Source organism: Eleutherodactylus coqui, chromosome 4 (assembly GCF_035609145.1).
Source record: "Eleutherodactylus coqui strain aEleCoq1 chromosome 4, aEleCoq1.hap1, whole genome shotgun sequence".
Lineage (NCBI taxonomy): Eukaryota > Metazoa > Chordata > Amphibia > Anura > Eleutherodactylidae > Eleutherodactylus > Eleutherodactylus coqui.
Genome location: NC_089840.1, coordinates 126,791,436 through 126,935,614, shown reverse-complemented (window position 1 = coordinate 126,935,614; position 144,179 = coordinate 126,791,436). Strand labels below are relative to the sequence as shown.

The 144,179-nt window shown below is 45.0% G+C and overlaps 2 protein-coding genes across 5 annotated transcripts; both read right to left on the bottom strand.

The window, feature by feature from the left end:
• Positions 1-2,740: 2,740 nt before the first annotated feature.
• OLFML3 (olfactomedin like 3) lies at positions 2,741-27,844 on the bottom strand. 2 transcript variants are annotated; one of them, XM_066600081.1, is made up of 4 exons: positions 27,634-27,844; positions 16,259-16,538; positions 11,252-11,326; positions 2,741-7,607 (listed from the first exon to the last, which is right to left on the bottom strand). In XM_066600081.1, exons 1-4 carry the CDS (start codon positions 27,739-27,741, stop codon positions 6,820-6,822), a joined length of 1,251 nt encoding a protein of 416 aa, XP_066456178.1. In that variant the 5' UTR covers positions 27,742-27,844; the 3' UTR covers positions 2,741-6,819. The 2 variants fall into 2 exon arrangements, with proteins under 2 accessions (XP_066456178.1, XP_066456179.1); XM_066600082.1 differs by lacking the exon at positions 11,252-11,326.
• A 30,288-nt stretch (positions 27,845-58,132) lies between these two features.
• Positions 58,133-118,719, bottom strand: HIPK1 (homeodomain interacting protein kinase 1). Of its 3 annotated transcripts, none has more exons than XM_066600078.1 (16): positions 118,385-118,719; positions 100,279-101,353; positions 94,750-94,873; positions 87,619-87,738; positions 85,817-85,903; positions 85,298-85,482; positions 84,145-84,307; positions 83,396-83,618; positions 81,936-82,060; positions 73,726-73,860; positions 68,862-69,004; positions 67,188-67,373; positions 65,804-66,016; positions 65,403-65,647; positions 63,835-63,959; positions 58,133-62,544 (listed from the first exon to the last, which is right to left on the bottom strand). In XM_066600078.1, exons 2-16 carry the CDS (start codon positions 101,349-101,351, stop codon positions 62,047-62,049), a joined length of 3,645 nt encoding a protein of 1,214 aa, XP_066456175.1. In that variant the 5' UTR covers positions 101,352-101,353; positions 118,385-118,719; the 3' UTR covers positions 58,133-62,046. The 3 variants fall into 3 exon arrangements, with proteins under 3 accessions (XP_066456175.1, XP_066456176.1, XP_066456177.1); XM_066600079.1 differs by having other exon boundaries at positions 68,862-69,001; XM_066600080.1 differs by lacking the exon at positions 73,726-73,860.
• Between the last annotated feature and the right edge of the window lie 25,460 nt (positions 118,720-144,179).

Genomic DNA, 144,179 nt, shown 5'->3' with positions numbered 1-144,179 from the left:
TCAGAAGTAAAAGTTTTTGGGAGGGGGGGGGGCCCACTCTTGCCGCTATTGTGGCTTAATAGTGGGACCTGGGAACTTGAGATGCAGCCCAACATGTAGCCCCTCGCCTGCCCTATCCGTTGCTGTGTCGTTCCCATCACTTTCTTGAATTGCCCAGATTTTCACACAAGGAAACCTTAGCGAGCATCGGCGAAATACAAAAATGCTCGGGTCGCCCATTGACTTCAATGGGGTGCTCGTTACTCGAAACGAACCCTCGAGCATCGCGAAAAGTTCGTCCCGAGTAACGAGCACCCGAGCATTTTGGTGCTCGCTCATCTCTAGTGTATAACAAAATATTCTTCTCAGAATCCCATACATTTAAAGAAGCACAGATTTAGCAGAGCTTAACTGGAGATTTAACATGTGTAACTTTCTGTGCCACAATTTGCTCCCCTTTTGATTCCTGTTACAACTTTACAAAGGCTTTAGTTGTGTTAACACAAGTTAGAAAGTGAAATTTTGCTACATGGATACTTTAGACTATACATCTATTCATCTATATTCATGAGACCAAAATGTACATCTTCAAAACCTTGTCATCCCCTGCTGATGAGCACCTCGGACAACCGGACCGTGGAGGGTCAGTGACACTTCTATGGATGTTTACTTCGTCTCAATCCTTCAAAGTTGTTGTGTTCGTTTAGTCAAAGTTTTCATAAAATAAGTCCTAGGTTTTTCTGGGGTCACGTATTCCCGGCGGAAATCTCACGGATTGGCCACACCAAAAAAAACGTGGCACTTAGCCGTAGGTTTTGGAGCGGCTTGGTTGCATGCTTTTCCATTGCAGCTGGCGCTCCCATAGAAGGGAGCGCAGCTGCAACAGAAAAAGAAAAAAAAAAGGTTGACATGCTGCGGTCGGGGAATCCACGCCAGCTTCTGCCGGCTTTGCCGTGGCGGATTGGCCGTCCCGTGTGGACAAATCTCGTCCATATGGCTGGCTAATCCCAGGATTAGTGGCCGCAGGTGGATTTGCCGTAGTGAAATTCCAGACGGAATTTCCGCCACAAAACCGCCCTGTGTAAACCCAGCCTAAATGATTGAAAATAATCTGAAATCGATACCATACTGCAAACACAATATAGAAACCATATACTCAATTTATTTTATTTAAAAAAAAAAAGAAATCTCAACATTTTTGAGGCTGATGTAGGACTTCTGAACAGCACTGTATATGTACAGTTAATGTGAGAAGGTGGATGTGTAGCAGTCTTGTTAGAGAGGAGGTCATGGTGAGCAGTCTGTGTGAGAAAGGTTGGGATGGAGAGCAGTTTGTGTGAGAGATGGTGGCAGAAAAAGCAAGCAGTTTATGTAACAGAATGGTCATGGGGAGCACTCTGTGTAACAGAATGGTCATGGGGAGCACTCTGTGTAACAGAATGGTCATGGGGAGCACTCTGTGTAACAGAATGGTCATGGGGAGCACTCTGTGTAACAGAATGGTCATGGGGAGCACTCTGTGTAACAGAATGGTCATGGGGAGCACTCTGTGTAACAGAATGGTCATGGGGAGCACTCTGTGTGAGAGGCAATTGCATGACAGGAGTCCATGTAACATGAATTACTATGGCTCCCAGCATCTGAGCAGTGATGTCAGGAGAACGGCACCTGACTGGTGCAGAATCTGATTGGCTGCAGCGGTCAGGTGGTAGCTGTTTCAGAACAAAGACCAGAAGGACCACGGGGTTGCAGGGTTGGATGTCCTGGGTGGAGGACAGGTAAGTACCATTGAACCCAGGACATCCAACCCTGCAACCCCCTTGGTCCTTCTGATCCATTGTGCATCTGATCCATTGTATTATCAGATTTGGATCAAGTTTTAAAAATCATATGTTTAAGGGTGAACACCCACTTGTCTTTTTTAAACACGACTGTCAATGGAACTTTCTAATGTTAAAAACGCTTTGCAAGTTGGTGCTTTGCAATTTTTGTGCGACGCGTTTTTAACATTGGAATGTCCCATTGACAATCGTGTTAAAAAACACAGCAATATCGCAGCATTAAAAAAAACGCAAGGGGGTGTGAGCCCTGATCCTGACAAAATTGGTGAGTTTATGCACTTGAAAAAGACCCCAGTAGGGGTCGAAACATCGTTTTTACTGGATGCAATAAAGAGGCATCTCATGATGCATTTTTAGAAAATATCCACTCCTGGTGCTGCTCCTGTCTATGGATTGATAAAATTGGTGAGTTTGGCCAACATTTACTAGCCAACTCAGAAACCTACTGCCCACTGATGATGGGCAAAAAGTCTGGAACAGCCATCTGTGTATGGTATTCTGGCTTGGTTTTCAATTCCCAGTCATTGTTATAAGGCTGGCATAAAGAGTCTAACATTGACTTGCAGGAATGCTGCCTTCCAATAGGTGGCGCTGCACAGGTATTGTTCCATCTTCCTTATTTGTATAACCAGAGGTTAATACACTGTTTTGCCAAAGGGTAAAATTACACTAGATGCTAGCTACCCTGCAACAAGGTAGTGGTTGGCATTGCCACCATGTAGCCAGGTTACTAGGTTTGATCGTGACCAGGGTGATAGGATTGGCATGACCATTGTGTGTTCTCTCCGTACTTCCATGGGCTTCCTTTAGGTATCCTAGTTACTTCTCACGCTTCGAAAATATACCAAAAATATAGCGATTACAGTGAGGTAAGAACATGATAGAGCACTCATACATTAAGACCACGGAGATACTTATACTTAGATAGCAATGAATCGGTTTATTAATAACTGAATCAAAGCGAACCAGAGAGGAGCAGAGTTAATACTTGGCTTAGAACACATTGTATATTTAGAATGATTTTTTACACTCAAGCTTTAAACACATCCATAGAGGACTGAACTGCAAAGTTTTTATTTAGCAGCATGACTTCTTTCACACATCACATAAACCGGTACTTCACAGCTTTTATAGGTCACAATAGAAACAAACCTACAATTAGGAGTGATGGCGGCAGAAAGTGATTCAGCAAAGGTCATCAGAGCATACGAGAAAGGGTATAGAAGAGGAACTTGCAAGATTTATATCATTCATCAACGTTGAGGTATAACTTCTACATCGGGTCTTTTTACAGTAGACTTTGGAAGGACAAAGGGTTTGCTTATAATACCTTTGGTATATCACATGTTCCAGATCTTGGTTTATTGGGTACATCCCCACGGGATGGAGATGCAGCGGATTTCCCATGTATTATAATCCACAGTAACATCCATAGCCCTGGAGGATGTGATTGGAAACAGTCTGCAACATTGGGACAATTCTGTCTTCTTTTGTATGATTAGTGTATTGTACCTGTATGTCCCATGATGCAAATCATCAGAGCAAGCTCTGTGCAGACACTAAAGAGGCAAAGAAGCTCGGAGATTTGAGCTCTGAAGATTTCATAGCTGTTAATGCAGACCTGCGCTATAATATAGGCTATGAATTATAGTCAGTCCAGGATAAGTAATGAAATGTGTTTGCAAAGTTATTTACCATGTATATAGATATATATAATATGTAGCATTGTGTTTAACTCCTTAGGGATCGGATACATTTTAGGGATTTTATCAATGTAGCTGCGCTGCTGAATAAGTTGGCGCTATACAAATAAACATTATTATTATTACTTACTGGCCTGTTTTTCTTTTTTTTTTTGCATCAGCTACGAAATTATTTTTGCTGTGTTTTTTTTCTGTGACATTTAGGGCTATTTTTTAATATCTTTTTCACTGATATTTTTTGCCTTTTTTTAGTTTTATTAGCTGTAAAAAAAAACTGGAAAAAAATGCTTTAAAAAAAAAATGTATGGTTGTTCAGGTCCAGGAATGGGCTCCTCACTGTGTTTTGGACATTTTGCTATTTAATTCGTATAGTCTCAGATTACAGGATGCATATGGCGATGGTTTTGGTTGATGTTGGCAGTGAGTCATTTTCTTTTTCATATATATATTTTTTATTTATTCTGTAATTTATTTAAGTTATTCCTGTAACTATTTTGTACCATCTATGTCCCCCATGACATTATATAAGACATCTGGGTAACATTCACATTTTCTTTTTTTTTAATTTCACACTCTTCCTCTGACTCGGGCATCCATAGGAGCCCCAGTTAAAGGGGAAAATATTCATCTGTAGTAGCAGTAGTCAGCCTGATCTGAGTCTGCTAGGACCCTGCCACTCTGCTGTTGCAGGGGGCACCTGGCGGTCACATGATCGTGGAGTCGAATAGCTGCCGTAGCACTTCTAGCTTCTCTCTTCACTACATAATGCTCATTGAACACTATGCAGCCTGCAAGAGAGAAGGCAGAAGTGGTTAAAAAATATTTTTGCCTTCTCCTCTGGGTCCTCAGCTGTGACTAACAGCTGAGGACCCAACTTGCTCCTGTTAGATTGCAGGACCAGGAGCTTTAATCCCATGCCATGTTTTTACTATTGGCCAGGATTAAAGCCCAGGACCAAGCAGTGTAAATGTACTGTGCTTGGACCTTAAGGGGTTGAACTAGTTTTTTTGAAGAGTTGAAAATCTTAGGCCCTGAAATCAAAGTTGTAAAATTTACATTATAGAACAAATGCTAAAAGAGACTGTGTGAGGTTTGAAAAACATGGCGGCTTTTATCAGTAACAACTCTGGTCGTGTCCGTGGGCCGAGTCTGGCTTTGCAGAATTCCCCAATAATACTGTAAAATATGATGTACCTGCACAGATTGTGCGCGCTACTGCAGCCTGAGATACATGAGGTGGACCAGTATTAATTCTCTATTCAGTATGTGCAATCAGCTCAGCATACGCTATTTTTGATGAACATGGCACAGGTACTGAAATGGGAACCCTTTCCTACATCTGTTTCTATGCACCAGGATTTCTACAAACCCCATTCAGATGAATGAGAGTAAGAAATTTCTGCAACATATCTGACGCATGTGGATATACATGGGATACTCAAAATTAATGTTGACTGTTAATCAAATCAAATGACTGTCCATCCAATCCATAGATATTACAGACAACTGGATGATCATGGGAAGATCCGCAGGAGTTTACCGTTTCCTATCAGTTTTCTTCTTTTGCATATATCTATATTCTACTGGCACTGCAGATTGTTGATTCTAGTACAAATCTACTGGAGACATCAAAGTACATTCTACATATGTCTCAAATCTGGATAGTTAATCCTTTGCAACCCACAAAAAGCTTCCTGTATTCAGGGAAAAAAATACATATTCCTGTGGGGGTTATAATATGCTGTGAATAAGCTGTGATATAGCTCATATAGTAATTCTGTGTACAGTAAAAGATGATTTCATAGAGGGCTTGATGTAAAGTGGTTTTCCAGGAAGCGTCCGCCGGGATACAACAGCGTCAGAGCAGAAGCCACTGCTCCGACCTCCGTGTAGTGGCTAGCACTCGTAATTGCAGGCACAGCTCTAATTGAAATCAATGGGAGCTGCACTTGTAATTGTAGGCTGGGTTCCCATTGATTTCAATGAAAGTTGACTCACAATTATGAGTGCCAGCTACTACATAGGGATGGAGCAGCGACTTCCCCTCGAACCATGCTGCCTGGAAAAACCCCTATAAATCTTGGCTTTGTGACAATGTGTTTGTGCCCCATCATAAAGATTTTTTTTTTTTTGGCACCGTGTTAGCCAATAGAACAAAATGCTCTCAGGAAGGACTCACTCCTACGGGTGTATGTAACCTTGTAGATGTGATACCTTTTAGTGGCTAACAAAAAGTAATGATGTTACAGCGAGCTTTCGAGGCTGCCTGGGCCTCTTCATCAGGCAGCCTCGAAGTATAATAAACATATACTTTGTTACACCAGCCTCATGAAATGACCCGAGTAGTCTTGAAAGCTTGTACTGTTAACATTATCATGTTGTTAGCCATTAAAAGGTATTATATCTACAAGATTATTGTGTTTCTCTTACTGAAAGCAAGAACATTTTGTCCCTTCAAATTCACCCTTCTATTAAGAGCATCTCCACTTGTTAACATCAACTTATTTTAGATCCAAATTTTTTTGTGCCGATTAATTTCTTTATATATCTTTATAAAGGTGGGATCTTGTTTTACTGATACAGAGATTCAAATCCTTTGCACAGACATAAACGGGGTGGACACAAATATGTAAATACCGTACAAAATGCATGCCTAAAGTCACATGGGAATATAAATCATATTTCAATAAGACATGTAGAGACTGATTTTAAGTGGAAGTAATATGACACAGATGCTGCCAGCAGAAGTAAACATCCACCCAAGCAACAAGGTTCCATTGATCAGGGGTTTGAGCCACTCAGCTGCTGTAACCAGCTGGCTCCCAAAACCACCCAGAGCAGTGCAAGAGGTGAAGTAAATACAAATTTAGCGGGAAAGCTCTCAGCCAAGCAGGGGTCAAAAGGGGAGCTCAGTGCTAATGATGCATTTCGTATAGTGTTTCTATATTTTTGTCCATCCCCTGTATACTGAAATGCTAACATTTTCACTTCCTATAGCCATCACTAGAGGCTATATATTCAATAAATTAATTTTTGGGCATTAAAATATACTATTATTACACAGGAATAGGTGATATTTCTGGGTGACAAATGATTTTAGATTCAGCATGTAAGAGCAGAAAGTATATTGTAGAATAAGCAGAGAAGAAAACACAAATGACACATCACTGAAAATTCAAAATGACCCCAATTAGGTGTTCTAGTGGTATGTGTGGAGTATGTTGTGTATGACCCAAGTTATAAGGCATCCTTTTAAATGACAAGAGATGCATAAAGTAATACAATTACCGTCAGCTCTAATATAGTTCATCCCTAGGTTTCATGTTGAGTTTATACAAGATCTGATATCCATCATCCCAAGCATAGATCTGCTTTTCCTTGGGATTGTACTTCATGCTGGAGTGAGATCCATACCGTTTTGGAAAGTAAACAATAGGGACGTGTTCACTGGATATGGTTCCACTGACATCAAAGACACACTGAATACGAGAACGACTCGGAAGCTTGGTATTATACACTACATATAGAGTGCCACACACCACAAAAGCACTTTCTGCATTTTCAATTGGGCATGGAGTATCCCACATCTGCTCAATACCAAGGTTGCCTGGATCTAGTTTGGCTAAGCAGATGTTCTTTTCATTCTCCTTGGTAGCATAGATGACCCAGAGACCTTCTTCATCTGCTACTATATCTATGTAGTTGAATTTGGACAGTCCATATACTGGTACTTGCTGTTCGATCGGCAGAACAGCGCTGTCAACTATTGTTTTGGTAGTCAAGTTGAACTTTATAACCTGAAATTCCTCATCTTGCCGTATATAAAACAAATTGCCTCCATAAACAATATGGCCAGTACCGATCCATGGATAAGGAAGTTTGATTCGAGGCACTTTGCGTGTTGAAGATGAAAGAGTGAACTCCTTCATACGGGAGAATACAAATACTGTATCGTTGCCAGCTCCATCGAAGACATAGACTTTTTCTGAATTTCCAATTGGGTCCTTTGTCCAAAGGCCAGCGTTACTCCCAAAGCGCTTCAGTATTTTCATGGCATTCACTTGAGAAATAGTGTCACTGCAATCTACATAAGTAAAGGGATTATAAGAGACTGAAACATTAGGATTCATAAAGTAAAATCAAAGAAAAATATTAAGTACTAACAATTCCTAAAGAGTGCCTGCAGGATCAGACTACAGACATGGTTTGTTTGTAGTCTGTAACCATGGAAATGCATGATCTGCATTAGGCTGCTTTCACATCTGTTTCGGGAGTTCCATTTTCCTGGGAGCAGGAAAGGGGAATCCCCTGGTAGAATGGATCCGTCTTATGACAGCACCAAACTGCACCTAATGGACCCCACTGACTATAATGGGGTCTGTTTGGTTTCCACTCAGCTACATGCAGGAATTTTTTCTCCTATGTTTTTTGCCGTATCTGCGACTGAATCTCCGAATGGAGGTTCCTACGCAGGTGTAAATGTTTTAAGAATTGTCGAGTGAGGATTTGGCTTGAACTGTTTGCCCTGCATGGCTTCGTGTACCACATTTTGGGAACATGGCAACAGTCAAGTAGTGTATATTACATGTCGGTATAATACACCACTTACTATAGTATATGTAACTGTGAAGCCCCCAGTATATTTGTGTATTGTGCGGTAATATCTTGTATTCTCTACAGATTGTATCTACTACAGAGGGAAAATACAGGCGCAGAGCTGTAGACCACTATATGCCTAGGTATAGCAGAGCTGAGTGTATACCTGCACATAGCAGAGCTGAGTGTGTTGAGCTGCGTATAGCAAGGCTGAGTGTGTCGAGCTGCATGATAGAGCTGAGTGTGTCCAGCTGTGGGACAGAGTTGACTGTGTCCAGCTGCGTGTGGTAAAGCTGAGTGTGTCCAGCTGCACATGGCAAAGATGAGTGTGTCCAGCCACGCGTGGCAGAGCTGAGTGTGTCCAACCGCGCATAGCAGAGCTGAGTGTGACCAGATACGTGTAGAAGATCTGAGTCTGTCCAGCTGCACATATAAGAGCTGAGTGTGTCCAGCTGCATGTAGCAGTGCCGAGTGTGTCCAGCTGCGCTCGCCCTGTCTACCGCTCACCTTTCTGCACCGCTCTCCCTGTGTACCGCTCACCTTTCTGCACCGCTCGCCCTGTGTACCGCTTAACTTTCTGCACCGCTTGCCCTGTGTATCGCTCACCTTTCTGCACCGCTCACCCTGTGTACCGCTTACCTTTCTGCACCGCTCGCCCTGTGTATCGCTCACCTTTCTGCACCGCTCGCCTTGTGTACCGCTCACCTTTCTGCACCGCTCACCCTGTGTGCTGCTCACCTTTCTGCACCGCTCGCCCTGTGTACCGCTCACCTTTCTGCACCGCTCACCCTGTGTACCACTCACCTTTCTGCACCGCTTGCTCTGTTTAGCGCTCACCTTTCTGCACCGATTGCCTTCTGCACCGCTAACCACTTGTCATCTCACCGCTGCGTGCTGCTTAGCAATGGTTCACTCTCCCTAGCAGCGCGCCCATAGACCTAACATAGGAACTTTGGGCTGCCCTCACAGGTCCCTCGATATACCAAAGTCAAATTTTATGATTTTACGGTGGCCGTGAGGGTGTCACTAATCTAATGACACCTAAATCATCCACATAAGGTCAAGCAAAGGGGTCAAAGTGTGGTGCAGGAAAAAGCCAGTAGGCTTATAGATATTAGATTGAGACTTAGGATGGTGACATCAAAGTTAACTGAAATGTCCTAAATCTCTAGCTGCTCCATCATATTGCCGTTTTGCTCCAGTAGCCTGTAGATGGTCATAGAGCATAGAGATGAGCGAGCACTCAAATGCTTGAGTCCGCGTTATTCGAGTCGAGCTTTTCGTAAATTTAGAGAGCTCTACTCGAGTAACGAACCCCATTGACTTCAATGGGAGACTCCAGCATTTTTGTATGTGGGACGCCGGGTGCTGAGCTTTTTTTTCCCTAGGTTCGTCTCTCTCTCTCTCTCCTGACAAAAAAATTGCCAATGACGCACGCTGCGTCATGGCGGGGAGGGGCCCAAACAGGCATGTCACAGCGGGGAGGAGCCAAAAACTGGGGCGGGGTCAAACACAGCTTGATGCTCGTTCGAGTAATGAGCACTATCGAGTACGCTAATACTCGAACGAGCATCAAGCTCAGCAGAGTATGTTCGCTCAACTCTATTAGAACAACAATGCAGGAATGTTCAGGAGATCTAAGTTAAGGAAAGTAAAGACATGGTAGATGTATTACATACCTAGTGGAAGCAAGACTAATTGTCAGTAATCAAATTCTTGAGTGTATTGTTATTGCACATACAAATATTAAAGGGGTATTCCCGTCATTCAATGTTATGGCAAGGACCTCTGGAAAAGATCTCTATGGCCAGTTTCACATCTACGTTGCAGCCTACGTTTGGAGGTTCCGCTGCAGATCCAGCTCAAAATACTGGAGGTAAAAGCATCGGATGTAGCGGGGTTTTTTTCCATCTAAAAGTCGGTCAACTGAGCAGAAACCGAATGGACCCCATTATAGTCAATGGAGTCTGTTCGGTGCTGTTTAATTCCATCTTGAGACAGAGACGTTCGGCCACGGGATTCCCCTTTGCTGCAAACTGAATGGAACAGGAAAGCAAAACCCTGAGCACAGATGTGAAACCACCTTATAATTGTCAGTACTGTTGTATCTTGTCTCCACCACAAGAATGGGTGGAAACGTGGGATTGTCCTGGGGAAGGTATAGCTTATGCCACAGCTGCTGACTGGCCCCCTCTCTATCCGCTGTCATCCTTCTGGCATGCAGGTAAGCTCCCTGTGTAATCTACTGTGGCCGCTGCTAGCCCCATTCAGCTCCATAAGGCAGCAGGGGCGCTCCAGTCCCCCACTGTGAATGTTCCCTGCCGGGCTCCCTGCAATGTCCCCCACTATGAGTGTTACCGCCGGTGAGCCTGCAATATGTGATGACATCCCCGGGCCCCAGATGCCAGCCACGCTCTGTGTCAGCCACTTTGCTCAGAGCAGCACTCAGTGCCTCCGCTCCCTTCCCCAGCTGTCAGGGGCGCCGCTGCTGAGAGGGCGACAGACACACACAGGGGAGTGGAGTAGCCCTCAGTGGCAGCATCCCCCAGCGCTTCCTCACTTAGCTGTCATGGGCAGCGCTGCCGAGAGGCCGACAGACACACACGGGAGAGTGGAGTAGTCCTCAGCGGCAGCATTCTCCAGCGCTCTCTTCCCCAGCTGTCACGGGTGCCGCTGCCAAGAGGCCGACAGACAGGGGAGTGAAGTAGCCCTCAGCGGCAGCATCCTCCAGCTCTCTCTTTCCCAGCTGTCAGAGGCGCTGCTGCCAAGAGGCCGACAGACACACACAGGGGAGCAGAGTAGCCCTCAGTGACAGCATCCCCCAGTGCTCCCTTCCCCAGCTGTCATGGGCACCATTGCAAAAAGGGCCGAGGGACACACACGGGAGCGGAATGGTGGAGACAAGATACAACAGTACCATAATAGTCTGGTTCTGACATGACAACATGACATTTATATAAATGGAGGTGGAAATTTTTTCTTGGTGTCTACTATACAGTAATTACACTTTTGTACATAAAACCAAAACACTTTAAAACTGCTTTTTCTGACAAATATGAGACAAAGTTTGCATTGCAGATAGAAAAGGACATTATTACAAAAAGTGAAATGAGGTTAATGGAACCTACTTACATGACTTCCGGTTGACAGGAGGACTCAGCTGCACATCTGGTTCCTCATTTTCAGCAAGTTCGGCCTTTGGACAACCTATTATAACATGAGAGGTAGGTTCCACTAACCCCTGTGAACTTACAGTACACATGCAGTCATTTCCACATATTTATGTATGTAAGAGTAGTCTATATTGTGCTTTAGTATTCTGAAATGGGATCATTGAGGTTTTAACTGGCATAAAGTTGGTTTGGTTGCAAGTATGGTACACTTGGAATTGAAATGAAGGAAAATGGCCTTGTTCTACTTCTCCAATATTTTAATAAAATGAAACTAACTATTAATGTTACTATCAATTCTTTGGCATAATTGCATGATAGCATTTAGCCTTACATAATAAAGCAAAAATAACCTCAACAGCGACGAGAAATATCTATGCACTGCCTACCAGACCTTCTCTAGAGTCTAAACCAGTGGTCCTCAACCAATGGCTCATGAGACTCATGTGGTGTGCAATCCTCTGCTGTGTGGCTAGTCATAAGGGCTCTGAGATAGGACCATATGCAGTTGCTAGAATACGACATCCCCATATATTACACACATTCCCTGTCCACGGAACTGTGCCAATTTGGGGGATATTATTCTAGTGTGCCTATTTTCCAAACTGAAAGTTGTATATAGAAATTTGCTTTAATATGCTATTAACATTGATAAAAGAGTATAAGTAGGGCCTGGATGCCTTTCTTGAGCATTACAATATTACATGTTAGAGCTGCTGATTACTCAGAAGGGTCAGTGATTCAGGGATTATTCCGATTGACAAATTGGAGTCTGGTAGGAATTTTTGACCTTAAATGGGGAAAATTGGCTTCTACCTCATTTGGTTTTTTTTCCTTCCTCTGGATCAATATTGAGGGGGGGGGGGTGGACAAAAGGCTGAACTGGATGGTATACAGTAACATACTATGTTACTATTGATTTTAATGTGGCTTCTGAATGTCACTTGAATCTTGAATGTGGCTCACAAGGCATACAAGCTTGGTGACCTGTGGTTTAAACTATGCTATCCATACTTGATTACTGTCCAGTCTGGAGTCCAGTTTCTACAAAACACGGAATTTAGGATCACATTATATTAAGCATTGATGGGAGTTTTCTACACTCTTTATAAAAAAAAAATCAATCCTCTAGAAGAAGTTGTCGTTTTGCTGCAAAACTCGTCCTGCAGTTCCATCTCAGGCTGATATGTAAATGATGAGAGTTGTGGTGTGATTAGATGAACGGTCTTGTCACCTGAGGCCCTAAAAGTGGTTCCTCCCTTGGCCTATAAAAGGCTCTCAGAGGCTCCTTGTGTGTAGTGATCTCTTCTTACTTGTGTAGAGCTTGTTGACCACTAGACACCTCTACGACGCAGAGAAGAGATTTCATCCAGATAACAGAGTTAGAGAGGGGGCGCATTATTGGAATACGAGAAACTGGATGGTCATATTAATAAATTGCTCACCACCTGGACCATACTGACCCGACTGTTAGGAGTTATTGGGACCAGTGTATGCAAGAGAGCATGCACACAAGGTGGCCAGGCTCAGAACGCCACCAGTAGAGAAGATCATGTGATTGTCCGACAAACATGAGCAGCTCCAAGTGTTTCATTGTCTGCCATCCAGACAGGTGACACCATCATTACAGGCTCGTATGTTTGTCAGAACCATTTCCAGGCACTTGGCTAAAAGACATTTGGTCTCATGGCGCCCATTGCACATATGGCCTTTGACATTCACTCACTATTGCCACTGTTTGCAGTGGTGTCATTGTGTGTGGTGACCTTTTTTCCGCTTGTGTAGAGCTTGATGGCCACTAGACGCCTCTACGATGCAATCAAATATATTTCACCCAGATAACAGAGTTTGAAAGGGGGCGCATTATTGGAATACAAGAAGCTGAATGGTCGTATCAACGAATTGCCGCCACCTTGGCCATTCTAACCAGATTGTTGGAAGGTGTTGGAACCAATGGATGCATGAGGGCATGCACATAAAGCGACTGGGCTCAGGATGCATTCAATAGATTATCAGTAGAGAGGATCATCTGATCATCCAACAAGCACTAGCAGCTCCAAATGTTTCATTATCCACCATCCATAGATAAGTGGCGCCAATGTTACAGGCCTCTGTGTCTGTCAAAACCATTCCCAGGCGCACGGATAAAGGACATTTGGTCTCACAGTGCCCATTATAACTGAAACGTAACTTTTATTGTTAACTTTTTTTCTAACTTAAAAATAAGGAAGGCCTCATAAGGAAACATGTAAATGCATAAAAATATTCTAATATGCCCATGTTATATCTAGTCCAATATACTCCAATTATAATTGGAATTAGAATCCGGGTATACCATATCATCTAGGGCAAGAAATGGAAGGCCCAGATGACTCCTCTGTCAGCAAGAGCTATTTTATCAGAACAATGGTGCTGATGAGTTCATCTTGCTCCAGAGTACCATGGTGCATATTTCAGTCCAAAATTCAACTGAATAAATACGTAGTCCTTGATTGTATCTGGTTTCCTATCATAGGACTTTATGACTCATCTGGATACATACCAGACTGAAAAAAGGTTTGTATAATTTTAGAGTAGATCTGTCAGTAGGTTCATGTACATAGATATGGCTCTTTTGTTTAGCTCTAGATGTACTTGTATATAGGCTATTTCTTAACTCAGAAGAGAGATATTCATAGGCTCAACGCGTTTCTGTCGCCGGAGCGACTTATCAGGAGCCTTTTTCCACAGTATCGAACCAAAGGGTTCTTATGTTTCTAACAGTCACAGAGCGTACCCAAATGAATAGGGTGCGATCCCAAATGATGGATAGGACACTAATCTCTGAAAGTCACAATGGAAGTCCAGATATGCACAAGCTATGATAGTGTGTGTATATTTCTAACACTTGAAGAGCGTACCCAAATGAATAGAGTGTGCTCCCAAGTGCTGGATACGATATTGATCTTTGAAGATCACAATGGAAGTCCAGGTATGCACAAGCAATGAGAGCATGTGTCTACAAACAAGGACAAAGGAATGCTAGGTAATAGCTTCCTATATACTGGCTCCCCAGGTCAAACAGCTAGATAGGACTCACAGGAGTACACGCATCAGCTCCCTCAATCTCGTACTAAAAGTGTGTTCTGTCCCTATAGTGCCTGGGGTTTAGATAACAAACCCTGTTTAGATAAACTACACATGCCCTACTGCACTAATCTAGGCTCTGGGTATAGTACTAATCCCTAGTATCCAGACGTAGGTTTGTTAGTAAAGGAACCAAAACAAATAAAGTAGAAACCTAGCAGCAACTCCAGCCTTGAAGGAAATTAACTCATCAGCGCTATTGTTCTGATAAAATAGCTCTTGCTGACAGAGGAGTCATCTGGGCCTTCCATTTCTTGCCCTATATGATATGGTATACCCTGATTCCAATTCCAACTATAATTGGAGGATATTGGACTAGATATAACATGGGCATATAAGAATATTTTTATGCATTTACATGTTTCCTTATGAGGCCTTTCTTATTATTATTTTAGAAAAAAAAGTTAACAATAAAAGTTACGTTTTAGTTATAAAGAGATCAGTCTGTGAAGGCACTATTTATACCACTGACTTCCCTGCGACTGTGATACCACAGTGCCCATTACGTGTATGGCCTTCGACACCCACTGCCATCTCTGTTTGCATTGGTGTCATGAACGACGAAACTGAGTTGCTACGGCGTTGTCTTCATTGATGAATCCAGATATAGTTTGGATGCTGATGATGGCTGTGTTCGTGTCTGAAGACCTCGTGGTGAGTGCCTCAATCCTGCCTTTGCTGTGGAGCGGCACACTGCTGCTGTGATGGTTTGGGGGGCCATCGCATACGACAGTCGGTCACCCCTAGTAGTGGCACGAGGGACAATAACAGCTCAGTGATATGTTCAGGACATTGTGCAGCCACATGTGTTCCTCTTAATGGGACCCTCTGGGATTCCAACTTCGACAGCCTACAAGATTACCCATCCGTATTACATCTTGTATCCAAACTAGAGGAGGTACAACATGGTACTAGAGCCTCCATGCCCACTCGTATCACATCTTGTATCCAAGCTAGGGGTGGCCCAACAGAGTACGAGAGCCTCCATGCCTGCACAGATCACATCTTGTATCCAAGCTAGAGGTTGTACAACAGGATATTAGAGCCTCCATGCTCACCCATATCACATCTTGTATCCAACCTTGAGGCAGCCCAACAGGTTACTAAAGCTTTCATACCTGGCCGATTCACATTTGGTTTCCAAGCTAGAGGCAATACAGGAGGGAACAAAAGCCTCCATGCCCACCCGTATCACATCTCATATCCAAGCTAGAGGTGGCCCAACAGGGTCACATCTTGTATCCAAGCTAGAAGCGATACAATAAGGTACTAGAGCCTCCATGCCTGCCCGTATCACATCTTGTACCCAAGCTTATATCAACGTTACAATCAAGTTTAATTCTATTCCGACAACTTCTAGGGGAGGGAATTTTTTTGACAAAAAGTGTAGTTTTTAATGTGGCTTGAGAAAAATAAAAGCTTCTTTTTTGGGCAATGAGGTTAAAGGCCCCTTTATCACATAAGATGACACCAGTATTCTAAATGGCACATAGTAGGTCCAGTTACAGGTTTTACATTTGGGCCAAGAAGCTACAAACTATACCTTTGATTCCTTGCCTAACCAAAAAAGATTTTCAAGCTTGCTGAAATGTTTGCCTATTGACCTATTGATCAGGGCACCTTCACACGGTCTGAGGATCGGGCAAACAGACATTTATACAAATATCTTTGCCAATCATCAGGCTGTGTAGAAGGCCCTCAAGGAAGTAGTGCTATTATATTCTTGAGGATCAAGTTAGGAATTAGTGAGTAACTATTACAATTACTATTTTCAAAGCCATGATTTCCTTTTAATAACAAATGTGCAAGTGCTATCACAGAGAATCTACAAGAAAATCTCTACCTGTTAACTTTTCATACTTTTCCTTTTTCTTCTTTTTCTGCTGGTGAAGCTCCGTCAATTTTGTATCTATGTCTACACATGGTGGTTCTGGATTCTGAGTCTCTAGGTAGTCTACTTCTCTTTCTAGCCGGTCAAGCCGAACATTTGTATTTTCCATCTCATTCCTTACTGTATCCCGTTCCTTCTCTATGTTCTCCAACATCTTTAGGACCTGGTTCTTAAAGTCACGGAGTTCTGAGCTGTAGCGATTGCTGTGATCGTGCCATTGTGCAATTCTTTCCTACAGCCATAAAAAGTATTATTCAAAGTTATACACAAGTGTGATGAAAGAGGAAATACATCTGTATGCAACTGGCAACAGCATAATTAAAATCTTGAGCAAGGAGAAGAACTTCATAGAATTATTCAGAATGGAATTGGAAAAAATGCATAAACTGGAACATGAAATATTACAGTGACGAGAACTTAAGGATAGTTACTTGGAGCAGATATAGTGTCAACTTTATTGCCTAAGTCTGGTTTGAGCAAACTTCAAATACATATTTCCTCATCCAGACTGGAAATCACAGTGAGGTGAATTAATGCACAATCACATATTTAAAGGGAATCTGTCACCTACTTTGAGCCCTAGAAGCTAAATTTATGGGCTGAAAGTAGGTGACCCCCTGAGTCCAGGGATGTAAGTGTTATACTTCCCCGTCGTTCCCCCAGTGTAAGCGCTGAAAGGAACCACTCAGTGCATTGAGGTAAGTATGACATCTACATCCCCTAATTCAGTGGGTCACTTACTTTTAGCCCATAAGCTTATAGGGCTAAAAGTAGATGACAGATTCCCTTTAACAGTCATAGTCATTCCCCCCTGATCCCCTCACTGTCCTGTGAGAGTAGACCATATAACAGACCATAAAAGATGGCGCACATGCTTTCATAGGCCAAATCAGTTGGGTCTACTATGCCCAAAGGAATAGATGATTTAGGATGCTTTTTAGACGGAATGATTATCATTCAAAGAAATTGTTCAAATGAGCAAAAGTGAACAATATCGTTAGGTCTAAACGCAAGCCAACGACTGAACAATGAACGAGAATCATTCGCTTTTAGTTCGTCATTCATTTTATGCAGGCATACAAATTATCGTTGGTTCCTTCACTTATCGTTCGGTTTAAACAGGGACTGAACGATTCTGAATGATTTTCTTTTGAATTACCCAACAATGCATCTACCTGTCTAAACAGGCTGGATGAGAGCAAACGAGTTAGCAGTGATGTCACCCACTCGTTCAAATGATAATCGGCTCATCTAAAAGAACCCTTAGTGAATCCTGTATTGTGCAAGGGTTTAGACCCAATGACCCTGGGGATCCCTTCCAATGCTACAATGACCCTTGATGTCCCTTCCAACACTACGATGACCCTGGGGGTTCCTTCCAACTCTACATTTCTAGGATTAGTATGTTAACCCTTTGACTGCTGGAAAGCTGTGAGTTTTGGTACACTTGTGTATGAGTGTTCAGTAAGGCCAGTGTACCTTTTGGATATATAGACTATATTTGGGTGGGATTTATGCTCCATTTGTGACCCAAGTGGAAGGTAAATGCAAAATTCTGAGCATTGTATATGAAAACAGGACACCCGTTGACTAAGGTTATGTTAACCCAAACACCACTATTGCTTGGAGAGTTCTTCTATACTTGATTGTTATACAGTAGTTCTTTGCTTCAAGATTAATGTAAAAAAGAGAGAGTTCTTGTAAATTATTACGTGCATGTAATTACAGAGTTTCTCAAAAACCTCACTCTTATGATTCCCCTCCCTGAAGATGGACCACCGCTGTGTGGACATTAGCTTTATGGGAATTTTTTTTGTGATGAACATGCCAACCTTTGATGTGGCTGCACAAATATTTGCTCTCTGAAAATAATTAAAGAGAAGAAAGGGGAAAGAAAGGTCACGCGCTGAGTCGGCGGTGGGGAGCACTCCAAAGCACCGATCCGAAGTAACGCTCAACAAATATACTGAGAGCAAGAACTTTAAAAATGTAAGATTAAGGTAAAGTTACAATAAATTTATAACAAATACACAAACATGGAAAACTGTGTCTTTGTATATTACTGATTAAAATAAGGGTGCTTTCACACAGGATAGAATATGCCCTCCTGTGGAATATTCTGCTGACGTGTGGATTTTGATGCAGAATTTATTCGTCCCCCACCCCCTCCCCCCCTCAAAAAAAGAAATGCTTCTAGAAGATAAAGGCTCCATATGTCTGATGAATTTCTAAAAATTAATAGTGATACCTCGGTTTTTGGCAATAATCCGTCTGAAAACAATCGGTAGAAATCTGAAACCGGCAAAAACTGAGGCAATTATTTCCATATGAATCACTTACATGTAATGGGAGTTGTCTGCAGCCTGCGCGCCTCTGCCATATAATGTATGTCTTTTATAACTCCATGACTCTGCTACAGATCAATCACACTTCATAACAATGGATAACCTACAGCACAACCTGTATTCCATAATGCCGCTGATTGGCTGGAACCACTTCAAACTTTCACTTGTGTGGGTCTCTGGGAGTTGCAGTCCTAGTGGTCGCCAAGTTTCTTTTCAGAGCACTGATATAATCTACAGCTCTCAAAGACCAACACGATTGAAAGTCCCAGCCAATCAGCAGCATTATGGAATACAGCAGGTTAGGTTGTTCTTTAGGTTATCCAGTGTGATTGATCTGTAGTAGAGTCACGTAATTATAAAAGTCATACATCACTATATGATAGAGTAATATAAGCAGTGCATTCTTGAAACATACTTTGAAAAAAATGGCTGAGAAGAAGAAATGCCATCAATATTCGAATGAATACTTGAAATACGGATTGATCCCTTCTCCTACAAATGGACAGCTTCCCTTGTGCCTCATTTGAGAAAAGTGACATTTTCGAAAGAAGCTATGAAGCCTTCGAGAGTGAGTAATCACCTTGCAAAAATGCATTGAGACAAAGTGGGTAAGCCTATTTCATTCTTCCAAAGTTTAAAGTCAAAGTTTGAGAACTGCAGCACTGTAGGCAAACTATTTGGAAAATCTTCTCTCTATGCTGACAAAGGCCTCCTTGCTTTCCATAAAGTCTCTTTATAAATAGTGCAATGTGGCAAATCACATACTATTGGGAAAACACTTGTGTTACCCGCAGTTAAAGAGATTGTCATTACTATGCTGGGGCCTGATGCGTGTGCCATGGTGAAGTTGACTCCTTTGAGTAATGACACCATTTCAAGAAGAATTGATTAGATGGCTGCTGATGTGCAAGAAACACTTTTGGACATGTTAAAAAAACACAGAATTTGTAATGCAAATCGACAAGTCAATGGTTAGAGACAATGAAGCATTGCTGCTAGTTTACGTTCGTTTCATTACTTGGAATGAAGAGGTAGTGGAGGAACTGTTGTTTATCAGTAATTTAACCACCGACACAAAAAGCTCCTCTATATACAAAAGAGTGGAAGGATTTTTCCAAGAAAAGAACATCCCTTTAACAAATGTACTTGCTTGTGCAACCGATGGAGCTGCATCCATGATTGGTCAATATCGCGGATTTATAGCCCATTTAAAATTGGCTATACCTGGCATAATGGCAGTCCACTGTGTAATCCATCGGTAGAGACTGCATGATTCTCTGCGCTATGTAATTAATGGTGTTAACAAGATAACTCTTTGAACCAACGTCTTTTCCGCAAGCTCTGCCAAGACCATGATGAAGAATTCGAATGTCTATTCCCTACACACCGAAGTGAGATGGCTCTAAAGAGGAAAATGCTTACGACACTTCTACAAACTTTTTGACATAAAAGTCGAGTTTCTTCGGTCGATCGATGCAAGGCTTTGTGATGCAATCGAACTATGACATCTTAACATTGCCTATCTCGCAGACATATTTGACAAACTCAATGAGGTCAACACGAAGCTACAAGGAGACAAAATGAATTTCATTAAGGCTAAAGGTATAATCTCTTCCTTCATTGCCAAACTGGACCATCATACTAATAGCCTGAGTCAACACAAGCTCTGTCAGTTTCCGAGTCTTTAAGAAATTGCACGTGAAGACGGAGTCAAACTTCAAGATGCAGACTTAGACATTTTTTGCTCACACCTCAAACAAGCCAAAGAAGACATGCAAACTAGGTTTCATGATCTATGTACCCTTGAAATACCAACGTGGGTACTGAATCCATTTTCAGCAGACACAGGAGAATTTCATCCCAGATTACAAGAGCAGTTGATCCACTTGAAACATGATAGCAAAACCCAAGCACCTTTCCAACAATATGGCTATGAATATTTTTGTGTGAAAGTGAAGAATTCCTATCCTATCCCGTGGCAGGAAGTTAAGTTGCTAGTGTTAGCTTTTCCATCTACCTACTTAGTGGAGAGGGGCTTCAGCGTGGTTCAGCAGCTCCTGACAAAAGCGAGAAGCAAACTTCAGATATGTGTAAGGAGTGACTTGAGACTGTGGTTGACAAAGATAGAACCAGATATCGCGAAATTGGCGTCCACTCGTCAGGCCCAAGGCAGCCATTAATGGCACAGATTGATTGTGGCAATTATTATTAGTCGAATTTCATTGTTCTTGCATTTTAATTAGTCTTCCTACCATTAAGGATTAAGGTGTATCTTGCATTTTCTTTATATGTTGTACGTTTTTATTGAATGATAACACCGTGCAACACAATTTTTGTAACAAAAAAGCAGATAGGTGGCTCATAGTAACTTTAGTGCGCTGAATTCAAATATGATATCTGTTTTTTTCTGCCACATAAGGTTTTCAAATTATGGGGAATAATGTAATCCATTTGCCGTTGTATTGTATCTTTTGGAAATCTGCCTATACAATTAATCCAGCAGGCTCCCCATTAACCTTGCTTAATAAAAAGAACAAAAGTGATTGCGCAACTATTTTGCAATCACTGTTACACACCGCGTGCTGAATAAACACTATAAGGATAGGTTTATGTAACAAGTAGAGTATGTTTCCACGTGACGTAAACACGGCGGATTATCTACCAGTAAATTGAATTTAATGAACTGTGTTTTTACAGGTCATCGGTTAGACCAAATAAAAGAATCAAAATTATACAAACAAAAATACACGTTCAGCATCGCTGTGTCTGTACAAGTCCGATCTATTAAAGTAATACATTATTTAACCTGCAAGGTGAGTGTCGTCCGAAAAAAAAAAAGAAATACACTTTTTTGGTCATTCTGTCTCCAAGAAAAAATGCAATAAAAAGTGATCAAAAAGTCATCTGCATTCCAAAATGGTAATAACTAGAGATGAGCGAACCTGCTCGTTTCGAGTAATTACTCGATCGAGCACCGCGATTTTCGAGTACTTCCGTACTTGGGTGAAACGATTCGGGGGGTGGGGGGAGGCGTGGCAGAGCGGGGGGTAGCAGCGGGGAACAGGGGGGAGCCCTCTCTCTCTCCCTTTCCCCCCCACTCCCCGCTGGAACCCCCCACTCACCCACGACGCCCCCCGAATCTTTTCGCCCGAGTACGGAAGTACTCGAAAATCGCAGCGCTTGGGCGAAAAAGGGGCGTGGACGAGTACGCTCGCTCATCTCTAGTAATAACGCAAACTGCAGGACATCTCGCAAGAAATGAGCCCTTGCACAACTATGTAAAAGAAAAAGGTTATTGCGCGCGAAAGATGGCGGTAGAAATTTTTTTTTTTTAAATTAAATGTCTTCGAAAAATAAAAGTAGTACAACAAAAATAAAAACTATAAAAGTTTGTTATCGTAGTAATCGTACTGACCCATAGAATAAAGTTATCATGTCATTTTTGTTGCAGTTTGTGCGCTGTAGAAACAAAACGCACCGATGGCGGAACTTTTCTTTTTTTCATTTTACTCCACTTAAAACGTTCTAAAAGTTTTTCAGTACATTATATGGTATATCAAATAGAACCGTTGAAAAATACAGCTCGTCTCGCAAAAAACAAGCCCTCCTACAGCGACGTTGATGGATAAATGAAGGAGTTAGGATTTTTTTAAACAATTAGTCACTAAAATAACTCGGAAATGAGACATGCTTCTATTATTCAGTGTTATCAGTGGAATCAGCAGGTTTTAATTTTACAGAAACATATTAAAGGAGATGGTCTCGAGGAAGCAGTGATTTTTTTTTTTTGCCCAGTCCCCCTAATTAAGCATACATTACTAAGCCCCCCTGTAAATGACTTTTCTAGCTGGTTTCTACTTACAGTTCCAGCGTTTCAGCAACTTATAAAAGTTTCCCCAAGATGGCCGCCGACTCTTTTCCCGTCGCTTGCTGCAGCCCGACGTGCGTGCTCCCGAGACGCTACCAGCTGTGTCTCCCTGACAACCAGACGCCTCGCAGCCGCCGACCGGACCCCTGGATTGAACGCCGCCGACCAGTCACCCACCGCCAGGCAGCAGGTAACCGGCGCTAGCCCCCGGCTCCCCAGCGCTACCCCCCGGCTCCCCAGCGCTACCCCCCGGCTCCCCAGCGCTACGCCCCGGCTCCCCAGCGCTAGACCCTGACAACAGATGAAGGCCCCTCGGCCCAGCGCTAGGTTTCGGAGCCCAGCGCTAGGTTCCGGAGCCCAGCGCTAGGTTCCGGAGCCCAGCGCTAGGTTCAGGAGCCCAGCGCTGGGCCCTGGAGCCCAGCGCTGGGCCCCGGAACCAAGCGCTGGGCCCCGGGGCCTTCACCTGTTAGTGAACATAACCCCCGACCCATCACTTACCTGGGCGGCTTCTCGGGACAGCTGGGCGGCTTCTAGGCACTGCTGGGCGGCTTCTAGGCTGGGCAGCTCCAGTTTCTGCACCTTCCTCTAACAGAGGATGGTACAGAATGGCCGCTCCAGCGCGCTCCCGAGCAGTGACAGCTCGTCTGCGCATGCGCAGAAGATCTGTAGCGGGGAGCACACTGAAGCGGCTCGTGCTGAAATGAGAAGACCGGACTGCGCAAGTGCGTCTAAAAAAGCAAGCTGCCAGCGAATTTAGACGGAACCATGGAGACGAGGACGCTAGCAACGGAGCAGGTAAGTGAATAACTTCTGTATGGCTCATATTTAATGCACGATGTATATTACAAAGTGCATTAATATGGCCATACAGAAGTGTATAACCCCACTTGATTTCGCGAGACATCCCCTTTAATTACTTTCTGTTACGAAAATTTTTTAAAATGAGTTGCACGGTGTTAAAGATGGTATTATTGCTTGCCTCCACCCCAAAAATTATCTTCTGTAATAAAACCTATTTATTATTGTATCCACAATTAGGGCTCAGTCAGAGGTGTGTTTTTTGCTAAGCATGTTTTTTGCGTTTGCGATCCACATCTATTAGAACCAATGCTTTTCAATGGCAGAGGTCACATGTCCAATTTTTACCTGCACACAAAAATTCACACCATTAAAAATACTACAACAGATTTTAAAACGCAAGTAACTGCGGCATTCAGGATTTTTTGGACCAGCAACCCCTGATGCTGCCACATCCAAGGGTTTCACCTGGTGGTCAATGGGGTCGGCGTCAGCAGTGGCGACCCCATTGACAACATGCAGAGAAGATTGCGATCCTGGGCCACAGCTGTCGCCGAGGATTTCTTCATCTCCGCGCGGAGTCCCCTTATCACCGAACACTGTGACAGCATTGTCACAGTGTTCAGTGACACGGGGACTCCCTGCAGGGATGAAGAAATCCTCTGCCACAGCTGTGGCAGAGGACCGCCATGCTATCCTATTGAATTCAATGGAGCCGGCACTACAGTCAGCTCTATTGAAAGCAGTGAGATGCTGGCAGCCCCCGCAGTGATTTTTTGGGGAAGGGCTTTAAATATAAGCCTTTCCCTGAAAATCATCCTTAGAATGTGTAAAAAAATGGAAAAAGTATATACACACCTCTCTGCAGCTGCCGATGCTCAGGCACGTCCAGCCGTGTCTTCTCCCTAAACTGCTCTGAATCTCTTTCAGCAGGTGGGGATTTAAAATCCCCTCCTGCTGAAATGGCTGTATCTGATTGCCTGAACGTTCAGCCAATCACAGGCAGCACTCAGCTATTTAATGAATGACAGCTGAGCGCTGCCTGTGATTGGTCACAGTGCTCAGCCAATCACAGGCAGCGCTCGACCATTCATTGAATTCATTAAAGATATCACTTATGATTACGAGAGTTAACTGCACTGCAATCACTATCATTGTGTAAAATGTTTATCTGATTATTATACTGTATGGTTCTTGTGTTGTACTTATGTTATAAGCTCAGTTCTGGTACTATATGCACGTTAGGAGCTTGGTTCTGGGATTGTATTTATGCTGTGAACCCCCTTTTGGTACTGTAGTTATGTTATGTACTTGTTTCTGGTACTATATTTATATTATCCCCTTAGTGACCTCCAATATACATTTTTACAGGGAGTACTAAGTGGCTTTAAGCCTGTGCAACTATATTTTATGGATCTGCAAACTTAACCCAGCACAGGGGTCCCGTGTTGGGAAGAGCCAGGACTTGGCTGGTTCTGGCAGCCAGGCTTCTCCTCTAATAGCTAGGAGCAGAGAAACCTCCATTCCTAACCATTTAACCCCTTCAATGCCAATGTCAATAGCAATCTTGCCATGTAAGCAGGTGACAAGTGGATGGGACTCTCCATGTCATCCATCAGTATCCTGTGATGAATTGCAGCTTTTTGCTACTCCTACCTCCTAGAAAGAAAAACTGAATAAAAAGCGATAAAAAGGTCATCTGTATCCCAAGATGATACCAATAAACTCTGTTGATGAAAAATTAAAAATGTTCTGGGTCTTCTAGTGTGGTGAAAGATAAATTATTTTTTAAGTGTTTTTAGTGTTCAAAAGTAGTGACACAAAAAAAAGCTATAAACTTGGTATCACCATAATCATGCAGATCCAGAGAATAAGGTCACGTTTTTTTACCATATGGTAAACACCATAAAAATAAAAAACAATGGTGGAATTTCTAGTTTTTTTCATCTCCACCCCCCCCCCCCCCCCCCGAAAAAAATGTAATAAAAAGTTATACAACATATTATATGTCCCCCAAAGTGGTGCCATAAAAAGTACCACTTGTCCTGCAAAAAATAAACTCTAATATGACTCTGTAGAGAAAAAAAATGACAATGCTTTCAATGTGAGAATGAAAGAAATGGAGAAAATTGTTTGGTCATTAAGGTAAAAAATAGGCCGGTCACTAAAGGGTTAGGAGATTGGTTGTGGTGCTGTATTTCTTTCATAGCAGATGGAGGTCAACAAGTTAAGGACAGGCCGCTACTCATGGGCCAGTTCCATGTGCTTGTCCCCGTAGGCTAAGACCTCCCAGCCAGCCCCTGAGGATAAGTCATCAATATTCAATTGGTGGTGGTCTGCCATTCGGTTCCCCATCGATCAGCTGATTTAAGAGGCGGTGGGTTCTGATGAGTGCTGTGGCCTCTTCCTAGGCCTGTGAGATCACGTTCATCAGTCACATGGTTTAAAGCAGCTCAATCACATTTAATTGAATGTATAGCCACTATGAAATCTATTTGTTGTGCCTGGTATGCAGTAGCAGCAAAAAATTTGGATCGCTGGCTGCTTTAGACAGCTGATCATTGGGAGTCCCGAGCAGCCCCCCACTGATCTGACATTGATGACCTATCTTACATTGTGATCTCAAGTAAAGTCAGACAGAGGGGGGGGGGGGGGGGGTCTCTGTGGTATTTATATCAACTTATCATGTTTCCATTGATTGGAATGGTTATTTATTAACTCAACTAGCTTTAGCCAGAACCTGGGGAATTCAGATAGTGGAAGTATTTTCCCCTTTATTTTCCCTATTATCCTGAATGTCTTTATACCTTTCTGAAAATTGAAAGTTGTTATGATAATCCTCACCAGTCCGTCATCATAACAGGTTAGTGGATAAGCTGAATGTAGCATTGAGTGGAAGTAGAGGTAAACCTATGAGAGTTAACTCCAACAGAAGAAGTGCACTCAGGGGACAATACAGAGATCTCTCCCATCATCTATTTATAACCAGGACAGCAATAAGGGGGCGCCCTCTACATCTAGAGGAAAGAAGGTTTCTACACCAACATAGAAGGGGGTTCTTTACTGTAAGAGCAGTGAGACTATGTAACTCTCTGCCTGATTACTTTAGAAGGGTCGCTGATCCAGGGATTATTTCGATTGCCAGATTGAAATCGGGAAGAAATTTTTTTCCCCCTTAAATGAGGAAAATTGGCTTCTACGTCATTGTTTTTTTGTTTTTTTTTTGCTTAACTGTGGATCAAAATTGGGGGTGGGGGGTGCAATAGGGTGAACTAGATGGACATAAGTCTGAAAATAGTATGCTACTATGTTACCATTCATTACTTACAGAGCCATGTATTTCCATTTCTGATGCATTCTTCATTATTAACGCTGCAAATACCTTTTTAGTACTTTGTGTTTTGAACTTCATAATTCGCCTAATATCTATATAATTATTAATATATAAAATTTAATAATGTGAGAAAGCACCTCTTCTAAAGAATACTTAGAATTTCACTTCTGTTCATTTTACGTCTCTTGTGTTGGCTCCGGTTAAGGATTTACGCACGTGGTATATCCCAGCAAGCTCCATGTTTGTCGCTATAAAGAGGAAGCAAATACAAGGAGTATATGCTGTTACTTGAAGACATGTACGCCTTGGCTATGCTTGGTGTCTTGTAACTGATTTCCTGCTTACTTTCTTAAGAATTGAACAAAATACAAGTTTCCAGTATTTCTATAAATGGTGCAGTTGGTTAAACCACTTTAAGTCATTTTCTGAAACTTCTTCACTGTGGGACATTATTGACTTTATATAGCTACTTTGACAGTTGTTCTGAAGTGCCCTCAGATGTGATCCTTATGGTTCATATGTTAAGAAATTATTTTTTCTTTTCCTTCTTTTTGAGTGTTTCTGCTCAGGTGGCATCTGCTGGGTTACCCCTTCACATAACCAGGGGAAGTGTAACAATTATTTTGTTTAGCTTACAAAATGTCGCTTATTTTTTTGATCAGCGGTCTCCAACTTGCAGTTATCCAGCTGTTGCATAACTACTCTGCGATTTCAGAGCATGTTAAGAGTTACAGTTCTGTACAGGTTGGAGATCATGGCTCTGTGCCAAATAAAGTACACTTGATCCAAAAGTCAACAAATCTAAGAAATGAAAGTTTAGAAATGACTGTTTTGTGTACTCTATGAAATGGATGAAGCCTCCATTCTACTATATAAAAGACTATCTTCATAATGACTTTAAAAAAAACTCAAAATAACCATCTTACAACATTTACTCTAAATTAAGCATAAAATATTTTTATAGTGTCCTCATCTTACTTACCTCTAAAGACCCCATCCTTGTTTGCATGTACTCCAAAAATGCAGTCTGAACTTGGGAGTTAACTACAGTGACAACAGAAAGAAGGACACAAGCCACAATCCCAGCCATCTTTGGCTTTCTCGTTGGTTGATTTGTAAAGGATTCTTATTCCAGTAGACTTTCTCTAACCGATTGTGAGAAGATTTTGGGCACTGTTGTGTTCTGCACTGGTTCCAGCTCACAACTTTGGAATGCCTGGCAACGTTTCCTTGTAGGAGGGATTTCTGACACAGCAAACCTCCATTCTCCACACATAATTAGATCCAGATGCAAGGCAATTGCTAAACTCTCTCAGCAACCCCTTCTTTACCAAGCTGCTTTTAAAAAAAGGTTTTTGAAGTATATTATTTCCACTATGTGTGCATTATGCAAAAAGAATCATTTAGATCAGCAGGAAAAACATACTTCCTTCATAAGAAAATACCAAGATATATTACAACTTCAGAAACTTAATAATATTCCTAAAACACAATACGATTGCAACATTTCTCATTAATCGTTGTGAATGCAGGCTCTTTAATTTTCCTTCTCCAGGTTAAACTTGCTGAACCTATGTATGATACTTTTTAGTATAGTAGAGATTAGTGTTGCTCGTCAAGATTGGCCAGGCAATAAAATCAGGCTGAGTTTTGCAGTTTTTGTATTTCTGTTGTAGTATTCTTTTAAGTACAAATTATTCACACCATGTCTGTGCCTTGTCATAAGTATGTGTATGTATATATGCATTCCTGTTCAGATCCATTTCATTATGCCTTGAGGAAGGACCCTGTGAGGTCCGAAAACTCACATTAACATCATGTATTTTTGTTAGCTATTAAAAGGTATCATATCTACAAGATTACTTGGTTTCGCTTACTGAGTGCAATCACACTTTGCTCTACTAGCTAACATGGTACCAAACCTTTTTTTTTAAATTTAGACTTCTATAGAAATGGTGCCCTTGTTCAGATTTGAACCTAGAACTTCAGCACTACAAGGCAACAGTTCTCACAACTGAGCCACCACACTTGTTCTTTCTTCTCCAGAGGAGGAAAAAAAAGAAGGAGAAACATAGTCCATGCAGATGTTGTCCTTCATCAGATTTGAGAATAAAGAAAGCATGGAGCAACTCTTGATAAGGATATGTTTCAAATGGTGAAAGTAGTTTCTGTAAGATATTTAATAGGGTGCTGCCAGTCCAAATACCATCACTGTAGGTAACGTGGAATTCAAAATGCTAATCATGAAAGGATAATGAACCATAGGCGCAACCCTTCTAGTATAAAGCACATTCAGATGAAGGGATTGACAAAATTCTTCTTTATTGGTTGAACCAATTGAATAACAGGCAGCACATATAATGCGTTTTGGGGACGCAGCCCCTTCCTCAGAAATGACTGGACAGAGTACAGTAGTGTTGAGCTCCTTTTGTACTTCAGGAAAAGAATTGGTATACGGAAGGAGCTCATGCGGCAACACTACTGTACTCTATCCAGCTATTTTAGAGGAAGGGACTGTGTCCCCGAAACACATTATATGTTCTGGCTGCTAATCAATAAAGAAAAATCAGGTCAATCCTCTCATCTGAATGTGCTTTACGCTGTAAGGGTTACACCTATGGTCCATTATTTTTTCCTTTAACGGTTAGTATTTTGGTCAGACCCAAGCACTACAAAAGAATAGTGCTAATGACAGAGCCATCATGCTTGTTCTTTCTTCTTCCTCAGAAGGCGAAGAAGAAAGTGAAGATGGAAGAACAAGCATGGTAAACCCCTAATAGCACAAAATTGTATCTTAGAGCTATAAAGAACACACACAGATTACTAATGCATAAAACTATATTGGTCTGTATGAATGTAAAATAGCATACGCATAATTAAAGCGAAATGGAAGATAATTTAGTCTAAATCAAACTAGGACTATTTGCTGCCATGTTTTGCGCTGTGGGAGTTCTGGCAACGCTAAGTGAAAAAGATATTGTGGCTATTAATTTCAGGCATCTTTCCAACCCATACTGCAGATGTGAGAGAGAGAAAGACACGGAGGTCATCAAACAAATGCTTCTCAGCTAGAAATACATGTTTCGATGTAGACCTACTAGCAAAGCCATATGAGCTACATCCATAAGATGACCACAACCCAATTTTAGGTGGAAATTGAACTTTCATACTGTTTAGATTTGGAAAACTCACCATTGGTTTTTGAAAACTACATAGGAATAGTAAGCTGAAATGAGAGAGCGGGGACACCTTCAGAGAGATATTGGTTTCTGTCTAGTTCAAGTCCATGAATGAGAAATAAAATCATTATTGAAACTTTTGTTTTCTTTTCTCTCTGAGTTGTAGAATTCTGAGACAAATCGTTTTATGTTTTGTTATGTTTAGAAATTTCCTACTGGCTTTACCAAAAAGTGGTAAAAATAAGTCAGACTTTAGTTGATGATGTGTCAGCGAAATTTTTGTATATGCTTTTCAAAGTTTTTCCAGAGGCCTTAGCAGATTGATTAAAGATTTTGCAACCCCCCACCCACACACACAACTACACACACACAAGCAAATAGAGTCTGCACAAGACAGAAGTGGTTTCAACTTAAACAAGGAGTCTACAACCTGTGGCCCATGAAGCATACATGGCCCACAATGATATTGTGAGTAGCCTCCAACCATCAGGACACATACAAGGTTGTCTGTATCTGTCCTCATACAGTAGCTAAGCAAATTATGGCTGGTGCAGAAAGAGTTCAGTCATTAGACAGCAGCTCCATTCCCTCTTTTGTGCAGACATTAGGGCAACACTTAGAAAATACAGTACAACTAAGCACCCTGTGGTGGCTGCTCAAGTCTCTGCTATGTCAAAGAGAAGAGGAGCAACAAGAAGTGGTGTGTTAAATGGGAAAGCTAAGAGATAATGATGTACTTTGTGGCTAATGCTGTTATGAGCGGGTGTAGGGAGGCTACTCTATAAGGATGTGTAAAAAATGCACAAGCAATCATTATAGCTGACAAATTTATAAAGGGTAAGGTAAAACTTGGTGTTATAGTGGCATCTAGTGGCCAGTTTGTATAACACCACCTCTGGATTGTTTTAGTCTGGACAACTTTTTGATTGGTAGTGTTTAGGTCACCTAATCAAAAATGGGAGGAGCGGGACTTTTGAGTACGCTCTGGGAGGACTAGTGATGCAGCCAGCTTTGGAGTAATCCAAGAGGGATAAGCGTGGGTCCCCTAAGTGTACCCTGCTAGTAAAAAGAGACAGCTACTTGAGCTGATAGGAAGCTGCCGAGAGTGGGGAGTAAATGCTCAGTAAGGGAGAGCTTAGAGCAGGAGGATGCCAGTGTTTTCAGAGGATGGATTGGTGCAGCTGGAGAGAAAAGAAGTAGCAATGTCATACATCACTTCCAGGAACCTGCAAATGCTACAGAGAACACTGATTGTGGTTATGCAGCTGCTGAACTTAAACAAAAAGTCCGCTCTCTTTCAACAACAGAAAAAAATTAAGCACGTAAGAAGAGTTGTCGTTTTGCTGCAAAACTCGGCATGCAGTTCCATCTCAGGCAGATATGCAAATGGTTAGAGTTGTGGCATGATTAGATGAACGGTCTTTGTCACCGGAAGCCCTAAAAGTTAACAGAGCTTGAGAGCGAGTGCATTCTTGGAAAGTGAGACGCTGGATGGTCGTATAGACAAATTGCTCAGCACCTGGGCTGTTCTAAACAGACTGTTAGGAGGTGTTAGGACCAGTGGATGCATGAAGGCATTGACCAGGCTCAAATCATCCTTGACAGATGACCAGTAGAGAGGATCATCTGATCATCCAACAAGCACAAGCAGCTCCAACTGTTTTGTTGTCCGCCATCCAGAGACAGGTGGCGCCATCGTTACACCCCTGTCTGTTGGAACCATTTCCAGGCACTTGGCTGGAGGAAGTTTGGTCTGACAGAACCCATTACATATACTGCCTTTGACACACACCTATCGTTGCCTCCATTTGCAGTGGTGTCATGAACAACTAAACTAGACTTCTGCGGAGTGGATCTGAGTTGTGTTCAGTTATGAATCCAGGTTTAGTTTGGGCACTGACAATGACCAAATGTGAGTCTGGAGACCTAAAAGTGAGTGCCTCGATCCTGCTTTTGCTGTAGAGCTGCACACTGCCCCCTGCGGGTGCGATGGTCTCTAGAGTTATCACATACGACAGTCAGTCACTCCTAGTAATGGTATGGGGAACATTGACAGCTCAGCAAATATTTAGAACATCCTGCAGCCACGTGTTCCTCTCATGGCAGCTTCCAAGAGGCATTTTCCAGCAGGATAATGATCGGCTGCATACAGCAAGGGTGTCTACAACACTGCCACAACTCCGTGGCCGCGGGGTAGCCAGATTTATTGCCAATAGAACATGTATGGGACACCAACTTGAACAGTCTATGAGTTTACACAATCTAGATGCTCTGTTATAGCAAATATGGACCAATATGCTGCATGATACCCTACAGAACCTGTATGCCTCCATGCTAGCCCATATCACAACTTGTATCCAACTAGAGGTGGCACAACAGGGTACTAGAGCCTCCATGCCCACCCGTATTACATCTTGTATCCAAGCTAGAGGCAGACCAACAGGATACTTGAGCCTCCATGCACACCCGTATTACATCTTGTATCCAAGCTAGAGGCAGACCAACAGGGTACTTGAGCCTCCATGCCCCCCATATCACATCTTGTATCCAAGCCAGCGGCGGTACAACAGGGTACTAGAATCTACTTTCAAGTGCTCAATTTTCTGTAATAAATGACCCCTTTTCTCTGATATTAAAATCATCATTAATGTATCAACATTACAATCAAACAAAGACAGTTTCATTCTATTTCAACAACTCTTTCTGGGTACTTGATTTTTTCTGATAATGAATGTATAAGTAGACAGCAGTCTCAAGGCTAGGACTATAGTGTGCACAACACACTATGGTCCTACCCTAGATAGATCTATAGCTTCCAAGTGTTTAATCACTGCCATTTTTGAGTTTGAAACTGTACATTTTCATAGCGTCCATCATGACAGCACACATGGAGGTTGCTCCGCCTGTGATCCTTGGGACAGGATGAAGGAGTTCTTTAAAAGCCACCTCCCATCGCTTGACTCCAGTGTCTTCCTATCCCAAACGGACACAGGAGGAGTTCTCTGTGCTGAGGATGGAGACAGGGGGAGCTGCGAGCGCTACTCACCGGGGCGCGGAGTATCCGGCCAGGGGAGGCAGCTTCCTCGCTCCGTCCGGAGAAATCAGCATCTTCAGTGGGGAAGGAGCAGCAGGTGCGGGGTGACTGCTCTGCGCTTCTACTTCCCGGCGTCTAGCGGCGGCCGGCTTCCGGGTATGGGGTGGCGCCGCGTCGTGTGCGATGACGTCAGACGTTGGACGGGATGATGTCAGACACAGCGTGGGCGCTTAAAAGCGCCAAATTCAAAAGAAAGATCCCTTTCATGTCCCAGGCATCTCTTTTCCTCCCTGGCTGAGCAAGTATGAATAGCGCTGAAGGGGATAAGATTGTGCCAACTGTAAGTAGTCCACTTGGACAAAAATGGGGGACATTTTCTTGTGAGTAAAAGAAGTTTTTTTCACACCTGGTATTAGTAATGGCTTCTCCTTATAGGAGGAAGCATTAAAAACTAAGCAGGAGAAAAAAAGGATCAAGAGGTGTGCGTTATGCGCCAAAAAAGTGGCCGATAACGCCAAGAGACCCATATGCTCGGACTGTGCTACGAAAATAGTTAAAGACGAGCAACACAACCTATTACTGGGTATCTGTGAAATGGTGCGGGAAGAGGTACAGGCACTAAAAGCAAACATTGGACGCCCAGCCGGGACCATCCCGGAAAAGGGCCCGCATGGAAACTTATATGGTCTCTTCACCCGAACATTCCGAGGGAGAGTTCTCAGACAACTCCTCGGAATTGTTAACCCCCACAGAAGGGGATAAAAAATTCTTTTTTTTCAAATACGGACCTGGAACAGCTAATCTCTGCAGTCCGTAACACCATGGAACTCACTGATACACCGCAGGTCAAATCAGTGCAAGATGAAATGTTTGGGGACCTCAGAACTCGCTACAAGAAATGCTTCCCAGTTAACGAAAACCTGCGAAACATGATCTTGGATGAGTGGCGCAACCCACACGAGGGTCCAGCATCCAAAAAGAGTTCAGAGAGAGACTCTCTTTCGCTGCAGAGGATGCCTCTCTGTGGCGAGTAATCCCCAAGGTGGACGTTTCAGTCGCAAAACTGACAAAAAAGACGGCGCTCCCCTTTGAGGACTGCTCCCAGTTAAAAGATCCTATGGAGCGTAAAATGGAGGGGTTTCTGAAAAGCGTATGGGAATCAGCCTCTACGGTCATAGAGACCAACATAGCGGCCACATCGGTGGCAAGATCCCTACACCTATGGCTTGATCAGTTGGATTCCCACCTACAATTAAAAACCCCTAGGTAAGAGCTTCTCAAATGTCTACCCCTAATTAAAAAAGCAACAGCTTTTTTAGCGGACGCATCGGGGGAGTCCGTAAGGTTCACTGCAAGAGGTGCAGGCCTAGGGAATGCGGCCAGACGGGCCTTATGGCTCAGATCATGGACAGGAGACCAAACGTCCAAGTCCAGGTTATGCACGATCCCTCTGGTGGGCGAATACCTTTTCGGACCAACACTGGACAAAATTTTGGAGAAAGCAGCAGATAAAAAACTAGGCTTCCCAACAGACTATCTACCTAAGAAAACCATCCCCTTTCGGAGAGAGTATTTTTCAAGAGGAAAAAGCAAAGGGAAGACGGGTAGGTGGTCCTACTCGAAAGGGGGTAGAGGGAGAACTTCGGGGTTTCCCTCTAGATTTGACCCAAGATAAAAGCGTTAAAGTGGGGGTAGACTTCTCCAGTACTCAGAAAACTGGCTGCAGATCTCAAAAAGCCCCTGGGTTCTGGAGATAGTCTCTACAGGTTATAAAATCAGGCTGAACTCGAATCCCCCGATAATTTCTGCATAACACCATTGCAGCCCCCCAACCTCCAAGCAAAATTGGAGGAGGGAGTACTTAATTTGATTAAAATAGGAGCAGTTATCCCTGTCCCTACGGTGGAACAAAGCCAGGTTTATTATTCCGTTTATTTTTGGTCCCAAAGCCGAACGGCAAGTTTAGAGTTATTTTGAATCTCAAAAAATTGAACGCTTATGTGAATAGTTATACGTTTAAAATGAAAACCATACGCTCGACGGTCCCATTAATAGGTCGGAATAACGTTATGAGTACTTTAGACCTAAAAGATGCGTATTTCCACATCCCCATCCATGCGACATCTCAAAAATTCTTAAGATTTTCAGTTTATATGAATAATACTATACGGCATTTTCAATTTGTCTGCCCACCGTTTGGTATCTCCTCAGCCCCCAGGGTGTTTACTAAAATCATGATAGAACCAGTTAGGTTCCTGCGGGAACGCAATATTAAAATCATCCCCTATCAAGACGACCTTCTATTGATAGCAAGTGACACTAAAACCATGAGGATCCAGTTAGAGGAGACATTACATCTACTCAAAAAACTAGGTTGGATCATCAATTACAAAAAATCTAGCCTAGTTGTAGAAACCAAAAAGATTTTTTGGGGGAACCTCCTGGATTCAAATAAATATCGGTCCTTTTTACCCGAATCAAAATGTTTCCCACATTTTAAAAGAGGTACGGAATTTCCAGAAGAAAAAAGAGGTGTCAGTAAGGGAAACAATGCACATCTTGGGCCTAATGACATCCTGTCTTCCGGCAGTTCCCTGGTCTCAATTTCACTCCAGGTCTTTACAACAAAAATTGTTGGCGACCTGGGATTGCTCCCAGGAGTCCTTGGAGGAGAAATTTAAACTACCACCATGGGTAAAAAAAATCCTTAGACTGGTGGCTGACACCATCAAATCCTAGGAAAGGAGTCCAGTGCACACTCTCTCCATGCGTCACTATAAATACGGACGCCAGCGGTACAGGATGGGGAGCCCAAGTGGCAGGTGAAGCCTTACAGGGATCCTGGTCTAGGTTCACCAGTACCCACTCATCCAATTACAGGGAGCTAAGGGCGGTCTGGGAGGCCCTGATTAGATCTGAGGATGTATTGAGAAACAAACACGTAAAAATACTGTCAGATAATATGACTACAGTTTCCTTTCTCCGTCACCAGGGAGGCACCCGGTATCCTCGCCTGCAGTATATGGCGAGCAAAATCCTATCGTGGGCAGAGGTCAACACAGCATCCCTCTCGGCGGTCCATTTAAAGGGGACTCAAAATCAGGTGGCGGACTTCCTGAGCAGGGAAAGACTGGATCCGGGAAACTGGTCCCTCAACCCGGAAGTATTCCAACAACTTACAGACCAGTGGGGGCTACCACAAGTAGGCCTGTTTGCCTCAAGAAAAAATGCAAAATGCCGGGACTTCTTCTCCCTAGATCCAGCAGACCAACCACTAGCACTGGACGCACTATCCCAGGAATGGGAAATGCCCCTGGCTTATGCGTTCCCTCCCTTACCGTTGGTAGCCAGATGCCTACAAAAGATCGCACGCAGTCACACCACCGTCATATTCATCGCCCCAGCGTGGCCAAAACGACCTTCGTATCCAATGCTGAATTGGTTGGCAATACAATCTCCAATAGCGCTACCCCTCAGAGAGGATCTCCTATCCCAGGGCCCAGTTTTGTTCCAGAGAATCCACTGGCTAAAACTGATGGCCTGGCTGCTGAGAGGCAGAGATTTAAAAAACAGGGGCTTTCCGACAAGGTGATTAATACTTTGTTCAAGAGTCGGAAATCAACTACTTCAAACAAATTACAAATTTATTACAAATTTATTATACATTGTATAAACCAGAGAGCCCTTACCTAGATTGCCCGGATATTATTAAAAAAATAGATTATACCTACCCGATAATCGGGTTTCCAGTAGTCTCCACGACAGCACCAATTGAGATTGCCTCCTCCTGATCGGACAGGAACACACTGAGAGGTTAAAAGCTCCCCCCTTCCCCACTTTCCTCAGTGGATTCTAACAAATTGCCGGGGTAGGAGCTCAACTTACATTTTTTCCCTTAACCGGGGTTTTTTTTTTTATTATTATAAAATTATATTATATATATATATTTTTATATTATATTCTATAGTTTCTTTTCTATCAATTTAGGGGGGGAAGGTACGGGTGCTGTCGTGGAAACTACTGGAAACCCGATTATCGGGTAGGTATAATCTATTTTTTCCCCAGTCGTCTCCACGACAGCACCAATTGAGACGTACCAACTAAAGTTTCCCTAGGGTGGGATTGCTGCCGAGAGGACTTTGTGGCCGAAGGCCATGTCCTCGTCCTGCTGCACTTTTACCCTATAGTGTTTAACGAACGTGTGGGGTTTCTTCCAGACTGCGGCTTTGCATATCTGCTCGACCGAAGCTGAGCTATGTTCGGCCCATGAGGATGCTACTGCCCTTGTAGAATGGGCTTTAAGAGCTAAAGGGATTTCCTTCCGGAGGGCCTTATAGGACTCTATGATGGCTAGGCAGATCCACCTGGCTATGGAGCTTTTCGCTGCTTTGCTCCCTTTATTTGGGCCACTGAACTGGACGAACAAGTTGTCGTCCCGCCTCCAGTGGCTTGTCGCCTCTATGTAGCCTAGGACTGCTCTCCTAACGTCCAGGCAGCTTAGGGTTTTTTCTTCCTCGTTTTTAGGTTTACTAAAAAATGTGGGGATTATTATGTCTTGGGACCTATGAAAATGTGATACTACTTTTGGCATAAACGCCGGGTCCGTTTTAAATACTAATTTGGTGTCCGAGATTTTCAGGAACGGGTGGCGAATGGACAAGGCCTGCAGCTCGCTAACCCGTCTTGCGGAGGTGATGGCTACTAAGAAAATGGTCTTGATAGTAAGCATTTTTATGGGTAGTGCTTCGATCGGCTCGAATGGTACCGTTGTCATGGCCCTTAGGGCCCAATTAGGGTTCCAGTCTGGAAAAAGATTTATGGGCCTAGGCCGTAATCTAGTTGCTGCTGCTAGGAACCTGTTGACCCATCTGTTGTCTGCGAACTTTGTGTCACATATGGCGCTAAGGGCTGCGACCTGGACCTTCAGGGTGCTTGGAGAGAGGCCCATCTGCAAGAACTCTAAGATTAGAGGGATGTCTGGGATAGAATCCCCGCGATCCCTTCCCTGTCTCCATGAGGAAAACCTTCTCCAAACTTTCTGGTAGATAAGGTGGGTCGTCTTTTTTCTGCTGGACATTAACGTTTCTACTACTCTCTCTGAGAATCCCTTCTCTTTTAGTGAGGATTCCTCAAGAGCCATGCTGTTTAGTGGAGCTTGTCTAGGCTCGGATGGTTCAGTGGCCCCTGCGATAGAAGATCTGTCCAGGTAGGGAAGGTGACTGGGTCCTGGACGCTCAATGTTGCTAGAAGACCGAACCAGCTTCTCTTGGGCCAGAAGGGGGTCACCAGGATTAGTGTGCATACCTGGGTTCTGAAATGTTGTAAGACTCTGGGGATCAACGGTATAGGAGGAAAGGCGTACACCAGCCCCTCTCCCAAGTCTTGGCCTAGGGCGTCTACTGCTGTCGGACGATCTCCTGGCCGGAGGGAGAAGAAGTTGCTTACTTTGGCATTTTCCCTTGTTGCGAACAGGTCCAATTGTGGGGTCCCCCACTAGTTGGTCAGGATTCTGAATGCTTCCAGGGAGAGAGACGATTCTCCTGGGTCTATTTGCCTCCTGCTGAGAAAGTCCACTTTTTGGTTTAGCGTCCCCTTTAAGTGGGTTGCCGTGATCGAGAGGATCTGGCCCTCTGCCCAGTGGAAAATTTTCTGTGCGATGTTTTGCAGGCCGGGAGATCTTGTGCCCCCTTGGTGTCATATATGGGCGACCGCGGTGATATTGTCTGACAGTATCTTTATATGCTGTTCCTGTAGCGAGTTCCCTAACTGCTGTAGGACCTGCCATATGGCCTGTAGTTCCCTGTAATTTGAGGATTGTTCTTTTGTCCTTTGAGGCCATGGGCCCTGAAAGAACTGGTTCCCCACATGCGCTCCCCATCCCCAGGCGTTTGCGTCCGTTGTGATGTGAGTGGCTGGGTTTTGTAGCCAATGAACCCCTTTCAGCAGGTTCTCTGGGGATGTCCACCAACGCAGGGATGTTTTCACCGCGCTTGGGATGTACATTCTTGTCCCTAGAGAGGACTGCCTTTTGTCCCACGTGGATAGGACTGAGGCTTGCAGGGCTCTGGTCTGAGCCTGGGCCCATGCCACTCCTGGAATGCATGACGTCAAGCTTCCCAGGAGAGACATGGCTTCCCGAATTGTGCATAATCGTCTCCGTAGAAAGGTTTTGACTAGCCGTCGGATTTTTTGTATTTTATCCTCGGGTAGGCAGGAGCATTGCGATTCTGAGTCGAGCGTTATACCCAGAAACGTTTTCTGCTTGTCGGGATCTAGGCTGGATTTTTCCCAGTTTATGATCCATCCTAAGGATTGGAGAAGTTCTAGCACTATCCCCAGGTGTTTCGTTAGGAGTTCTCTGGACTCTGCTATTATTAAAATATCGCTCAGGTAGGGTACTATTAGGACCGACTTCTTCCTCAGGTAGGCGGCTACCTCTGCCATAATTTTGGTGAAGATTCTGGGTGCTGAGGAGATCCCGAAGGGCAGGCATCTGAATTGATGGTGCTCTATTCCTTTGCCCATATCCACTGCGAACCTTAGGTATTTCCGGGACCCCTTGTGGATCGGTACGTGGAAATAAGCATCCTTTAAATCGATGGATGCCATGTAGGCTCCTTTGGGAATCAACCTTATTGTTGAGGAGATGGACTCCATCTTGAATTTTCTGTATCTGATGCAGGTGTTCAGAGGTTTCAGGTTCACTATCATCCGCTGTTTCCCGCAGGGTTTCCTTACTAGGAAGAGCCTGGAATAATGGCCCTGGGTTTCCTCGTCTTGCGGTACGGGGGATATTGCGTTTAGTTGTTGCAGGTCCCGAACGCTTTGCCTTAGTAGGTGTAACTGTTGTTTGTAGCCTCCCGTGATAACGAATTTTCTTCTGGGGAGGGACACCAGCTCTATCCGGTATCCCTGCTGTAAGATCTTTGGGATCCATGGGCCTTCGGAAATCGCGGCCCATTGATCCACAAAGCTCCCCAGCCTTGCCCCTACGGGGATGGTGTCAGGGTCTCTGCTTTGGCTCCCCCTGGTGGGGGTTAAGGAGGATGTTCCTTCCTCTGCCCCCCTTGGGGTAACTCCAGCGGCCTGTCTTGCCCTTGCCTCGGTAGGCCTCTGGCTGTTGCACTGGGGCCCGGAAGAAGGTCTTCCCTCTCTGTGGCTTTTCTTCCGGGAATCCCTTTTTTTTGTCGGCCGCCTTCTCTAGAATCTTGTCAAGGTCCGGTCCGAACAAAAACTGGCCGTAGAACGGGAGGGCGCATAGCTTATTTTTTGAGGCTTGGTCGCCTGACCACGATTTCAGCCATAACACTCTTCTGGCTGAGTTAGACCGGGCTGTAGTTTTCGCCGAGAGTTTGACAGTTTCGGCTGCGGCGTTCGCTAGGAAATTTGTTGCCATACGCAGGATCGGAAGGGAATTTAGGATCTGTTCCCTCGGCGTCTTATTGGTTAGGTGTAGCTGTAGCTGTAGCTGTTCTAGCCATACCCCCAGAGTTCGCGCCACACAAGTGGCTGCGATCCCTGGCCTAAGTATGTTTGCCGCTGCCTCCCATGATTTCTTTAGAAGGCCCTCAGCTTTGTGATCCATGGGATCTTTTAACTGTACGGCATCTTCAAAGGGCAGGGTCGTTTTCCTGGCTACTTTGGCCACTGGGACGTCTACCTTAGGTACCTCCTCCCAGCTTGCGCAAACTTCCTCCTCAAATGGGTACCTTCTTTTTACTCCTCTAGTGGAGAAGGAGCTTGCGGCTGGTTTCCTCCACTCTTTCTGGATTATTTTGGTGATATTCTTGTGGACAGGGAAGGTATGCTTGCGCCTCTCCCCTAGTCCCCCGAATATCTCATTTTGTAAGGTATGAGGTTCTCTGGGCTCTTCCATTTTTAGTGTAGCCCTGACTGACTTAATCAATTCCGTTAAGTCGTCCTGATGGAATAAATATCTTTTGTAGTCCTCCTCATCTGAGGACTCCTCAGCCGCCTGTTCCTCTTGCTCCGACCCGATAGAACTCTCGGAGTCGGAAGGCTCGTCAAGAACATACTCCCTTTTCTGGCGTTTCGCTGGCGGCGCCAGCTGTGACGTTAGGGCTGATCTAACCTCTTCTTTCACCAGCTTCCTAACGTTCTCCATGAGTCCCCCTGATTCCTCTTTGACTAGCCTAGCTACGCATGCCTTGCATAGAGGCCTCTGGTACGTAGCTGGCAGTTTTATCCCGCATTCCACGCATTTTCTGAGTTTTGTTCTGGGGGGGATGTCTTTTTTATCCCCCTGACAATTAAAGCATTTTTGCGGGTAAATATGCAATTTTTCCATACACAATACACTGGATATTTGCATTGTATTTTTTGCCGCACTGGCTACTTACGGCCGCTGAGGCTGAGGTTTCAGCCGTCTCTGGGGCTGGAGCACTCATTACTATACCGATGCTGCAGACACCTTGCGACCTGTAGTGCTGGTTTGTTCTGGCTTCTCTCAGGTTCCTATTTTTTTTTTTTTTTTTGCACTCCTGCGCTAAGCCCCACCCCCTCCACTCCTGATGCAGACGTGATGACGTCATCGCGCTGGACACGTGACGTGGCGCCCCGCCCCCCGCCGTCGAAGGGCTTCCTGGAGCGCCGCGCTGTAACTCTGCAGGGGGGACGAGGGGGACTGAGGCTCCCGCTTTGTACCCCCCATGGGCCGCCGCGGGAGGAACCTGGCCCGGGGGTTACCACCCCATGTGGCATCCTGGGAGTCGTCTGGCTTGGAAGGGAGGACAGGCTGACCCACTGCCCTCCGATCCGCCTGTAAGTAATCCTGGCTGGCTTCTCCACCAGCCCCTCTCAGAGATCCTGCCTCCTGGCAGGACAGGAAGACACTGAGGAAAGTGGGGAAGGGGGGGAGTTTTAACCTCTCAGTGTGTTCCTGTCCTATCAGGAGGAGGCAATCTCAATTGGTGCTGTCGTGGAGACGACTGGGGAAATTCTAGATTTTCTGTAAGCAGGGCTAGACAAAGGTCTCAGTCCCCTAACTCTGCAAGTTCAGACAGCAGCTCTTAGTGCTCTGTTTGATTTCAAACTCTCGGAAAACAAATGGATAAGAAGGTTCCTGAAGGGGGCTGCCAGATCAAAACCTTTCGTGAGGGGACCATCCCCCTCATGGGACCTCAATTTAGTCCTGGAGGGCCTCTGTGACCCACCATTTGAGCCCATTAACCAAATCACGGTTAAAAATCTATCCATAAAAGTCGCTTTCCTGATCGCCATTACATCGGCCAGGAGGATTGGCGAGTTGCAAGCCTTATCCAGTAGAGAACCCTACTTAAGGATCTTAGATGATCGGGTAATATTCAAACACACCCCCGACTTTTTACCAAAAGTCGTGTCTCCTTTTCATTTAAATCAGGAAATAACACTGCCATCCTTTTGCCAAAATTTCAGTAACGCGAAAGAAGAGCGTCTTCATAGTTTAGATGTTCGTAGAGTAGTAAAAACCTACCTAGAAGTTACTCAAACTTTCCGAGACTCAGAAAAGTTCTTCTTACAATACCAAGGGGCCAATAGGGGCAGACCAGCTTCTAAGGACACTATAGCTAGATGGATCAGATTAGCAATCCAGGAGACCTACAAAACCAGAGGTTTGGTAGCTCCGGAGAGGACGAGGGCCCACTCCACCAGGGCACTCGCCACCTCCTGGGCAGAACGCAGGGGAGCCTCAATAGATCAGATATGCAAGGCAGCAACATGGTCTAGTATAAATACGTTCGCAAGACATTATAGACTAGATCTCCACTCAAACATGGAGTTGGCCTTTGGACGGAAAGTACTCCAGGCAGTTGTTGCCCTCTAAAGAAAGGTCTTATGATTTGGTATACCTCCATGTGTGCTGTCATGATGGTATGAAAAGACAAGAATTATTCTTACCGTTAATTCCTTTTTCATGAGACCATCATGACAGCATATGCTTTCCCACCCTTGATTGATGTATATATTGGCTGTACATACGATTAATGTCTTTCAGTGCTAATAATAAAACTGTTGGACCTCTTATCCGTTGTGATAATTTGGAAGTCACTGGAGTCAAGCGGTGGGAGGTGGCTTTTAAAGAACTCCTTCTTCCTGTCCCAAGGATCACAGGCGGAGCAACCTCCATGTGTGCTGTCATGATGGACTCATGAAAAAGGAATTAACGGTAAGAATAATTCTTGTCTTTTTCCTGCTGTGAACTGAAGAGTACTCTCCATGGTTTGGGCAGCATGAATCTGGTGACAGGTTCCCTTTAAAGGAGAAATCTTAGGCAAAACTGTTGTTGTGTTTTGCTGAATGCAGCCCTAATGGAGTGGTACATAACTGGTATTCTCTTTGGGGTTTTTGAATCCCATGCAGCAGCCCTCAAAGGCCCTCACTAAACCTAGCACAGTCAATTTTAGCCACAGTGATTCTTTAATCCTTCACTAGTTAATTTTGGCTTTCAGAACGCAGTGCGTTATTTCCTTCTCAAAGACCGGTATCTGCATAATAGTAATGTCTGTATAATGTGTTGTATGCTGAAGGAGACAGTGGAGGTACAAGACTAATTTGCATCCTAGATCTGGGGCAGGGGAGACCGGAAAAAAAGGGCAGAGGTATGGTGCCAGTCTGAACTACAACTAGGAGCTTCCACCATAGGTGAAATCTATAACATAGGAGTGGGATGGCTGTGAGCAAGTAAAGGCCATACTCAACAACATCACTAAGGCTAGTGTTTACCACTAAGTTAATCTAAGGTCTGACAATAAAAGTGACATAAAATGCCCCAGACATAGTAATATAGTATGTTAGACTGAAAAAAAACATATGTCCATCTAGTTCAGCCTATACTCCATCCCCCAATGTTGATCCAAAGGAAGACAAAAAAAAACAATGATGTAGAAGCCAATTTTTCTCATTTGAGGAAAACAATTTCTTTCAATTCTGGCAATTGGAATAATCTTTTGATCACCGACCTTTCTGAAGTAATTAGTGACTATAACATGTAATATTGGGAAGTTCAAGAAAGGCATCCAGACCCCTCTACTACTCTTTTATTGAGTTCACCATCACCAAGTCCTAAGACAGAGAGTTTCATAGTCTCACTGCTCTTACAGCAAAGAACCCCTTCTATGTTGGTGTAGAAACCTTCTTTCCTCTAGAAGTAGAGAGCGTCCCATTGTTACAGTCACAGTCGTGGGTATGAATAGATCGTGGGAGAGAGCTCTGTATTGTCCCCCAATATATTTATATTATTAGATCGCTCCTCAGCCGCCTTTTTCCTAAACAAAATAACCCCAGTTTTGATAATCTCTCTGGGTATTGTTGTCCTCCCATTCCATTTATTACTTTAGTTGCCTGCCTTCTAACATGCTCAAGCTCTGATATGTCCTTCTCGGGTACTGGTGCCCAAAACTGTCCACAATATTCCATGTGTGGTCTGAACAGTGACTTGTAAAAAGGAAGAACAATGTTCTCATGCGCCCCTAGACCTCTTTTGATGCACCTCATGATCCTATTTGCCTTGACAGCAGCTGCCTGACACTGGTTGCTCTAGTTAAGCTTACAGTTCACTAAAACCCCCAAGTCCTTTCCATGTTAGTTTTGCTCAGTGGTTTCCCATTTAGTGTGTAATACTGACGTGTTTCCCTACGGATGTGCAGAACCTTACATTTATCAGTGTGAAAGCTCACTTGTTTTTCTCCTTAAATGTGGAAATTGGTTTCTATTTCATTTTTTTTTTTTGTCTTCCTCTGGATCAGAGAGTAATAGGCTGAATTAGATTTTTGTACTTTTTTCAGCCTAACATACTGTGTTCCCGGAAAATAAGACCCTGTCATATTAATTTTTGCCCCAAAAGAGGCACTAAGTCTTATTTTGGGGGAATGTCTTATTGTACTTATCCAGCAGGCTCAGTCCAGGTCCTTCCTGCTGCTCTTGAGAGCTTTGACGCTGCATTGATTGGACAATTCATAAATCTCACCTCCACAACGCAATGCCTCTGAATGGTTCTGCGATAGCTGTTCAGCCAATCAATGCAGCACTGGGTCTAAACTCCAGGCTATAACTGTGTCTTTACTACATCCAGGATATAAGGGTTGCAGGATATTTGTAGCCCACCCTGAAAAAACTTTAGATGACCCCCAAATGGATATGTGGCATCACTATTTGGGCAATCCCCATCTACATTCTAGGAAGTAAATAGAAGCTCCTTACCCCACCTTTTTAATGTTACCATTTTTTTTTATCCCTCCCTCTTTTACGGATCTTTTGACACAATTTTGACAGGTTAGAACTTCCACTTCGGGTCCGATTTTGACAGAAAGTCATGTGGGGTGAACTCTGTGTCCATCGCATCATTGGAGGGGGCTAGTTGTTCCACTCATCTAAATAACTCAGACCCCTTCTGTTTGCATTCGCTATGACACAGTACGGGGCACGCACAGTTTACAAAAAAAAAAAAAAAAGTGGACCCGCCAGCTCTCTCTGATAGCACAACGTGCATAGATTTCGCCTCACATGACCCCATGTCAGAACGAACATGAAAGTGGATATTCCGATTTTGCATGTAAGGATTCTACTTTCACGGACGACATTTTTAATCCTTTTAAACTGTTTAGTCTATATCTGATTTCTAGAGGTTGGACTGCAAATGCCGGCACCAATCAGCTGAATGATGGGATCAACTGTGCTCCAGTGTGCATCGCATCCCCTTTCTAGGTGATCCAGGAATAGAGCTGTATAGACCGTTGTGAATATACCTGGTACTATAGGTTAGCTCAGTCCCACTGAAGTGATTGGGATGGAGTTGCAGTTTTAAGTGTCTGGACAGTTGTGTGCGCCTTTGTAAAGAATTCCGTAGAAGCGGCACACTCTTCTCAGCTGAATAATGGCGGAGATTGGATACCAGGATTTTAACCTCCACTGATGTAATTCTTTTAGATGTATGAATAGAGTTATTTTAATCAAAATGGTAATATATTACAGAGATCATGAATGTGACGTCTTTAATATTGCATTTCGCTGTTCATTTCTTGGGAATTCATATAATCAGGCATCAGGATTATTAAAGTAGAGTTTGGAATAAATGTCTTTGTGTGCAGCAAAGACAACAGAGGAAACATTTACGAGACCAGACAGACGGATTTATTGGATCGTTTGATTTACTACTTTTTGTGCACAAAAATACAGCAATAAATTTTAATATGAATCACGTACTGCCATCACATACATTGCAAAACTGTATAGCACCACCAAGTGGAAAATGGGAGAATATACACTAAGCCACTAAAAAAAAAAAATGGATGTGCACACCAGAACCTCTCATCCCAACAGCATGGATTTTATGATGGAATTTTTGTTTTTTCTTATATTTTATAGGACGCTTTGAGCAGGCAGCTGTGAGAGGTGCTATAAAGGCACCCATACAGTCACAAATGAGCTGGAAGCAATGGTCAGATGCTACATGGATAGCTCCTAGGAGAGCTAGAATCCGTGGACACTGGCCTGGCTTCCACCGAGCTTTACCCTACCCCAGTTGCAATAGTGAGGATGAACATTCATCCAGGTGAATGAATCTTGCATGTTAGTTTCTGCTACCGCTTGTAGATAAGAGAATAGGGCAGGCACCATCTGCATCAATGCCTTAGGCAGTACCATCTTTAAGATGTTGTCCGAGACCTAAAGCTTTTTTTTTTTTTTTTTTTGCTAGGAGCAGAAAAAAAAAAAGAAATAAATCACTCACCAGTTCAATTCCCCGTCAGTCTTTGTCGACTTGCATGCGAAGTAACATCTGGGCCAGAGGTGTAGATTTGAGTATTATTAGCATATAATGTAATACTGCAAGCCATAGGATTCTATGAGCTGTCCTAAACCACTGGTGTAGATGGAGAAGAGTATGGGATCCTTGCATGGAGACTTGAGGACACCAACAGAGAGGACAACATGAAGATGTGTCGTGAGTGCAAAACACTAAATGTTCAGAGAGGTATGAGGAGATCCAGAAAAGGGACACGTTTGGAATCCCGAGAGAGAACTTCGTAGCAAGAACGAGTTGGTCAACTGTTTTGAAAGCAGAACAGGCCTAAGAGGAGCACACAGTAATGTTTTGAGGTTTTTGCAGTTAGCAACTTTTTAGGGTGGTTTTGGTAGAGTGGTGAGGTTGGAAAACAGACTGCAGTAAGTGTAACAGGGAGTTGGAGGAGAGGTAGGTGGTCAGTTCAAAGTGGACATGTTATTTTAGAATATGAGTGATATGGTGCGGTAGCTGACAGATTAGGGATAGATGCATGTTTGAAAGAAAAGGAGGATGCTGGTAGTCTGTGAAAGGTTGAAAAAGTGTGTTAGGGCTAGGATGAACACTGTGGTAAGGTTGGGGCATGATGTGGGACGGGATTGGGTTAAGCACAGGGTTTAGAGAGGTGAAATTTGGAAAGCAGGGTGGGGAGTTTAACTTGCTTTCCCATCACTACTGAAATCAAAGTAGGAGAAAACGAAGCAGCTGAGCAGAAGGGTTGCCAGGACCAAATGTTGTCAATTTTGTCTTTGAAGTGTGTGGCAGGACGGAGATGAGAGGTGTGGTTTTGGGGGACAGAGAAGGGAGTTGAACTTGTATAGCTGGCTAGGGTTGCAAGAGAGAAAGCATATGAGAGTGGCTAAGTAGTGCTGTTGGCAGTGGTGAGCGCATATTTGAAGTTGAGGACAATCTGTTTACACACTGAAGTCTTCCTGAAAATGGTCTTTCTTTCAACACCTTTCTGGAACCTTGAAGGCTCATCTGTTTGTTTTTTTTTGGCAGGTCAGTGTGCCATGATTGTCCATTGCCACTCCAGGTTCTTGTGTGAGAGTGGCACGGCTGAGCCCAGGGCTTATGTAACTGGTGTTATAGGAGGCAGCGGCCGCAGCTAAGTCTTGAGACGACAATATGGTAGAGAGGAGTAGGAGGAAGTCAGCAAGCAGCTGTCAAGGTGATTGAGGTTCTCATGGGGATGTGCAAATTCTTGCAGCCCTGCAGCCCTAATAGTGGTTTTGCCCCTGGCCTATTAAAAGGCTCTCAGAGGCTACTTGTATGTAGTGACCTCTTTTTCCTGTTGTGTAGAACTTGTTGACCAATAGCCACCTCAACGATAGTCAAAAAAGATTTCACCCAATTAGCAGAGTTGGAGAGGGAGCGCATTATTGGAATGCCAGAAATTGGATGGTCATATCAACATATTGTTCACCAGCTGAGCTGTTCTGACCAGACTGTTAGGAGTTATTGGGACCAGTGTATGCATGAGGGCACACAAGCCGGCCAGGCTCAGAACGCCCTTGACAGACCACCAGTAGAGGATCATGTGATTGTCCAACAAGCATGAGCAGATCTAACTGTGTTATTGTCCACCATCCAGACAGGTGGCTACATTGTTACAAGCTCCTGTGTCTGTCGGAACCATTACCAGACACTTGGCTGAAAGACATTTGGTTTAGTGACGCCCATTACATGTACTGCCTTTGACATTCACCCATGATCGCCACAGTTTGCAGTGGTGTCATGAATGAAGAAACTGGACTGCTATAGAATAGAACATGGTTTTCAGCAATGAATCCAAGTTTACTTTGGGCACTAACAGCCATGTTTGTCTCAAGTCGTATGGGTGAGTGCCTGAATCCTGCGTTTGCTGTGGAGCGGCACATGGCCTTTCCCAGACTATCACTCCAGAAGTGGGGGCAATCGCATACGACAGTTGTCACTCCTAGCAGTGGTATGAGAGACAATGACAGCTCAGCGATATATTCAGGACATCCTGCAGCCACATGCGTTGCCTCTCATGGTAGCGCTCCAAGAAGCATTGTCAAGAAAGATGTTTGGCTACATATCACAAGGGTGTCACAGGAATGCCCTGCAAATTGCCACATTTCCGTGGCACTCAGTCACCAGACTTATTGCTAATAAAACATGTATGGGACCATCTGGGATGCAAACTTCGTGCAAAGTCAGTCTGTCGATCTGGAGGCTCAGGTACAGCAACAGTATAGCATCCGAAACATGTATGTCTCCATGCCCACCCATATGACATTTTGAATCCAAGCTAGAGACTGTACAACAGGGTATCAAAAGTCTCCATGCCCCTCATATCACATCTTGTATCAAAGCTATAGGTGGTACAACAAGGTACAAGAGCCTTCCTTCAAGCGTTCAGATTTGAGGCCAATTTACACGGAGCAATTTTTGAGCGATCATTGCTCCAACGACAGTTTGAGTGAGTTTTGAGCGATCATTTGGCATAAACTATTAAGTAGCTACTCAACTACTTAATAGCTTATTAGCGTGCAAATGAAGCCTTTAGCTGAAAGCAGTTAATAGCTAGCAGTCTCTTATCTGCACTCCATTGTTCTCCAGCGGGTTAAATACTTGAAACAATACTATCAGCACTACCCGCGGAGAACTCAGTGTGCGGTCCTGATGAGAACGCATGATGATTTTTAGGCTGGCTTGAATTCAATGACCAGTGCACGAAAAGTGTACGATGGGTGAACGTTTAGGTGCAATGATTATTGCTCAAAAGAATAATTTTAGAGCGTAAAGGCCCATTCACAGCGATCATCGCTCCGTGTTAATGGGCCTTTATGCTCTAAAATTATTCTTTGGCTCTGATACTGTAATTACTTATATCATAACAAACAAAAAGTTTCAGTCGACTCCGACAACTCCTTCTAGGTGATTGATGTGAGTAGTGCAGATATACCGGTGAATGAAAAGGAGGATATTAGAGATGAGCAAACGTACTCGTCCGAGCTTGATACTCGTTCGAGTATTAGCGTGTTCGAGATGCTCGTTACTCGAGACGAGTACAACGCGATGTTCGAGTTACTTTCACTTTCATCTCTGAGACGTTAGCGTGCTTTTCTGGCCAATAGAAAGACAGGGAAGGCATTACAACGTCCCCCTGCGACGTTCAAGCCCTATACCACCCCCCTGCAGTGAGTGGCTGGCGAGATCAGGTGTCACCCGAGTATATAAATCGGCCCCTCCCGCGGCTCGCCACAGATGCATTCTGACATAGTTCAGGGAAAGTGCTGTCTTGCTGGAGCTGCTATAGGGAGAGTGTTAGGAGTTATTTTAGGCTTCAAGAACCCCAACGGTCCTTCTTAGGGCCACATCTGACCGTGTGCAGTACTGTTGAGGCTGCTTTTTGCAGTGTTGCACTTTTTTTTTTTTTTTGTATATTGGCCGTGCAGAGCATTGCGTCCTCAGTCTGCAGTAATTTTACATAGTATAGGGCCAGTAGTGCTGAGACAGGGACAGTGAAAAAGGTGAAAGACATATACTGTCTATATAGGCAGTGGGCAATTCCAAAAAAATTTGGGAAAAAACATTCTATTTGGGCTGCCTGTGACCGTCCTGAGTGTACTGCGTCTCTGCTGGGGGTAGTATTCCTAATTAATACGCAGCTAGCTAAGTGTTACAGCAGGCTTGCGCAAAATTCTTTCCTGGCTCTGCATTGGCCGTTACATCACCGCTGTCATCCTGTCCAGAGGGAAACAGTCTGCAGTAATTTTACATAGTCCAGGGCCAGTAGTGGTGAGGCAGGGACAGTGAAAGAGATATACTGTCTATATAGGCAGTGGGCTTTTCCCAAAAAATTTGGGAAAAAACATTCTATTTGGGCTGCCTGTGACCGTCCTGAGTGTACTACGTCTCTGCTGGGGGTAGTAGTCCTAATTAATACGCAGCCAGCTAAGTGTTACAGCAGGCTTGCGCAAAATTCTTTCCTGGCTCTGCGTTGGCCGTTACATCACCGCTGTCATCCTGTCCAGAGGGAAACAGTCTGCAGTAATTTTACATAGTATAGGGCCAGTAGTGCTGAGGCAGGGACAGTAAAAAAGGTGAAAGACGTATACTGTCTATATAGGCAGTGGGCTTTTCCAAAAAAATTTGGGACAAAAAAATATATTTGGGCTGCCTGTGACCGTCCTGACTGTACTGCGTCTCTGCTGGGGGTAGTAGTCCTAATTAATACACAGCCAGCTAAGTGTTACAACAGGCTTGCGCAAAATTCTTTCCTGGCTCTGCTCTGCGTTCCGTAAGCGAAGTCCGCCTCCAACCACAGGCCAATAAGCGGCACATTTAATTACAGGGTTCTGTTTCTGCACTACTTGTAATACACCATGCTGAGGGGTAGGGGTAGGGGTAGGCCTAGAGGACGTGGGCGAGGACGCGGAGGCCCACGTCAGGGTGTGGGTACAGGCCGAGCTCCTGATCCAGGTGTATCGCAGCCGACTGCTGCGGGATTAGGAGAGAGGCACGTTTCTGGTGTCGCCAGATTAATCTCACAATGGGTCCCCGCGGTAGACCTTTATTAGAAAATGAGCAGTGTGAGCAGTCCTGTCGTGGATGGCAGAAAGTGCATCCAGCAATCTATCGACCACCCAGAGTTCTGCGCCGTCCACTGCTGCAACTCTGAATCCTCTGGCTGCTGCTCCTCCTTCCTCCCAGCCTCCTCACTCCATTACAATGACACATTCTGAGGAGCAGGCAGACTCCCAGGAACTGTTCTCGGGCCCCTGCCCAGAATGGGCAGCAATGGTTCCGAATCCTCTCCCACTGGAGGAGTTTGTCGTGACCGATGCCCAACCTTTGGAAAGTTCCCGAGGTCCGGGGGATGAGGCTGGGGACTTCCGGCAACTGTCTCAAGAGCTTTCAGTGGGTGAGGAGGACGATCACGATGAGACACAGTTGTCTATCACTCAGGTAGTAGTAATTGGAGTAAGTCCGAGGGAGGAGCGCACAGAGGATTCGGAGGAAGAGCAGCAGGACGATGAGGTGACTGACCCCACCTGGTTTGCTAAGCCTACTGAGGACAGGTCTTCAGAGGGGGAGGCAAGTGCAGCAGCAGGGCAGGTTGGAAGAGCCAGTTCGGTGGCCAGGGGTAGAGGCAGGGCCAGACCGAATAATCCACCACCTGTTTCCCAAAGCGCCCCCTCGCGCCATGCCACCCTGCAGAGGCCGAGGTGCTCAAATGTCTGGCAGTTTTTCACTGAGAGTGCAGACGACCGAACAGTGGTGTGCAACCTTTGTCGCGCCAAGATCAGCCATGGAGCCACCACCACCAACATGCGCAGACATATGATGGCCAAGCACCCCACAAGGTGGGACGAAGGCCGTTCACCGCCTCCGGTTTGCACCGCTGCCACTCCCCCTGTGCCCCAACCCCCCTCAGGACACAGGCACTACCGTCTCCTGGCCTGCACCCAAACCCTCACCTCCGCTGTCCTCGGCCCCATCCAGCAATGTCTCTCAGCGCACCGTCCAGCCGTCGCTAGCGCAAGTACGCCACCACGCACCCGCACACTCAAGCGTTAAACGTGCACATAGCCAAATTGATCAGCTTGGAGATGCTGCCGTATAGGGTTGTGGAAACGGAGGCTTTCAAAAGCATGATGGCGGCGGCGGCCCCGCGCTACTCGGTTCCCAGTCGCCACTACTTTTCCCGATGTGCCGTCCCAGCCCTGCACGACCACGTCTCCCACAACATTGTACGCGCCCTCACCAACGCGGTTACTGCCAAGGTCCACTTAACAACGGACACGTGGACAAGCACAGGCGGGCAGGGCCACTATATCTCCCTGACGGCACATTGGGTGAATCTAGTGGAGGCTGGGACAGAGTCAGAGCCAGGGACCGCTCACATCCTACCCACCCCCAGAATTGTGGGCCCCAGCTCGGTGGTGGTATCTGCGGCGGTGTATGCGTCCTCCACTAAACCACCCTCCTCCTACGCAACCTCTGTCTCGCAATCAAGATGTGTCAGCAGCAGCACGTCGCCAACAGTCGGTGTCACGCGGTGTGGCAGCACAGCGGTGGGCAAGCGTCAGCAGGCCGTGCTGAAACTACTCAGCTTAGGAGAGAACAGGCCCACGGCCCACGAACTGCTGCAGGGTCTGACAGAGCAGACCGACCGCTGGCTTGCGCCGCTGAGCCTCCAACCGGGCATGGTCGTGTGTGACAACGGCTGTAACCTGGTGGAGGCTCTGCAGCTCGGCAGCCTCACGCACGTGCCATGCTTGGCCCACGTCTTTAATTTGGTGGTTCAGCGCTTTCTGAAAAGCTACCCACGCTTGTCAGACCTGCTCGGAAAGGTGCACCGGCTCTGCGCACATTTCCGCAAGTCCCACACGGACGCTGCCACCCTGCAACATCGGTTTAATCTGCCAGTGCACGGACTGCTGTGTGACGTGCCCACACGGTGGAACTCTACGCTCCACATGTTGGCCAGGCTCTATGAGCAGCGTAGAGCTATAGTGGAATACCAACTCCAACATGGGCGGCGCACTGGAAGTCAGCCTCCTCAATTCTTTACAGAAGAGTGGGCCTGGTTGGCAGACATCTGCCAGGTCCTTGGAAACTTTGAGGAGTCTACCCAGATGGTGAGCGGCGATGCTGCAATCATTAGCGTCACCATTCCTCTGCTATGCCTCTTGAGAAGTTCCCTGCAAAGCATAAAGGCAGATGCTTTGCGCTTGGAAACGGAGCGGGGGAAGACAGTATGTCGCTGGATAGTCAGAGCACCCTCCTGTCTATATCTCAGCGCGTTGAGGAGGAGGAGGAGGAGCATGGGGAGGAGGGGGAAGAGACAGCTTGGCCCACTGCTGAGGGTACCTATGCTGCTTGCCTGTCATCCTTTCAGCATGTATGGCCTGAGGAGGAGGAGGATCCATGTGTTGCGTACAGGTACCCTGGCACACATGGCTGACTTCATGTTAGGATGCCTTTCTCGTGACCCTCGCGTTACACACATTCTGGCCACTATAGATTACTGGGTGTACACACTGCTCGACCCACGGTATAAGGAGAACCTTTCCACTCTCATACCCGAAGAGGAAAGGGGTTAGAGAGTGATGCTATACCACAGGACCCTGGCGGATAAGCTGATGGTAAAATTCCCATCCGACAGTGCTAGTAGCAGAAGGCACAGTTCCGAGGGCCAGGTAGCAGGGGAGGCGCGGAGATCAGGCAGCATGTACAGCACTGGCAGGGGAACACTCTCTAAGGCCTTTGACAGCTTTCTGGCTCCCCAGCAAGACTATCACCACTCCCCAGTCAAGGCTGAGTCGGCGGGAGCACTGTAAAAGGATGGTGAGGGAGTACGTAGCCAAGCGCACGACCGTCCTCTGTGATGCCTCTGCCCCCTACAACTACTGGGTGTCGAAGCTGGACACGTGGCCTGAACTCGCGCTCTATGCCCTGGAGGTGCTTGCTTGTCCTGCGGCTAGCGTCTTGTCAGAGAGGGTGTTTAGTGCGGCTGGGGGAATCATCACGGATAAGCGTACCCGCCTGTCAACCGACAGTGCCGACAGGCTTACACTCATCAAGATGAACAAAGCCTGGATTTCCCCAGACGTTACCTCAGCTGTGATGGGCAATGCAATGGGATATATTTATGTACCGTCGGTGGCTTCCTGGCACCCACCCATGCTGTCGGTCCACACGGAGTTGTAACTGCACGTGTCCACTTCTAAAGAACCCCAGTCTGACTGGGGCATGCAGTGTGGGCCGAAGCCCACCTGCATTTAATCTGACGTTAGCTCTGCTGTCCAGGGCACTGCAATGGGATACATTTATGTAGTCGGTGGGTTCCAGGGAGCCACCCATGCTGTGGGTTCACACGGAATTCCCATTGCGGAGTTGTACCTGCCTGTGACTATTTATAAAAAACCGCGGTCTGACTGGGGCATGCAGACACCTTGACAGAATGAATAGTGTGTGGCACATAGGTTCCCCATTGCTATGCCCACGTGTGCAGCTCCAGATGGAGGTGGCACAGGATTGGATTTCTCATTGCTTCTGTACAGCATTGTGGGCTATCGCCCCGCCCCTTTTAAAGAGGGTCGCTGCCTAGCCGTGCCAACCCTCTGCAGTGTGTGCCTGCGGTTCCTCCTCATGGCAGACGCACTTAAAAATAGACATGAGGGTGGTGTGGCATGAGGGCAGCTGAAGGCTGCGCAGGGACAATTGTGTGTGCTGTGGACACTGGGTCGTTGGGGGGTTGGGCAGCCTGTAACCCAGGAGAAGTGGCAGCGGAGTGTCATGCAGGCAGTGATTGTGCTTTGTTGGAGGTAGTGTGGTGCTTAGCTAAGGTATGCATTGCTAATGAGGGCTTTTCAGAAGTAAAAATTGTTGGGAGGGGGGGGGGGGTGGCCCACTCTTGCCGCTATTGTGGCTTAATAGTGGGACCTGGGAACTTGAGATGCAGCCCAACATGTAGCCCCTCGCCTGCCCTATCCGTTGCGGTGTCGTTCCCATCACTTTCTTGAATTGCCCAGATTTTCACAAATGGAAACCTTAGCGAGCATCGGCGATATACAAAAATGCTCGGGTTGCCCATTGACTTCAATACGGTTCGTTACTCAAAACGAACCCTCGAGCATCGCGAAAATTTTCTCCTGAGCACCCGAGCATTTTGGTGCTCGCTCATCTCTAGAGGATATATTTAATACATTACATTGTAAGATTCCGATTAGAACTTAAGCAACACAACAAACATTTTATATTCCAATGTAGTCCTATGTTTGAGGGAGCCCAGTAGAGGTTCGAATTCTGTTTTCCATATGTACACCCTACACAAAAAAGCTTGGACAGCCCTAAACCCGGATCACAGCAATGATGAAGGCAACAAATTAAAGAATCTCTAAAGAATCTCAAAGTGCATACATCTCCTGAAGTCTAATATTTATAACCGATTATGTGGTGCAGCTTAATTCATATTTAGCAATAAAGACAGTAGAGGCACGGCGGTAAAGAAAAATTACCCCTCTTTATTGATGCATTTCAATTGCTAAACATTTTGCTGTATGACGTAGAAAATACATAAAATACAAGCTACTTTGTAAAACCAAAGACAAACATTGAATCCAATGATAAACTATGTTTTCACAATGGACCCTTCTCCCATATAGTTAGTAATAAATTTTAAATATCTATTTTTTTCTTGTTTTCTTACAACTGATTTTACATAACCCTCAGAACACCGGTAACACAAACAGATCAATAAATTCCAAGGAGCCAAAGCCAAGCTCAGCACCCCTTGAAAAAATATATATTTATATAAAAGAAAAAAGAAAAAAAAAAGGGGGGGGGGGGGGGGGGGAAGAAAAAGCACAATCATAAAATATGAATGGTTAGGTTCCAACACAGCAACTAGCATATTAAACACATGTCGTAAAGAAAAATAGATTGCAATATCAATGATTAAAAGCAAAAAAACACTAACATAGGAGATTATGTACTGCTACATGTAGTGATCAACAAAGCTAAAACCAGGAGGGTGTTCAACAAAAAAAACAAAAAGTTATGGTCACCCATAGTAGTAAGTTATGCGAGACTTTTGCAATGCAAAAAAAAAAAATGTTCACATCAGGATTAAGGAATGTTACCGACATGATTAATACAATTTACGAACCCCTTAATAATCCAGCGTGTGTAATCAATCGTTAACCTATACTGTGCCAGCCGAAGGACAACAGCAGATCTTACTTAAATAGCTTGAATGATCATGCTAAAAAAAAATAGATATTACTGCAAATAATTAAAAGAACAGAACATTATATATGGGGTGGGGGGGGGATAAAGGTTAATTATAAGATACTATGATTCCACAATATATAAGAGCAAAGCTGACCTGAATTGCTTGGCTTAAAAACAAGTAGTACTAGATTCATGGGGGTCATTAATGGATGTTGGAAACCTTAACATACACAAATGAAAATAAAACAAGTTAGAAAAAAAAAAAGTGATCCAATTCATAGTTGTGAAAAAACCCTTCTATGCCGCTATATGGATTCCAAACACTGAGCCATAAATATGTACAGCATGATAGCCAAGCTGGAAAGGTCCATTCCACCTTAAATTACTTGGAAGAATCTCACAGAACTCCTGCTGTGCTTCACCTCTTCCTTACACATTATTTATTACGTACACATATATACGAGCCATCTACGCAAATACAGCTGTCGCAAAAAGAGTGGCTTTAACAAGGTGGTAGACAACCTTTTTTTGGCAGTGTATTATTAAACTTGCTAACGTTTCATTGCCTTATCCCTGAATTTTAGAGCTGCAGTAACCTGCAGGCTGGTAACCTATTGGGGCTGAAACAAACGACGGACAAACTAGCTCCTCCTAGTAGGGCATGAACATCTTATTGGTGCAAGGGGGAATGCACACATCTACGCTCTGTCTCCTTAATACTTTAGAAAGTGTATTGCTCACAGCTGAATGTCTTGGCTAAACTTGATGGAGACAGGAATATTGTGCTGGGGGGTATTTGGCAAAGTTTTTGTATCCAAGCCAAATGACTATAGGACATACTAAGGTGGTGCTAAGTAAGTAGAAAAAAAGGTGGATTTAGCCTAGTGAAACAAAAACACGCAAATTTGCATTCACTGCTCTACTTATGCGATGACATGAATTTACTGGTATCCTAGTACCAGCCCATCATACCAGTCGGCACAATACATTTACTACACTAAGCTTTCTTTGGTATAACATCCTATAACTAGCCTGTAAATATAGTTTCACAAGGGATTTTACCGATTGACACGCACAAGATCTGGTTATGGGGAAGGGAGTGGGGTGGGGAAGGGGGTTATAAAAACGGGATGCCATTGCATGTGTGAATGAAAGGGTTCACAATCCTACGCCAATGAGCAGATATATGAAATGCTTATCTACAACACATAACAACAGTGTGTGTGCCTGTTAGAAGCAACAACTGCTTGACGCAATCTAAAGCATTGATAGGTTTACTACTAAAGGGGCAAAAAAGAAAAAAAAATGGCAGCTCCGGAATATTAAACTGAGTACTACAGTTCCCTAGCCTTATTTGACTCTTGCATCTAGTTTTTTTTTTGTTTTTTTTAAAGAATTGCTTCTACTCAAAAATGGGGCTTGCCAGCCCTATAATAAGGCAAGCATACTGTAAACTAATCACTACGTTGGCATTTAAGGCACTACATTAAGTGGACATACATGAAACAAGAATTCACCATACATACCTGTGCAAAAAACTCAGATTTACTTTTAATATACTCACTACTACGCGAGTACATTTCAAACATTTTTATATATATATATTTTTGATATATATATAGTCAGTGCTACAGTGATCATTTCTAACTGTTTCACATACATTCCCACAATTTATTTTGGTTTACAAACAAAAGAATTAGGAGGAAAATAAAACTTCAAAAAACTATGTGTATATATAGATATAAAAAAAGAGCCCCGCCCGCTACCATCCCCCCCCCACCCCCATCCGCAAAAACTGACAGACACAAAGTTACAGATAGATTCAAGTATCATCACTAACAGTTTGGAATACAAAGACACCAATTGAAAACTTCAGATGCATCGGTGAGTATTGCACCAACGCTGGAAAAGCTTGGTATTTTCTGCTTACTTGGAATTACAGAAGATACATTTTTTTAGTTATGTAAAATATGAAAACACCAAATACAAAAACTTCTAAAATAGTCTGAAATTCTGTAAGAAACTTGAAAATAAAAGTTTGTTTTTTTTTTGTCTTCCAGCTTTTACTAAAGCGGAAAAAAGAAAAAAAAAAGTGATCAAAAGCATGCTAGACCGAGCAGGAGTGACTACGAAGATCAATTTCCATGGCACATACTAGAAAAAGGAGATCATAAGCATGCATGCAAGTCTCTTACATCTACGGCCCATCTGTAATGACGCTGTTCCGATGAATTCAGACTTCACTTTAAATTTCTAAACTCCACAATAGAAAAAGACGTATGATATAATGTATTATACAACATAGGTAAAAATCGACGGTCTGGAGATATTAAGACCTATTGATCATTCCTAATCTATGTAGAGAACGTTAAAACAGGTTATACTTGATTTCCAAAGACAGCAACTGATACTAAATGTCTTCATGTATTTCATGCTCTATTATAAATATGGAGCAATGCAAATTGGTATCTCTTCCTACACTAGGGAACCCAATCCATATATACTTACATATTGCTGCTTAGTCATTAAAGTCATATACCAGAAGTGCTGTACACTGTAGCAACAAAAGCGGTTGTCCGAGTACGGAAACCAAAACTCCATAGTACATTAAAAATAGATATACATCGTTGCAAAGTTTTATTGCAACAGTGTATGTAAAGAATGGGCAACTTTGCAAAACAGTCCGGATGACAAATCTTCTGCCATCACGCTCCCAGAACCGAACTACTGTGCATGCTTCAACGGCTGACCGACTACAATCAAGCCTTGGGCAGTCCGATCTTGCAGTCATGTGTTCCTTCTTCCTCTGACTATAGCAATTTGCTAACCCATGAAGTAGAAGAAGGGGGGGGGGGCAGATGAAAGGTTTTCCAGCTCATACAAATTGATGACCTAGCCACATGATAGGTCATCAATAGTCGATTAGCTCTACCAAAAAAATTGGTACTGTATTCCATAAAAGTCCGAGCTATTAAAATAGTCTTTATACTATAAGGCGAGCACTGTAATCAAAATCCGATTTTGTCACCCCGCCTCTCAAAAACAGAGAGAAAAAAAAAAAAAAGTGTTCAAAAAGTTGTATGTACCCTATAATGGTACCAATAGAAACTACAGCACATCTTACAATAAAACAAGCCCTCACACAGCCCCATCAATGAGAGAGAAAAAAAAGCTATGGGTGTCAGAATATGGTTACAAGACGCCTTTGTTTTTCTCAAAAAAGTTGTAAAGCAAGCTATAAAGTTTGTTATCACTGAAATCACACCAACAGAATAAAGTTAGTCATTTTTACCGCACCATGATCTGCCCCAAACAAAATAGTATGGGAACAGCACTCTCCACAAAACCAGTAAGGTGGGACCCACAAGAAAGGGCTGCCAGCCACAGCAGAAGTCCGGATCAATAGACTCCAAAAATGCCATCCAGTAAAGAATAAGCCATAGCAGCAATAAGGATGCAATGATTAGTCAAGCATTGTTTTTATTCCTCTGTGCACTCTGCATCCTTATTGCTGCTACGGTTTATTCTCTACTGGATGATCTACCCCAAAAATGGTGCAATTGCTTTTGTTTTTGCCATTTCGCCACATGTTGAAAAACTTTCCAAGCTTAATACATGTACGTTCAGCCTCCTTGATACATGAGTGCAGAATCGAAGGACACAAGGTTTGTTTTAGGCGCTATTCACATGCGTGTTGATTTCTGCTATGATCCGTCACATATACAAAAGGCTTCTGATGGGTACTAATGACTATTCCCACTATGTCACTTGGTATTTCACCAGACACAATAGTGCAGCTTGTTTTGCCACTTTGCATATGTAAACTGGATCTCTAACGGAGTCTCTAAATAGAGCCCGATACCAAATTCACACGGGTGATCGCGAGTTTCTCGGTCAGTTATCCCGCTAACCAACATGCATTTTTTCATTGGAAAACGCCTTGCATACTTTCTGTGTAATTGCAATCCTCAGGTACGTTTCACATGTGCCAGAGGATGGCAAGTGTTTCCCATTGATTTCAATGGCAATCACATTGCACTTGCAAGCACATCACACGGCATGCGAGATCTTGTAAGGTCTCGTTGAAAACAATGGATGAGGCATTGCAAGAGAACGCCAAAAGAGAACACATGCTGCGATTCTTTTTACCTTTTGTTCATTGAACAGAATAGAGTTCATATTCCTGCGAGTTCTGTGCTCCTCGCAACGCACAAGACTTGTACAAAATTCTCACCCGTCTGAATAAGGCCTTGGTGTGCAACCATGAAGACACACAGGTCTGTACAGGAGCGGTATGCAAAAAAAAATAAATAAAACTTGTTTTTGCATGAAAACTATTTGCAAAGTTGCCTTACAGGGAAAAAAAAGTTTGCAAAAAGTCTACATATCATTCAGCAATACTACAACCAACCGTATTTTTTTTAATTTACTATAGTGGGAGGTGCGCTTTATGAGCCTAAAAACAAGTATCCCACCACCATTCCATGAAGTGCAACATGTTCGGAATAAGCCTCCCTCTTCAAGTGTTTCACACCATAGGATGAGAAAGACTAGAAGGCTGTAAATATTTAAAACGAGGGGGAAAAAAAAGTTTTGGAGTTTTGGTACTAATTTCCTACAATAGCCTGACAAAAGTTTTCATTGGCTGCTTGCATATACCCAGCGTATGACACGGTTCAGATATTGCACTTGTGTACAACTGTGATACATAGCAGCAAGTCAAGTTTGTGGAGCCTGGAAATGTAAAGGTCATTTACAGAGGGACACTGGGCAGAGCAGACCTAGTGCTGCCGTGGCGCCATAGTAAGAGCTCATCTTACCAGATTACTTGGAGCACAGAAAACAACTGTCCGATTTAAAAATGGTGCGAACCACACGCTGCTATATATTAATATATGTTGTCCAGACATTTCACTGTTTCATGCTAGATTCCTTTGTACACTACAGAAATAAAAAAAAAGAAAAAAGAATAAATCAAATCCCTAAAAGGACCGATAACATTGCCACATCCAGTAATACAGCTACAGGTCACATGAAGGTTTCTATGAAGAGAGAAAGTTAGGAAATAATTGCATAATATGCACCAGTGTCTTCTGTAGATCCACTGAAAGAAAACCATGGATTCTGCTGTGCATTGAGTCCAAGAAGCAGCTATTACCATAAAAATACTTTGTGGGAAGCAAAGAAATCAGTTAAAAGCACAGTCGAAAAATAATCATCATGACAATAAAACATTAACATCTCATCCTAAAGAACTACGGCTTAAAAGCATATAATAAAAAGCGGTATGAATACTTCATTTATCACACAAAATAGAAAACTCATCATGTTGCCAAAAAAAAAAAAAAAAAAAGTTTTGATCTAAAACAAAAAAAATAAAACCTACGGATAAAATGAAGCAAACGGTGGATAATGTTATTGCAGTCCGCAGCTATCTGTCCTCAGCAGAACAGAGACCCGACTCACTAGCTATGCAGTTTCTACACTCAGGAACGATAAAAGAGAATGCTACAAAACATGTGATACACAAAACCACAGAATGAATTAACACTGAACAAGCTTAATAGGACTACAACAATGCAGTCAGTAAGAAGAAAAACAAAAAAAACAGCCCCTTTTCCTCCAAGCGTGCTTCTAGCAAATCTTGCTGTATAACAGTCAAGTCTTGAATAAAAAGCTTTTCCAGATTCTGGATTATAGGTAGGAGTACTGATTGATGTTTGTCGGACTTAAAGGATATCCAGTGTAGATTGCAGAACCCCGAGAGGCGTTGATATAGGACTGGGTTGCAAATTGGTGTGGATACTGTGCAGGAGCCACGTTGGCGGAGGTCAGCAAGCTAGGCCCCACGCTGACCGGGACCTGATGGACCAGAGTACTGGGATGGGTCGCATACGTCGTGTGCCTCGAGGAGCCCTGAGGGGAGAACAGATGAGCTATTGATGTAGTGGACCCCAGGGATGCAGCAGTGGTCGGAGCGTACGTGTACATATGAGGCTGGCTTGTGAGGTGGCTGGTGGCGGATGCAGCTGCAGCGAGGTGAGGGTGCACAGAGGAATGCAATGGACTACTGTGCTGGAAAGTGAAGGGTGCCTGAGAAATTGACGGGAGTGGAGCAACGTAGGCTTGCTGTCTGCGCGGAGCAGGATTTATGCTTCGTTCTTGGGATCCCATTGAGATTGGCGGCTGGTTCTGAAAAAAATTTAAAAAAAAGGGTGAGGTTTTGATTCGAACTTCTGTGTATAAAAGATTTCTCAACGCGGCTTGAGACACTGAGCAGGTAAAAAGGGGGGAAAAAAATATGAACATTTAAAGGGGTTTTCCAGGGAGAGTATTATTGATGACCTATCCTTAGGATAGGACATCAATAGTTGATAGTCTAGGATCCATCGCTCAAGGCTCAAACCGATCAGCTGATTGTTTGCCCGCTGACAATGCCGCAATCAGCTGATCGGTCAGGGTCCTGAGGGACAGACCCCGGCCAATCAACTATTGGCTAACCCATCTCTGTGAAAAACCCCTTTAAAGTGATAATGAAGAGGTTAAATGTCCACCAAGTATAGTAAAACTGGTCAAACCTTCATTTTTTCCCCCTCTTACGGTTTTCTGCAATTCGTTCAATGTAGCATGAAAGAACTGCACTGATTATATCAGACGCTCTAGATTATTAGATGTTCATATAACTCACTTGTGCTGCACTGCTCAAGGTCCACTATCTTTACAAGATAAAACCTCTGCTAATACCGGCTTATGTCCTGATTATATAAGCTCACCGCTCTATTTCCAGTCATGTGCTGCATCATCAAGTGTCTCGTTGAAGGAATGTCATTAAATGAATGGTCCAGAGGCGTTCCATACTCACTTAAGAGCCGCCCAGGCTTTTCCCTAAACTCAATGTGAATGAGCTGCCTGTTTACACACAACGAGTGACGCTCAAAAGTTCACCCAAGAGAATGAAAGTAAGTGAATATCGTTGTGTCTAAACGACAGCTAACGACTGAGCGACTAACGAGAATCATGCACTTTGTCAGTTTCAGCCGGCATCAAGATAATCGCTAGTTTGCTCACTTCTCGTTAGGTTTAATACTCCCCGGTCAGCGTTTCACATAGAATGTAAAGCACTGAATGAGAAGTCAACTATTCCCAACGATGATCTGCCTGTCTAAACAGGCTGCATGAGCGAGTTAGCGCTGATGTTTCTCACTCCTGCCTTCGTTCAAACGAGAATCTGCTTGTTTAAAAGGGGCATTACACCCCCCAAAAATTGTCATCTGCATAACCTATTTATGAAGAAAGCAGTTAAATGGGTTGTCAGGCACCACTGCCAATAGTACAGCACATGGTGGGTAGCAGCTTGTAAACAGACTGACGGTGTGGACCAGTAGGGTATCTGTATTTGGGCCATCGGGGACTGAAGAGTTATCTTGTTACTTTACAACTTCGGTGTCTTTTTCCCACTAAATTCCGACAACTTTAACTTACCTGACTGAGGTTGAGGGGCTGCACTCCATTTACCATACGGTGGGAACGATAGCTTGTTTGGGAGATGCAACTACTAGATGATTGTCCACTTGAAGTTTTCAACTTGCCAGAGTGGCCTAAAATACCTGAAACAAGAACACAAGTACTTTCAGAGTAAGCCCTTAAAGGGGTCCGACACTGCAATATTGATGACTTATGCTCAAGCTAGGTCAACAATACTGGCAGCCGGCACCCCCGCGTGGTGGCAGGAGCCGCTGTGCGTCAGAATTAGTATAGCTATAGACTGCAGAACACATAAAATACTGATCATTTTTTGCTTTGGAAAAAAAAAATTTAAAGACTTGTACTTTAACCCCTTAAGAACAAGGCCTATTTTGGGAATAAGGACATAATGATTTTTTGGGGATTTTTGTCTTCGCTTTTCAAAAGCCATAACTTTTTCATTTTTCCATCTATATGGTCGTATGAGGGCTTGTTTCTTGTGCGTTGAACTGTAGTTATAAATCTGTACCATTTTAGGGTACATACAGTAAAACTTTTTTTTAGAGCAAGGAGAGAAAATGCATCAATTCTGCCTTTTTTTTGGGGGGGGGGGTTCAGTTTTCATCATACAGCATAAAATACTTTTCTGCGGGTTGGTTTTACTTTTGGGGTTTTCCACAATACAACCTTTTTTTGCATGCAGCGATGCAGAAAATTTGCAATGTCCCATAACTTTTTAGTTTTCCAGGGACAGAACTCTGTGATGGCTTGTTTTTTGCATGATGAGCTGTAGTTTTTATTGGCACCATTTTGGGGTACATACGGCTTTTTCGATCACTTTTATCGCATTTTTGGGAGGCAAACAGAACAAAATAAGCATTTTGCCTCCGTTTTTTTTTCCTCTACGTTTTTTGGCATACAGGATAAATAGTGTGTTCAATGTATTGTACGGGTCGTTACGGATACGACAAAACTAAATATGTGGCATTTTTAAAATGTTATTTTTTTCTATGCAAATTGGGGCAAGTGCACAAAAAATAAATAAATAGTAATTTCTTTACACTAGCTTTGTTTTTTTTTTTTTAAACATTTTTTATATCCCTGTAGGGGACTTGAATCATAACTGCTATGATTGCCAAGTACTGCAATGCCTTATTCACTTACAATAGCGATCATAGGCAATGGCAAGCCAGGATGCCAGTATCTGGCATCATGTTGCCATGGCAAGCCATCAGCCCTCCGCAATTACTTTGACATGACAGAGGGAGCGACCTCCCTCTGTGAACCCTTTACATGTCGCAATCTATATAGATTGCAGCATGTAGGGGGTTAAAAGCAGAGATCAAGGTTCTCATTGATCTCTGGTATTGCAGCGGGAAGCTGGCTTCCGGTAACAAACCGCTCCTGCTGCGGGATGGCGCGGGCTTTGCCACACCATCCACATAACATAAGTTTGTGTCATGGCAGCTTTGTACTTAACGCACCAGAGTGTAAACTAATGTCATATAGCGTTAAGGGGTTAAAGAAAATTAAAATGGAACAAGGGATGAGAAGCCATATGTAAAATGCATGAAATGGTAACACACCCGCCAACTGGTTGTCCAGACTGCAATCGTGATGCTGCGTCTTTAAGGGAGGGACAATAATTGTACGAGAACTAGAGCTCTGTGTGTGGGGTCCTCGGCCGCCTGGGACTTCGAAAACACCATTAACTCCATTAAGAGTAGAAAGTTGGTCTGCCAAATATGGGCTGCTAATAGAGGAGTCTGAATCTGGAGAGTCATTGACGGTCACATAGCTGATCACGTTAGACCGCATCTTCAAACTGGAGCTGAAAGACAAAATAAGTCAATTAATGTTCACACAAAAACAATAATTCTGCAAAAATACATAGCGTCATGATGCTGTAGATGGATCCAAGAACCAGCATTAATTACCATGAGCCAATACTCCTTTATAGCCCTTATTGTGGCCAACCCCTGCTTACCTTACTGGCTTATACTTGCTATCCTCCTCCTCATCGGTATCGCTGCGGATGGTAATAACACTCACAGGGGGGCTGGGGGTATCGGGGATCACTATAGGCTGCCGCTGCTCTTGGATTGGAAGAAGAGTGTTGTAGGAAGTAGAAGCGTGTAGAGGGCTGCTTCCAATTAGTGAATACACTTGGGATGGGATGACGTCCAAAGCAGACAGGGTCCTGTAAAACGTCAACAGTTATGATGAGCTAAATCCTCTGTGGCACAGAACCAAGTGTTAAGTCTAAGTTTCCACTGTAAAGCGATGTAGATGTCATTATGTGTTGTATGTATTATATGAGCGTTGTAGGTAAGCATCTTAATCTCCTGCTGATCTCTTCCATTTTCGGCTGGATTTTGGCTGAGAGGGAAGAGCACAACGGAGGGAGCCGGGATTAATCCCTTTGTCTTACCGCAGACAGGTCAGAGGGAGCGCTTCCTGCCGCAGCCAGCTGTCTTACAGTCAGACAAAGCCGGGCGAGGAGGGGGACGTGGCTCAGCTCCTCACACACAGGTGCGCGCTTTATAGATTGCTCCGGTTTAATTGCAATGGGAGATAAGGGATCAAAAGAAAAAAGGAGATGAAGGGAGCAATTGTTGGTATATTTTTTCACATTTTCTACATTTAGGGTTTAATTAACCTAAAAAAAAGGCCTCTGAGAAATGAGAAGTGGCATCCAATTGGTTGGTATGGGCAACATTTTCTCTTTTCCTCTGAGCGGGCTTTCATAAATCTCCCATATCGTCTTCCTGCAGGCGTTCTTGTTGTTTTATTGAAATAAGAACTACAATGGACTGACACCCACCTCCAAATTAGATTAGGCTGTAGAAGAGATTTTGGATAATAGAACATGCTGATTTAGACCATTTCTGATTGTCACGTTTTGCGATATGAAAGAGTGACAGAGGTCAACTAATAAACAGGTGGCCTGCTGCGCTGGATCTTATCGATTGTATTGAGTGCCGTAGCTGAAAACTACTTCACACCGAATGACGGATCTGCAGCCCATAAATGGAAGCCCACACTCGGTCACAGATCATGGCGGTGATAGTTTAAGGGAATTCCATGTCCGGCATGCCAAAAAGTATGGACTGAGTAAGGTGAGCAAGTCTAAGAACCAACAAGGTATGGAAAAAATGTAGAGGAATGGGTCGGTACCCAATGCCAACCTAGACAGAAGCCATGGTATATTTAAAGCCCACTACCCCATGACTAACATTCTACCTGTGGTTAGGTTTGCCCTTATATGTTGTAATATGTCCGACCACCTGATGCATGGTGACCCGGTATATTATATTAAGTATGAAAGAAAACACGATGACGATGGATTAGATTAGTAAAGCAGCCCTTACTTGGCATTATTCTGTGCTTGCTGCGGCTTGTTTTTCTTTGCCGATACGTTTCCATTTTGTTGCTGTCGAACAACATGAGCGACCCCGACGTTCAGAGGCTGAGCAGCAGCTAAGGTGACATGGTTGGCGAGTAATGATGGCTGCTGCATCAGTGCGCTATACTGGTTCCCATGGGAATGTGCATTTCTAAGATAGGAAAGACAAGCATACTCTAAGTACCTTCATCTCATCGCTCCCTAATGCATGAGACATGTTGGTCACATACATGTACACCAAATTCTAAAACATGACCTGTTGCACCCAAGTCAAAAATTTGGGCAACTAACCATTAAGGTCTACACACCGTCTAGTATGCTTTAGAGGTGCAGTTCACCCCATAAGCTGGTCACTTAAAAATGATGAACCCTCTCTAAAATGGGAGAGGGGAAGTTCTGTGCATTTTGTCATCCTTTCCTAGTGCATACATCAGACACAGCAAACAGCGAATCCAGCAATACCGGAAAAACAGCGATTAGCACAGACATTTTCCAATATAGCTAAATCATTTCTCCTTGTTCCTAAAGGCCTTTGCCAGGCAAGGGTAGAAAAATTGGGAAAAGCTTTGTGAGGCTCTGTTTACACTGCATATGTGGCGCATGTTCATATATCGCATGAAAACCTACAAATGTAAACCCCTGACAGTGCTGTTCCTCTGTTATGCATCCTAGGAACTGATCAATATACTGAAGGTTACCAGTTAAGGTATAGAGATGAGCGAATGTACTCTGTTCGGGTGTTTTTGGACACGAGCACCGCTTTTTCCGAGCCCCCCCCCCCCCCCCCCCCCCTTACTCCCCTCCACTCTGCAACCCCCGGCGCCCCCCGAATCTTTTCGTCCAAGTAGTCAGTTACTTGGAAAAAAGCGGTGCTCGGGTCCAAAAACACCCGAACCGAGTACGTTCGCTCATCTCTATTAAGGTACCTTACCACGAGGCGCCCATCAGGCACATACAATCGCCCAACAGTCATTCCTGCACTTTACACAGGAGCGATAATCATTCAAGTGACTTGAGTCGGAGCGGGCCGGGATCATTCCAGTCCACTATTCACAGTAAGCAGGAGTCACTCACACATGGAGCGGTTCCCGCTTACATGGGCCGATAGTCATTCAGTTTTTAGTGACTCCGACAAGTGAGCAATTTCTCACTAAATGCCCCCTCAGTGTGGGCATGTACACGGAAACTGCAAATTCAGGCGAAAATCGTCCCAACGCTGACTCGAGCAATAATTGCCCCGTATAAAAGGTGCCTTTGGGGATGTGTTCCTCCACACTGACACTCTCCAATCTAGGTTACCAGTAGAGGACGTGCCCATTGGCGAAGATGGATGTTAATAGTTGACAACATTCATAAGCTTCTAGAAGGAACAACATAGAAACAGCACCATGTAGGGTCATAAGAAAAAGATCTCCCTGAATGGTTATTTCATGGGGAATGCAAGTATTTGCTAAAAACAGACCAGGTGACCGTTCTTTTACAAGACCAAAATCAACTCTTTTACTGTTAATCTATGGAGTAGCGTAAGCTATTAAATACCACAGATGCATAGCTCAGCTTACCAAACAATGACAAACCTCTAGCTCACCACCTTCAAGCACAATTCTAAATTGGCTTAAAATTCCCCCGTGAAACTTACCTCCAGTCCGTGAGCTGCTGGTTACTTCCAATAGTTTCAGGAATCACGGTCGGCGGCTGAACAGAGTTGTGAAGGGCGACTCCTGGAAGCTGCTGCCACGTGGACGGCAGCAGGATCTGCTGTGTTCCACCAGGCCATGCCTGCTGGAAAACACAAAGGGGAGGGGAAAAAGTTCTTAGTTTAAGGTAATAAAGGTACATATTGCGTTTTGAAGACGTAGGATCATCATCATCTTGCAGAGAAAAGGTTGAAGAAAGATGAAACAGGATGTGCTGCAGAGCAGGGTGCGTGACCAACCTAGTGACTAAAGGACGCAATACATCATATCTATTTTCACATCATCTTTTGGGGTAAAGTCATCTAAAAAAAAAAAAAAAAAAAGCTTTCTAATAAGCGCAGCAGGCTGTAATGACAAGGGGCAAGCCATCCTCTTTGGCAACAAGTGGCCATGGGCTTAGATTGCAAAAGCTCTGGTCTTGAACTAGAGATGGGAGCTCTAGCCATAGGATGTTCACGTCCTCAACGTGCGTTGCCAGGGAGCTTATTAATGCAACCCAACTGGTGACTAAGGAAAAAACATTGGAAAAACTATTTATGGAGCTCTACAATTATACAATTCTGCATCTGGTGCTGCTATGAACTCACTGTCAAGGATACGATGTGCTACCAAGAAACCAATTTTCTCAGGACACATGATATCGCTGCATCTTAATTACTAAGACAGATGTGGAAATAATCCGCGACTAAACCAAAAGGCTTCACTAGTGCTTGAACTACATTTACATGCCAAATCTCACAGAATTTTTTTTCCTTAATAGTTTTGAAAGGGTCACAACGAGAGCCATGATGGGAGTTTATAGCTTCGCAATAGCTCGATGGCCATAAATTGGGGGCCATTGGGTTAAGATGCAACCATTTTTCTAAAAAAGTATTCTGTACAAGACTCCAGTTTACTACTATGTTATGTCAGGGTTCCCTTTAGAGTACATACAAGGTGTGGACAAAAATATGGAAACACCAAAGCTGTAGTCTACTACTTTTTCATCTCAACCCTACGCAATGATTGTCTCAGTCACTCGACACACATTTCCATCCCCGCTGGTGTTTGTCGGATGCGGTTTTCCCAGTATTACTGTATGCGGTCATAATCTTGGATACTGTGCCTCGTGATACAGCAAGAACTTCCACTACCTTTGTTACAGAGGCGCCCACCATACGGGCCCCAATACTTTGACCGCGTTGGAGTTCCGTCAGCTCTGCCATGATTCCCTCACAACTGGGCAGAACGCTGTGTCAAAGACAAGTGACGCTCACTATGTTGTGGCGCCGTTATACAGATCATTGTATCACACAACAACTACAGCACCGCCTACTAACTCTGCTGTAGTACACCTGCATGAATCCTGGACTATTAGGAGGGATCCGCATGGGATTTTAATCATTAGCACTGAGCTGCCATTTTGATCTAGTTAAATCTAGCTGGTAGTATTGTAAAACAGGATCTATAAGCCCAAGTAACTTAAGGTGTGCATTTCATATGGTGTTTCCATATTGTTGTCCATCCCCAGTACATGCAGTAATCTGAACCATGAGATGAATAATTTTCTGCAAATCTAACACTTTGAAATACCAGGACTTAAAAAGAACACCTCTCAGATGTAGGGGAAGAAGGACAAAAGCTGTCCTGATGGAACAATGCCTTAAAGGACTGTAAATGTGAATATCTGAAAGGTTTGTAAAAATTACTGTCAGCTTAAGTTGAATGAAGTCTCTAAAACAGATTAATTTTCTTGTAGAGGAGAGAATTTCCAATAATAAGCAACGTTAAAAGTAAACTGTTCCCGCGTGCTCTTGGTGTGTTAGTAGTAAAGGGAATATCAAACGGACAATGGGGAAGAGAAATCATCCACTTAGTTCATAGAGGAGGCCGCTATGTCAGAGGGACTCATCTATAGTCCTCACACCTGTACAACGCTCCTCCATTTAGCAGTTTGGTTGTCTGCATGTAGAGGGATGGGGCGCTTCTACCCACCCTCTTGTATCAATACATTGAGGATCTGGAACTCCCACACCAGCATATTGGGGTTACTTTGAGCTGACCTAGATTATAGAGGAGTCCCGCCGAAATAGCGGACTCCTATACATAGTGAAAAATGTATCTTCTCCATTGTTAGTTTGATATTCCCTTCACTACTAGCCCACCAGGAGCGAGGGAACTTTTTACTTTGCTTGTTTATACGACTGAGGTATCATCATAACCTCGGGATTTTGCGTGATGCTCTCCCTACGCACCAGGACACCTTTTGGGGATTTGGTGGTGCATTGGATTTATACCCACTTCAAAAGGCAACCTTGGACCGGCAGTGTGGACCGCCTGTCAACAGACAGACGCACCGGCAGTGTGGACCGCCCGTCCTAAACTCTGTTTGGAGCGCTACTGAAATTTATTATTTCCGATATAACCTGACCGTTTACAAAAGTCTTTAGATTAATGACAATCTTGGTGCCAAGACAACATGGAGGGTTTTGGTTTCTAGAAGTTACATAACAGTCATTTTGGTTGGCACAAACCCATGTAGTGCAGCACATCCCATATAACATTTGCAGGATTCCGAGTGCTTCTGCAAGTGACCTATCCCTGTCTTACAACACACTGGTCCTGGCAAAATACTTAAAAGCAGGTGAAATAAATGAAAAAAACATCCCGAGGGAGAAAACGAAGTTTAATAATAATGTTAAAAATCACACCATGCTTCTTTCCAATAAGCCAACACCTGCACAAGACAAAGCATATAGTTTAATACAGAACAAGAACTAACATCCCAAATGCGATGCAGAGATCTGGCGTTCCAAGCGACGAACTGCTTTGACAAAAGGAAGGACAAAATATGCAAAAGCTCTGCAATGAAGTAATGCAAACTTAGGCAAAGCGATAAAAAAGGCAACCTAATCCATTGGCAAGCCGGCTGCTAAACTAAAGGTGAGCTACAGTTAGATTACTAGATAGAAAGAAAATCTTTGGACTGCATAGTGACAAGTGCAGAATGGACAGGCATTACCTGATGCAACGTGTGCCCCTGCATATCTACTCCACTCAGCAACACAACAGGACTCGTCTTTAACCCCAATTGGTCACATGACATGGTAAAGGTGGATTTTAGGTTAGAACCTTGTTGCCGAGTTGGTCTTATTTAGTGCATGCTGCATTCTTTTCTTTGGAAGAAAGTACACAATCTTACTTAGTAGCAGCCTGATGACTACTATTTCCCCTCCTGTTTTTAATGAGGGCAAAGACAAATGTGATCTTATGATGATCATTAAGACCGGAATGAGAAGATCAGCGAGTCTCTATTTTGCCATAAAGCACCAATTGTTTTGTAAGCTTTGGAGCTCGATATCAGCTCTTTGATCTGCATGCTTAAAACACAGCGAGAAAATAAAAATTTACTGATTAGTCAAGCAGTACTTGACCACTTATTACTTCATGAAGAAACCATGACTCATAGTAAGGAATGTGATCCGTAAAAATCAGATGGAAATATCCTTATGAATGCCATACAAGAATATGCAGGGTGGAGGTCAATTTAGTTGGTGGAGTGCTCATGGGAAAATCGGAATAAGTCCCAAACATTTTACTCTCTCAGAACCTAAGTTGAGCTCACCTTTAAGTTCAAAAACAAGAATTTCAGCATCTGTGGAAAAGCAATATCATTGAGGGTACAGAACAAGGTCTTTCATTGATTGGGTTAATGGCTGCACAAAAGTTTTTGGGGCATGTTGGTTAAAGTATTGCTGAAGCCATTGATTAGAACTCCAGATGAGAAGCCTCCCGTGTTGTAGGCGCCAGCAGCAGCGTACCGTTCCTCAGGCATTTGCAAGGTTAATTTCAAAACAAGCAAGTAAATAAAAAAAAAAAAAAGCAACTTAGAACTTCACTTCTGCATGCAAAGAAGCGACTTCCATCACGGCCCGGTATGGAGCTAAGGAGATCTACCGTACTCGGGAATCGTATCTATCTGCTCTACTGGCTGTGGGCTTCACGAGGGACCCTACATAGATTACCAATTCGACTCTCCTCAAATCAATTGTGCTTGGGAGGTCATCAACTCAAACTTGGTTTAGTCAGATGCAAGTGTAACACTTGGTCCCAGTTATGTAGTTTACCAAACTTTGCAAAACAAAGTGCTAGAACTGGTCACCTCAAGGCTACATCTCCCATGCTTCATATAGAGACTAACCTAACGTATGGTGGTCACGTCTTACTTCATATAAGGACGAAAACCCCCATTTATTATGCTTAGGCAGATTATAGTTAGAATTCCAACATTCTAGGTGACCAATATGGCTAGAATAGAAAATTACAAGTTTGCCACAAGCTATTATAATTCACTCCAGCCTTAAAGGATTCTGATCCAGGTGGACGTAAGACCTTTACGCTGCTGGAGTTTACACGGTGTATCGATATGGATTGTGGGTTCATCCCAAATTTTTCTGAATGCCAACTATAAAAGAAGCCTTCAGAGAAAATTATTTGTAGTAGGAGCTGCTGCTTTGTAGGAAGCAAAACCGCAATTTAGCCCCTCATTGGAACTGCTGCTTTAAAAAAAGAAAGCCAGGCTGAAACATAAGAGGCGGACAGCACCGTGGCAATCGGAAATAAAATGAGAAAAATAAAAAAAGTAGACATTAAGAACGAGCCGCTTAGAATGTTGCAAGAACACAGCCACAAGATGGAGCTCATGCTTCCATGCTCTTCTGAAACAATCTACGGTAAGAGGAAAGGAGAAAAAAAAAAAAAGAAACAGAGAAATACATATATGAAAAGGAGACTGTTAGTGTACACAATCAAGTGAAACAAAATTACCAGTACAGCAGCGGTCTGTTCAACTAACGCCGGCCGCCCGGCTGCGCAGTTCAAGGTAAAGGGCACCGCATACTGCGGCGTGATGGTGGCTACGTGTGGATGAAGAGTTGTTACCATTAGTGGGGTACAGCTTCCCTGAAACGTAGATTAGGAGGTGAGTGAAACAGTGTACTTATAGCAGGATATAGGCTTTAACAGTGTCATGAGAACTGCCATGTGGAATGCTCCATGTATGGGAAAAGGACCTTTCCATTCAAACCCGTTGAGGGTTCACGCACATGGATATTGCGCCCGTCCGTAGCCTCATGCGGGCACTTGCTAGCATAGTATCCAACTCATTTCTGATCCGAAAGGATGCGTGTTCATACCTGGGCCTGGCTACTCCATTGGTGTGGTCTTTAAGAAGCTAAATTTACGGAAATTACGTTTCAAGCAAATGACGCAACAGTCTTTTAATGGTAAGTGCTAGATGCCAACTCCATTCCGCTTACCGGCATTGGGGTGGAACAACGCAGATAAAAAAATATATATATATTTTATTGATTCAAAAGGTATATTACTGGCATTAAAGAATATCAGGTCTGATGCAAAAAAAAAAAAAAACCTAAAAATTTAAAAGCAATGCTGTTGGGCGATTTTTGCAGCGCTATCTGAGAAAAGCGGAGCCCTGCTATATAGACTGAAGGTTTATAGGATTTGGAGGAGGATTACTGATTAGAAAAAGGAAATCCTGACCGGACTCCTAGAGATAGTCCTGTTTACACTGACCATACCTGGCGATTCACAGCTTTCCACAGAGAAAGCTGTCAATCATCCTGTGGGAGGGGTGAGCAGGACTTTGTCTCTCCTAGGAGTCCCGTCAGGATTTACTCAACTCCTCCTCCAAATCCTATAAACCTACTGTATGTCCCCAGGCTCTGATTCTCTCCCTTTATCACATGCTGCTGTCAGCACCGTTTCTTGAAGTGAACTGCTAACGTTTTCAAAAACATCCAGATTCCAGCCGTCATCCATCCAAACAAGATTTTAAAATGAAACGGTTCGGATTGGTTGCTATAGATTACAATACTTTTGATGAAGAATTTTGATGCATGATTCTTAAATGTACGGTACATGGTTCAGCTTTAAGGCCTCATGTCCACGGGGAAAATCAGGCCCGCTACGGATTCTACATGTAGAATCCGTAGCGGGTCCCTCCTGCCCCGCGGACATGAGGGCTGAAAATAAGAATTTAAAAGAATTTACCTATCCGTAGCGGGCGGGGAAGGTCTGCTGTTCCTCACGGCCGGATCTTCTTTTTCGGCCGGCGGATGAATTCGTCACGCCGGCGGCACGTCGTCGACGTGCCGCGCGCATGCGCCGGGCACATCCGCCGAGCCGAAGCAAGAAAGATCCGGCCGTGAGGAATAGAAGACCTTCCCGGTCCGCTCCGGATGGGTAAATACTTTTAAATTCCTATTTTAGGTCTCCCGCGGATCCGGACGGCTTCCATAGGCTTCAATAGAAGCCCGCGGGAGCCGTCCCCGCGGGAGACCCGCACGAAAATGGAGCATGGTCCAGATTTTTTCATGCTCCATTTTTTTTAAAATCCCTTTTATTGACCATCCGCGGGTATTTATCTACCCGCGGGTGGTCAATGCATCCCTATGGGATGCGGATCCGCATGTGGGAGATCCGCTGCAGATCTTAAATCATATTTTGCCCGTGGACATGAGGCCTAAAGGGGTTGCCTGACTTTAAAAAAAACTTCAGGAGAGTGCACAGTGCTGCGGCCTCTTCAGTGCTTACATGAGTACAAGTCTGTTCATACTGGCATCTTCCTATCCGTAGCAGCCGTTTTAAGTACTGAAGCTTTGTGCCATGGGACAACGCTACAGTACACAGAACAGCTGCTACAAATAGGATAATGTTCCTAACAGAAATAGAATTGCACTTTCATGTAAACATCGAATATCACTTGCACGAATGCAGCAACACCTTAGAATCTTAGAAAGGTAGAGTTGGAAGGGACCTCCACGGTCATCGGGTCAAACCCCCTGCTCAGTGCAGGATCACCAAATCATCCCAGACAGATATCGTCCAGCCTCTGTTTGAACACTTCCATGGAAGAACTCACCACCTCCTGTGGCAACCTGTTCCACTCATTGATCACCCTCACTGTCTAATATCTAATCTATGTCTCCTCCCTTTCAGTCTTCAGACCATAAGGAGCCAGGGGTGGCAGAGTTCCACTGATCAGATATTGATGGCCTACCCTAGTTAGGCCAAATTTGTAAAAGTCGGATAACGTCCTGAACAAGTGTCCAGTTAAGCTGGTCATAGAGATGCAACAATCATTCCTAACAATTCTACTAAGTGTCGGAATGTGAACTGTTGTAATCTATTAAAGTAAAAACTACAGATTATGAATGGACTATTGGATGTGCACGCATCAAGGTTTCTCCATTGTACCGTAGTGACTAGCTCATTATAGCCTGAGACAATCCACAGGGGCAAAAGACATGAGCATTGTGTGCTATGATACAAATTATGGTAAATGTCTTCACTTCTAGCCCCTTCCTGACAAAAATGCCAATTAAATAAAAAAAAAAAAAATACAGAATATTTGCCAGATTATAGCCACATCTTTTGGCTTCGTGAACACCAAGTTTGACTCTTCTTTCAGAAGTATACAGTAGGAAGATTTCCCAATAGATACCTCTGACAGAAGGCTTCACCATATCCCCCTGTATAAGCATACGTAGCCCACTTACTGCAAAAGTGTAAAGAAACTGGGTATATCAATGCATGGTACTCCGATTAGGACCACAAGGCCTCTGTTAACCCTATGAATGTGTAAGGTATGCTTTAAAAGCTTTTTCCCAGCATATATACCAAATGTTGAACTTGAACCCCGAGGGGAAATTTAAGACCGGCATTAAAATGCTGGAGTTCATAAGATTCCAACAGGCGCAAAGATGTACTTAAAAAGGTATGCAAAGGCGCTCCCCAGAATGTTCGCACTCCTAAAAATCTATGCAAGCTATGCCAGTATACTTAGTCACTCCCTTCCAAAAGCCATTATTTAAAGATGCCGTACACTGGTTTAGATTTAAAATGGTTGCCAATTTGTGCCAATTTCCCCCCCCCCCCATAAATCCCCCAGAAGTACAAGGAACCCCACTTTAGCTTCGATGTTAGAGTAAAGCAATCAGAAAAGTAAAAAAAAAAAAAAAAAACACTATATAAAATTCCCGTATATGATACAACTATTGTAGTGTTACCATATGAAATATTGTATCTATAAATCAGTAAATTAAAAAGGCCCAAATGCAGTTTTATCAAATCATAATGGCCAACATTAAGATCCACAAACATCTAATGATTAATATCAGCAATGCAAAAGCTCATAGGCAGAAAGGGGCACTTATATGCAAATATATTCATTTCTACAGCACAATCCATGGCTTCTAGACGGACCATGGGTGGCCACCATGATGGCTACACAGAAGGACGCCAACATGCCCCAATGAAGATTAAGTGGGGTGGGGAAAGGCTTTTGTGAAAGGTCTGTTAGGGTTTGGGGGTAGTTCATGTACTTCTGTGTAGCCATTCTGATGAAAAATGGTCAGTGTGTGATCAACGGTTTGTAGCTTTTGCAATGACACCAATATTGGATGCTATACGTTAGATATGGATCCTCTCTGCATATTATAGGGGGGTATACTGGACAGTTAAGGTTTAATTTATTGGCTAGAAAAAGGGATGACTACCATGGGAGGGCTCTGGATTCTTAATACAATTCTTAAGAACGGCGTTGTGTCACTTGTCAAGTATGTAAGACAACTGCACAGCCTTGGTTTAGAGGACAGTACTCTAGACTGATCCTTAGAGGTTCCATAAAAGTCATACAGAAAAGTGAATTGAACATTAATAGCCCAATCTAAAAAAAAAATGGAATTAGGTCCTGAAGTCTTCACTAAACTTGGTCAATGCTCGTGAACTCTAGTGAAGGTTGTGCCGACCTTCTCACCTTACTTATTTCAGATGAGCACGGTTATGAAAATGTTCTATTTCCGCCCGCCATGTCCTACAGATACATGAAGGACTTGGTGAGACATCCCTCAACTTCAAGGATAAGGAGTTAGGGACTGTTTCATCAAGATCCAAAAACAAAGTCTCTCTGGACAGAACGGTTGAGCCAAATTTAATTTTTTTAAACTACAATTACAGCAAAGTGACATCAAAATGCCGTCTTCCAGCGATTTAGTCAGATTACGACAAGATAATTTTTGCAAATATCAGAAGTGACCTGAATACAAGAATGTATCATTGAGTTCTGCAGGATTGCTCACATCAGCCTCAGAGGTTGCACTCGGAGCTCCTGTCGCCGATTTCTGCAAAAATCCCAGATGATGCAGGTGCAGCCTGGAGACTGAATGCACCCCATTATAGTCAATGGCCACCGTTCTGGACAGATCTGTTCAGCTAGTGAATTCTGTTATCTGGCTCCCATAACAAAGTGGAAAACTGGAACAAAGCTTGTGTGAAGAAAACCTTATAGAGGCCTTGCAGAAGCTCCAGCCAAGAAAAAAAACCTGTGGGTGCTAGGGCGATTATATTTGGTTAGTCCACTCAGATTAAGGGGTACCAGGGGAAGCAAATGCACATCTAACAAAAAAGGGGGAGACTGAGACACATTCTTGTGTTTGAAAAAACACAGAACATGCCACTAAAAAAGTTCAAAGTAATGGCCCATTTACACGTAATGATTGGCACTCAAAATTTGTTCAAATGTATGAAAGTGCACGATAATGGTTGCGTCTAAATGTGAAGCCATAGTGCACTTTTCATTTGTCGCTCAGTTTCAGCTGGCATAAAAATAAATTGCTGGTTCACTCACTTCTCACCATGTCTAAGCAGTCATCACTCAGTGTTTCATATAAGAATGAGAGTCGGGAGGGTATCATCACTCCTTAAGGAGAGCACCTAGAAGGTGAGTGAGGAGACTTATAAGGTCATGCATGCTCCTCTGGGAAATATATGTAAATAAGGAAGAATTGGTTGCATACATTTGCCAGAGGAATGTGAATGGCCATACAAGTCTCTTCACACACCTTCTAGGTGCTGTCCCTAAGGAGTGATGATACATTTCCTATCACATCGTAGGCCTCTCACTAGCCAAGCCAGGAACCTACTGCACACTGATGAGGGGCAAAAACCCCGAACAGCTGTCTGCGTATGGATTCTGGCTTGGCTTTCAATTTCCAATCATTCTTCTAAAGACCTGTCTAAAGTGTGGGACATTGACTTGCAGGAATGCTGCCATCCAATAGGTGGCGCTGCAGAGGGATTGTTCCATCTCCATTATTTGCATCTTTAGGAATGTGAAACACTGAACAAAAAGCTAGCGATTCTCAGCGATAATCTGCCTGTATAAAGATTCACGAGTGCAAACTGGCAGGGACGTCTCCCGTTCGTTTAAAACTAGCATCGTCCCGTGTAATAGGGGCATAAAAGCCACACACATGGATGCCTGCCGGAAAGTAATCTCTGATAATGGCATGAACATACAAATGAAAATTAGAATCAGTGTGCAGAGAACCAGTAAACAAAAGGGTTGGAGTTAAAACATCCATCAGAGAACTGCATATCCCAGCAAAATGCCATCACAACCCCCAACTCATAGCCTGACAGAAAAAAAAGCCTGTAAACAGGACGTCCTGCTAGGTAACCGCGCCATGTCCGAAGCTACCGGTACTTCTGCGTCATGCTGGCTGCCTACATAAGTAATCGTCCAAGATATACGTTCTAGATTTCTGTAGACCGGTCATTGATCCAAGGATTTATTCCAATTGCTATAATTGGAGTCTGGAAGGAACCCCCCACCCCTCTTACCAATAAGAGGTAATTAGCATCCATCTCATGGGGATAGTGTTGCCTTCCTCTGGATCAACACAGCGATATTATATTGGATCTGACCTTACGGACCAGTATCTTCTGCACCTTGACTATTGCGCAAAAGAAATCATTTGGTTGGCTAAACTGTAATAAACATAATCTTCCATGAGCCACAGTGACCAAAGCTAATCAATGTTTCCCCCAACCACCATAAGGACTACTGGATCACAGTAGTCAATAAAGAGTTAATAGAAAACGATCAAGAAAAATTAAAGCCTAGAAACTGAGTCATAAGGCTGGAATGGAAGGAAGGAGTACGGAGAATGTAAGCAATGTCCTCCACCTGCCCCATTACTGTACTCTGTTATTGGCATCCCGTGCCGCTGATTCATAGCGCTGGATGCAGTTTCCAGCAGTCCGGTTTCTGAGGTCATCTTTCCATTATGAACTCAATGAAACACGACTTATTCCAGGATTTTTTTCTCTTCCTACAAAAAGCTGCCTGATGTATTTTTAGACAAATTGCTCTGCGAGATCAATGGCCGTGCGCGAAGCCATGATCGGTTTTCAGATGGGCACAATTAGCTTGAGGAGAGTGGATGCCGAGCAGTGAAATGGCTCATTTTCGGTTTGCTGTAAGGACGCGGCTGGGAACAGAGTTCTAAAAAGATAAATGGCTTTTCAAGAAAAGGCAAGTCTTTATCTAGTTATGGAATGATTTCCTGCACGCCAAATACATCACTGTCACGGCTCTGATGAAGGCTACCTCAGACAGTGATCAGAGCCTGCAAAGCGTTACAACGGGGTGGGGGGTTGGAAGAAGCAGCCCTAAAATGCTGCGCCCTCCCTTCTTACTGCAAGGGAGGAACGCAACAATGAATGGTTATTTGAAACAAGAAACAGACAGAATATGTATATACGTTTAGGACAAAAAAGTACAGAAATATATATTGACAAGTGTAACCTGCGAACTGCAACATCTTACACCTGTATACAGATAACCATTGATGCTCTACATTTAAATGGAGGTCCGAATAGGGCCAAAAAAGAAAAAAAATGGCCATATACTTGCCAATGTACTAATACAAGGTGCAGGTAAAAAAAAAACAAAAAAAAAACACCACATCCCTCAGCATGCAGACCGCTAAAGCGCTGGAGGAGTGTTGCACAGGTGCAAGGTACTGATGGAACAACCCCTCACATGACCACCCTGTACTGAACGAGGACCCTTGACGTGGGCTTCTGTGTTTTGTCCAAAATATTACACAAAACCTTGTATTTATCAATATTATCAATTTACCAATGGCTTCAAATGCTGAGGCAGGTTGGGATGTCAGTGCGGTTCACTTGTGAGTCGCAGAACAGCCCGGTGAATTGAAATATGGCGTTAATAGGTTTTAAGCCTGCATGGCGCACTACACATATCAATTGGCCTGGCGCCCTTTATGTGCTAGTACTAAGCAGCAGCTCCCCTCCTTACAGGGTGGTCATGTGACTGGTTGTTCATCAGTACCTTGCACCCGTGCAACGCTCCTCCCTTTACATTGGCTGTCTGCAAGTTGAGGGGGTTGGCGTATTTACCTGCCCTTCTTTGGTGTGGTATGTGGCCGTTTTCTGGGAGTCCGAGGTCAGAATAGGCGATTTAATCTGGACACATTTCTGCTGAGGTTTTATAGACGGCTCATAATGCTGTCACCTAATTTCACAGCCAGACAGCAAGATTGCGTGATTGAGAAACCAGAAATTCTGCTTGTGATAGACTGATGCAACCATGGCCAAATCCATATTATATTCCTGAAACGATAGGCACACCCAGGCTACTTTTCCAGTGAGGACATCAGAAAGAAAAAGGAAGATGCCAGAAATTCTGCAGTTGTGACTCACATACCGACTGGGCAAAGAAAGTTGTAATTTCTTGAAGACAGGCCTTTTCAATGTAAGACCAAGTGCAAACTCCAGCAAAACACATAAACGGAACTCAAACTGCATCATTTGTTTCTGTAACACTGGTAACTTGTCAGCACAATGTCCCACCTAATGGTGAAGAGCGTCTGAATACATTATGTTAATGTAATACACCAATAACAACGCTGTATATCCAGATAGCACGGCAGGGTGGAAGGGTTCCAGGTAAACTATATCCATGCAGAGTCAGACACTGGTATCAAGTTTACAAGTAGTGTGCCGGCTGATGAGAGAATTCTGAAATGGTTATTACATCTGCACAAGCTTACTTTACCGCCTCACCTCCGTCTAGATGGTCGCTCCATTCAAAATATACCAGATAATTGGCAACTAGAGACATTACAAAAGTTCACACAATGAATTACCTGCGTCAGAACCCCTGACTGAATCTGAAGAGGCTGCGCAGCAGGAGCTTGGGGCACAATGGGGACAGAACTGTCCATCCGAACGGGGAAACCGGAATGCTTGGCGGTTGCTTGAAGCCCAGCAGCTTGGAAAACAAAGTGTTTAATAAAGAATCATAAAAACGCCTCAAGGAAAATCATTTCAAAGAAATACTTAAGATAAAGTTTGGTGCCGAGTTGCCAGTGACAGGGGGAATAGTTTTCTCCATTTCCTTAGCTTTTGGCAGACTAGTGAAATACTGCCTACATTTAGTATTTGTTCCCAGCACATTCACCTCATTTACTACAACATCTAAATGTTCCAGAATAAAGGAACGTCATTAGTAGGAGTCAGAAGCCTTTGAAATCCCCGATGAGCGATTACACCCCACTGGTTTTAGTGGAGACGGAGTTGCACTCATGAGCCCTGAAGTTTTGGACCAGGGGTGATAGTCGTCCATCAACTAGGAGCTTCAGATAGGACTTAAACTGTGCTTAAAAGAGAGAAGTCCCCTTTATTACAACCTAAGTAATAAATCAAGCACTTCAGGTTGACAAATGGGTTACACGATCCATAGCGGAACCATGCCATTGGCTGCAGCAGCCTGGGATGTCCCGTACACAGGCTGCTGCAGCCTGTAAACACTACGTCAGAGAGGAGAACTGGAGCTGCCTACGGAGGACATGCAGGGAGTTGGGAGAGGGATCAGCAAAAAGGTCTTCTCACCACATTAAGTTGTTTGTACAAAGTAGACAAACCCTTTCCATATGCACATCAGAGGGAGGTTCTTATTCCATCAGGCCCGGCCCATAAATGTACTAGGGTGGTTTCACATCTGTGTTGGGGGTTCCAGTTTCCTGCTCCGTTTTGGGAGCAGGAAAGGAAAACCCCGCGGCAGAGTTGTTTCATCTCTGGATGGAACCAAACAGCGCTAGATGGACCCCACTGACTACAAATGGGGTCTACCCGCTTTCCGCTCGACTTCTGAATGGAAGAAAAAGTGCTGCATACAGTGCTTTTTCTTCTAGCACTTTCAGTCAGATCTGCGACGGAACCTCCATCTGTAGGTTCCGATGCAGATGTGAAACCGCCTTATGGTGGGAGATAATGGATACAGCTTCTGTTGTAAAAGGTTTGTCTAAATGAGCTTAGGAGGTTGGCCCCAGGCCAATCCCTAAACCAAATGGTGCCGCTGCCACTTCCAAGTTTTCTCTGTGCATTGCACTGCAATTCTGCCCAAGTAAATGGTGCAGAGTTTCAGTAAGTGTGCTGCTCAGACTTTGGAGCGGTGCCGCGCAGGGCAGAAGAAATGGCTCTATAGCCCTCTTCATTCTAGTATTTGGCTAGGATCCAATTAAATTCAAACAGCAGCAGACGGGTCCACCCGGGTCGTATAGTATGCAAAAAAAAAAAGGAGATACAATCCAGAAAGGCAAGTTACCTTGAAATGCTGGGGGGCAAACTATGAAGGTTTGCTGGAATGGATCAGTTTGTGTGCAGAGCTGGGTTGCTCCAGGCTGAAGAGAAACTCCTTGCTGAGCAACACCAGTAACCGGAGCAGCAGATGGGGGGTAAAGCGCTGACTGGTAGTTTAACAATGACACGTCAGAGTTTGCCAGAGAAAGGGTAGCTGCAGCGGAGGAGCTGGATGCCAGGACACTAGCCTAAAAGGGAAAGAAAGGGGAAGACTTGTAAACTTTCCAGAAGCAGTCACTCTCCTGTAACCATCACAGCTGCCATGCCTGCGTCTTAAGATACCCAACAGCACATTACACTGTGCCCATACAGAACTGTTAGACATTTCCCCAGTTCTTGAAGGTATGGGTCCTCCTTGCAGAGACTCAGTGTAGGGATTCTTATGGGCAATGTTCCCTGGGAAGTACGTAAGACCACTCTCCTCCAAAAGGAAAATTGCTATAAAAGAGCTCTGAAACATAACTAGGGATAACGGCCAAACCACCGATCTGCAGATGGCAGTCTCAGCATTTTCACTCTTTGCAGAAAGAGTAGACTTCTGTTTGGCTGGCTGAGATGTCTTTTACAGTTCTTGGAAGGTACGGTTTCACCATGCAGATCCAGTTGGTATAGGGAACCTTACAAGGAACCGTTACCAAAGTAATAGCCTGCCCTTTTGAACACCAAGAGGCTACAAGGACATCTGTGCGCAGCAGCCATGTCTGAGCGACGTACCTGATTGTGTACGGTGTTCAACTGGTTATTGAAACTCATAGTGAGATTTGTGCTTGTGTTAGGAGCCACGTGAGTGGTAAAAGGGCTCTTGATCTGATTCACCGTATCATACACATTGTTCCTCCTCTTACATATCTCCATGTTCTGGAAACACAACTTTACGCTGCGGAAGATGCAAAAGTAAAAGGTTAATCCAAAAGCGAAGCAATTCTGATGAACGAATTTGAGAGCAAAACAGAAACGCCTCTTAAGGGTCGGTAAGACCGCATGCAGACACATGTACCTTACATTTAACACAGTGCTCTTTCTTCTATGGATGACCATTTACAGCAGCCTCATAAGCAGATGATCAAAAGTTGAACCACCCGTCTATAGAGGGCCGTCAATTCTCAAATTGATTGTTACATTTTATAGAATATCAAAAGGGGTTTTCCAGGGTAAATAAGGTCATCAATAGTTGATAGGCTGCAGTCCATCACCCTGATTGATCAGGTGATTGTGTTGTGGCGCTGTTAGCAGGTGCACAGAGTGTGTAGACACGGCTCATGTTGACATCAATAAGAGCCGTGCCTGCAGTTACAAGCGCCGGCCACTACACAGCGGTCGGAATAGAGATTTCCACTGCTTCCACTCCGACCTTTATATAATTGTGGTGCTGTCAGCGGGCACAGAATCAGCTGATCGGTCGGGGTCCTGAGCAACAGACCCCAGCCGATCAACTATTGATGACCTATCCTGAGGATACCTCATCAATACTATTCTCCCTGGAAAACCCCTTTAAACGATGATTGTCTGTACACGTTTCCTCTGATTAGTAAAGATCCGCAGAATATGCAGACGCTATATAAGGATTATTCTTCAACTTCTATGTATAATTAGTACATGCAGTAACTGAACACACACAGTACATTTACACATGTATCCATTTCATTGTCTTTGTGCATCTAAGCTAAACCACAGACAAGGCGAACACAGATTTACTCCCCATTTTCATCTCCTATGTGTCTGGCTTGGAATCACTTGACAAGTTGTATCAGGCAGAAAATAAAAAAAATGTAAAGCATTGTGTGTCATCCAGAGAAGCGCACGCTAGCATTTTCCTGGAAGTCCCCTTGAACGGGATGTCTTTGTGCCCGGTAACGTTCCTACTTACTGGTTGCTGTGTGGGAAATCCAGCAGATGAGTCATGGTAACAAAGGGGTGATTTAAGGTTTTCATCGGAGTTATCCTTTTATCTGCATCAATAGTCAACATTTTCTTCAGCAAGTCTATATATTCTCTTCTGTCTGCCTTCTCTGCCAACATATCTGTGCCCTCTAGGTCTGTCGACATGTTTACCTAGTAAGAGACAGAAGAAAATGATGGATAAAAGAATTCTGCTGGACACAAACATAATGCAGCATGATGAATCTGACTTAGGAACGGGCAACCTGCAACATCCTCCAAGGGCCGTTGTCTGGTATTACAGCTTCACCCCGATGCAGCAAGTTGTACCACGCTGCAGTACCAGGCACAGGCCATAGCCAACTGTGGCACTATGTCTGGGATGGGATGATCTGGGAAGACAGCCACCTCTTATTTACCATTATAGCGACAGCTCGGGGTTCTGTCTGACTGTTGATGCCAACATGGCTGTTCCCTTTGTCTCCCTGGACTCTGCAGACTCACTCACCTGTGCCATGTCATCTAAACAGTTGAAGATGTACTTGCGAGCCTCTTTAGATTTTATTCCAGTCTCCATTTCATGTTCTTCTGGTGTCTACATAGGGGGGAAAAAAAACCAAAAAAAACACAACAATAAGTGGCTGCGGAATTCTAACAAAGCTTAACCCTTTAAGGTCCAAGAGTGGTAAATATACGGTGCTTGGTCCTGGGCTTTAATCCCGGTTGATAGCAAAAGTACAGCGCAAGAGTAAAGCTCCAACAATCTAACAAGAGCAGGTCGGGTCCTCGGCTGTTAGTCACACACAGCAGAGGACCCGGAGGAGAAGGGAGAATTTTTTTTTTTTTTTTTTTTTTTACTTCTTTAGTTAGTAATTTTTTGCATACACTGTGGATCACTAACAACATAGTGCGAAGGTAATAGACATCTATACAGATTGCATAGTATACCAGAACATCTCAGAAAATATAAAACCAGTGAGATCATAACGTAATATTCTGTAGAAAGGAGAAAATCTCTATTCGGTGATAAACCACTAAACAAACTAATATTCTAATTTGCTGAAAGCTAATGCTCCCCTCAGAACACAAAACAGTGGTTAACCCCCACCACTTGGGAAAAAAAGGAAAGGTTTTCGGGGGGCGGGGAAACCTAAACTGACAAGGTCCCAGGCTGATGAGGAAGAGGAAAGAGAAGACTGGAGAGGCGGGGAGGAAACACACAAATTTAATATATAAGGGAGTGGTAGATGCAGATGCCTGTCCCTCCATACCATGGAAGTGGTGACTAATTTCGGGGGGGGGGGGGGGGGGGGGGGGGGGGAATCTACTTAGCGCTCTATCCAGAGATGTTCTTATATTAATCTGAACCCTGGAACTCCACCCAGTGATGCCATGTTCTGATAAATTCTCCCCGAGTGTCTTTGAGAGACGCTGTTAGGTCCTCAATTTCGCGAATACGATGGAATCACAAAACAATGGAAGGCGGTAGTGTGTGTCTCCAGAGTTTAGGGATACATGCCCTTGCTGTGTTCACCAGATGTCTCACCACAGAGCGCCTGTAGGTATATTCTGGGGAGAAACTGTTTTTTAACCACTTCTGCCTTATCCTTTCTAGGTTACATAGTGCTCAATGAGCACTATGTAGTGCAGAGACCACCAGGTGCCCCCTGGCACAGAAGTAGTGCAGCGGCTTAAGTCAGTGACAGAGCAGATCAAAATTTGCTACTGTCACTACAGAGGTATGTTTTCCCTGTAACTGGGGCACCTATGGATGTCCCAGCTACAGTGGGAAAGTGTAAAGTGGGGGGGGGGGAAACACGACAATGCCACCCAGAAGTCTTATGACGTTATGGGGAGCATAGGTGTTAAATAATATTATAATTCGTTTTATTTCTATGTATATAATATATATTTAGATAAGGAGAGAAAAAAAAACACTGCCAACACCAGCCAAAAATGTTGCAATATGCGCCATTGGTAGCTGAAGGAAAGAAAAAAAAAAAAAAAGACTAGGGCAGAAAAACAAACACACGGGTAAAATCCCTAAAAAAAAGGGTCTAGACCTTTAGGTACAAAACACCCTGATCCTTAAGGTGTTGAAGAAAGAAAAAAAATACTATTTCTGTACATCCAACATGAACTAGTTAAATAAGAAGGTAGATCTGGCATTCTGCAGGGCACCTGCAAGAAACAGATGCCAAGATGAGGAGTGCCAACCATCAGACATACGCTGGCGCAGAACTAGCACTAGCACACCATCCTAAGACTTAGCGGCTCTACATGTCCCTGCAGATTACATCATCATCTTACCTTTAGCCTCCACAAGGAGTAGCCCAGATCTGGGTCTCTATTGAAGAATCTGGAAGTCTTTGTTCCGGCACTAAGAAGGTACTCGGCAGGAAGTCCTTGTGTCTGGGAGATGTACCTTATCTGAAACACACAATAATGGCAGTAATTTACCATGCGGTGATGACAGCGCGCCAGACTCCTCGTATTATGGAAGCCGGCGACCTTGAAAACACTTTATATATAAGAGAACAGCTGAAAATGAAAACGCCATTAAGGACTTTGTTCTTCTGGGAAGAGGGGAACGGATCTGTCACATCCAGATTACCTGTCAGAGAAACAGGACGCAGGCGGCAACAAACCCCTTATTTACCGGTTCGCCAAAACAACTGCTTATTGTCTACATCTCTGAAGCCGCGCACCAAGTTCTAGAATTCCACACAATTTCTGGAGCGGAACCAAAGGCAGAACTGCAACAAGGCTGCTGCTACAACCTCTATACATATTGCGGCTTTAATTGTGCAACACCACGCCAAATTTTATGAATACATTGGGTCAATTTCTGCAGCATCCCCCCCCCCCCCCCCCCCCCCCCCCCTAAGAAAAAAAAAGGAGCACATTCCAGTCTTTGGGAAAGTTGTTGTACAAGTCTGCAAAGTGTAACTAGGGTAAGGATCAGTGTGAAGCCCTCCTGCCTGTATCAGATGCAATCATACCAAGCCAGGGTGGTGTTGTACTAGAATGGGGCTTTACCGGAGGCGACGCGATACAGGACGACGCTTGTATGCATCCAGAACCTTTCTTTAAAGGGGCAAAACAAGTGAGACAATAGTAAGGGGCCGATGACACTCAAACATCCTAGAAATAGATTTGGTGCACAACTCAGTCACCTTAGGTGCTTTTTTAACCCTTTAGTGGCATAATATTAGCCCCAAGAAACAGTACATTGCTTTGTGTTACCGTCGTCATAGCTGATTTTTTTACCAACGCTGCTGTATTTAGCGGGACGAGTTCTAGTTTTTATAGGAACCAATTTCGAGAACATAATGTATCGAACAACTTTTTTTTTGGCTGTGGGAACAGTTATGGATGTGGCGATACCAACTATGTGTAGGTTTTTATTTTTTCATTTTTAAAGCCTTTTGTAGGCGGGTAAGGGGGGAAAAAAGCAGGAGAAAGACAGATGGACTCAGTTTATGTAAAAACTCTTAGATGCCGCGGTCAACAGTGACTGTGGAATCTGCAGGGTTAAAAGGTGTAGCGGGAAAAAAGAAAGAAAAAAAATTACTATGTGACAGAGTAAACTAGGTCTCATATCACCCTCCCCTGGGACAGAGAGGAGAACCACAAATCTTCTGAAGTCACTTGTCTATCCCCACCCCATCTCCTCCACACATGCACTGAAACCTGACAGCAGCAGACTCAGTATTCCCAACCCCACTTCAAAGGGCTGTAACTCCGGTTCTGTAAGCAATATGGATGCGCTTTGGGTGTCATTTTTAATCCTGGCTTTAAAAAAGGACACAACTAACAGTTTGATAGCTCTAACAGAACGAGTTCATTTTGTCCAAAACTGTAATGTATTTTTCCTGCAGAAGGATCTGACCTCGTCCTAATGTGTTGAAGGGTTAAGTTGAGGATATCTGGCTGTAGATAAACAAGTCACCTACAGCAGACCCAATTCTCAGAAGACGACCAGATCTCCGATTAGGAAACCAACCGCTCATCTACGGCTTTTTATTTATAAATGCTGAAAGCCAGATTTGCTCTGGAAAGTTACTAAGTGTCAGAGGCCAAATCACTGCCGCTACACAATCATTTACAGCTTTGGCAGGCAGACAGGGGGATACGCCGACAGGTCATCAAGTCCAACAAGTCATCAGTTCACTGCCGCTGCAGCTCAGATGGGAACATGCTGTAGATTTCTATCAGCCTCTGGGCATGCCGGGCATTACAGGAACTGTATCATACTCTACTGCCCCTCGCTCCTGTGTAACCTCACAGCAACGAGCATCAATGCGACGAGGGCTGGTCATAGTTTGCCCGACATCTTGTCCCGTGTAAATGGGCCAACAGTAACAGACTCTGAAAGCAATTCAGTAGCAGAATCCATCACCTTCCTTCAATCCTGACTAAAACGGGATGAACAAGAGCATCCATGTGTATCTGCAAGCGGCACAGCAAGGTGGCATGGATGAGTCTCCATGGCAATCAATCTGTGTAGAGGACATGCAACCCTTTACAAGGCCGCTCTCCGGGTGAGGGACACACCGGCTTGTTCTTCTAGAGGCATCGCCACATGATGGTTACTCAACAACGCAGCTTTGTCTTAGGTGCACACGTATGACATGTCCACAGAGTGTTATTTATGAGCACATCAACCTTGAGTACAGAAGGGCAGCGTCCTTCAGAAGCTGCATGGTGACTGGATTGATATATTTTATTACACGTCTAACTTCACCCATTTCATTTTTTTAAGTGACAAAGTAGCCATTAAGAAGTGGAGCGAGGAAGGAGAATGGAGTCACCCGAGTGATCTGCTGAGGTTCCCCGGATCACCCCTGGACTCTCATATTGCACATCATATGGGCTAGTGAACGCCACGTGAATATTATGTCCATGTAAGAGCAGAGGAGGACTACTCCAGATGTCAGGGTCTTTTTAGATCTAATTACAGTTTGAGCGAGCGAATGACGTCCCTATTTTGCTCGTGTATGCCTGCGCATGTATAGCGTATTTTACGCACGCCGTCCTGCACCGGCTTCCTGCCTTGTATTTTTTAGATTTTCTCTTCTCAGGTCTTCTAGCAACATGTATATAGAACATAACAAACCCACAGAGGACAATAGGGCTCTTACGCGGTAAAATAGAACATACTGCGTGTTTTTTTTTTTACTCGTGTAACATACGCAATAAATATACGCAGGTGTGAGTGGAACAGTGAAGATCAAAGTACTTTGGCGCCATTTACCACGTATTATGTGCATGTAATATGTTTGTGTGAGCCCGGCCTCCAGGGTTTATACTAGTTAATATGTGGGTTTTCATGAGTAAACAGTAAACCGGATATGGCCTTGTAACCTTACCAGCAAGGAAGAAGCTTCATGTACGTCTAAAGGTGACAATCCAGCTGCTGAATGCCATATTACTACTATACACCAACTACACAGAGCTACACGAGGGATGCAAGCTGCTGCTGTGAGCCTTATCTGTACAGATCTGGGTGGGTGAGCGGTGTCATGTACAGAGCAGGTGCCACCCAACAGCTGTGTGCAGCCTCTGAGAAACCCGCACTGCCCCAAATAGCACCCAAATCATTTGAGTATTCTCAGTTGTGTTTCTTAGACAGACAGATGCTCTCCATAAAAACACAAGATTCGTTCACATTAGTGTGCAGATACGTGTGAGACTAAGATGGCAGCATGCTGTCTTTCTCCGCGTACCACACAGCGTGAGCGCTACTCTTTTCTATGGCAGCAATACATATGTCACCCCGCTATGAAACAAAGAAGGGAATATAAAACAAAAAAAACACGACAAGACTCACGTTGCGCAAGACCGTGCGTATGAGATACGCAGTCACTTGCTGCAATACACAGAGGTGGCCGTGTCTCTGCTGGCATCACACAGGGCAGTAATACACTGCAGGACCTCTGTAGCATTTCGCAGACACAGCCGTGTGAATGGGGTCTCCAAAACAGAAAACCAGTGGTCATTCCTCAGATGAAAGCTATTCTTACGGAAAACTTTGGGACTTTGCCCGATACTGCAAGAAGCCGGCGTGTATTTTATCCCTGTGCACATTTCCCCCCCAAAAAAAGTTTTTATAACTGCGAAAACAAATGCAGTTTTCTCAAAAATATCACTTCAATAATCATGTAAGTCACCGCACACAAACAAGGAACAAAACAACAAAAACACATTCATGAAAAACCAATAAGCCGAGGACACATCTAAACACAGCCGCACACACTAAGGCAAGCTGCCCCACGACTGTGCGGGCATTATCTGCAGTGCCCCCTCGCCAATTACCGCATTAGGAGAGATTTACAATAGCGAAAAAGGAAAGAAGAATCGCACAGTACAAAGTTATGTAACGAATCACGAAAATCCTGGTATTGTGCGCAACACCAACTGCTGAGACAGTGAAGCGGTCGACCATTGTATGCCAAAGGAAGAAAGAAGAGTCTAGGTCGCATGGAGAGCGCTGGGAATGACTGCAGCAGCGGCAGCACCTTACACCGAGGAGGCTGCCACCACTTGGAGCTTTAATAAAGGTCTCAGGAGTTGAGTTTCATGGCTGTAAAGTAACGACTGTCATCATGTTTTACGATTATCTGCACAACCTGAACACCTGCTGGAAAGTTCCATCTCATGTCAGGAAATCCAGCGGGTGATCTCATCCATATTCATGAGCCGGATGATGTAAGAGCGCTGGCAGGACACCAGGGACACCTACACATGGCGCCGGAGAAGCGGCAATAACTACATAGTCCGCAGCACCGTACTCCATCTACAAGCCACTACGTAGCATCCTGACTGATGGGGAATGAAGGCATTAACTTGTTTAAACCCCTGTAAGACTGCGTACTGCTGGCAGCTGCACAGCAAGACCCCCTCAAGCGCACCAAGGGAGCAAAAGTGAAACGCATCAGCGTGGGATCTCCGTTAGCCTGGGGTCACACAGGGCGGATTTGTCACAGAATTTCCCTGCAGCCGCTAATCCCAGGTTTAGCCAGCCATTTGGATGAGATTTGTCAAAAGTCTCAGCCACGCGAGGCAGCAAATCGTCGCGGCAAGCCAGTAGAAACCGGCGCGGATTCCTATGACGCAGCATGTCCATTTTATTGTTTCTGCTGCAGCCGCGCTCTCCTCCAGGAGAGCTGGCCGCAACAGTAAAGCATGCAGTGCCGCGGGTTTTGAAGCTGCGCTTTCTCGGCAGAAGTCTCACAGTTTTTCGCTGCGGCAAAACCGCGAGATTTCTGCCGAGAATACGACCCGTGTGACCCCAGCCATAGAGTGAGCCAATTTATCTTCCTTACCATTTCTTGAACCACTTGGAAATTCTACGAAAGGTTCTTAAGGAAGATGACAGTTGTAAATAAGTATATACACTGATAAGCCAAAAGTCATGGGGTGGCGTTACCTTTGGTGAAGACTTGTTTTGCTTACACACTTAGGCCTCCCTCACACAGGCATTTGCAGAAACACAGTGCTTTTCAACACTGCGTTTATTGCGGTTTCAGCAGCGCTGGCATGCGTTATACCAGTGTATTCAGCTGTGCTGAAAATGCAGTCAAGGGAGCTGGGGAAAAAAAAAAAAAGCAACACTCGACTAGCAGTTGCCGTCAGGGTCCCTCCCGCTGGTCTCTGGCGCTGCTGAAGGCTTCCCCCGCACTGACAGATCTATTGCAAGTGGCCAGGCTTGAGAACCCCCACCTCCAGCAAGAGATTGAGCTCTGATTGGTGCATTGAGCCATCACTGAGAACCAGTCACAGCAATCTCTTGCTGGAGGCCGGGGTTCTTACACCTTGCTACCAGCAATAGATGATCTGTCAGTGCAGGGAAGCCTGGAGCAGCGCTAGAGATTAGTGGCCGGGACCCAGACAGCATCAGCTAGGCAAGACCAAGACCACCACCCCCTCCCCCATCTGGTGTAGTTATGGTTGATTTCTTTGGGGAGGGGGGGGGGGTTATATTTCTCTGTAAGAGACGGAAGATTACATTGTATTATATAACGCTGCGGAATATGTTGGTGCTATATAAGGATTATTATTATTATTCTTCTGCTGGCAGCCCTGACTAACATTTTATGCAAAATGATCACTAAAACTTCCAGTTGTTTAAAAGATTATCTTTGCGTGTAAATGGGCCTTCAGGCTGGTAGGGAGTAGCCCACCAGTCAGACAGGCATACTTTTATCTTGTATTCCCACCAGAAGTGGCCCATGTCTGTATAGCTGCACAAAAGTTAGGAAAACAAACACCATCTAGAGTTTAAAAACTCTGTGTCCCAGCTGAAGGTGTGACGTGTGGTACGCATCCCGGGTGAGCTCCTCACAATATTTACATCTCCCCTACTGATAACATGCTGCCAATGATTTGTAAGGGTGAAACCTGGTGACAGGCTCCCTTTCGTAAGAGTTTTTTCTTACTCCTACGTTTTTTGACTTTGTATGCGCTTTTCATACAGATTTTATAATATGTGGATTTGTACCCAAATAAGACAAAATCTGAAGTTGAGAGAATATATATATTTCCTGGTGTGCCTACTTAGTGTTTGTACAAGCGACGTGCGGAAAGTCTCTGCAACTTTTTTTTCTTCCCCACTCCTTAACTTAAAGGCCCATTTACACTGCACAAGCGTTGGGCAAATGATGCCCGACACTTGGCACCGCACATACTCCCTTCCTGCTGCACAGGAGTATCGCTAGCTCACTCACAGAGTGGCCAGCAGGTGGGGGCGGGACGGCTAGAGGAGATTTTACTCCTCGCTCTCCCCCGCCCATCTACATTCACCTTAACAGCGGCCATTCAGTACTGAACGGCTGCTGTTTAAACTGAAAGGCAGCTGTGTAAAGTGAATGGAGAGGGACGGGGGAGAGCGAGGAGTGAAAACTCCTTCATGCACCCCACCTATCTACTGCGCGAGCCAGCGATAGTCGCTCCAGTGCAGCAGCATGGGAAAGAGTACACACATGGACGAGTGTTGGGCATCATTTGCCCGACATTTGTCCAGGGTAAATGGGCCTTTGGTTTAGTTAGGCTGTGATCAAAGATTTAGGTTCCAGTTGGCTGTGATGCACATTTTCGTCATGATGATCTGGCAAGGTGCTACCATTGCAAGTGCGAGATCAGCAGCAGGATTGAGACTGTACGTACCCGAAAGTGATGCCAATGAAATCATCAGCTTACACCGAGCTGCAAACCCTCACTCTCTACACTGATGGAAAAATACAATTATGCCACTCAATATGGTGGTATAAAATTAAAAAAATAAAAAATAAAAAGATTGCACAAAAGATGTAAAACAAACAAACAAAAAAACACGGAATATTTAATACCTTTAGAAATTAGAAAGTCCAATTTTTAGCCATTTCTTTACAAGAACAGGGACAGGATTTTAACCATTTGCGTGCACACATTTAAAGTTACCTGGTCATACTCTGAAGCACCCGGATACAGAGGCCACCCGAGGAACAGCTCCGCTATGACGCAGCCCAGAGACCACATGTCTATTGCTTCGCAGAATGGCAGACCAAGGATTATCTCCGGAGCTCTGGAGGGCGGAAAGAGCAGGAAAAAAGGGAGAAGTCGTGAAAAACAAAAAGTGACTCATCACAAATAAAGTGCATGTAAGACAAAGATTTAGGCAAAGTTTTCATTTTCTATCCCAGATTAGTTTATCACTTCACAGAGGTCCATGAAAAGGAAGAAAAAAAGAAAACAACTAGATCTGAAGCAGGAGTTATCTATAAGCCACCAAAGGAGATATTCTATTCCCTAATATTGTAAAAAGGTTCATATCCAACGCTGTATAGCAAATTAAAGGGGTATTCCGGGACTTTTACTATTACTGTAATGACCCATCTTTACATTAGATCACCAATAGTTCATCAGTGACCATTCAGGATCGCCACCGATCAGCTGATCATCCGACCTGCTGTCAATGCAGGTCGTAGTTCCTGTGGTCGGGGCCAATTGGAGTAAAGCCAGCTATTACACTTGTGGCCCCGACCAACGATGACCACATCCAGCCAGCTGCACCAACAGTGGGATGGAGGATTAGCTGATCAACGGGGATCCTGAGAAACGAATCCTTGCCGATCAACTACTGATGACCTATCCTGAGGATAGGCCATTAACAGTAAAAGTTCCTCTCAGTTTTTATTCCTAACCACAAGACGTCAGCAGAAGAGTCCCGATCCTGGAAGGTAGTCCAAGATGGTCGTGTTCTTCAGCACGCTGTATTAAATCACTATAGCCAGACTGACTGAGGGTAAATAATTACACGGACCAACTATTAAACACATGATGGTAAACAGAATTACCGTTTCAAGGACGAGTGGGTGAGCATATAGTAAACAGAACAGCCGGACTTAACCAGTTGGCATTTTTCATAAACTGAACACTCCGCCATGATAAAGGTCCTTTTAGGGTGGTTTCACATCTACACTGGGGATTCTGCTTTCATGATCTATTTGGGGAGCAGGAAAGGGGAATCCTAGTAGCCGGACAGCCCACACTGACTAAAGTGGTGTCCACCCGCTTTCCACCCAACTACCCGGCTTTTGGTCAGAACAAAAAGTTCTGCATACAGTGCATTCTTCCGGTATTTTCAGCCACATCTGTGAGCGAACCTTCGGCAGGAAGTTCTGTCACAGATGTGAAACCACCTCAACACATACACACACACACTGCTCATCAGGCATGGATGCACCTCTGAACGTTCCTTGGCCTGACAATTGGGCCATAAAAAGGTCCAACAATCAGCGGTCCAACAAGCAAATGCCTGTCGGCTCATCAACAATATTTAGTGATCATAAAAATATTGGCAAATTGGCTGCGTATCTTCCTATGTGAACAAGCAGATGTACAGCCAACCTATAGCGACAAATGTGGCCTGTGTAAAAGAAAGATGAATGAGCACCGACTGGCACTCATTGCACTGGACTGAGACTCTGGCCAGCCTACAAGGGACCCAACAGCTCCTCACCTTTTTGTAGGCTTCTTGTGCACAATACAGATGGGGACGCTTCCTACATTGTTCTTCACACAAACATTCAAGTTAAATATTAAAATCTTAGAAGGGACCCCCCCCCCCCTCATGTCCTTAATGTTGCTCACGGTAAGGGCAGCATGAGGCAGTGACAGGCATGCTGATTCCAGCGGTCTGTCGCTGATGGTGCATGGTGTAAAGAGGTTACAGCTGTAAATTGCATCAGATTCTGAAGAGCATAGTGTCCGATTTGGGGTCTATCCGCAACATGTACCTAGCTGGGTCCCTACCAAACCAGAGAATCACGTGGGCTCATCTTTCAGGATGGCCACTGCTGACCCAATGCAAGACGCCCCTCAACCAGGGGTCAGCACATTCACAATAGTCAGCTGTTCCCATATATAAAAGAAAAGCTATAGCAGTGAAATTAAATGAATTGGGGGACACAAACCTGATTAGACATTCCACCTAATGCTAAATAAACTACTCAATTCCACTGAAAATAGACTCACACCAAGACCAACACAGCCCCAACACAACAGAATGCCTTTAGACTTCAGGATAAATTAATACATTTAAAAGGGCTGTTAGAGTTGAGGAAACCCCTGTCCACGGGTCCCCCACGCATTAAGATAAAATCCATTTACTCCCCTCTCTCCGCCCCCAACTCTGGGCTCCCCGTGACGTCACTTCACATGCTGAGCCCATCTACAAACAAGCTGCAGCCGCTCCCGACAGCAAAAATGGCTGAGCGCCGTCACTTGTTGCAACAGTGGGTTTACAGGCCTTTTTTAGGGGTTTCCCTAACTTTAAAGCAAAACCCCTCGAATAAAACTTGAAAGATGAAAGCAAGGATTGCCCTTTAGAGTCCCAGTTGTGTGGCTGGGACTCTGCTCAGCCGTGACTGCGTGGAGTATCAGCCACATGTAGTTCCTGTTACTTGGAAAACCAAGCTTAACTGATTGCGTGTCAAACTGCAAAACCAGAATCTTTACGGTAAGGAGGAGGTGGGCCAGGGAAATACAAGAAAGGGTGCCTTTACAAGGAATAAGGACATAAATGCCCGACAACCGTCCCACCGATATCGCTCCCATGACTTTACACAGGCGTGATCCTCATTCAGCACATGAAGGTGGGGCACCCAGGAGATCTTCCGGCCGCTCACTGCAAACAGGCAGTCTGTAATAGATGGACTGCCTTTTTACATGGGCCGATAGTCGCTTGTCTTAAGGCAGGCTGAAAGCTAAGTGACTGCAGCAACTGAGTGGTTCCTTGCTCAGCACCCAGTCTGTGGCCGTGGGCGCACAGGACGAATATCGTCCAATTTTCCCCATTTTCAGCGATTGTTCGTGAACACGTTATAATTTAAGGAACCTTTACACAGGACTCGAATAATTACAGAAAACCAAAAAGCCAAGTCACAAGATGAAATGTATTCAACATTCTGAGGTCTACGTTTGGCTTTCTTCACATTTCCATTGAAAATAAAAAACGGCCGCCGGATCTGTCAAAATGATGGAACCTATTGATTATAATGGGGTTCCATCATGTTACCAGGAAACCAACGGCACAATATGCTGCACTTTCCTCCAACTTTATGATGGAACCCCTAGACAGAACAAGCGGACAAATTGGAAGAGGCTGAATGTGAAGAAAATCCCCAGATTCAGCCTAACAATGCCCCTTATACTGTCAGTCTTTATAGTCCTGACCTGCACTAGAGAGTAGGGCGTCTGAAAGGCTACGGGGAACAAGGACATTTATCGGAGACCGTACATTCATCTATACATAGCAAGTAGTTAGACAAAGGTGAGGACAGCCGTAAAGCAGGGCGCTGCCAAAGCTAAGGAATTCGGGTTACAATAAGGGCTGTACCTTATAACCATCACCTAGGCGTAATGGCCATATTTATAAGGAACAGCCCAGAATGGGGCAGAGGATACTGGACTCAGGAGTACAGAAATCATTGACACATGAGAATATTGACAGATTGTGGAGGCCAGGTTCACATCTGCGTTGCAACCACCGGTCGGACGTTCTGTCGCAGATCCGACATAAAATACTGGAAGACAAACACTGCATGCAGCGCCGGTAAAACGCCAGACAGCTGAGCAGGAACTAAATGAACCCCATTTTAGTCAGTGAGGTCCACTTGGCGGTGTTGGGTTCTGTCATATGATGGACCCGTTCGACCAGGGGATTCTCCTTTCCTGTTCCCTGGGGCAGGAAAATGGAACCCCCAACGAAGATGTGATAGCAGCGGAAAAGAATTCTTTACTGATGAAAATGTTACAAAGTGTCCGATCAACAAGAATAATATATTTTGTGTAAATTCAGTGTCTGCAAGTAGCTTTAGGAGGTAAAGGGATAAGCTGCAGGTTTGTCCTGACAGGATGGCACATGATGGCTATTGTAGGCATCTCACAGGGACAAACCTGCTGCCACTCTGAACGCTCCCCTGTACTTACAGTAGGCGCTTCCAAAAGGGAGAATTTTAAGTTAATATACAGTCATGAGAAAAACCAAGTACACCCCTTTTAAATTCTATGGTTTTACGTATCAGGACATTACACACACACACACACACACACACACACACACACATTTTACTCTACTGGCTAACACTGTACCAAACCTTTTGTTCATATTAATTCAGCTGCGGACACCCATGTCTTCCTACGGGTGGCTTGAACTGCGGACCATCTGCAATTCAAATTTGCCCGTGGACAGTGGGCCTAAGTAGCAGCCAGGTGCTAAGGCCCTAAACGGATGATCGGCAAGTGTGACCGCCTCTATAAAAGCAGATGTTTTAACAGTTTGCTGGTCTGGAGCATTCAGCATTCCTGATACTTAAACCCATAGCAAAGAGGACATAGTTTTTCTCATGAATATATATGGCAAAGCTTTAACACTTGATGTGCCGACACCTTGTAATATTTACATTAGTACAGAATTGATGTAAGGTAATCAGACACGTTGGCATACATCGTATGAGAAACTTCTCAAAACACTAAATGCTGTCTGACCACAGACTATTATCCAAAAGCACATAAAGCCCGAACACACCTTCTGTTATACAAGTGAACTAAAGGCAAAAGTCAATTTATTACATAAGCTGCTTTGCATTCACAGTAATAGGTGTGGTGAGAAAGTTTACTTTAAGACTGTAATTTTCAAAATTGCAGACACCCGTAAATCTATCAGACTATTCTCAGAGGAACCAGGATATTCTTCAATTACAGGTTAACAGAATGAAACATGTATGCAGTCTGTGCAGAGTCTACAGCTGGACATTTTAGAGGTTTTTGAATATCCACCCAAGTCACTTTCCACTCAATGAAGAAGTGGCCTTCCCATGCCACCACCTTCCTGGTTACTACGCAAGAAAAAGATGGCAGATTTTTGCCAGGACTTGACTGTGGATTTCTTAACAATTTTATTTTATGCTGTGGCTTAGGCTGAACTGGTGATATGGCGGTATAATGGCAAGAGACTGGAAGACTCTTACCAATGCCACCCTTTGCTCCAAGTTCCACGGTTGCATTCCTAACCTCGAAAACTCTCTCTTTTTAGTGGTTGCCCCGAATCTTAAAAAAAAAAAAATCTGCTAAAAGCCGAAACCTAAACTCACCTGTTCAGTCTAACGCCGCCACTCTGATGTCCCCTGGTCTTTGTTAATGGCAAATCACTGGCCCCAGTGGTGATGCTTGCATGTGTGGCAGGAGACCACCGACTGGATGCAGTGGTCACATGCATGTGGGGCACATCATCGCTGCAGGAAAACTCAACCAAGACAAGGGAGGACCACCTGAGCGGCAGTAGATTGAAGAGTTGAGTTTTACTTTTATATATTTTTTTTTATCTTAGCAGTTTTTCAACTCGGCAGAAGTTTTTTTTTTTTGTTTGTTTTTTTTTTAGACCCAACAACTCCTTAAAAAGTTAAAAATATAAGAAAGACTCCTCACCTGTAGTACCGAGATTGCAAGTAGGTGGAACACACTGCTTTGGAAACATGACTGGCCGAGCCAAAGTCTATCACCTTCACCCTATAAGGCTGACGTACCGGATCCACCAGCATGATGTTCTCTGGTTTCAGGTCAGCATGAATCAGCCCTAAGCTTTTGAGCTTCATCAAGGCAGTAGCAACTTGCTGTAATATGGGTCGGATATACTTCAGCGGAAGAGGACTGAACTTATTTTGCTTCAGAAAGTCATACAAGTTCTGTTCCAACATTTCAAAAACAAGGCAAGTGTGATTCTTGTGCTGGAAGCACTCGTAGGAACGTACAAAGTTGAACTCGTCAGCATTTTCACTGCTCAGCCGCGATAGGATGCTCACTTCTATTTGACCCTGCCTAGCGTAGGAAGGATGGTTCTTTAAGATCTTAATGGCCACAATCTCCTTGGTGCTCCGCTTCCAACATTTTGCCACTTGACCAAAAGTCCCTCGACCCAAAAACTCTAGAACTTCATAGCTGTTGGTCATGGAACACAGAATTTCATGCTGAACAAGCTGGTAGTCCCCCTCGCCGTTGGAACTGCTGCTTTTAGTGGTTACAGTGGTGGTCGTGGCAGCAGCACCCACCGCGGTTCTGTTTTGCAGCATCAGAGGTGGCCGTTCATCAATAATCTGCACGCTACCGTTGCTGTCCACCTCTTCACTTTTTCTTTTCAGTCCACATTTTTGGTATGGTTCTAGTAAAGAAACGTTGCTTCTGTGGTTTAGGATTTGGCTGCTGTGGAAGGAGGTGCTGGGTCCGCCGCCGGTACTGTCAGCCGCGGTGACTACTATATGCTCTGCTGCGGTGGCTGGAATAAGGAGATTGGGCTCGTAGGCAGGTAGGCTGAAATTAACCTGGTGAGATGAACTTGCGTGCCCTTGAGCGACTGAAAGGTTCTTGCCGTGTGCGTAATACTTGTTGCTATTACCCTGTCCCGTAACATCCCAGCCAGAAGGCTCCACTTTAAGTTTCTTTGCACTACAGAAGGCACTGGACGATACTGAAGGAGGGGAGAACACCTGCAGCTGTGATGCCATACCTGGGAAACAAGACAAAGAAAAGCACTTTTAATCTCATTATACGATAAATTGGGGGGAGAAAAATCACCAAAAAGCCCGAGAGGCACTCTTATAACCTCGAAGCAACGTGGCTGGCAGCTTGTTTGCATCAACACAGAATTCGGGCTTATCTAAAAATACAGAGGATGCGGTCGGAGAGGTCTTACAGATTCCACAAAACTAGTTCTCCGCATGGAAGGCTTTATGTTTATTTTTCCAAATGGAAGCTCTCTAGGGGCACAAAGGAAGAATGTACGCTCATCTGACCTGCTGGGGAAAGACGTTTGCTGGGCCCCGAAAACATATATAGAGCCAGCTCAAAACATACAGCTTTTAATTCATTGAATGGCTGAGCACTGTGACCAATCACAGGCAGCACTTTCTGGGGGCGGGGATATATTTTTTTTTCCTTTTACAGCTGGGGCTGATATTTCAAGCCCTTCCCCTGAAAATCATTGCTGCCGGAGTTGCCTACAACCCATTACTTTCAATGGGGTTGAGGCAGATCCGACCCGATTGAAAGCAATGGGATAGCACCGCAGACCTCTGCCACAGCTGTAACCGAGGATTCCTTCATCCCCTGAAGGAATCCCCTGCCGTAGCTGTTACAGCTGTGGCAGAAGTCCGCGATGTACTCCCTATGTTTTCAATAGGGCTCGCGCTGCCGCCGACCCCATTGAAAACATGGAGCGATATCGCAGATTTTTCTTAGCGCTGTGAGTCTTGAGTGACAAATTGCAAATGAGTATGAAACCATTTAAAATCATTTCATAATTATGCACGATCACTCGCTCTCGCATCGCAAAAAACACATATCGCTAGTGGGTACGAGCCCTAAAAAAAAATAAAAAATTATATATATATAATTTTTTTTGCTTTGTTATTTCTTAAACTGTCCACCCAAAATGAGCTGATCTAAGGGCAACTTACACTGAATGATCACTCAAAATTTGTTTTAACCAACGAAAGTGAACAATAATTGTTACGTAAAATGCAAAGCCATAATTTACTTTACGTTTGTGGCGCACTTTCAGCCAGCATATGGAGAGAAATAAATAAATCACTAGTTCGCTGACTTTTCACTGCATCTAATGGTTTCCCGCTTTGCATAGAATGAAGCACCGAGTGAGCGATACGTCAGCAGTGATCTGTTTAGCAGATAATTGTCCCGTGTAAACGGGGCATAAGTTTGCTCGTGCAAGCAATTTCTCGCTCCGTATAAAAGTACCCTAATAGTAAATGATGGCTTAACATTTAGATGCAACAATCGCATATTTGTTTTCAAGTTTTGCGCTATAATAGTCTTATGTAAATGGCCCTTACGCAGCAGTCTACAGCAGTGTTTCCCAACTCCAGTCCTCAGGGACCACCAACAGGTCATGTTTTGAGGTTCTCCTATAGTTAGAACACCTGTGGCAATGTCTGAGGCACTGATAGTAATTACATCACCTGTGCAACACTGAGGAAATCCTGAAAACATCACCTGTTGGGGTCCCTGAGGACTGGAGTTGGGGAACACTGTCCTACAGGATCGCAGTCTTCTCCAAAAATCTGCACCGGGATAGATGAGCAGATTCCGCTCATCTGGCACACCCTCGCCTCCAGAGCTTCCGGGGACATTGGCGCTCCTTGGCGCGCGATCCTATAAACTTTCTGACCAGCGCATTTCTAAGCTTTGTACTTTCAGTCGAGTCCAATTAGCACTGGTCTACAAGAATCCTAGGCGGGGTCTAACGATGCTGGTAATTGTGGCATCCACTCAGCAAGCGAGCAAACCTGCAACACAACTCGGCATAAATTACACGGCTGCCTCCCTAACCAGAGACTGGGATTAGCCGGGAGAATGGAGGGGGTGGTCTGGCCTGGGGGTCAGAGGGTAAGCCAGGGACGAGGATACCCGCAGCAAGGCGACCTCTTACAGCGATTAACATGACCCTTGGAAATTAGTAAGCGACGTCCTGTGGGGGTTATTTCATTATCAGGCGCTGAATGCAGAGAGCGCAGCTGCGAGGAGACATTCAAAGGGAACGCTGTTTTTCCTATCACATGCCGCCCCCCCTCCTCGGATTCGCACAAGTGACGGCCACATCTCACAGCGCAACAAAGACACGTTTTCACAGGCGAATAAGAACAGACTCCTAGTTTTCAGAATGAATGTAAAACAAGCAGCTTTTAACTCCTGAGCAGACATCCGCCCATCACTGCCGTCGCCCGTCGGGTCACAGGACGGCGGCTCGGGCCGCTCTCACACAGGCTATTTTATACAGTGTTTAGCGTGCTTTAACGCCCTCTAAAAACGCTACACTAAGCCTCCATTCACTTCTATGGGGACCTTTCAGACGAGCGCTTTTAATGCACATTAAATTGAACGCTATATGTTCAACTTTACGGCGTTACGGTGTGTTTTTCACACCCTACAAAAACGAAGTAAGAACGCTGTAAAACGCGGACTTTCCGCACAGAAACTCCACTGGCAATCTTAAACCAGAGCCTAAGCAGCCAAGTGGAGGAGACTTCCAAAGATCTCGTACACACACTGCGACCAAACCGTGATGAAACGAACATGCCGCTCGGAATTCAAAGCCGCAGCATGTCAATTGTATCGCCATTTCCGTTTGCTGCAACGGAATATAGGCAGCAAAGCCGCGCCAAACGGAACGGGTTTTGAAGATGCCTTTCTGCCGTGGAAATCTTGCAAAATTTTCATGCAGTCCCGCTGCAGTCATTTCGCAAGATTTCCGCCCCGTGTGACCGCAGCCGAACAGTCGAAAGTCAGACAATTTCAACTATTTCAGATGCCAACGAGCCAAAGTAGGATGGTTTTAGTCCAGATCCTGCAGCGGTGTGAGGTCCGACACGTTGGACGCTTCCGTTCTATTTACCAGCAGAACTCTATACTAAGGGCTCATGTCCACGGGCAAAATGAGATTTAAAATCCGCAGCGGATCTCCCGCACGCGGATCCACACCCCATAGGGATGCATTGACCACCCGCGGGTAGATAAATACCCGCGGATCGTCAATAAAAGTGATTTTAAAAAAAATGGAGCATGAAAAAATCTGGACCATGCTCCATTTTCATGCGGGTCTCCCGCGGGGACGGCTCCCGCGGGCTTCTATTGAAGCCTATGGAAGCCGTCCGGATCCGCGGGAGACCTAAAATAGGAATTTAAAGCATTTACCTTTCCGTAGCGGGCGGCGAAGCTCTGCTCTTCCTCACAGCCGCATCTCCCTTGCTTCGGCTCGGCGGATGTGCCCGGCACATGCGCGCGGCACGTCGACGATGTGCCGCCGGCGTCAGGAATTCATCCGCCGGCCGAAAATGAAGATCCGGCCGTGAGGAAGAGCAGAGCTTCGCCGCCCGCTACGGAAAGGTAAATGCTTTTAAATTGCTATTTTCAGCGCTCATGTCCGCGGGGCAGGAGGGACCCGCTGCAGATTCTCCATGGAGAATCTGCAGCGGATCTGATTTTCCCCGTGGACATGAGGCCTAAGGCCGGGCGGACCGGATTCTGCAGCAGATTCCGGCTGTGACCCCGACCAGTCACCCTGCGCAGGCGTTTCCACAGTATTGCGAATGACGGCAGCAGCTCGCTGATATCCGCAAACCAAATATGCCCATGTGAGCCGGGCCCAAAGCTGGAAGCAGACAACAGGATCAGACGGATGAGAATAGGTGATGAGACCCCTTCTCAGAGTGAGCCCACCATGTGCAGCTGCAGACGCCCGGATGTCCCCCCGCTGCCCCCTATACAGCAGGTCTCCACAGCTGCACGGTTACCTTTCTACAAATATATATGTCAGCCATATTTTCTAGATGAATAGCGCCAACGTAGGTAGTGATCGTTGCGGTCTGACCGACTTCCATCCCTTCCGCTGGGATCTCTGGCTTTTACTTCCTACTAAATCCCCCTCACCACCCCCAAGATGCAGAAAGTTGCAGCATGTAGCACTAAATTATTTAGTAATGTCCAAGTTACGTAATCGCGTCCGGCTCTATTTATATTCCAGGATAATCCTCTGCCGTCACAGAAGGGCTCTGTGTGTTCAATCTGTATTTCCAGAAAACACGCTAAGCCTCGCCTGTACCTACAGCAGTAATGACAGCGGTGTCTCGTTAGCTGATCCTGACGAGCTCACAGACACTGGGGAGCGGGAAGTGTCGGAGCGTGCCGACAGCGCACTATAGCGTGCTCCTACACCGGGCTATTACCCTGCCAAAAATCATTTAGACCAAACGATATCGTTCACTTTCACTCGATGGTATAGAAAAGGGGGTTAACAGTGAACAGTCGGCTATGAAACCTAGTGCATCCATTCAAACAATGGCGCAAGCATATAAGTTCTGCTATATGCAAACTAACATGCCAGCTGCAGAGTGTAGAACACTGATTTTCTTACCACTACATCCCACATACCGGTGTAGTAATACATGACCACCTCTAGCTCCTCCTGGTTAGGACATCTACAGTCCTGCTACTACACCTACTACTAGACCTTTGCTCATGTCTGCCCCTTGTGTACAGAGGAGGCACTGCACCCCGGGGAGATACACGAGTGATCTCCAGTATTACCTGTTGGAGGGCTACACAGTCCTCCGAGTTCTCTTGATGATCAGGCATACCGCCTGGATCATTAATGCAGTGGTGAGGGCTCTCTGGATCTACCAGACCCCCCTGCCTCTGGACAATAAGGCACAGACACTTTTCTTGTAAAAAAACAGTTTTATAGTCAGAAAAAAAAAAAAAAAACGGTAATTATATTGATAAGTGATTTAATAAATTGCTTAGGAATGTGAACGAAGATTGTTTTCTCTCCAGAAACAGGGTTTCTCTTGTCCATAGATCATGTCTCATACTACAGCACTAAAGCCAAAGGGCATGACCTCCCAATCAGACAGCCCACGGCCAAAAGTGGCACTTTTGGTGGGGGCAAGAAAAAGTAGACCCTTGTTTTTAATCCTGGAAACCCCTTTGAAGCCCTCACAAATTGCAGATCATGTTTGATAGACAAGTCAAACAGTGTCATGTGTTCTCAATAGTATCTCCTCGCAGGTCATACAGCATGTACCGTCCTTCAGGGGAAAGGGGAAGCAAGAACAAAAACACAGCCGCAGCCAAGAGAGCTGCACCTAGACTCAACGCTAACTTCCCTTCTCGGTGATAGCAAGAACAGCTGGTATCAACTTCTAAAGATCAAGTCTGTGCCAGGAGCTGAGGTCACGTCAGGACAAGGGGAGACAACCGAGAAAACAAGAAGGGAGGCCTGCTGCTTCACCGCTACTCCAAGGCCCAACACTGGAAAAATTGCAAGTACCTCACTAGAAGGCTGCGTTCACACGTGACGTTTTAGGTTGCACATTTCAACCGCAATTGAGGGGGGAAAAAAAAACCAAAAAAAAAAACTCTTTTTAAGTTTCAATTGTGATTGAAAAAAAAACACAACAAAAACCGCCATATCTGAATGCATCCTTAGGAAAACCGTTATATCACGACCTTCATCTCTTCCAGGAACCAAAAAAAAAAAAAAGTTAGAGTTGTAACTCGGATTTAACTTAAGAACCAACCCACGAGTGCCAAGACGCCACCCACAGTGCATAAGCTTCCGTTAGTGGTGGCAGGGTCAGAGACCGGATAGAGCGCTATGGACAGAAGATTGAAACATCATATGGTATTTCGCAACTGTACTCAGGTAGCAGCAGTGTCCATATACTACGGTACTAGTCTAGTGTCTGATGTACCATCCACAGGACCCTGTGCGCATTTGCGCATGCCTTAGCGCAACTTAATTGCGCACTGAACGAGGCCGGTTTGTGTGCATATTGGCAAACGCAACCGTTTTTTGGACACAGCAAACAGACGCACTGAATGAAATTGCCGAGTGGTTTCTCATGTGCATCGGGGGCTCCGTTTATTAAGCAGGAAAGGGGAATCCCCTGGCCAAATGGCTTTGTCTTATGACGTAGCCGAACAGCGCCGAACGGACCCCGTTGATTATGAGGTCCGCTCGCTTTCCGCTCAGCTGCCCGTCTTTTTGTACCGGATGTGCGATAGGACTTCCGACCGGAAATTCTGATGCGGATGTGAATCCACCTTAATTTGCCTCCTGAGTTCCAGATGCGTTTTTGGAGTGGAATTACGCCGCGTATTCCACATCTCCTTGCGTGTGCCCACATCGAGGTCTATGGGGACCTTTGGTGCATAAATGTGCAGAAAATTAGACAATGCTTTCTTTTTGGCGCAATCGAAATGCGCGTGCAAAATACGGAAATGTGAACAAACACATTGGGGAATAAAAAAGTTTGATGGGTTCCATCACCTGCGTATTGTGCACGCAAATTTGTGCGAATCTGGCCCCAGGGCTAGAGGCGAGCCAGGTAGTCCAGGCACCTAGCTTTTGGGGCAGTTTTCTCTTGAGGTCTAATGAAGGCTCAGTTTACCTACTCAGATGCCACATAGCGCTTGGCAGGGTTGATCACACATTCTGAGAAGTCGCCATCTTCACAGCTTTCCTGCTAATACAAGTACAAGTCATCCAACAGCCAGTATGAGTGAGAGGGATGTGAGGAGTGCCGGCCGGCTGGATCTCATGGAGACACGGCTGCAGCTGGCATTTCCCAGACCGCAGCTCAGCTATTTGGATAGCAAATGACTGTATAGATAAATAAGTGACATCCTGAACAAACAGCCCTCATCAGTGTTCACAAGGCCTGTTCTCGCTCAGTCACGCACAACAGGGCCGCCCCTGGCTCAGCGGGACCCTCCAGTGCCAGCCTGCCACTTGGTATCCATCTAAACTCAACATGGAATAATCTGCGGCTTCTGAGGACAGTCAGACGGGCATCATATTGGGTGCAGACTCCACCAGACGCGGAATCGTTCGCAACTTCAGAGGGAGATTAAAAAAAAAAGATAGAAAAAACGGAATGCCGTCTGGAGGGGTGAGCGCGCTTTTGTCCGTGCGAACGATACTGTCCATAGCATGTATCCGCCCTGGAAACCGCTTGCATTGCGATCATTCGCAGTTACTTTCCACAAATGATCACAGGTCTTCTGCTGCGGAAATCTGTCCCGGCCTAAGTGTAGGGGTTTTTTAACGAGAAGAAAACAAAATGGATAATTTTGAGTCAAATGACAAATTAAACATAAAACCCTCCATGGGGTTAACCCTCCGGCCTCCTTCCCTTCATGTCACTTGCAGCTCTAGGATTACATAAGAGGGTAGTAACCCGAGAAGACGGGGGCTGCTGATCAAAGCCGACAGATCCCATCTGGACGTTCCCATAATACAAGACCAGCGGTTACGGGAAAGTGACCGGACGCACTGCACAGTGCGCAGATAGCGGAGGAACACGTCGCCATACTTACATGCCACATTATCTCTGACTACACAGCTGCAGGAGACGGGGGAGCCGCAGAAAGCTGCATCAGAATGATAGCTGCTGGGAGCAGACAAGTGCTGTAGTGACGGCCCAGACTAACCACAATTATGGGGTAATGTGATCGGCCTTGCGTCACTTTCTGCTATTCTCAGTCCGAACAAGGAGGGTGTGGGGGCTGTGACAGACAGAAAGCGGACAGAAGAGAGATTGTATATGTAGTCATAGATTAGGGCAGATGTCCCTCCAGAGGAACTCCAAACTAGGACCTTCTTCCATAGCAAACATCATGCTACACCAGCGGCCCCTGCTCGTACAGCGGAGGTCCATATACGACCACCGGCACAACTTACAGATTATGGCAAAGCCAGAGGGCAGTAGTAAGCCGCAGCCGCCGTGTACTTACTGCACCAAGAGTAGGTAGAAGCTACCAGAAAAGACATCCCGATGGAAGCAAAGCTTCATCCTGGAACCGGCCCTCACACACCGCAACGTCTAAGGTCTCGTCACACAAGTACAGGCAGATCTGGACTCCCGATCCACCGTTAGTGCCATTTTCGATAGATTTGCCTCACGTTATTCAGCAGAAGTAACAAGTTCTGACTAATTCACGGTGTTCCTGTAAATTCGACTCATTTACAATAACCCAATGTTGGCCAAGTAGGTAAATCTCCAAGATGTCTGAAAACCAGGACACCATGTTTGGGGTACCTAAATCGGCCATGTTTAATCTTGATTAAAGAGGTCTGATCATGTCCTCAAGTCAATGGGTCAGCTGCGTCCCCTGTAGCCGCAGTTCAGCAATGTCTGTCCTTATGCTCCTTCCCTCTCTGGCACCCCCAATCTTCACTGACAGCTCTGTACTTTTAGCAGTGGCTGTGCCTGGTACTGCAGCTCCGTCCCATCGATCTGATATTGATGGCCTTTCCTACAGATGTAGAGCTGGAGAACTGCTGTAAGCTGGTTATACACGTGGTTTCAACATCTCCACTTGGAGGATAGTACAATTTATCTTTTTAAACCGCTATGATCTTTTGGCTTACCTTCTGATATGACATCTACACCCATTTCATACACTTTAGGGGTTAGAGAACTCTAAAGTCAGCGGGTAGCACAAATTTTTTTAAAACTTGCCCCCTCCCCACAGCCCGCTGGCAGGATGTGCGGCATAGGAGAAGAGAAAGGAAATGTCCTAGCTGGCTTCCCGGTCATTGAAAGCAATGGGAGCTGTAGCTGACCACGACATGTCCGGTGCGTCTGCCTCCAACAACGGGGTCAGATGAGGAAGAGTATGAGCTGCTTCAGCACCCGTGTTTTTTTTTTATGAGAGTGAAGCCAGCTATGGCACTTCCGCTGCCAATCCCCTATGACAACGGGCTGGGCGATTGAATACTCGCAGGGAATACCAAGTGGCGAATCCCCAGTGATTGATGACCAAGCTTGATAGGTCTACCAGTTTTTGCCTGAAAAACTCCTTTAAGATGCCAAACATAAGATTTCAGCGAGACCAGACGAATACCATGTATGGTAGCCTCCTGGTTCTCAGGAGAGAAGGATCAGGTGTGGTCAAGGTCTGAAACTTATGTTCTGGTAGCGGTTTCACTCATCTCCCCATTAGGAGCGTACGGACGCTCAGCAGAGCAGGCATATCTATGGGACAGCCGGGAAGATTAGATGGCCGCTACTTAAGCTTTATGGCCTTCTTTATACCCAGGCTGTTAATTATAAAAGATGGCAAAATGCTTACAGAGAAGGGGCCGGGCCGAGCCCAGCCGCCAAGCTCCGGACGCCGGGCCGAGCCCAGCCGCCAAGCTCCGGACGCCGGGCCGAGCCCAGCCGCCAAGCTCCGGACGCCGGGCCGAGCCCAGCCGCCAAGCTCCGGACGCCGGGCCGAGCCCAGCCGCCAAGCTCCGGACAGATCTTTAAAAGGAGTTATTCAGTAACAGTTTTGTTCTAAAGGTCTTCTGTTTTACTACTGCAGGCTGAATTTATCCTCTCCCTCCTGCGCTCCTCCGTCGCTGCCGTCTCCTGCTGAACTTCACTTGCTGGAGTGCTGACGACCTGACACTGGGTCACATGACACTGCTACACACCAGCTGAAGAGACTGATTGGCTGCATCAGTCACATGGCCCTTTTGCCATGGACATCCTTGCTCGGGAAGTGAAGAGCATGGAAGGGAAGTATGAATTCTGTCATTTTACTACTACTGGTTGAAGAAGTTTTTGACCACCACTATGTCACTGGATAACCCCCTTAAAAAAAGATAAAACCTTTATAAATAAAAACTGAAATAAACAGAAAAATGGCAAAAGAGATTGAACAAGAATATAAAAAAGGCCTAGTAGCCCTCACCCAGTACAAATGGAAATTGTCTATCAAGTGGTTTTATAAGAACCAATTTACACCTTAAATGCACAAAAGCTCAATGCCAACTATACGAGATTTAAAGGAACCAGACCCCCATTTATAAAAGCCCACCAACCGCAAGTGATCGTTCTATTAACATGCATAGCATCCATTGCTGGGGGTCCCTGGGAATGTATTACTATCAAGATTTCCTTTTCCCCCTAAAATTAACCCTTCTCTGGCAGGAACAGAGCATCAGACATGAGGATGCCACAGAAGTCACATTGGACAGCTTTACACCACAGCTGATCAATGATGGCACCATCATGTGATCAGCTTATTAGGGAAACGTCTCACAAACATGGACAATCCCTTTAACTCCACTGTCCACTGAATTAATGGAGCGGCTCTGGAGGAAAAAGGCAAATTTATAGATCCTAGCACTCATATACAGATCCAGAGCGGCTGCAGGGTCACAGGTCCTCCATGAAGAGGTCTGCCCACTAACAGTAGAAGGGTGGTGGGTTCACAGCAGTTGGATGTTCTCAGCGGCTTCTCTGCAACAGCTAGGAATGTCCTGTGAGGATGAAGAGCCGACTTCCTAGAACCAGCCGCATTCTTGATACGCAACACAAACGCCGCCCTCTTATACAAGAGGTGACCCGTCCGCTCCATGACTAATCTGTAGCTTTTGTGGAGACTAGTTAAACCCACAGAACATTTCCCTGGCAGCAGATAGACAAAAAATAGTTAGCGACTCCCAAACCAGAATACCTCCTCATCCTCCAGAGGAGGCAACTTCAGTACTCAACCAAATCAGCCCATGTTACAAAGATACCAAAAATCACCAGATCCAGGATACCGCCAACCTGAAAAACACCAACGGACCCACTGACTATTACGAGGGTCCAGTGTGCTGCGCCATTTCGGTCTGGATTCTGCACAGATCCTCCGATGTAGATGTGAACATGGCTTTAGAAATGAAGTCAACCACCACTAATGATCCCTCTTTCCAAACGCCTAAACCGCTTGGTTAGAACAGCCTAGATGGCAGGCAATTCGTCAAAACCACCATCCTGCTTTCATATTCCAATGATGCGCCCCCGCTGTGACCTGGGCAAAATCTCTAACTGCGTCGTAGACGCGTTGAGTGGTCAATGATGTCTCGACAAGAGGTCCACTACACAAAAGTAACCTCTGAGTCTTTTTATAGGGCAACGGGGAAGCATTTTTTACAGCCTCAGGTGGGAAGACCTAATGACTAATCCGACCACACGTACAATAAGTTACATATCAGCCTGAGATATATACCTGCACGCCAAGTTTTGCAGCCATCGGACATTTCTATCTGGGTGCGTTAGTCTTTGTCAACGAGTGGTAAAAGGAGGCCATTAAAGTGAGATGAACTGGGATTAGTGCGTGATTAATGCGTTCTCAAATATCAGTCTTTTAAGGTGAAATTCACATCAATATCAGCAAACAATCTACATCTAATACTGGATTGCAGCATGAAGATAAGAAGTTCCTAGACACCCACGGATCGGCCATAGCCAAGGGAATCACACCAGCACTTCTAAGGATTAAGAATCCTGAAACCTTACCCAGTTGTCTTGGATTTCATCTTAAACCTCAATTCCAGGCAAAACAGATACATTTATGTCCCCTTCCCCAACCTCCATTGATTTTCAGCCCAATATCTCCTTGGCTGGCCAAGCAAAAGCAGGAGACACTCAACACAAAGTATGCTTACAGTGGTTTCACATCTGCCCTAGGGATTCTGCTTCCCAACTCCATTCGGGAAATGGGAATCCCCGTGGCCAAACGGCTGTCTCAGAAGGAAACTGAACAGTGTTGAACGGACCCCATTAACTATAATGGGGTCCGTCGGTATTCTGCTCAACTGCCTGGGTTTTGAACAAAAAAAAAAAAAAAGGCATTTTGAGCCGGATCAGAGACGAAGCCTCCGACCAAAGATCCCAACGCAGATGTGAAACCGGCCTAATTCAAAGTTTTGGTGGGGCTAACCTAGTGGAAATGTACCGAAACATGCGAGAGAACATCCAATCACAATCCAGCTGCTGCCTACCAATGGACCACCCACATCTGCTGTTTCCACTACTTTATCAACATTTGTACCAATGGACCACCCACAATGCCACAACACTCTCGATGGTATTTAATGACTGATCCGCAGACAGGACGCCCGGTGTTTTCTAGCAGCCCAACATGCACACTAGATAGTTACTGGATTATACATCCAGAATCTAATGCATGTGGCTGGCTGCAAACTATTTATGTGGTTGTACGTCACGTCTTCCAACACGCGCTAAAGTTATCTGTGATCAACTAATCCAATTAACTACCCAACTACTCATTAGATTACGCTGACGAGCAGCAACAACATAACAGTTTAATAAAGTTATGATCTACAGTGCTGACCTGCAGAAATCAGTATGAAGAATAGAGATCTACTGCAGCTCAGACCCATTCACTTCAATGCCAGACAACACATGGACAGGTGCGGTGCCAGTTCTGTAAGGAAGTAGCCATGTTTTTCTAACCCTAGACAGCCTCCAAGTGCCCCAACGAGGGCTGGACGATTAATTGAATTTGCCACTTCAGTGCTCCTCAATAATAAATTATGCCTGAATCACTTACTCAATTTTAGCCCCGAGGACAGGGCTAAATTGAGTAGGGATTAGGAATGGTGGGAGGGGGTGGGTTGTGGCGCTGTGATGTGAAGTGGGCAGCTGCCAAATATGTTGTATGTGCAGAAAAGAGTTTAGCAGGCTCCCTGCACTGATCCTTGGAGTACCGAGCAGTGTGAGCGGCAGTGCAGCAGCCATACCACTGCCCCTGGTTGCAGCCCCCTGTGGAGTGGAGATCCAAGCCTCCTGGGAGTCACAGATAAGATTCCACCTGAAGATCATCCAGGGTCAGTGTGTGCCCACTAGGGCTCAGTTCCAGAAACATCTGCCTGTATGGGGGTCTGTGCACAAATACACTTGTATGCATCTGGCCTTACAGCAACACATTGATCTTCCAGAGATTGGGTTGTGTGGAGGCTCATCTGCTGTACAATCCCATCTATAGAAAAGTTCTAATTGCTGCTCTAACTCCTCGGGCCGACCCTCCGCAGACAGCTAAGACTGGCCATGTCGGCTCTCATGTGTAAGGAAGCGCTAACACTGCGTTTTTCAGTACGTTGTGCGACCAAATCTGGATGGTTCTGTCACGGATGCAGAAGACAGCGCAGCAACGGAACCGCAGAACAGAAGCAAATTCACTCATTAGGAGACAAACCGCTTTGGTGGCAGTTTATACAAGACAGTTCTGCTAGTTTATATTACTTGGAGGACAGCTAAGGCAGTTTCACACGGCCGAGAAGAATTGCGTGAGATGTACATTGTGGGATGCTCAAATCTCAAAGAAATAATGTAAAAATCGTGGGAGGTTTTACCTTTGGGCGACCCCTTTGGAACACCTCGCCGATTGTTTTCAATGGAATCTTAGAAAGAAATTGCATGGCGTTCGCATACCGTGTGATACTTCCTATTGACTTCAATGGAAAACACTTGTGGTCCTGACATTTGTGAGGGTCGCAATTTCACAAAATTTATGCGATTTTTTTATCAAAAATGCTCCGCCAGGAGGAATTAAAAAAATAAATAAATAAAAACTCATACATGTGGAAGTGCGACAGCTGGCAAAGTTTCTCAGCCGCAAATCGCGCCCACCTGTGTGAATGTAACCTTCCAGGACTATAATCCCTGACAGACCATAATCTGTGATCAGCGAGGAAATCTCCTGCTTACCAAAAGAAACAGAAACTGAAGTTAAAAGCGAGACAGTGTAAGGAAAAAAAATAAAAAATTTTGATTCCTGATAAAGTCGCCCAACCGCAACGATGAAAACCAAGTTTCCAGGGTTTCCGAGATGACCCTTGTAAGAAGTGTGACACCACGGTCCATGGGGGTCTCCATTATACCTGGACAACCCCTTTTGTAACTGCAGTTCTGGAATTCCCAAGATGCCACAAGGAGAATCCCCGTCTTTCCAGAGGTCCTCAAGGAAGTCACACAGAACAGTTTTCCTTACACAAAGAGGATTAGTGTGCGACATCCATGCGGGTAACGTTACTCCTGCCGATGACAGAGAACGCAGCATTTACGGAGAGATCCCGAAACCATCCCAGTGTAGAGATGTAAGACGTCCCATGGGAGCCAGCAGAGAACGAACCTGCAAGAGCTGCGGTGACCCAACGGGCAGGGTGTTACATTTCTGGAGAACGTCTCAGGTGTTGTCACCGCCTGAACTCTGGCAGCCGTGCCAGGTGACACGAAGGAAGTGGCAGATCCCCACGAGCGCCCGCAGCCAACACTTACTGATACTAGAGAAGTAAAGTAGAGGCCTGAACACAGATCCCCCGGCGGAGCCCCCATACACACGGGGTGAGACCATCCTGTAGCCATCTACAGCCCTGCTTCTTCTAGGACATCACACAGCTCTCCAGGCTTCCTACAGGGATACAGATTTGGTTATCCACTGCATCCCGATAGGAGGGGTGAGCTTGGATCTGAACCCCTCACTCCCCGACCCTTCGGACTATAGAAACGGTCACTGCACTTTTAGATGCACAAGTCTCAAAAAAAGTTTTAAAAAACCTTCACAAAAAGTGTGCAGTCAGTTGCAGACATCACACCCAGCGATGACCCGTCTCTAGCGTGCACCCTGGGCACAGACCTCAAGCCACCAGAGACCCCCAGATGAAACCCACAGGAAGCAGCCATCTATGCCATCACACAGGAGAACCTGCTGCAGCTCCCGCCTGGCACTGAGCGCCCGCTCTGTAGGGAAGCGGCAGGAATAATAGACACTGATAAGAAGTTTCCATGAACTGGAATGATCCAGCAGCAGCGGGACAAATGAGGGATTCATTCTCCCGGCTGTTTGTTATGCGGATGGCCGGCCCTCGCTGTGTGCCCTCCGGTGACACGTCCTGCTTGTCTGATGTGCATCACCGATCACCGCACCCTCCCAGGACTCCTCCACCACTGCCGAGATCACACCGGAAGCATCCCACCCGAGCGGTCCCTGTAGGGGGCTCACCCCTCCAGCAGTGACGTGCCGGAGACATCACCCGGCTTTACTACAGCAATATAGTGCAAGGAGCTAATTCCCATCTGCCGTTAGATTCTGGGAAAGCTGGGTGAAAAGTGGGAGTCATCCTGTCGCCCATATTGGTGACACCCGGCTTTCCCAGGAAGATCACTAAGCATTTGGCACATTTCAGTCTAATTCCATGTTTTGCCACTCATTCCATTTTGTGGGAAACCCGTCACTAAGGGGCGCTCACAGAAAGCTCCTGTATGATTAAAGGGGTCTTTAAGGCAGAGCCGGCTGTCAGTGCTGGGGTCCGGGTGGAAGCTGTTGCTCCGACACTGTATAGTGGCCGGCACTGGTAACAGCAGGGGCAGCCATCATTGCAATCAATAGGAGCTGCACTTGTAATTGCAGGCTGGGGTCCCATTGATCTCAATGAAAGCTGCGCCTGCAATTACCAGCGCCGTCCTTTATACAGGGACCGGTGCAGTGGCTTCCACTCCGACCCCGATGCATGACAGCACTGACTGCCGGAGCTGCCTGGAAAACCCCTTTAACGTACATATAGCCATATACAAGAATACGCAGTTTTAAGCATACCAGCATGTTCTTAAGAAGTACCGGTATGCGTTAGATCGCCATTTATTTATATACATTTGTGTTTTTTCATTTAAAAAATAAATATTTCGCTGTAGACGCGTTTCCTGAAGTTTTGCAGTTTAACACTTCTTTCCTTTAGAGCATTTAACACAAACCGTGCTAAACATATCACTTCCACGTCTGCCACTCACTAATTTTTGTGGGAAAGTAAAAGTTTTTCTATACCACAAAGAATAAAAAAAACGTACAGACTAGGTGAAACACAGTTCACCAATCATAGCCAACAGTCGTGTACAGCAATACACCGTATTAGAGGGCTTGTCCGAGTTATAGCTCCTTCTACATGCACTAAAGTATCTACTCTCCTCTCCACTGCTCGGTCCTCCGTGTTGGTGTACAGGGGCAGTCCTGCACAGTTTACGGGACATCACAGGCGCTGCAGCCAATAACAGAAGTCAGTCATGGAGCGCTGGGCTCGGTTATTGGCTGCAGCACCTGTGATGTCCTGTAAACCGGCTGGGGCAGCCTGTGCACAAACACAGAGGACCGAGCAGTGGAGAGGCACACGTGACCTCACAGGGGAGACCTGAAGCAGCGCCATCAGTCTGTGCCCAGGAAGCACAGACCACTGTCTGGATCGGCACTGCAGCGCAGCTCCCATTAACTTCAACAAGGCGCCACACCGACAATTCCAACTTGCGCCAATCTGCAGTGGCCAGCGCTTCCTATAGTGACAGCTGATCAGCGGGGCATGGAAGCACAAGGCCCCGCTGATCACCTACTGGCATCAATAGGGAAAAGGAAGAAGTCCTGAAATGCCCTTTACAGTCCGCACTGGAGGGGTGTAGTCACACGGGCGAGCGCCACGCCACAGATCCGTCCGAAACCAATATGGACCTGCATGGTTAATAACACGCGGATTTCAATGCGTTTATTCGCACGAGCGATTATCCCCTCACGCTGCGAGACGGAAAAACAAACATTTATATTCTTGGCCGAGTTCTCGTAGGGATCCGCCATTAGTTTGTATGGGGAACAAATAAATATCGCTTGGCACGTGGCTGCGCGGACCAGCGGAGGAGCAGGAGGCCGGCGCCCCGCGGACCCCAGAAGGCATAAACCTGCAATCCTTTTACGATTTCACGGATAAAACAATCTTTCAAAAATTGCGCAATTTTGGAAAGATATTTTTATGCACAAAATCTTAAAATGTCAGTTTATTCCTCATCGGCGCTCTGCACCGGCGCTCACCTCCGGAATCAGTGACCAGTGCGATATCGGTCCGGATTTCTCAGACCGCGCTCGTCTGTGCGCCCTAATGGAGCATCCCCACCAGCGGCGTTCTCAGGCGCGCGGACACCCCGTCCAAGTGCAGTAATGACGGGATGGAACCCTACAACTTGTATTCTTGCGCAAATTTTTCCATCTCGCTGTAAGAGAAGATATAAAAACCACTTTTGTGCGACTCACGGTGTGACTGCCCCTAACAGAGCTGCCCTGACAGTCGGGGCGCACTATCCCGACACAGATCGGCCCCCCTCCCCTGATCGCAGCGACAGATGTCGGCCGACCCGCCCGTACTGACCGCTGGTGAGGTGTTGGTCTCAGCCGCTGGTGAGAGGAGCTGCCGGGGAAGGTCCGGACCCCCGCAGCGGGTTCATCATCAGACCCGGAGGAAGCCTTGTGTGGAGGCCGCCGCGTCCTCCCGGGCCTGCCGCCGTCACCGGCTCTTCTGTCGGGCTCCTATCACCTCCCCTCTCCCCCGGTCTCCGTTACCGGGCCAGGAAAGCCTCTCACCCAGCGCTCCGCACACGCGCGCCGGCCCCGAGTGACGGTTCCCGGGGGATGAGGGTCGGTTGTGGAAGACAAGAAAGGACCGAGACCCTCTGAACGCTTCCACGGCCAGCGACACAGCCAGACCTGACGAATGGAAGCCGGAGAAGGCGCAGGCAGGCGTTACCAATCGATGAGGGGGGAGGCAGTTCCCTCGGCTAGTGGAACTTTCCTGCTGACGTCACGGACCAGAAGGTTCAGAGCGTGCGGGGAGGGGCTGAGTGACGTCAATGAGACGTAGTGGAAGGCCGCGCATGCTCACTGCGTCTACCGAGCGTGTCGACGTCGTGTTACTGTATTAGGTGGTCCGTAGTAATTAGTGAGGTCACCGAATGTGACGTCACCGCCTGCACCTCTCGTACGGATGCAGCAGGGCCGGCAGCTTCCAGCCTGGACATGCCCGACCTCGAGTTTAACCCCTTAAGGACCGGCCCTTTTTTCATTTAAAGGGGTTGTCCCGAGGCAGCAAGTGGGTCTATACACTTCTGCATGGCCATAATAATGCACTTTGTAATGTACATTGTGCATTAATTATGAGCCATACAGAAGTTATAAAAAGTTTTATACTTACCTGCTCCGTTGCTGGCGTCCTCGTCTCCATGGTGCCGACTAATTTTCGCCCTCCGATGGCCAAATTAGCCGCGCTTGCGCAGTCCGGGTCTTCTTTTCTGAATGGGGCTCCGTGTAGCTCCGCCCCGTCACGTGCCGATTCCAGCCAATCAGGAGGCTGGAATCGGCAATGGACCGCACAGAAGCCCTGCGGTTCATGAAGACAGAGGATCCCGGCGGCCATCTTCAGCAGGTGAGTATGAAGACGCCGGACCGCCGGGATTCAGGTAAGCGCTGTGCGGGTGGTTTTTTTTAACCCCTGCATCGGGGTTGTCTCGCGCCGAGCGGGGGGGGGGGGGGGGTTTAAAAAAAAAAAAAACCCGTTTCGGCGCGGGACAACCCCTTTAAGTTTCCCACTTTCAAAATCAGCTTTTGTTTCTCCAACAATGTAGCTGATTGAGAATGAGTTGTATCTGTCAGGGGTGTTCTATAACGGACTGGAAAAACTTGTAAAAAAATCTAAGTGGAGTGAAATGAGGGGAAAAAAACCTAAATTCCTACATGTGTCTTGTTTCTACGGCAACACACTGCGACAAAATAGACCTAAGAACTTTATTCTGTGGGTCAGTACCATTACTACCAGACCAAATTTATATAGTTTTTTGGGTTTTTTTTTGCTGTACTACCTTTAAAAAATAAAATCTTTGGAAAATACAACATTTTCTACTGCCATAACTTTTAAAAATGTTTAGGTTGACAACGATTTGCGCAGGTTCGTCTTTTGTGGGGCGCCATGTAGTTTGTATTGGTATTATTTTTGAGCACATATGACTTTTAGATCGCTTTTCATTCAATTTGTTTATTGGCAACAGGGTGACCAAAGAAATAGCGCAATTCTGGTGTTCTGTTTTTTTTAAATTTTCTAATGACATTCACCATTCGGGGTAAAGAACGCGTTACTTTAATAAATTACATTTTTTACAGATGCAGCGATAGCAAATATGTTTTTTTTAACTTCTAAATATGGGGGAAAGGTTGGTTGGTTGTTCTTTAAAAAAACCTTCCCTTAAGTTAATTTCCCCCGGGCGGGCTGTGAAGCGCGGCTGATATACGGTGGTCTGAATAAGCCCTCAGGTTAATCTCACCCGGGCGGGCTGGAAAGCGCGGCTAATATCGCACTCGGGAATGTGTGTTTTTCCCTGCAGGTGCGAGGAGTTTTTGTGTCAAAAACTTCAGCCAGGCCGGAGGATCAGCAACTGCTTCCCATTGTATTCAATGGGGAACATATGATGTGCGCATCACACGCATGCAGTGTTTTTCCTGGCCCCTTTGAAAACATTGGGCGAGGCATTCCAAGGGAACGCCCAAAGATAGGACATGCTGCGATTTTTCCCACGTCCTTGTAAAACTTTTTTTTTCACTTGTTTTTACGATAGAGGACTTGAACTTGTGATGGTTTGATCGCTCCTGCAGTATAATTGAACACCGTAGTATTACATACTATTACGTACTATTAAGCCACACTACAGGCATATAGCCATGGCAGCACTGAGGGCCTTCGGAAGGTTCCAGGCTGCCATGGCAACCACATCACGGGGAGGCCGTCAGAGGATTTAGATGCCACTATCAGAACTGCCCACGACATTTAAAGGGTATTAACAGCCACGATCGGTGTTCACACTGATCACAGCTGTTGCCAGCTGTAAGAAGCAGCCAGCCCCCACATTGTATGGAGCGGGAGGAGTCTATAGAAGAACATGCAGACGGAATGGTTGGGTCTAAAAAGTATATCCCCAGCTCCCTGCCACCTCGCCAAAGTGCACCATAATGTGGGGTGCCATTCAGTTGCCATGGCAGCCAGGGGCCTTCTGAAAGCCCCCGGGCTGCTATTGCAGATTGATAATATTACATTATATTGTGATTAGAGATGAGCGAGCACACTCGGTAAAGGCAGATACTCGAGTGAGCATCACTCTTCTTGAGTAACTGCATACTCATCCGAGCAAATGCAAGGGGGCGCCGGGGGGGACGGTGAGAAAGATCTCTCTCCCACCCACTCCCCCCCCCCCCCGCATTTGCTCGAACCAGTATGCAGTTACTCAAGAAGAGCGATGCTCACTCGAGTATCTGTCTTTACCGAGCGTGCTCGCTCATCTCTAATTGTGATCTGACAGGAGATCTATGATATTGCATCATACTGCTTGAGTGATCAAACCATCGCAAGTTCATGTCCCCTATGGGGACTAAAAAAAAGAGTTAGAAATCAGTTTAAAAGTCTCATAAAATGTTAAAAAATTAAAAAGTTATTAAAAGTTAAAAAAAAAAAAGATTTTCCCATATTTATAGTAAAATAAAAAAAGGCCATGTCCTTCAGGGGTTAAGAACGTCTTGTGAAATTGTTGTTGCGGATTCTTAACATACAGGAAATGCATTTCTGAAAAAAAAAAGTTGTAAATTCTCCAAGACATTTTGCAGCTAAAAACGCAACAAAATCCGCAGTAGTGGACAAAATCCTCATCTGCGCTGCGTCCTGTTCCGTCCCAAAGGCTTCTTTGTTGCAGTTTTATATAAAAACCATTTCTGTGAGTGTTTATGGAGCCATCACGGCCACCTTTTTTGCATACAGTTTTCATACAAATGATTTTTCCATCTGATTTTCGGACTGAAAGAACAACAAAAATCAGTCTAAAGATTGCCCAGAAGTAGATCACACTGATTGCACTCTGTATATTCACACGGACTTCCTCTACTCGGACAAACAGTAGAAGAAAAAAAAACGTCCATTCAAGTCAATGGCTGCGTTTAAAAACATATTGCACTTGCATTTTAAAGGCATGTAACCATGGCAACCATAATTAAAAAAGAGAAAAAAATGTGTTTTTTTTATATGCACGTGAAAAACTGTCACAAATGATGGAAATCGTGCTGAAACAAAAACCAAAGAATTATTTTTATGAACCAAATTCGCAATCGCCTTTGTGAGTATACATGTATCTGCATGAGGGCGGTCTCATAGATAGGTTTTTGTGGCAGTTTTTAGTGTTTTTTTAGAACCAAAGCCAGACGTGGATTCAGAATGAATGGGAAATAAATGGGGGCCGCCCGCCCACTTCTTGCTTTGGCACAAATGAAAAAAAAATTTAGCTTTAACAACATTAAAAAAGTGTGAATTAACCCCAAGAGTGTGCTAACACATCACTGAAGCGCTGCAGTATTTGGGCTGCGGGAAAATCCACGGCATTGTACAGTAGAGACATTGTGGATGAGAATACAAGACATCTCTACACTGCAGGGGGAGCAGCAGAAGTAGACCCGCAGCGCAGACAAGAAATCCACCGCATGTCGGGTTATGCTGCCGAGTTTCGCCTTTTCTAATGAGGGTGAACTCTGCATGTAACAAGTAGCATCTGACACAAATCTGCACCAAGACGCACTGTGCATTTTCTGACTGTTTGACCCTAGCCTAAGGCGGCTTCACACAGGCAATAAATTCATGCGAGATTTGTGCGTTGCGAGACACACAGACATGAACCCTATTCCTTTGAATGGGGTCATACACAGGAACAATGTTTTCCAACATCGCACCGCGACGCGGGAAACAAATCGCAGCATGTTCTATCTTGTGCGTGCTCTTGTATTGCAGCACCCATTGGAACCAATGAGGCTGGCGGCAGCCGCCCCTGAGGATCCCCGCATCCCCAAAGTGAAGCGAGGCTGCTTTCACATACACAACCATCTGCAGTACAGATAAAGATGACAAGAGAGAGGTACGCGTGGACGCCGACTGAGGTCAGGGTCGAATTCCACTGCGGGCTCCCCCATGCAGAATCCGACCCGTTAGTTGGCAGTCGGCCTAAGGGTGCGTTTATATAATGACGAAATTCCTGCGGCCATTCCACAACAGATTATCTGCAGCAGTTCTGCTGGAAATCTGCAGCGGCCCAGTCTGCACCTCAATGGTGCGAATTTGGCCGCGTTTTAATTGCAGATCAGGTTGGGAATTTACCATGCTGAAGATTTAGGTCAGCTCACACGGGCGGATTTGGATTGTGGATTCTGCGATAGGCATCCGCGTGGGTGATCCGCATAAATGTGGGCATTGAAAGGCATGCATTTTTGCTTTTTCATTTACACTCGGATACAAATTGCATATTCTGCGAGCCGACGAAAAATTGCAGTGTGCTCCATTTTGCTATGGAATCCACACGGACGGGCTCTATTCATGTCAATGAAGGCCATACGACCTGCAATCTATACGCAATTAACATTGTGTAGTGGCCCAGAGTTAACAGAGCCCCTCCATAAGTATGCATGTGTTTGTCTTATGCATTTGTATTATCAGTGTCTTCTATATGAGTGAATTTGATGCGTATTGCAGCTCTGCAGCACTGAATGGGTTAATGTCTGGGTTATGTCTGGAAAATGTATATTATTGTGTGTAACGTGATCATGTTTCTTATATGTGTTTGCAAGGTGAGTGCAAGTCAGTTAGTCCTCCTGCAAGGATGCTCTGTGGGTCAGTTTAGTCTAGTCCAGGTCTAAGCCTGAGCCTGAATCTGCAAGTGAGTTGGAGTGAGAACCTCTTAATGAGTAGGATAAACTGCACCCCGTCCTATGAGGATCCCCAGGATGGAAGAGGCTGAGCAATGGCTGGATGTGTACCCTGGGCCCTATTCACCCAGGCCTCCCTGCTATTAATATGGAGGACTGTGAGAAAGTGAGAGGAGCCGGCATGCAGCACTGAGTGCTACCCCTAAATGTGAGTGTTGACCGATAGAGAGCTGGAGAGAGTGGTCGGGAAGAGAACCCCACAGATAACAGGACCTGTCGACTCTTCTGACATCCTGTGAATCCTCCCTGTCACACCACTATTCTGTGTGCATCGGTGGTATGCTGGCTGTTGTAAAGTTTATGGACTGTAAATAATTTATCGAGTAAACAAGCTCAACGGACCATTCCTGGTTTTGCTCTGAAACGTTAGCCCTGTGTGTGGACTCTTTATTACCAACTTCTGGATTCACAACAGAGGACGGAATGGTGACGTCACGAGTGACAAAAGGACTTAAAGGGGTTGTCCCGCAAAATAAAGTAAAGTTAAACACTTCTGTATGGCCATATACATGCACCTTCTAATCGAGCTAGGAGAAGGATTCGGTCGGCGCCAGGGAGACGGGGACGCCAGCACGGGGGGGGTGGGGTGGGGGGACCCCCGGGGGGGGGGGGACCCCTGTAGGTAAGTGTATAACTTCTGTATGGCCAATATTTAATGCACGATGTATATTACAAAGTGCATGTATATGGCCATACAGAAGTGTTTAACTTTACTTTATTTTGCGGGTCAATCCCTTTAAGGTAATCTGCATATTTCGTTACCCTGTGAAACTCCCCCAGCAGTAACTTGGTTGGGTCCAGATTGTTCGCCTGGCTCTTCATTCTGCTGAAACTTTCCTCCGTGTGCAGCTTTTAAATAACTGCCTATTGACTTATAGTTATATCATCAATTCCACTAGCAAATAGTCTACCTGTCCAAAAGGACCCCAATTGCTATGGCCCCTTTACTGAATTGCTGCTCCCAGCCACCCTTTGTGCAGACAACTCCAATACAGCCCCATTCACTTCAATGCAGCAGTGCTGAAGCCCCCTGTAGAGCCAGTGTCTGGGAGGCCAGGGACAAAGAATTGCAGAAGAGACCTTTGTTCTGTGAATCGGACAGTGAATGGACCCCCACCTCCGTGGAAGGCAAACTGAATTTACCAACTGGTTCAGGTAGTTCAAAGATAGTGGACATCCCTATGTAGGTGTCTCCTGCAGGCCATGGGTCATGTTCTAGCACTTCTGTATGTCTACCACATTGTCGGTTGATCACATTTGTATAATCAGCCTAATGCCATTAGTCCTTCCCATCACCTTTTGTCCAAACTAAATGTCCATACAGATTAGATGAAGGCCAGCCCAAACCACCAGTTTTGATGGGACGCCACCTATTGTATGGCGCCTCAGCTCTCCTGACCACAGGTGTCCGCGGCACAAAGGAGCAGGGATGTTGGGTTTCTTTAGTAGTCTGTTCTTAGGGCTTCTTCAGATGGACGTGTTTTAGCCCTGTTATGCAGCCATGATAATCACTAGCGGTATTCTCACCCCTTAATACTACATGCAAGAAAGATGGCGTAGGACCTATCTTCCCACTATTTTTCCTAAAACTCGCATAGAATAGCACAGAGTTTGAAAAGTATGTGAAGAAAACATAGTTTTATGCGCAACTATGCTCTATGCGGAAAGCGTAGTTGGGGATACACCCATGTGTTTCTGCCCTCTCAGGAGATAATCCACAGCGGAAGGTATCTGGAAGCAGTTTATTCCTCTCTCTAAGGCCGCCTGCAGACGGCCTGGTCAGATCCTCTGCGAAAATTCTTGCAGCGGGTTCCGACTCGCGTCCCTGCTCTCACCTGCTCCCGCGACTCCGGCCCTGTAATGTGCCGGCGCATGAGCAGAGCGGAGCCGGCCCGGCTCTACGAGACCCGCAGAGAAATAGAACATGCCGCGATTTGTTTTCCGCGTGTGTTTTCACATGGACAAATCGCGTCCGTCTGCATAGGATTGTGTTTTGTAATGCATCCCTTTGCAGGTGTCCAGGGGCAGAAATTCTGCTGGAAATCCCGTTGTGGAATTTCCGCTTGTGTGCAGGGGGCCTAAGGCCGCTTTCACAAGGCTGAGAAAATCGGGCGAAATTTGTGCGTTGCAAGATACACAAATCTTGTACTATCTTTAGGCGTTCCAAAGGAACGCATTGCCCATTATTTTCAATAGGGCAGGGAAATACATTGCAAGGCATGCGAGGTGCATGTGATGCAATTTGAGGTTTCCCATTGAAACACCTTGCATCCGCGGAGAAATCACACTTTTAGAGTCCAATATTGCGCTCACCCATATTTGTGCGCACATGAGTGTAGCGCTTTTACAGAGGCCATATTGAGCTGCACATGTATTTAATAAAAACAACAAAAAATAGTTTTTACGGACCTTAGGCTACATTCACACAGGCGAGCGCAGTATAGGCCCTTTATTGCCAACGTGCCATTTTCACTGCAGTGCAAAATGTTTTTGATTAAAAATCACACAGCTTCTGTGAAATTGCGAGCCTCACGCGCATGCTAGGATCGTGTTTCCCATTGACTGTGATTGCCATACAATGTCTTTTAAGGTCCCATTGAAAACAATAGCGATGCATTCCAACCAAAGATAGAACATGCTGCGAGAAAAAAAATAAAAATCACTTGTGTGAATGAATCCATTCCAAAGAATAGATTTCATATTCGTGCGGGTTTTCTGCACATCACACAAAACTTGCACAAGAATATCATTTGCGTGAATAAGCCCTTATGGTCCTTTTAGACGAGCCGATTCTCGCTTGAACGAGCCGGTAACGTCACCGCTAACTCGGTCGCACACATTTAGCCTGTTTAGACAGGCAGTATCGCGGAGTTTCTTCCATTGTGTTCAATGGATAAACCTCGCATCGCACCGCGTGCACCTAGCATGTGGAGCGATGCTGCTATCTGCCCCATTGAAAACAACAGGAGATGCCATGCGAGGGCACGCCCAAAGATAGGATGTGCCCTGATTTGTTTCTTGCATGTGTATGAAAAGAATGGGGTTCATATTCGTGCAAGACTTGTGCATCTCGCAACGCTCAAACCTCACACGATTTTCTCGGGCCTTGTGAATAAGTCCTAACTGTCTACAAATTTCTTCCCTTCTCCGTAGTCCGAGCTTTCCCATTGAATGAAGTCCTTGCACCAGTTCTTCTGCAGTCGGGGGGATCCGCTGCACTTGAACAGCTGCAGAACATCTTTTTGAAGAAAGCTTCATGTCATTTGCTGAGTGATTCACATAAGGCTTCTCTTCTCTACTAGGTCAAGTAGAACTTCGGATGTGTCCTCAGATTACACACCCAGCTGCTGCAAAACCTACTTGAGGCATGAATCACACAACATGAAGCCCTTTTCCTCATTAATGACTTCTTGTTTTAATCAGGTTTTTAAATTAAGCATATTTAAAATAACCATCAGCCATTTTTCAGATTTTCGCTTTTCTTCAACCTTGCCTTTTATGTGCCATAACTCTCTGTCAACATGGGCGTAGCCGGGATGAGTTGTATTTAATTTATCATATGTTTAATGTATCGTATATTGTATTAGAAAGCTTTTAAAAAATTTTAGTGGCCAATCAGAGACCACAGCGTAACGTCCCCAAACTCCTGGCATCATGAAGCACCAACCGTAATACTTCGGCCTCTGATTGGCCACAATGGTCAAAATACTTTCACCTGTGTGTCTCTCTGGAAGCTGACTCCGGAACAGTGTGAGCCGCTCACCTCCGCTTGGGGGGTCGAAGGAGAGAGGAGTGTTATCTATTTATTTTATAATGGGCCCAGCTGCTAGAAAAGATTTATATTAATGATTCAACCCCTTTAACTCACTAACAGTAGTTCTCAATGTCACTCCCACTATGTAGAGAACAACTGACTCCTCTCCCAGAAGTGCACTTAAAGGGGGCACCATTGCTATTTGGGGCCACAGAGGCTGAACTGTTACTAGATGGGGATACTGTGAGGGGCATTAGGGTAGTGGCAGAATGAGGAGAGTGCAGAGACAGCTCACGGCTGGAAGACATCTTCATGACTGTCTAGGTCTGGACACAAAAGAATGAAAGCGCACATCCCCCCAGCTACCACGGCATTTTTTCCATTTTATACACTTTTTTAGTGTATAAAATGGAAAAAATGCCGTAGTAGCTGGGGTTTGGATAAGAAAGAGTTAATGCAAGTAAGATGGTGAATGTTGTACAAAGGAGAGCGGAAGTATGCCTATTTTAGGAGATGAAACAGCATTTGTAGGGTTAAAGAGTTACTGCACCTGTGTAATACTGTAGTGAAATGTAACAATCAGTTAGCTTTTAGATAAGGAAAGAAGGTCATTCTGTGACTTGTATAAGAGAGTATGTTTCCTTTTGTTGTTGGTTCAGTCTTGGGAAATGATTCCATTGAACACATATGTATCAATACAATAAAGTGTCTATGCTTTCTGAAGAAACAACCTGGATATCACTGGACACTTCAACATTCTAGTGGCTCCATTGTTCGTTAAGAGTAACATGTCAAATTTATTGTACGAGTCTGTACCTTTACGACGATACTATGTTTATTCTGATTTTCACTGTGGAGCTCATGAGTTCTCTGTATGCCCCTGACTACAGTAGGTCATGAGTGGCCCCCAAACCACCCATGCATTCTTATGAAGGAGTCAGTAGCTAGTGCCTATTGGAGAAGGCGTATCTTTGGTTGGTGCCTCATTACGGGGGCAATAGTCAGCCAGCGACACAATACAGAAGGCATTGGCAACTGGCACCTTTGTACACGGGGTCATAGTATATAGCATCACAGGATAAGAATGTTAACAGCCAGTTGTCACTTTATTCATAAACTTCCATGAGGAAGTTTGGCCAAGTTTTTGTTAAAAAGTTGGCCATCCTACTTACAGTTAATAGTTTAGTGAGAAATATCCTTGGTAATAAGAATAGTTGACATCCTTCCATTCCTCGGGCCAAGGGAGTGATTCTGCACACCAGGAATAACAGCCTCCCGGGAGGGTCCTTCTCGCAGCAGCTGCACAGCTAACACTTAAGGGCCCATTGATGTGCAATTCATTTTGTCATGGGATGCATTTGCTTTTCTTAGCTCTGTTTTGCCTGACAAATTTTCAACTAGAAACTTCCAGTGTTGTGAAGACAACTGAAAATTTATTGAAAGGGCAAATCGCAGTCAGGCAAATCAAATGCACATGGAGAGGCTTTGTAAGCAGTAAAACAATCCTCAGGAGTGCAGTTGTGACTAACAACTCGGGCCGGCAGGTGTTAGACATCCATACTCTTGCGTGTGTGAAATGAGTTCTGCAGTCTGATCTGTCATGTATATTAATAAACCAGTTTGTTGTACTACTTACTATATTTAGTTGTAACTTTTCTCTAAAGTTACCTGTGTCAAACTCAAGGCAATCCGGCCTGCCACGTGATTTTATTTGGCCCGTGACCAGGTGCGGATGCAGAAGGCTCTCCACCTTCGATGGAAGATGCAGCCAGCTCCTGGCAGAGGGAACGGCGCAGCACAGGGAGCCATCTTGGATTCTGAGCTCAAGGACGCACCTCCATACTGCTCTGTTCAACAACTCACAGGTGGTGGCACAGCTCTGACCCCCTACCCGGCATCCTAGTCATTCTCCATGGTAGGAAGCTTAGTGCTAAAGAGGTGGATGGGGAGAAACGATTGTTCTCGAGAACGCCAAATAAGTGTCTATTTGGCACCTACTAAGCATGTACACATTTATCTTTACTGTATAGGAAAGTGCAAAAACATAGAAGAGCAGTGAGGCCATGGAACACTCTGTCTGAGGACGTGGTGATGGCAAATTTTATGTGGTCTTTTTTTCAGCCTAACATACTAACATGTAGCCTGGAACGAGGTTTGATTTATGTACCTTTTTGACTTTCTGAAGTACAGAAATGTTTTTTACAAACTCCTTACCCCTTCTAAAAAAGTTTCACATTAAACCCCTCCCACCCTATCACAATTACATCATGGACTGATATTGTTCCCAGAATTTACTATAATAGTACATCATGTGATTGCGTAGGAATGGTGACCCAACAGTGACTGTCTAAAGCAGGAGATAGTAGAGGTGGGGGTTAGGAAAAAGGAAAAAAAAACATTACAATTGAACAAAATATCGAAGTTAAAGAAATAAAGATTGTTTGTGCATTTTTATTTTGGTTAAAAAAACTAAACAGTACAAAATAAACAAATAATAGGTATCACCACAACCATATCATCCCGTACAATGAAAATAACTTTTTTACTCTCTCTACCACACCACAATCTCGAATAGCAAACGGGACTTTTGAGCAGACATCCAACAACACCTGACAAACACCAAAACACTTACCAAGAAAAACCAACACACATAAGCAGATGGAATAGCTAAAGTACGTACGAGGTATTGGTTTGTGTTTTGGCCAAGATACTAAAGCTCACAAGCCTATGACAAGAGTCCTCGTCTCATATGTCCATACTCAAAACTGACAGCTTAAACCCCAGGGAGTCCTGCCTACAAGCAGGGGGTGATCGTCCACGCTGGAACCTCGGGGCCTGGCTCGCCATAGATGGTAAACGGCAAAGAAATAGAACAGGACACTGTTCACACCAACTGGCGAGGGAATCTCACCGACAGCCTCATGCATACAGCAACACCAGGCAAAACATGCAAAACTCGAAACACCAGGGTTCTGAGAGGGAATGAGGAGAAAGCTAAATGACCAGCACCCTCTAGCAAGAGGGGCTGGAATTTATGTGAAGCAGGCTGGTGGTGATTGACTCATTGGAGCAATACACACACATCCAGCTCAATCATCCTACACCTATGGAAGTATGCTCCTGGAACCCCATAGAACTACAGGTCCCAGGAGCACAATGTCACACATACAAGGCAGCTGCTGGCTGCCTATGATAGCAGACACCCAACTGCAACAACCCAGATCAGCGCCAACACTAATTGCAGCTGTTAACCCACTAAATGTCCGGATTGTTGTTCACGGGTCCCGATTGGCCACTTCATCGTGGGGTGCCTTTCGGCTGCCATGATGTCCAGGAGCCTTCTCAAGGGGCCCAGAGCTGCCGTGAATAACTGCCTGTGAAATGCGGTATAATATAAATAATGAGGGTATTACATTATACTGTATGAGTGGTTAAACGATTGCAAGTTCAAGACCCCCATGTGGACTAAAAACAAGTGTACACAAGTAAAAAAAAGTTTAATTCTTTGGAAAAAAATGAGCCTTGTGTGGTGCAGAGTGTAAGCTCTCGCCTACAACCTGAAGGTTTCAAGTTCAATCCCACCATGATTCAGGTAGCCGGCTCAAGGTTGACTTAGCCTTCCATCCTTCCGAGGTTAGTAAATTGGGAACCCAGCTTGGTGGGGGGTAATAAGTAATAATTACCTGAAAGCGCTGCAGAATAAGTTGGCGCTATACAAATACTAAGATTTTTATTTATTTTTTAAAAAATAATGGAAGTTTAAATAAAAAATCCGCAATCATCAGTTGCAAGGACAATCCGCGGTATTCCGCGCCTATTAAAAAAATAGACCATTTGCATGTCCACTCAGATGAGTGGACAGCGATTGTGATTTCCGCAAGCGGATTTAAAATCACAAGATGTTATATTTTTGTGCGGAATCCACACATCCCGCTCCCTCGCATTGTTGGCTGTGGACAAGGGACGGGAGGGGGCGGAGCATATCTTCACCCTCTCCTATTGCAAACAGGGGAGGAGAGAGGCAGAGAGCCAGTGAGAGGGAGGGAAGGGGGAAGACAACTCAGATGGTAGCTTATATTGGTTGTCATGTACATTTGAGCGCAGCAAACATAAAAAAAAAAAATAGTTTTTTTTTTTTTAAAACACCAATGCTCCAAGATATTGAAATGGCCAATTAGTCTAATGAGTCCCAGATGTGTTCTTTTTTCTGGGCAATTATGTAGTGTTTCACGCATCTCCTAGCGTATTTGTGCATCCCCATTGACTTCTATAGAGACTTTCGGTGCGCAAATGCACAGAAAAATGGAGCATGTTGCTTTTTTTGCACGACTTACGCAGGAAAAATATGTGCATGTGAACAAACCCATCGAAAGCAATATGTTCTATTCACTGCATATTGCGTGCGCAAATACATAAGCAAATCAGCCATTGTGAAGGGTAACGACAGCCCTACAGAATGGAAGAGGGAACACACTGGCTCTGTGCTGTGGAGAGCTGGTGCCTGTAATACCATTAATCTGTGAGCCGACCTTCCTGATCTCTTCCTGGCCATCTTTATAGAGACCACCCATTGTCTTCACCCCATAATGCAGTCTACAGACGGTGGGGGTCTTGTGTTCTCCCTCTTCACTTCTCTGGCACCTTTCCCAGCAGAAGAATGTGGTAGATTTATCACATAGAAGAGTGTGATGACCTGAGCTGGTGAGATCTGAGAGGTGAAACGTGAGATAAAGGAGACACCAGTATACAGGTCACTTGGGAGCCCCTATTAAATAACCATTGTCAGCAGAAGATTTGCTCAATGATAAAAAAGCTGAAATTTCCTAGGACAAACGTTCCAACCCTTGTTCTGTTCCTGGAAATAGACAGTTGGCAATAAAAAAAAAAGTAAAAGGTCCCATTAAAGGCAGGCAGCGCCAGCTGTCAGTGTCGGGATATGTCAAGGTTGGAGTGGAAGCCGCTGCTCCGACCCCTGTTTAGTGGCTGGCACTCTCAATGAAATTACCTGCAATTACAAGCATCGGCCACTACACAGGGGTCAGAGCAGCGGCTTCCGCTCAGATCCCGGCATTACTTTGAAAAACCATTCAAACCAAAGAAATGTAAAAATACCCAACTGTGTGGGAGTCATTCCCATCCCTATGTGCTGTACCAAGCCTGGATAAATGGGGAGGGTTAGGAAAAGACCTGACGACCCTGTAAAAACCTTGCCTATGAAAAGCATATGAAAGAGCTCTCAAATGATTCAAATATGGTATCCGATGGTAGGCCCCCAGACCAAAGGATATTCTAAATGCATCCATTATGTAGCCATTCTGCTTCTTGCAGGTCAGTATATGTTACATCACTAGTGATGTAGTGTCCACTGCCTAGCACGGAATGCTGAGCCATTACCGCGAGTGCACATGCGTGCTGTCTCTCCACAAGAGTTCATATACTTGTGCAGAGAGACAGAGTGCATGTGCAGTCTTGGGGATAGCTCAGCAGTGAACGCTACATTTCTAGTGATGTATCGTACACTGACCTGCAGGAAGCAGAATGCCGGCAATGTACGTAACATCACAGGAAGAGGATCCGGACGGCTGAAGGTGAGGTGACTTGGGGGACTGGAGAAGCCAGGAGAAGATTGGGGAGGAGAAGATGCGGTAAGAAGACTGATGGGGGAGGAATAGGTTAGAATTGATTTCTTTTCTCCATGAAAAGAAATAAAAAATTCCCAACCTTTCTGATCTCTACTGTATTAGCTAAATAGATTTTGACAACCAAATAGACCTAGGAAATAGAGATCACATTCCTTCTTAGAGAAAGGCTAAGAAACACTGGAAGGTCGATGGCTTGCTTACACTTCACCAATGGGGGAACTTTGGCAGTAACTTCAGCGAGGAATCTTAGTAAGGTCCACAGATGACAAGGCCTTGACCACCCTTATAAACCTAGATGCTGTGGACAAGAGGATAGAACCTTATAAAGATAATTATGTATGTGGAACCTTCAACAGGGGTTCAGATGGAGATTACTCTAAAAGTTTTTTAGGACTAAACTTAAGTCACTCTTTTGTCACAGGTCGGAGGATCATTGATGTAGACCTCTTAGGATCCTTTTCACTAAGGCCTCCATGATCAAGACTTATTTTGAAGATGGCAGCTTCCATCCTAGCACACAGCTTTCATGATCCTTCTCACCAAGGCTTCTAGGGCCAAGACCTATTTAGCTATAGGTCTGAAGATGGTAGGTCTTATTCTTGCAGACTGTTTCTTCTTCTCTGCCTTAACAAGATCATTCCCACTTGCTTTAGAAGGAATTAAGATTGAGTGCCTGTTTGATGATATATAGAGCAGACAGCATGTGTGCATTTTTACTTTGACAGCTCTCCATTTAATCTGGCAAGCAAAGTGTAGAGTGCTCTGTAAATAGCTCTGAGCTCTCTCAGATTGGATGACAAAGAGCTCTCATCCATAGTCCAAGTGCCTTGCACTGGAATTTTGTCTAGATGGGTTTTCAAACTTCGTTGGGATGTATTAGTAGTCAACAGAATCCAGCAAGGCTGGACCATGGATTTTCCTTCTACCAGCTGGCTCTGCCTTTTGAGGGAGCAATGGGCTTTCAGTGACAGGGATGATTTCTTGTCTAAATAGCTTGAGTTGTGGTTCCAGACAGGGGCGTAACTATAGAGGATGCAGGGGATGCGGTTGCACCCGGGCCCAGGAGCCTTAGAGGGCCCATAAGGCCTCTCTTCGCCATATAGGGAGCCCAGTACTATGAATAAAGCATTATAGGTGGGGGCCCTGTAACAGGTTTTGCATTGGGGCCCAGGAGCTTCAAGTTACGCCTCTGGTTCCAGATGTACAAGACGTCTTCCTGTAAAGATTGTTAGTGCTGGGGAATTGAGACCTTGACTGTGACAAGTTCTTCAACACTGCATTACAAAAGCTCTCTGGATTATTAGACATACTAAGTGGCGTAACCATAGGGGTCGCAAGTGTGACCAGGCCCCTCTCGCCACGCTAATGCTCACTGACCACTTGATCCTCCGCGTGGCGTGGCCAGCATCTCCTGCTTGGTAATAGCGTTTCCTCCCTGGTCGGCTCAGACTCCTCTCATGCCCGGCTCAGACTCCTTACCTCTGATGGTGAGGAAGTGCTATGTTATGAGGCAGGAGATGTTGCCCGCACCGTACGGAGGTCGGGATGATAGCATGAACTGTGCAGTCAGTAAAATATAATTGTTTCTATTGTGGCCAGCGTCGCAAGTCCTCCGATCAGCCATAGAGACCTCTGCCAGCCCGCGGCTGGATGCAGCAGTGTAACACATAGGGGGACTGGAGAACTAGGAAGGGACAACCTGTGTGATATAGGGGACTATGTACTAAGAGGGGGATTGTGTGATGGGGGAGGGGAAGAACTATAAGGCCGCTCTCACACACGTGTTTTTACATTGTTTACCGCAGTGTTTCAAATGCCACACTAAACGCTGTAAAAACGCTCCCATTGATTGCAATGGGACCTCGCAGACTAGCTTTTTAATGTCACAATTTTTAAGTTGTGTCCGCTCTATTTACATACATTTTAGAGCTTTTTAATGCACCTCATGGGGTGCGTTCAAAAATTCTGTTGAGCGCGATAACTTGTGTTTCAAAACGCTGTTCGAAATCGCGGTAAAACGCTGCATTTGAAACACAGCGTTTTACTGACACTGAGTGAGAGAGTGGCCTCAGGGCACATTCCCGAATTTGACATAGATTTTGGTGCAGATCCACAGATGATTTCACCCTTTCAATAGAAGAGGTGACGTCTGCTGTGGTTCCACACCAAAATGCTCATTCATTTCACACAGAAATAACGCAGATTTTCGGCTGCAGAAAATCTGCACCATTTCAGCTTCTTGTGAACGTACCCTTAGGCCAGTTTCACACGGCGATTGTGCGTATTACATCGCAGGACGAGGCTTCATAGGGAAACACAAGAGATTTGGGAAAAAAATTAAAAATCGCACAAAGATAGGACATGCTGCAATTTTTTCCCCTCGTAACATCGTATGTTTGAAAACATTGCTAATGTGAAGGAAACCATTGAAAAGAATGGGTTTCACAAAAATGCAATTTCTCGTGCTATCGCATCACCGGAAAATCACACAGGCAATAAAATCTCGCAAGCTTTGTGCATTGTGGGACGCACAAATATGAAACAAATTCTTTTGAATGGGGTCATAAACATGGGTAACTTTTTTCCCACATCACAGCGGGAAAAATTGTGGCACGTTATATCTTTTGACGTGCCCTCGCATCACATCTCCAATGGAGCCAGCGGCAGCATCGCGCATATGGACACCTGTGTGAAGCTGGCCTAGGTGGCTACAAATACATTTTCATGTAGTCCAGGAATTGAATCATGTTAAAAAAGCTTATTGCAAGGGGCTACATTGTGTAGCCTAGAACCCCAGTCTTTCATTCTTCTGAGGTTGCTGACTGGGGAAGGCAATGGCAAACCACCCCGCAAAAACATTCTGACATCAGTCATAACTTGGTGCTTGCACCAGGGTACTTTACTCTTACGTACTATAGTCTTGGCTGATTTTAATGAATAACACTGATATTAAGGAAAAAGAAAATTGAGATATATATATATATATATATATATATATATATATATATATATATATACATACACACACACATACACTCTGCCAAGGAATTGTCCCCCTTGATAAAGGAAGTTTACCAGCTTGGACCTGGTCACCATACTTCCCAGACTTTAGGAATGTACTTAAAGCCCTCAGGATTCTATGCTTAAGGCCTCCCTTACACAGGAGACACAGCATCGCCGCAGGAAAATCGCAACGATATTGCATCGCTGGTTCGTGCTATATCGCTGCGATACTATGATTTTGTAGCGCTACATAGTCACAAATGGTGTTACAAAAATAAGCCCCACCCCGAAAATAAGCCCTAGCTGCAGGGATTTTTTTTTAAAGTATACATCACCTAGTAGCGCTGTCGGGCACTGCTGCAGCTTTCTCCTGGTCCTGGCACTCTTGTTCTTCATCTCTTTTGGCCAGGGATTGACGGTTTTGGACTAGCAATGTCGCATGCTACAAAACATCGCAAATGTGAAGGAACCCATAGGAAAGCATGGGCTTCACATACATGCGATTTGTAGCACTGTTGCATTGCAAGAAAATCGTGCAACTTTCTCGCCATTGTAAAGGAGGCCTAAGGCTCTCAAAATTCAAAGACAGTTCTCCTTGGACTGGTTATATTTCCACCTAGTTAGGGTGCATTCACACGAGCGTGTGCGTACATAGGTGTGCACAAAATCGCGCACCAACATACGTGCACAAACACGCGTGATTGCAGGTCCATGCAGCATTGCTTTCAATGGGGCTGCAACTGCTGAATGGCCAAGCGCTGCCTGTGATTGTCTGAGTGCTGTGATCAATCACAGGCAGCACTCAGCTGTCATTTAATGAATGGCTGAGTGCTGCCTGTGATTGGCTGAGCGCTCAGCCAATCAGATACAGCCCTTTCAGCAGGCTGGGATTTTAAATCCCCGCCTGATGAAAGAGATTCAGAGCAGTGCAGGGAGAAGATGCAGCTAGACACGCCTGAGCTGCAGCAGCTGTGGAGAGGTGAGTATACATATTTTTTATTTTTAACGCATTCTAAGAATGATTTTTCCAGGAAGGGCTTATAGTTAAATCCCTTCCTCAAAAATCCCTGCAAGGCTTACCGACAGCCCATTGCTTTCAATGGGACTGCAGAAGCGCCCGTTCCATTAAAAAAGCAATGGGAGAACATTACGATCCTCTGCCACAGCTGTGATTACGATCCTCTGCCACATTCTTTTCTCCCTGCGGAGAGTCCCCTTGTCACTGAACACTGTGACAGTGCTGTCACAGTGTTCAGTGACAAGAGAACTCCCTGCTGGGGAATATTAACATGCACCACGGAACTATGGTGCACGCATGTCCTATCTTTTACAGGTGCACACGTTTGCATGATTGTAAAACACAAACATGTGAACAGACCATAGGGAACCAATGAATCTATTAAACGCGTGGTTTTGTGCGCACCTATGTACGCAGATGCTCATGTAAATGCACCCTTAGTCAGTATTGCAGAGCAGATAGATGGGGTAGGTTCAGCTCTGTCCATCTAATGATCCTTCCACGTAACTTTGCTAATTAAGTGCTACCTTGCATGTTGTTTTTGTTGTCCGCTTTAGGCCTCATGTCCACGGGGAAATTCGGGCCCCCACGGATTCTCCGTGCAGAATCCCGCAGCGGGTCCCTCCTTTCACGCAAACATGAGGTCTCAAAATAGATTGTACTAACCTCTCCGGACACTGCGGATCTCCGCTCCATCGCGGCCAGATCTTCTTTCTTTGGCCCGGAGGATGTGCTCGGCACGCCGGCAGCGTGCCAAGCGCATGCGGCGTGCACATTTCTTTTGAACTCCTGCTTTCCCACGGAACAGCACCAATACAACACAGCACAAACACGGGTGTGCCGCAGGACGGGATGGTTTCCATAGGCTTTAATGGAAGCCATGGGAAACCCGCACAAAATGAAGCATGCTGCGTGTGGTTTCCTGCGCGTGTGATCCGTGCACCAGGGAAAGATGACATCCGCAGGTATTTACTTACCTGCGGGTGTCCAATGATTCCCTATGGGCGCGGATCACACGTGCGGGACACCCGCGCGGATTTGCTAATTCTATTTTGCCCATGAACATTGGGCCTTACACGGACTACTGTTCTGTCTAAGGTCTGAGGATATAGAATTCTCCAGAGACTCCATGAAGCCTGGACTGTATAGCCTGCCAAGTATGCTACTCAAGCTAGATGAGACATATTAGTCAGCAGGATTCAGAGTGACTGGATTGAAGATCGCTGACTCTGAGATACCAAAGAGGGTAGGGTGCTCCAGCTGTTAAACCCCTCAGGGTTATACTTCTATAGGCACAGGATCTCTAATTGTAGAGAGCATAAGTGCCATAGATTCAAGAGGATACAAAAAAAAGCAAGCAAGTGCACAAACCTGACGTGTCTCCAGCAAGGCAAATATGATGTAAAGTCACGTCAGAACCCCAATTCCTGGTCCAAGTGTGCAATCAAACAAAAAAATGTGGCAGCATCATTGGTTCAGAAAGAGTCCTTTATTCTTCCAAGACAACACTCAATTGCAGCATTTCAAAAAGATGCAGCTGCTTACATGAAACAAGGTCCTGCTGCCAATATATTTTCCCACTAAGGCAGCAATATATCTTATAGGAATTCATCAACAAGCCTAAGAACATATTTATTCTTAATGCCCTGATATCAGGCTTACCCCAGTCTGATTTCCAACCCAAGTGCAGCGTCCGAGGAGCGGGCCACGGCCTAAGAGACAGCAGGGTAGAGTTTAGGCCTTGTCACAGTGGCTCTACTCTTTCCCACCCGGAGGGTAACCAGGGACACATCCAAAGGGCCGAGGCCATTCTATTAAAATAGGTTAACCTGTTGAGGGTTTACCTTAGTCTAATTTTGTCACGGGTAACGCCACCGTTCCTTCCTCCGCATTGATCTCTCGATGAATGTAAAAGGAGTCCACACACAGGGTTGAGGTTTTAAGGAACGGTCGGTAAAGCTGCTTACTAAAATACAACTGGAAATAACAGTCCACGCTTAACATCCACTGGCAGTAAAGTTAGTGCAGGAGAACACGTTATGTGACAGGGAGAAAAAATGGGAGAATAGAGTGACTTACACAGGCCGATCTGTTATCTGTGGTTCTCTGGTCCCGGACACTTTCTCACGAACACCTTGACGACTCTCTACCGGTACACACTCATGGAGTAGTAGACTCTCACTCTGCACTGCACAGAGGGAACTCTCACTTCTGGAGGCTTGTCACAGTTCTAGCCCTCCATAAAGAGAAGAATGGGGTCCACAGCACATGGCTTCTATCCTCTCGGCCTCCTCCATATCCAATACACACAGACTAGTGGTGTCCGTGTGCAGAGCAGCTCTCTCAGGACAGACGAGAAGACCATCAGCCAAGACAAAACAACTCACTCTCAAAAACCTTGCACCCACATATATAAAACAAGGTCACATGACAGACAAAGAGATACTTTTGCAGACATAACCCAGACTGTAACAGTGCTGCAGCTATGCAATACACATCATATTCACTCACATGGAACACATTGACAATACACCAAAGGCTACATAGATCATTCAGAAACATCCAGAAGCTTCCACACATTGACTTCTGTACGCTACAGAAGTGTTGGAGTAACTTGACATGAGTCTGAAGATAGCATTTGTTAGCTCACCGCTAAGGTATAAAACCACAGATGTTCCCTATGCTCTTAAAGAAGCACCTATAGTGGCTACCACCGTATTTATGTGTCTGAGATGCCAAGAAGATCCTGAAAAGATAAGCTGTGAATTACATTTCCTGCATACTAAGCTTTAGCTCCACAGCTGTTCTTAGTAGTTTCCTGTGAAGCAGGGAAGTAGGTAAGCATCTTTCCAGTTCAGAGAAGCCAAATATCCTTTCCTTAAAAAGCTCATGGATCTGATTGTCTCCAGTCTGAATTTTAAATTCTTACAGAAGCAGTTAAGGAATCTAATGACAATACTGGACCCTTACGTGTCTGAATGTTGGAGAGTAAAATGCCTCTAGGATCTTAATTTATTGAAATTGTAGACTGGAGTCTTCAGGGTGGCACATATTACAGGGTGATATATAGAACCCAGGGATCTGCGATCATACTTCACCAGCTCAGGAGGTAACTTCTGGGTATCAGAACTTTGCTTCAGTATTAGGCCTCATGTCCACGGGGAAAATCAGGCCCGCCGCGGATTCTTCATGCGGAATCCCGCAGCGGGTCCCTCCTTTCCCGCGGACATGAGGCCTAAAAAGATTTACTTACCTGTCCGGACGCTGCGGATCTTCCCTCCGTCGCGGCTGGATCTTCCTTCTTCGGCCTGGCGGATGTGTTCGGCCCGCCAGCAGCATGCCACGCACATGCGCCGTGCACTCTTTTTTTTTTTTAACTCATGCTCTCCCGCGCCGGAGAGCAGGAATTCAGCTGCGAGTGTGCCGCGAATCCGGACGGCTTCCATAGGCTTCAATAAAAGCCTGCGGGAGCCGTCCCCGCAGGAGACCCGCACTAAAATGGAGCATGCAGCGGGTGTTTTCCCACACACGCAATCCGCACCTCAAGAGAAAATGACATCCGTAGGTATTTAATTACCTGCGGGTGTCCAATGCATCCCTATGGGGCGCAGATCATGCATGCGGAACACCTGCTGTGGATCTGTCCCCGTGGACATGAGGCCTTAGTATATTTTGACGCCACCAGGGATTCCTGGTGTAGTCAAGATTGACAGGGAGGTGACAACCCCTGTACCTGATTGGCTGCATTGCTTCTCTTGTACCAGGTCCTGGAAGGGCACTGAAGACTGCAACCAAAGGCATACAGCGTCCAGCTGCGGGTGCAGCTGCGCATCCACTCCTGAAAGTCACTTCCCCGGCGCCGCACCACACTGGCCAACAGGGAGGGCAAACCTTTGCATTGGCAGGTGTCAGCAGGTAATGGAGCCAACATGTGGTGGGCCGCCAACACACAACGCTGTCTGCCTGCGCTTGGGACAGAGCCCTGAGGCGGCGGCAGTGGCGGAGTGGTGAGGTGGCGGCCGAGCGGGTGGCAAGCAATGGGAGAAAAAAATCCGGCCATTACTGAGGTTAGACAGTGCAGTCAGTGCTGACATTTCTGGCGGCCGTGGAAGCTTAGCGTGACGGTTAATGTTCTAAGCCTTACCTAATTACATGTAAATGCTGCCATCGTACTGCCAGCATTTACAGGTAATAATGTAAGGCTAACAACTGCTGCAGGCATCACCGTAAGCTGGCAGAAATATCTCCACTGCCTGGTAGGACCTTTGTACCTTCACCCTATCGGGAGCTGGTGGTGTGAGAGGGGCGTTCATCCTGTCAAACCCCTAGCTTCCGGTGGCGTCAAGGTACACTAATACCCTTTGCTTCAAAGTATCTAAAGTGGATTCTAAATAAATAAATAAATCTTGTTATTTGTATAGTGCCAACTTATTCCACAGAGCTTTCAGGTAATTTGTTTTATTACCACCCACCAATCTGGGTACTCACTTTACCAACCCCGGAAGGATGGAAGGGTGAGTCGAACTTGAGCCAGCTACCTAAACCATGTGGGGATTTAACTTGCAACCTTCAGGTCGTAAGGGAGAGCTTAGGACTGCATTTCTGCTGCCTTAACACACTGCGCCTGAACTTATTCCTCCAAGAAAGACTGTGACCTTTGTGTAGAAACTTTGACCACCTAGCCCTTCTGACAGCCCTGGTTAGAGGCTTTGGAGCCTTCTGGTGCCCCTTTCTGAACTTCTGCCTCAGCATTAACATCATGACCCTCTGAGGAGGAGTTTCATGTAAGGAAGATACATCTATTTGTGGTTGACTAAGCCATAGACTTGGCTGTCAACATTGCCTGCTAAGAGCTAGCACTATCTCTCATATATCAACACTTGAAAGTTTGGCTCTGCAGCAATATATGTCCGCTGCAGCAGTCATGCTACTTGTCATGGCTTAGTCCCTGCAAAAAGTGCCATTGCTCGCAATGGCCACATATGGGCCTAATGCTCTCTCAGTATGCATTTTCCAGGCTCGGTTGTTACAGACACCTAAGTGGGTTTCAATTTCCATAGCTACTGTCCTCAGAGGCTACAGAATAGGCCCCAGTAACTGCACCCCCAGTGCAGTGAATCCTTGAAGTTTTGACCTGTTAGAGCACATACCACCGAATGCCTGAACATAAGGTAGTATCCATTTCAAGTTTTGAAAGAGGGATCTTTAAGTTATACTTGCCAGTTCTGAATCTTTAAGGGCAGGCTAATCCCATAAGAAATCTTTAGGACATTTCTCTTCAGCCATCATAACTTTTTTCAAAGTTTCATCCACTTTGAAGGCCCTAGGACCACAAGAGGTGGAGAAAGGTTATATGACCGGATGGACTTCAGCAATTTCCTGCAATTCGATAAGGGCAGGATACAATTTACCTTTTATCCCAGTGTGGATTTTTTATTCAAACCCACTTGCAGAGATGTTTCATCAGCAAAGTCACAAGGGCGACAGTCTTGCAGATAGAATACATAGCTATCAGGCAAGTGCATATCACAGTCCTCGTAGTTAGGTGCATTTATTTGGAGGTTGCTTTCCTTCCTGCCCTGTGTCACCAGAACCTGCTGAAAACATCCAACAAAAAGACATCACTAAGACATCAACTATATAACTTGAGTCACATGAGTACAAATAGCTTCAGGTACTCCAGGATAAAGAAGTATGCAACATACAGAGGCAGCACTATGCCCAGTTACAGGACTCATTCACGAACAGGAACTTTCAGATATTTTTTGCGAGTCTAAAATTCCTTCATCTGAACGTTCCGATAGGAAACCATTGGTTCTAATTACCGCAAGTTTTTTACGCGCGTGAATTTTGCACACGTAGGTCCTCGTGTCATTGAGCTCTTATAGTGAGAACTGGAACCAAAGGCCTTATTCACACAAGCGTTTTTACGCAGCGAATTAGCCACGTTTATACATCGTCCAGAAGTCGTGACCATCAAACTATAGGGTGATTACTTGCTTGATCCCCTTGGTTGTACTGCTGTGGGATGTAAGGGAATCATTGACTATGATTGTTAATCTGTTTCACTTAGGGCTTATTCACACTCAGTGGTATATACGCTACCGATGTGAAGCATTGGTTTCTAATGCATCAGTTCACACGGGTGAATATATGGCGCGTAAAAACGTGGAACCGTGACAAATGAAACATACGTGTCCAAAGTACGCACCGACACATATACTTTGGGCAAAAACATAGTTCTGGATCTATCTTTTGGGCAATATACACCAGTGGATCCTATAGACTCCTATGGTAGCAGGGGAAAAAAGGGAGGGGAAGGCATTTCTGCCGAGCGAACGTTTTCCGGGTGCAATGTATTTTTTCGCTAAAAACCAGGCCCACGGTCGTGTGAATGGGAGAGGAAACGCTAATTACCCAGGTGGAAAAAAGTCATTTGACCCGATTTTACAGCGACGGCGAGAAAACGTAAAAACGCCTACTTCTATGTGAAAGAGCCCTTAGACCTAACAGCAGCACAATCTTCCTGCCCTAATTATATATTATTACTTTATAATAAGCACAGGGTTGGAGGGTCTGGACATCCTTCTTATGGGGTCAGGGAGCTCTAGTTGGGTCTTGGCATCCTATTTATGGGGTCAGGGGGCTCTAGTTGGGTCTAGGCATCCTTCTTATGGGGTCAGGGAGCTCTAGTTGGGTCTTGGCATCCTATTTATGGGGTTAGCGGGCTCTAGTTGGGTCTAGGCATCCTTCTTATGGGGTTAGCGGGCTCTAGTTAATTAGAGTTGCATTTGATTCATTAAAAATTCCATCTGTCCTAATAGTACATGGGGCGGAACTAACTCCTTGGTGGTGCTGCTGTTGGACGTAAGGGAATAAAAAAAAAAAAATACTTGCTTATTAAATTCCCCAGTGCCGCATGCTGGACCTCCTTGCTGGGCTTGCTTACCTGATTGAAGTAATGCTGTCA

Coding starts and splice junctions, on each gene's coding strand:
- HIPK1 (XM_066600078.1), bottom strand. CDS start 101,351: ATGGCATCACAGCTGCAGGTGTTCTCCCCTCCTTCAGTATCGTCCAGT. Junction 85,904..87,618: donor ACTCCTTGTGGAGGCTAAAG/GTAAGATGATGA, acceptor CCCCCTATGTAG/ACACCAGAAGAACATGAAAT. Junction 73,861..81,935: donor AGTCAGGGGTTCTGACGCAG/GTAATTCATTGT, acceptor TCTACGTTTCAG/GGAAGCTGTACCCCACTAAT.
- OLFML3 (XM_066600081.1), bottom strand. CDS start 27,741: ATGGCTGGGATTGTGGCTTGTGTCCTTCTTTCTGTTGTCACTGTAGTT. Junction 11,327..16,258: donor AAAGTATGAAAAGTTAACAG/GTAGAGATTTTC, acceptor ATGTTATAATAG/GTTGTCCAAAGGCCGAACTT. Junction 7,608..11,251: donor TCCTGTCAACCGGAAGTCAT/GTAAGTAGGTTC, acceptor TTACTTATGTAG/ATTGCAGTGACACTATTTCT.